We start from the raw sequence: 122,162 nt of genomic DNA, 5'->3' as shown, positions 1-122,162 counted from the left end.
ATAAAACGGTAAATTTGGTATTACTATATACATTTGTCATACCGATTTTCGGGTGTATAGCGAATTTTTTATAATTAGCCTCCCTTAATTAGAATGCTAGTTCCGCCGTTTCAGACATAATATGGTATTATTTCAAACAATACACAATATGCATTAATATAATATAAATAATGCACATGACCTAACAACATATCATATAGTTATTTTTAGCACATGACATACTCTCATGTAGCACACGCTGTAATTATGAGCAAATAACGATATTGTATGTAATAAAGACATATATTATTTTTGTTTTTTACATGTGTTGATTTGAGCACGGTGTTAAATTTGGAAATTTAGCACCGTAACTCACCCCATATACACATGTATTAGCACAATATAATATACTCCCTCTGTCCCATAACAAAATATCAATTTTTTCATTTTAGTCCGTCTCGTAACAAAGTATTCGTTTCTTTTTTTAGTAATTGTACTATCTACTTAACATTACAAATACCTTTACAACTTATAATATATTACAGAAATGTCATTACCTTTATATCACACATACTAATAAGGTTATTTTAGTCATTTCTACTTTATTCATACTATATTCCAATATAATACTAATATTTATAAAATTACGTACAAAAAATAAATAAATACTTATTTATGGGACGGAGGAGAATATATATATATATATTGTATCAATTAATAAAAAGAAAAAAAAAGTCAACTAACTCAATACATAACATTTATGTCAATCTCTCATGTCATGGGATATTTATTCTTTTTTAAAAAATTACATATTTAATTTCATTTTAAATTTAATTTAAATTAATTAATTATTTTAAATTTTAATAAAAGTAATTATTTTTATTAATATATCAATCTCTCGTCTCATAGGATGTTTATTTTTTAAAAAAGAATTACATATTTAATTTCAATTTAAATTTAATTTAAATTAATTAATTATTTTAATTTTTAATAAAAATAATTATTTTTATTAATACATCAATCTCTCATCTCATGGGATGTTTAGTTTTTAAAAAAGAATTACATATTTAATTTCATTTTAAATTTAAATTTGAATTAATTATTTATCTTAATTTTTTAATAAAAATAATTATTTTTATTAATATATTTTTAATTATAATTTTTCTAAATTCTCCTATTTAAATTCTCTCGTTGTCCGGATTGAGGGAGTATTTTTATTATTGATATAATTTTTAATATTGCAACTCACCCACTCCCTGTATTTATTTATTTATTTATTTTTATTATAAAGAGGTGAGATATTGCCGTCATGAAATGCATGCGCATTAGAGAAGTTTAAATCGATCGGCTGTACCTTCTAGAAGCAGCCATGGAAGATGCTTCCACCATTGTTATCTACAGCTCGCCGGAGCATCTCAACACCATGTTCCTTCTCGCCAAGTTCATCACCAAAAACCAGCTTACAGTCAGAGTCACCGTTCTCTGTTCTGCTCCAGCTCCGGCGGAAGTACAGGATTTGGCGTCCGTCACTTACCATCGCATCCCCGAAGCCGTTCCTTCTGTACCGATCGACGATTTGGTCGAACAATTCTTCGAAATTCCTCGCCTCAGCAACGCAGATGTTCGCAATGCTCTCCAGGAAATCTCTCGGAAATTCAAAATCGACGCGCTTGTCATCGATTTCTTCTGCTACTCGGCGTTCGAGGTATCTACGAGCTTGAATATTCCGACGTATTTCTATATTAGCGCCGGCGGATTCGCCGCTTGTTTTCTCTTCTACTTTCTGGTGATAGATGAAAACGTTCATGGAAACATCGCGGATCTGGACGAGTTTCTGGAATGTCCTGGAGGACCGCCGGTTCACACATCGGAATTACCCAAGCTGATTGCCTTCCGTCGGAATAAAACTTACCAACACTTTCTGAGAACCGCCATGGAAGCTAAGAAATCGAAGGGAATCCTCGTGAATTCCTTCGATGCTCTCGAGTTTCGCGCTAAGGAAGCATTATCGAACGGTTTATGCGTTCCGAACGGCGTATCTCCTCCAGTTTACTTCGTCGGACCTCTGATCGGCGAAACCGCCGGCAAAAGTAACGGCGGCGTTCACGAATGCGTGAAATGGCTCGATTCGCAGCCGAATCGAAGCGTTATATTCCTTTGCTTCGGTAGAAGAGGTTTGTTTTCAGCTAAACAGGTGAAGGAGATCGCAGTCGGATTAGAAAACAGCGGTCACCGCTTCCTCTGGTCGGTTCGGCGTCCGCCGGAGATGCAGAGCTCGTCGCCGGCGGGGGAATTTGAGTTAGATGAAATCCTGCCTGACGGTTTTCTAGAAAGGACGAAAAAGCGTGGGTTAGTTATACAATCGTGGGCCCCACAGAAGGAGGTACTGAGTCACAACTCGGTCGGCGCGTTCGTGACTCACTGCGGCCGGAGCTCCATACTTGAGGCGGTGTCGTTTGGGGTTCCGATGATCGGCTGGCCGATATACGCCGAGCAGCATATGAATCGTGTTCTTCTGGTGGAGGAATTCAAGCTGGGGCTGCCGCTGTCGGCGGCGCCGGCGCCGGCGGACGGCTTCGTGACGGCGGAGGTATTGGAGAGTCGAATTCGGGAGATGATGGAGTCGGAGACTGGGAGGGCTATCAGGCACCGTACGTCGGAGATGAAGGTTTCCGCCGCCGCGGCGGTGCGGGGGAACGGAACGTCGGTGGCGGCGCTGGAGCAATTCGTTCGATCACTGCGTGAAGGTTAAAATAAGAGGTTTGTTACTGCGGTAATTATATTTATCAGTTGCTGTCTGCTATCTAAATTTATGTTATTTTTTTTTATCTAAATTTATTTATTTTTATTTTTTATTAAAAAGATATTCTCTTTTTTTTAGTTATATTGTTTGGAATAGAATTTTAGATATTGTATAACTAACAAATAATTAAAAAATATATTAGTAAAAATAATTATAAATTAAAATTAAAATAATTAAATAATTTAATTAAAATAAAATAAATTTAAAATTTAAAATTTTAAAGTACGATTAAAATGTATAATTATATTTTTAAAAAATAAAATAATAAATTATGTAAAACAAACGAAAATAAAAAAATTAGATAAATAAAGTGAAATTAAGAAAGTATCACTTTTTCTATTTTATTTTTCTTTAAAATGAACATATAATTGAACCACGACTGAGAATAATATAGTAATTAGCTGTCGTCATTACAGTGTGTATGTCAGCCTTTTGTTTCTTATTAATTTTTTAATATGCAATAATAGTGGTCTAATTACTACTAATAAAGTAATGTGCGGTCGCTACTCGTCGTTACAGACTTACAGTGCGTTTTGATTATTATTAATATTAATATTTTAATATGCAATAATAGTGGGCTAGTTATTACTTCATGTCGCTAAAAACAAATAAAAATAATGCTATATTAGCAGTCAGTCAACTTGATTTATGTTATATAATAAACAATACCATAAATATATGGTCTCTCGTCATCAATGCTGCATGGGCCGATTTATAACGTATGTATATACGGCGGCCGCCGTGTTGAACAGCACTTAGATAGCTACCAAATAGCACGTGATAATTTTTATAATATAATATAATTTATATTAATATAATATTAATATAAATATAATACATGAAATAAAAGTATATAAATAATTAGCAAATATCACACGGTAATGCTAGTGACGATACATTATTTATATTCATATAATATAAATACAATACATGATATAGTTTCACACATCACATGCAACAGTTTATTTCATCACATAACATACACTTGTATAGTACGCATCTAATTATAAGCAAACATCACATGTCATTAATACAAACAACACATTTATATTATTTTTGTATTTTATCGATGCTGATTTGGAAAATCGGTACGCATATGTATTATTTGAGTGAATTTTGAGTTGAGATTTAAATAGTAAAATTGTTTAATTAAAATAATTGCATGATTGATTTGATATAAATAAGTGTTAATACGATCTTTTGACATGCATAACATCGGCATAGGGTGTATTTGTTTGAGGATTTTGATTTTTTTCTTGAAATTTGAATAATAAAAAATTTAAACTGAAATAGTTTTATAATGTGATATAAATAGATATTAATGTAATTGTTTGAATTTAAATTTGATTTTTAGTACAATATAAAAAAATAAAAATAAATGTTAAATTTGATATATTTTGAAAAAAACTTTTGATAAATAATAAAAATAGACAAAATTTGATAAAAAGACACATAGGTTGTGTTTGGTACAAAGAAATGAGGCAGGAGAAAATGAAAATGGTATTATTTTTCATATTTTTCTCAGTCAGAGAAATAAAACTTAGAAATAAATCATTTTCATTTTTCTGTTTTCATTCCTCTTCCATATGCAAAGAAATAGAGAGAAATGATGTTGCAATATATTTTTTACATTTTTTTTTACTATTTAAGTTTTATAATTTTTTTAAAATTATATTATTTCAATTTTTTAAAAAAATAAATTTAATTTATTGTTAAAATATTTAGTTTTTACGATCTTTTAAGAACTTATACTAAAATATAATCTTAAAAAATATCGTATATAATTTATAATTTTTTAAAAAAAAAGTCACCAAAAATATTTTTCATAAATTCTGATTCATTAAAAATTTTTTTATCCGGTTAATCATTTATTCTTGTTTGATCATTCATATAGTTGCATTTTTTTTAATATATTTCTCAACTGAATTCTCTTTTATAAATTATCATTATGTATCCAACAATTTATTAGTTTATTTGTTTTAAATTGTTTGCCAACAATATATCTATTTTTTTAATAATGTAAAAACTTACCGCTACAACTCGTCGAATGTACTCTTATTTAACTTTAAATCGAATTTAATAGTTTTTAATTAAATCCGACGAGACAAGTCAGATTAGGGACTATGTCTCACAAACAATATATCTATTCTTTTTCTTTTTTTTTTTAGTAGTGTGTTTGTTTAGGGGTTTGGATTTTGAGTTGGGATTTGAATAGTAAAAATTTTGAATTTGAATAGTTGTATGATGTGATATAAACAGGTGTTGATGTGATATTTTGAATGTAAAATCGATTTTTAATATAATATAAAAAATAAAAAATAAGTGTTTGATTTGATATTTTTGGGGGAAAAAAGAAATGAATAGTGAATTTAAAATCCAACCCCCCAAACAAACACACCCTAAAAGTATTTGTTACTTTAATTCTCTGATTTTACCAAACAAGATAATAAATTATCATTATGTGTCCAACAATTTATTAATTTATTTGTTTTAAATTGTTTACGAAGAGTATATCTATTTTTTTAATAATGTAAAAACTTACAGCTACAATTCGTTGAATATACTCTTATTTAACTTTAAATCGAATTTAATAATTTTTAATTAAATTCGACGAGACAAATCAGATTAGAGACTATGTCTGACAAACAACAATATATCTATTCTTTTTCTTTTTTTTTCTAGTAAAAGTATTTGTTGCTTTAATTAAAAAAATAAATAAATAAATAAAACTTTACTTACACAATATTATGAACAACAACAATAAAAAGTAAATGGATCTAAGAGTATAATTACGTTTTTATTGTACTATTACCTGAAATGACAATCTAATTATGAACAAATTCAATGATTTTAGGAATGTACATATATTTGTACGGATGTGTTCTTTTGTGAGTTTTTATATGATTTTCATATATGAATAACTTAATTTTTTTTTTTTAAAAAAAAAATAAATCAAATATATATTATTTATTTATTATATTAAATTAAAATTTAATTTAAAATTTAAAACATCACATCAAATAATTAATTCAATTCAAAATTTTATCATATAAAATTCAAACTCAAAGTCGAAACGACACAAACAAACACAGCCAAAATATGAAATTAGATTTAAAATCTTTTAGTTAGAAGCCCAATAATTTGTGTAAATTTCTAATTCATTTTAACTTAACATTTTTAATAATACGATCACTATGGGTCGGGCCGAATATAAAATCAAATTTGAATGCTAAGTCGGGCCTAATCCAATATAGAATGGATCCGAACTCGATTTTCATTATGGACTTGACCCGACCCTTGTTTGATATGTTAGAAATTTTGGGGGAAAATAATGAGATTGTGTCATTGATCATCAACATAAGGAGCCTGTATATAGGCAATACAAAACAGACTCGATAGAAATCTAAGTAATCTAATCCATGAATAAGATCAAATTTAGATATAAATCTACTAAATCTAAAATTGAATATCTAAAATATCTCAATATAATCGATGTTCCTAAAAACAAAAAAAATAAAGAAAAAATAGTCCCGTAAGAGATAGCCTGGTGGTGTAGGGGTTGAATTTGTGACCGTGAGGTCATGAGTTAAATTAATATAATACATTGTATAATTATGCTTAAAAACTTATAAATTATTAAATTTAAAATATAATTAGAGTTTATAATCATATTCTTTAAAAAGAAATGTATAAATAAGATGAGACAGAAATAAAAATAGTGAATAAATAAGATAAATCGAAAAAAGTAATTGTTTAGGCTTATAGGGGTTGTTTTTTTATGTTTAAATATACTTTGTAATTATTTATGCTACATTTTAATAAAATACTAATATATTTAAGTTCGTGTGTGGCAAAATAAATAAAAAGGGGTAAACTGTTCTTTTAGTCCTGTAACTGGACCCCTTATCATTTTAGTCCCAAATGGAGCCTGTCGCAAACTAGTCCCATAAGTGAAAAATTTTCGCTGTTTTAGTCCTTCGGCGCCGGAAACGCCCGCGTGGCTCGCCGGAGGTAACGTGTCCACCAGGTGTTCCGCCAGATCAGCGACACCTGGCGGACATATGGATTTATTTATTTTTTTTCAATTTTTTTATTTTTTTAAATTAAATCAAATTAAAAAATTAAAAATATATAAATAAAATTTAAAATAAATTAAAAATAAGTTTAAAAATAAATTAAAAAATAAATAAAAAAATCCACGTGTCCTCCAGGTCAGAGTCAGGTGTCGCTGACCTGGCGGACACGTCACCTCCGGCAAGCTACGCGGGCGTCTTCGGCGCCGGAGGACTAAAACATCGAATTTTTTTCACTTATGGGACTAGTTTGCGATAGGCTCCACTTAGGAGACTAAAATGATAAGGGGTCCAGTTACGAGACTAAAAAAACAGATTACTCAATAAAAAATTATTAGTGGACGAATGAAAGTAAAATTTTAATTATACTCTTACAAAACAATTATATAAATAATATTAAAATATTATTTTCGAGGATTATTTTATAGAAGTACTGCGAAAGAATACTCTTTTTGTCGAATATATTTTACGATATTTTTAATTTTGATATATTTTACATATTCTGAAATATTTTTAAAATATAAAATAATTACTATAGTTTATTAAATTATATCACATTATTCAAATAAAATAATAAATATACATTACTTTCTAATTTCTGATTTACTCTATTTAATATTATTCATTTAAACTTTCATATCAAAAATCAAATATTACATTCGTAATTGTTATAGACTGGAATTACTATTGAATAAGAGTTCACGTGAGAAGTGAAATTAATGAAGCAGAGCCCGTGAACCCTAAGCACACACATCTGAAAATATTTGTGTAAGAAGACAAACAAAAAATATTTATTAATATTTATTTTTATAATAATATATTAGTAATTTATATAAAAATTAAAATCTCAACACAAACACATTCTTTATCCATCATTATAAATTTTTAGTTGTTATATTTAATTCTTTTATTTAGGGGTAAATTTTATTTATTGAAGTTTATTTTATATTTCCTCCGTCTCTTTTAAAAGAAGTTTTTTTGAAGTTTTGTAATAAATTAAAAAATAATAATATTTTATTGTTTATTGAAAGTTTATTTGACTTTTTTATAGAATAATTACATTTGTAATGATATATTTATAATTTAGATAAAAATTAAAGAGTATTTTGCTTTTATTGAAAAAATGAATATTTTTTAGTGATTCAGACGAAAATAGTAAAAAAAGTAACTTGAATTAGTACGGAGAGAGTACTACATACTCCATCATTCTCAATGCAATAGTCTTATTTATCATTTTTGTCTGTTCTAAAACAATAATCTTATTTCCATAAATAACTATATCTCTATAAAACTACCCTTACTTTTTCATTATTATTACACAATTGCCACTACTTTTTACAATAATACACTCATAAGGGCAAAAATATCTTTTATCAGTACTTTTTACACACTATTAATATAATATCAATATTTCTTAAATTTTGTGTCAAACACAACCCAAACTATAGTTTTGGGAATGAGGGATTATTTTTTACTCCCTCCGTCCCAGATACTATGTCCATGTTGCTGTTTCTGTCCGTCCCACGTACCATGTCACTCTCCTTTTTTGAAAAATAATTACATACTTTAATCTCATTTTAAATTTTTTAATTTTTTTTTAATTTTAATTAAACTAATTAGTTATCTTAATCTTAATTTATAATTATTTATATTATAAAATAATTATTTTCATTAATATATTTTTAATTATCTACAGTGTAGCAGACACGATGAGGGAGTATTTTTTTTCAAACAACATGGTATCTTATTCTGTACCGACATATTTGATGTACTTAGAATTGTACAAAACATGAGTTATGACACAAAGCGAAAGTACACGACAGGACCCGTGACATGATCAAGCGGGTTGGACTCCGTTTTAACAGAAATTTTTTAAAAAAATAATAAAATTAAAAATTAAATATTTAATATACTCTTTTTACCCATAAATAAAATTTTCTAACTTTTGTATGGAGAAGAAGATAAATTATTATTTTATCAATATATAATGATTAAAGTAATATAATTTATATTTTATTTTTAAAAAATAATGTGAAAAAAATAAAATGTAAAAATGTTTTAGTATTTCATTTAGAGTTATTTTTAAAAAATTAAATAATAAATTTTGATTTAAACAGAATAATAAAATATTTATTTTTGGATAGAGGGAATAATATTTTGATTAAAAACAAAATAGTGTAATATATCCCAATCTAAATGGTTATTTGGAATTATATAATAGATTAAAACAAAAATATAAATATAAATATAATACATTTTGTTTACATAGGATTATAAAGGATTATACAATGTCTAGTTAAGGGTGTGTTTGTTTGGGGTTTGAATAGTAAAAATTTTGAATTTGAATAATTGTATGATGTGATATAAATAAGTGTTGATGTGATGTTTTGAATATAAAATTGATTTTTAGTATAATATAAAAAATGAAAAATAGGTGTTTAATTTGATATTTTTTGGGGAAAAAATTAGATAAATAGTGTAAATCCAATCCAATCCCCCAAACAAACACACCCTAATTAGTAAATGATCCTCAGTTTGGATGTATATTTGTCATCCATACAATATTCGACGTACCATGATGAGTTATATTAGCAACCGGACGCTTGAGAATTATTTTTGTCAATATTTTAAATTGTAAAATTAATTTAATACAACATTTAATTATGGTCCTAAAATGATGATAAGAAATTAAATACTACACTAAAAATATTAATTTTCCCTTTAAATTTATGTAAATTTTGTAATTCTAGAGTTGAATTTTTTATTTTTACTTTAACTATGCAATTATCATTGGTGTTTTTAGTTGGTAATTCCTTTTGATTTTTAGGTGTATTTTGTTGGTGATATTTTTTGAAATTTAATTTGATTTTTTGTTATTTAAATTAGTAGTTTAGATGCAATATTATATATATATATATATATATATTGAATAGAATAGTAAAACTAAATAGTTAAAAGAAATCAAATAAACACACCTTATTCTCTATAATACGCATTATCGAATGTGTTACGGTGCCTGATCGAAAAAATTTGTTTCATATTGATTTTTCCACTAAGTACATCCCAAACCACGTAATCGATACATTTATCTATTTAACATAACACATTCTATGTTAAATAAAATTATTTAATTATAGTGTATAAATGTACTTAATGTGTTGAAATTAATTTTAAATTTGATCAACTTTAATTATAACATACGCTTCATGTCTTATATTTGTATTATGTTGAACACAAAATATACAATACACATTATGATAAAAAGAGTGAAATCTGTAGTTGATAAATTCATTCAACACAGCTACATGCTTTTATTCTAACACTTTATGTGCTATTTTTGTACATATCAGAACATATATTATTCGCTAATTGTTCATATATTATGTATTAATATCACGTATTATTAATTTATGTATTACTCCCTCTGTTCCAAACAAAGTGCAATATTTATTTTTGGCACGAATTTTTAGGTGTATAGTATTAAGTAGGATAATTTGGAAATTAGGTGATGTGATGGAGAGAGAAATATATATTTTATTTTTTTATTTGGATGATGTGAGGGGATAAAGTGTGGAGGTAGATGTTAAATATAATTAATTATTTCCTATTTTAAAAATATTGCAGGGTGTTTGGGACGTACCAAAAAAAAATATTACAGGGTATTTGGGCCGGGGGAGTATTTAGATTATGCTACCTAAAATGGTCGAACATATGTTATCGTCAAATTCAATATAATCGAATTCAGCCTATTATGTATATATATACAATACAATTATACAATTTTATATAATATTTTATGTATTTATATACTATTTTATTTGCCTCTTTAAAATGTGCTAATTTTTTAAAATTTAAATTTGTGCCCACAGTTTATGACCAGGATTTTATCCATTTAAAAAATAAAAAAAAGTGACAGTGCAAGACCACAGTATTGCCCAGTTAAAAAAAATAATAATAATTCTACTTATTTAAGTACACGGTGCTTTCACTTAATACTCTTTCAGTCCACGATTATTACAGACACGAAAATTTTAAAAAAATATAATTACTAAATAATTATAATATAATTTAAAAGTTATAGGTTAAAATTAAAATAACTGATTAGTATAATTAAAATTTTAAAATATAATTAAAATATTTAATACTTTTTCAAAAAAATGAAAGTAAGATAGTGACAAGAAAGAAAATGAAAACTATACCATTATATATAAAATGATAAGAGTATTTTTTTTAATAATACGGTTTTATAAATTACAAAATATATACATATTCATAAAATATTATTTTATTTATTTATAAAATTATTAGTTTAATATAAAATATTAATTTTGATATTGATATAACTCTTAATTTATAATATAAAATATATATATATATATTCAAAAATACAAAATAAACATGCTGTAATATTTTTAACATTCAACATTCAATAGTCTTTGTTTTCCTTTTCAGTCCTTTTTCTTTCAAAAAATAAAATAAAATAATTTAAAAAGAACACACCAATATATTACATTGTAAATATCTAATGTATTATGTTCAATAATTTAACTTATTTATATTATTATCAAGCTAGCTAAAAAATAAAAAATAAAAATAATGCTATGCAACCTTATAATTAAAAGAGAAATTTTTTGTAATATATTTTGTATTTATATATACGATTATTATTTTAATTGATTAATAATTATTTTTTATTAATTCAATTATTAACAATAGATGGGTTAAACTTAAAAGGGCTGAAAAGTAAATAGTAGAATTATGTTGGCAAGCACAGCATAATTGAACATAAAACAGCCACGTTAATTCTTATATGCATTTTTTCAAAAACAAAAAAAGGGAAATACCTTCATTAATGGCGAACGATTTTCTCTCTCAGTTCTTCGATCGAGAAACCCTTCGGATGAGCACGATCCACCACAGAATCCGGTAGAGCACGAAGAATCCGACCAGAATGTAGACGCTGATCCATCTCTGCCTCACATGGAGTCCTCGTTTCTGCAGAACATCGCCGCCGCTCACCATACACGCCGTCCGCTTCTCATCGAGCCAAATCAGGCACGTACGGACGAGGCAGGAGTACTCGTTGATGAGCAATGCGTCCAGCGCGTATTTGTACATGGAGAAGTAGTGCATGAAGAGCCAGAATTTTGGTAGGCTATCGCGCGATATGAAGTAGCCGGAGAAGAGGAAGAATCCGGCGAGGAGGACGGTGACCAGCGAAGTTCCGGCGATGAAGTTCGGCGCTATTGAGCTGAGGAACAGGACGAAGGAGTTCGCTGTTAGGAGGATTATCCAGATTATTAGAACGAAAGCGGCGAATGCCTGCCATGTTCCGCAGAGACCGACGAGGAAGTAGACGGAGACGGAGTAGATTACGGCGATTGCGAGCAGATAGGGAAGGAAAACTAGCGTATTCGCGATTAGGTATGATGATAGCCTGTATACGCCGCTCGATGTTTCTCGAAGCAGAATTGGGCGTTCGTTTAGGAAAATTGGTAGGGTTTCGGTTGTGGAGGAAAGGAGGAAGGTTAGGGTGAATGCAAATAGGCCTAATCTCTTCTCAATGCCTGATTTATCGAGTCCAATGTTGATGTAGATCGTCCCCAAAACCAAACCTACTCCGAGCGCCTGCAAGGTGTTTGTTAAAAGTAACTGCCTCGTTCTGTAAATGATTTTCCAGAATCTGCTGTACAGCGTGATTATTTCGTCGAATCTGGAGCTTCTGTATGGAATCACGTCTTTTAATCTACCGTCGGAACCCGAAACGGCGGGATTCTCCGGCGACGGTTGAGAATTTGTGGATGATGTAATACTCTGGAGCTGATTGAGTATTTCCATGGCGTATTCGAGAGGATTGAGCTGCGGAGGGACTGTGAATCCATTCGAGAGCAAAAATTCCTGCAGAGAAGACAACGTGCCGTGGTGAACGACGCCGCCTTTAGCTAGAAGAAGGATTCGATCTATGGTGGAAAGGATCTTAAAGCTCGGCTGGTGAATCGACAGGATTACAGTTCTGTGTCGTGAATCAGTTATCGATCTTAGCGTCTGCATCACATTCAAAGCGGATCCACTGTCCAGTCCCGACGTCGGTTCGTCGAGGAGGAGCACCGCCGGGTCGTGGAGGAGGCTCAGCCCGATCGAGACACGGCGGCGCTCGCCGCCGGACAGGCCGTGCGCAAGCCTAGTCTCCGCCAAATGCGTCAGCCGAAGCTCATCAAGGAGCGATCCAACAATGGCGGATACATCAGAGGTTTTAGGATTCAGCAATTTTGCGGAGAAGGCGAATGTTTCCGCCACCGTGAGCAGCGGCAGGCATGCATCGTGCTGCGGAACGTACGCTGAAAGCTTCCAGAATACGGACGGATTGAGGCGTTCGGAATTGATGAACAGAGCGCCGCTCGTCGGAGCAGTCCGTGCCGCCAGAATGTCAAGGAGGCTCGACTTTCCGGCGCCGCTGGGGCCGACAACGGCGAGAATTTGAGAAGGATAGGCAGTGAGGGAGATATCTTGTAGAATTTGAATTGGTGGGGATGAATTGCAGGGGTTGAAGATAAATTTGTTTGTGTTTTTTGTGTATGAGATTGATGTGGCTGTCATTTTGTAGGTCTTGTGCGGCTGAGGAGTGGCCGGAAACTGCCGCGGCGGCGGTGGCGGTTGGTCCATTGCGGCGGCGGAGGAGAAGGTCGGAAAAGGATGAAAATGAAGAGCAATAATGACAGGTAATTTGCTGCCTTTTGGTTTTTATATTTCGTTCTTTGACATGATATCCAATTTGGCTAAGCAAAAAGTATCAAGTGGTGGCTTAATTGGCAATAATTTGGACGCATTTTGACATTAGGATTGTTATTGCACTTTTATTTATTTATTTTAAAAACGTGATAATCCGTTCTGCTATTTTTCGGGTGCTTTGAATGGACATCTTTTAGGGGATGTTTGGTACAGAAAATGGAATTGCAGAGAAATGATAGCAGATAATAGAATTGGAGAGAAATGGAATTGAGTAGAAAATGAGAATTAATTCTCTTATTTGATAAAACAGAGAATTGATTTGAGAAATCTAAAAAAAAATGTAGATATATGAATGAGCAAACAAAAATAAATGATTAACTCGATGAAAAGAGAGTTTTAATGAATGAGAATTCATGAAAAATATTTTTGGTAAATTTTTTTTAAAAAAAATTATAAATTATATATGATGTTTTGTAAGATTATATTTCAGTACAATTTCTTAAAATGTCGTAAAAATTAAATACTTTAAAAATAAATTAAGTTTGTTTTTTCTAAAATTAAAATTATATAATTTTTAAAAAATTATAAAAATTAAATAGTACAAAAAATTTTAAAAATTAAAAAATATATATACTGCAACATCATTTCTCTCTATTTCTCTGCATATCGGAGAGAAATGAAAACAGAGAAATGAAAATGATTTATTTCTCAAGTTTCATTTCTCTTGACTCAAACAAACAAATAAATAATACCATTTCTATTTCTCTGGTCTCATTTCTCTGTACCAGACACAGCTTTAGTGTTATAGAAATGCATGTGTATATAGATTAGGGTATTTTGTTTAGTCTTATTTTGGTCTATCATTAAACCCATAGTTTTGAAATTTTGAAAAATAAATAAATTATAAATAGTAAAAAAATTACATATATCATATTTTTATATTTTCTTATTAAAAAATAATATCAATATTTTAAATTTTAAAATGTCTATTTAAATGAAACTTAAATTTGGATATGATCATCGTTCGGTCATGGGGCAAAAGTTAACATGTGAACATTTGGTGGGATTGTGGAACCCCTTGTCATTAAAATAACCTGACAGGCAATTTAATTACCTCATGACACGTGAACGTTAAACACTTTGGCTTTACTCGTCTCATTCACAGCGGTAAATATCAGGTTTACCGTTGATGACTTTTTTTTTTTTTTTTAAGAAATTCACAACCGTTATTTTTAAATAAATTTCTGATTGAATATATTAGCTTAATAGTAAATAATGTGAGACAGATAGAACCCGAAGATATCAGAAGTTTGAACTTTAAGTTAAGATTATGAGTTTACTACCATGTCATCCAGTATTTCTTACATAAATAACTGTTTTTTAAATTTTATAATTAGTATTTTATTTTTATTTCAAAACTAAATAAATAATGTATATATCATATAAAATACTTATGTTTGTGTAACTTTTTATACTATGGTGTTGTGTTTTGGGATTGTTTAAATTTATTTATTTATATACAATTTTTAAATATACGTTTGGTGGTTTTTGTTAGCCCACAATTTCTTCCGCGTCGTTTTCTCCTTTAATTTGTTTATTGAATTTAAATTTTGTCAGATAAAGCTAGTCAAGTAGTGGAGCTATGGTGTGATATGTTATATGTATCAGTAGAAGACTGGGTTTTCATTTTCATTTTAGTTTTAATTCTTTTTTTAATTTTTCTCATTTTAATTTTAATTTATAAGTTTTTAGGAGATATGGCTGTACAGTCACGGGATGCTTCTTGATATAGCTATTGTTTTTTAGCTGCAGTGTACCAACCTCCTCTTAGCCAGAAATTATTATATTTACTGGAGTATATAATCAATCTTAGCTCATGTTTTGAAAGAATTATTGAGTATTAATTAATTATATAACCACCAAGTGTATTTCCGTGGTGTCTACTATTTTCTTTTTTATATGAATCGTTTTAGGTGTCTTTGAATTTCGATTTCATAATGGTATTATATTTAAATTTTATTTTTAAGTTTAGAAGAAATATAAATTGAAGACATTCTAATACTACATAAGCTCAGCTCAATTTGAGAAATGTTTGGGCTGGGCTTTTCTCAATTAGGCCCAATTAGAATTTTCCAAGTGAATCGGGCCGATCTTTTTTCGTTGGTTCGACCCAGTCAAACTCGAGCAGCTGTATTTATAATTTGTCTTGTTGAAAAGTTAGCTTTAAAAGGAAATTAGATTGTGTTTGTTTTGAGTTTGGGATTCTTGTTTGGAATTGAATAGTAAAAATTTTAAATTTGAATAATTGTATAATGTGATATTAATATAATTTTTATAATATAAATTAATTTTTAATATAATACTCCCTCTGTCTCAAAACTATAGTCTTAATTGGGTTGGACACGAGATTTAAAAAATATTGATATTATATTGGTAGTTGGTAAAAAATATAGATAAAATACCTTTTTGCCCTTATGAGTATATTAGTGTAAAAAGTAATGGTAATTGTGTAATAAAAATGAAAAAGTAATGGTAGTTTTAGGGTGATATGGTTATTTATGAAAATAAGATTATTAATTTGGAACAAACAAAAATGGTAAATAAGACTATTATATCGAGACAGTGGGAGTATAAAAAATAAAAAATATATGTGTTTAATTTAATATTTTTAAGAATTTTATTTATTTATTTATGAATAATAGAAAGTGTGATAAAAGAACACACCATTAGGTTTATATATAAATTTGTTTTTTATATTAGGTATGAAAAATCATATCGATAATATGAAAAATATAGTGTCAGAATATAAAATTGAAATTCTCTAATGCAATCATAAGAATACGTACATATTTATAGTAATATATAAATCGTCTAAATAAAATAAGAATCCTACAAATCTCTTAAATAAGATAATTACCATAAATATAATATATTGCTTCTAAATATATTTTAACATATAGTAATAATATATATTAAATTGTTAACTTTTTGTAAGTAAATAAAATATATATTATATTTTTTATAATATTTGTAGGGAATCGAACATTCAAAAATATTGAGTGAACAAACACATTGTGTTTAAATATATTTTAATACTCCGGTGTCATATAAAATTGTTTAAACATTTTTTTTCTAAAAATAAATAACAAATAAGGTAAAACATACAAAAATAGAAATAGTGGACAAATAAAATGAGACGAAAAAAATACTCCCTCCGTCCGCTTTGAAAGTTTACATTTACTTTTGGCGCAGTGTTTAAGAAATAATAATATTTTAATTATAATAAGTAGTTAAAAGTAGTGTAATGACATTTTTGCCCTTACTTTTTTGTGTAAAAGTAATGATGTGATGTGAAGTAAGGGTATTTGTAGAAAAAAGTAGGGTATTTAATGAAATGTTAACTTTGTAATTGGACGTCCCAAAATAAAAATATGTAAACATTGTAAGTGGACGGAGAGAGTATTATATTTATTAAAATTTGTGTAAAGCCTAAACAAATATATATTTAATGGTGAATTAAGTATTTTAACCATCATTCATCGTCCAAATGTGCGCTCAAATATTTAGACACATATTTTAATAAAATTAAGTAATAATTATTACTTTTTGTCAATTATAATTATAGAGTACTATCAAAAATTTTGTTTAAGATCTACAAAGTTATGTCTATTTACATGTTCTCAACTCAATATATTTTGGAATTCTTTATCCCCTATAATCTACATATATAATCATATTAAGAATTACTCTCTCCGTTCCATCTACCATGTTCACATTACCGTTTCTATCCGTCTCGTATCCCATGTCATTTTTCTTTTTTTGAAAATGATTATACACTTTAATATCATTTTAAAATTTCTAATTAATTTTTTTAATTTTAATTAAACTATTTAGTTATTTTAACCTTAATTTATAATTATTTATATTATAAAATAATTATTTTTACTAATACATTCTTAATTATCTACTAATTATATTTATCTCGTCCGTATCTACAGTTACCCAGACATCCAATATGGGACGGAGGGAGTATATCTTAATTTACGACAAGGTAACAAGTTTAAGTATGAAAATAATTCATATGCTAAATCTTATTCATTCAATGTGAATATAGTTTTTTCAAATTTATTTAATTTCACTTGTGAGCTCACCACTCAGCCCGACACCAATCCGAGACTCACAATTTGGTTTGGCAAATTAAATAATGTGATACGAACAACAATATTTTCTCAATTATCTCATTTTTTTTATTCACTTACCCAAATTCAATTTTGATGTAGATTAAAAATATAATCAATATTTGATAATCAGAATTCATTAAAAATTGAGATATTTTATGTGGTATTTTTATTAGATAAAATATATTCGATGTTATATTTTTTCACAAAAAATAAAATTATTGCTTATGAATTGTCACAAAATTTTAAAAATTATCTACTTAAAAAATTTTCAAAAATATTTAATTAAAGTTTTTAGGTGAGACGGTCATTTACGTACATAATCTAACATGATATCGGAGTAATGATGTCCATATTGGGTATTAATCATGTTTGAAAATTTGAGATTATCATCTCGAGAAATGAGTATTAATTAGAATGAATGTTAAGGGCTCTCCTTTATAAGGGTTAATACTGTTCGCTTTTGGTTGGGTTTGCACAGATTTATTTTTTGACTTCTTCTAGAAGACCTCGTACTGACAGAGGTGTCTATACGAATCTGACTCTGACACCATATAAGAATATATAAATGGATGTCTTATTTGAAAGTTTAAATTGTTAGATATACTTATCATTAATTTATTTATTTACAAACGGGAATTAACCAACACGCTCCGTCACGTGCAAGGGAATAAATATCATTAAACGAAACTTGCACAATAAATGAAAGATGGTAAAAGTTGAACGTGAAATCTAAGGCTCTAATACTCCCTCTGTCCCGGTGAAAGAGTGACGTTTGTTTTTTGCACGTAGATTTTTGAATATTAGTATTATATTGTTGTAGTAAAAAAGACAAAAATACCCTATTTGTATAGTGTAATTAATATTGTAAGTTGGAAGGGTATTTATTGTGTTAGATAAGTAGTACAATTACTAAATTAGGAAATGATAAACTTATTTTACGATGAACAAAAATAGAAAATAACAACATTTTAATAGGACAGATAGAATAATATATTAGATGATTTAGACTATCATTTACACAGTAACAGTCTAAATAAACAAGTCATTAGATGTTGAAAGACACAAAAATAAAATATAATAAAATAAACGAGCAAAGACACTCTAATTTATTTACCCGTTGAATTAAGTAAGAGAGAGAGAGAGAGAGAGAGAGAGAGGAATTTATTAACGTATGATCTTGTCGGGAGCAGGCAGCCATTGCCGGATTCAATTTAATTAATAAGTCATTGATTATGAGGAAAGGAAACACAGACAGCAATTAAATAATTAATGTGATTGGGAAATGGGAAATGCTCTACCTTACTCTCCTAATTAAAATTAATACTCCCTCCTTTCAGATACCATGTCTACGTTGCTGTTTCTGTCCGTCTTACATACTATACTATGTCATTTTCCTTTTCTGAAAAATGATTACATACTTTAATCTTATTTCAAATTTTTAATTTTTTTTTTTAATTTTAATTAAATTAATTAGTTATCTTAATCTTAATTTATAATTATTTATATTATAGAATAATTATTTTAACTAATACATTCTTAATTATCTACTAATTATATCTCTCATAAAATATCGTGTCTATAATGTAACAGATACGGTATCTGAAATGGATAGAGTACTGTATAAATAAATAAATAAATAAATAAAGTTTTTTTTTTTATTAACCCACGTACGTATGCACCTACGAATCTAATCATCGTACTAGCATAGCATAGCAGTACTAACTATTAACTATTAATACATTTATCCAACATATATAATACTCCTTCCGTCCCAAATATCGTGTCTGCTATACTATAGACACGGTATTTTAGAAGAAGTATAATTAGTAGACAATTAAGAATGTATTAGTGAAAATAATTATCCTATAATATAAATAATTATAAATTAAGATTAAGATAACTAATTAATTTAAATAAATTAAAAAAATTTAAAATGAAATTAAAGTGTGTAATCATTTTCCAAAAAAGAAAAGTGATATGGTATGTGGGACGGACAGAAACAGCAACATGAACATGATATCTTGGACAGAGGAAGTAATTGATTTTAAATTACACAGTGCATTTATTGCATTTATTTCGTACTCCCTCGTTGCCATAAATATAATCCTACTGAATTGGGCACATAATTTTAAGAATATTGATATTATATTAGTAGTGAGTAAAAAGTATGAATAAAAAATTTATTGTCCTCGTGAGTGTATTAGTATAAAAATTAATTACAATTGTGTAATAAAAAATAAAAAATATGAGTAATTTTATGGTGATATGGTTATTTATGGAAATAAGACTATTGTTTTGAGACGGAAAAAAATGGTAAACAAGACTATTGTATTGGGACGGAGGGAGGATTATTCATTCAAGTCTTATTAAAATTGACCATTTTCTATTTCCGTTCGTTCAAAAACAAGATTATTATTTCCTAATTTAGTAATTGTACTACATACCTAACATAATAAATATCATTTTAACTTACACTATATTACACAAAAGTAAACGGTAATCTTTCCATTTATTTTGAGTTGCTCAATTATAAAGTGATCATTTACCTAATACCCTGCAAACAGGTGACCTGAGACATCGGGGTTTTGAACCTATGACCTCACGATCACAAATTCAACCCCCAAACTACCTTTACGATAGAGCATCTTTTAGTTAGATGGAAAGAATATTATTTCAAAAATAAATATGATATATATACATATTAAAAATAAGAAAAAAATGTTATTTTTTTAATATTTTTACAACTTTATACTCCATCGTACACTTCTAACGTTTACATATTTATATTTATATTTTGGTCGATCTAATTCAAATATTTACATTTTATTTTGTCAGTAGTTGTGGATCATACTACTAATTAGTAATAATTTTTTAAACACATATTTACTAGTTTACTTTTATTTTATCATATATTTATATATAAAAAAGGGTAAAAGAACTTAAGTCTTTATACTACTCTCTCCATCTCATATTTTTATATATACTTACTTTTTTACCGTAATTTTAAAAATATTAATATTATATTAAAATATATTAAAAATAAATATAAAAAGATTAAATTAACTTTATTAGTATTATATAATATAAAGATAATAATATTTGTGTAATATATTGTAAATTAAAAAGGTATTTCTAATGTTAGGTAGACAGTACAATTATTAAAAAAAAAAAAAAAAATAGATACTTTGTTATTGAGACGGACCAAAATAAAAAATAGATATATTGTTCTGGAATGGAGAAAGTATTATTAAAATAAACATCTAAACACTGTACAAATTACTCTCGAAGTAGGGTTTGTTTAGATAGAAATTTTTGGAGATTTTTTGAAATTTAGAAATTTAAAAAAAAATAAGATTAATATTTAATTTAATATTTTGTGAGATAAAAAATATATTTGATGTGATATTTTTTAAAAGTAAATAATAACAAATAAATGAAAGTATATTGTGTAAATTAAACAGTCAGCAACCTAGCAGCGTTGAGTAAGTGAATAATGCATGCATGTATGTGTGTATGATGTCCGGCGTGACGTGTCAAGTATGTCTCCTTAATTCCATGTTTAGCCCTTCCTTAACGGATAAGGAGTCAACTTTTATTTTATTTAATTTAATTAATAAACTAATTAAAGGACACGTACTACAACTACATTAATAGCATTTAGTAATTCCATTCAATTCAATGTATTTCTACTTTTAATGCCTTCTTAAGTCCTTGCTGACGTTTTCCTTCCTTTTTTACCGTACAAATATACACTCTATGTTCATCTCCCGTGTTTATATACCGTAAATATAGAAATTTAAGTATTTACTTTTTCGTAATATAATAATTTATTTATTATTTTTGTCCGTTTTAAAATAATAGTCATATTTTTATAAATAATTATATTATTATAAAATTATTTTTATTATTTTATTATTATTACGCAATTGTCACTACTTTTTACACTAATACACTCACATGAGCAAAAAAATCTTCTATCCGTAATTTCTACCAACTACTAATATAGTATCAATATTTATATATTTTATTTTATATTAAAATATTATTATTTTTTAATATTCTTGTCTTAACATTATAAAATAAATAGCCCGTAGGAACATTAAATAAATTAATAAAAATAATGGAAATATCGACGATGGGAACAGTGAGTATCTGATGTTCGTTGGGAGCCAAAATTATGTCTGTGCACTGAATCAATGCATCACTTTACCTTAATTCTTTTTGTATTTTATTTTATTTTATAAGTAAATAAATACATATAAATTTATTTAACCAAAAATATTCAGAATATTGCTAAATATTTAACCCAGATATGTTAAATTAGAAATTTGCTTTTGAAATTTATTTAAATTCAATGGGAATTGGGTTTTATTTAAATACATATTTATGAAATAAAAATTAATCAATAATAAAATAACTTTTCAAAAAATAAAAACAATGAATATTTACCTTAATTCACATACCATCACATTAAATGCTCAAATTTCTGTATTCATTAATAATTTTTAAATATTATAAAATTCATCGACAATACTTCCTCCGTCCCAACTCAAAGTGAAACTTTAATTATTTGTCAGTCTCACTCTAAAATATCACTTTTCTATTTTTAGTACAAAATACCCTTCACTCTTATATAAATTAGAAACATATAATTATACATGCAATTAATTTTTACATAACAAAAATGTCAAAACTTCTTACACGCTTCCACTGATTAATAAAATACAGTTATTTTTTAATCTACTGCATAATTCTAAATGGCCCATTTGAATAGGAACTGAGGGGGTAAATTTTATTTTTCTTCTCTTACTTATTATAAAACATTATTTCAATTATTGTTTCATTCCAAAGCTTTGTTCTTTTAACAAAAATATTAAACATAATTCTTCAAAAAAAAACTAATACTATACTACACTATATTTTTATTTTTATATTACTTACACAGTTTCTTATACATTACATAAAAAATATCAAAACACAAAACAAATACACGGTTGCTATTTTTTTGATTTATTGTTAATTTGTATATTTTTTTTTCAATTTTTTATAAAAAAATTATTATTCTCTCACATAAAAGATCACATTTAAAAAAAAAATAAAAATTCAAAGTTAAAATACAATAAAACCTAAAAAAATATATATATAAAATATATTTTTTCACCGAGAACAATATGAAATTGCATATTAATAATATTGAAAAACAAAAAAACAAAAACCCTTTGCATGCACATAATCAAAGGAAACAAGCTACAATTCGTCTTTTTTAATAGAATAATTATTGAATATAATACTTAATTTGAATATATATATATTTTTTTAAAAAAATAGGAAATGAATTTATCATTAACAATAAAACAAAGCCTAAGTGTATGAATTTGGTTGTTGCTTTTGAAACATTTAAAAAGCAATGTATGATGATAATTGAAGGACATGTAATAAATAACAATGCTTTTGTCATAAACAAGATTAAAAATTAAATATACATCACTATAATTATTTTTTCATTTTGATTCTTCTACAATTAACAAAATGATTGATTTTTTTTTTTCTATCTTTAATAAATTTATTTATAAACATACTTCACAAATATAAATCAATTTAATTAAATTTTAAACTTCTTACGCATGGGAGTTACTCAAAACTCTTTTATTTTTATATCTCTCGTCAATAAATAATTATTTTTATTTATATTTAAAACTTTTTATTTTTATAAAATTAATTTTAAGTTAATTATAAATAAATAAATAATTTTTTTATTGAAATAAAATATTTAAAATATCGACAGCACTTGCTTATTTAAAATAATAATTTATTAATCTACACTATCTAAAATATGGTGTTTTATCGAATGAATCACTGACCTATGCAGTAATACTCATTGTATTTTTAAAAGGCATTTTAGTTAATATTGAATTATAGAGTAATGTTGTATTAATTGTGCCATCTAAACATAGGGACAAATTGATTACTGCAAAAGGGAAATAGTACTTAGAATTAGTTTCATTTGTAATTATGTTACGACAAATTTATTACATCTAAATCTCTACATATATAGTGTAATACTCTGGCCCTCAAGCTATACAGATCTGTGCGTTGAAATTGTAGATAAGTCTATAAATCAATACATGTTTTTTCTGCGCATTTTTCGGTTTTTAAAAAACGAACATGCACATTATTGATATAAATAATATGATCAATACGTTTAAATTCTTTTCATTTTTATTCAACTTTGAGAGTATCAAATTTAATTTTAAAAATAACAAAACTTTGAATTAAAGAAAAAATATATAGATATGTAATACTATAATATTTTGAATTAAAAATTAGATTTTAATTGCATTTCCCAACACTAATGCTTCTTTCTTTCACATTATAAACAATTAATTACCAATATCTTAGCAAGAATATATATAAAATTATTGGTTTTATTCTCTTCTGTTTTTATTTTTTCAAAATTATTATTATATAAATATATAATTCATTAAAAAAATGAATATTATATTTTTGTAAGGAATAATAATAGTAATAATAATAATAATAAACGTTTTAGAGAATTATGATTGAATGAACAAACTCATTTTGTCTTGTATGTATAGGTCATTAACACATATGGCCATAGCCTATATATAGGTTTGATTTATTACATGAAAATCGAGAGACACCTTGACCGGAGACATGCGATTCATTGTTCTAGTGGTCTGAGTGTCTCTCTCTGTATATACACTAAATACTTTATTCTTTTTTTTCGGATTTGTTTGATTATATTTAAAATTAATTTGAAATGAAGTCTTTTATTTTAATTTTTGTTTAAATAATAATTTAACATTATATTTTTTAGAGATAAAATAATATATTTTTATTAGAAATCGTATATAATGAATAGTGGTGATTTCAAAGTGAAATCACAACCAAACATACCCCATTTGTTTTGAAATATAATCGATGATAATTAGAGCTGGCAAAATAAGTACGATCCGAAAATTTGATTCGAATTCGACTTTAAAAAAAATAAAAAATACTCTCTCTGTCCCACATACCGTGTCTGCTACACTGTAGATACGGTATTTTAGGAGGGGTGTAATTAGTAGATAATTAAAAATGTATCAGTGAAAATAATTATCCTATAATATAAATAATTATAAATTAAGATTAAGATAACTAATTAGTTTAATTAAATTTTTTTTAAAAAAATAAAATTAAAAAGTTTAAAATGAGATTAAAGTGTATAATCATTTTTCATAAAGGAAAGTGACATGGTATGTGGGACGGACATAAACGGCAACGTGGACATGATATGTGGGACGGAGGGAGTAGTATTTTAGCTCAAAAAATAACCTTGAATTTTTTCAAGCCAAGGTTGATCCGGCATGCCCATGAATCAGATCGTGCATGAACCGGCCTGATTTATAAAATCATATTTTAAATTTAATATCTTTATATGTATAACTAATGAAATAATGATAAAATTGAAAATATAACTTGATCGCAAATGTTCATAAATGGGTCGAGCCGACCCAATGCAGAAAAATCGAACCGACCTGAATTACCATCCATGCCGATAATGAATATATTGAAAAATAGGACAACGATATAGCGGTAAGTTTAAGTGAAAAGTAAATACTATATTTATTATTTGTGTGGAATAAAAATTTATTAAATTTAAAAATAAATATATTGATTAAAGTAAAGCAAAATGATAAAATAAATAAATTGTTCATGGACGAAGAGAATATGTGTATATACATATATTTATTTATATTTCAGTTTGGTTACATGTATTATACTGATAATACATCATATTTAAATTGTCTTTAATACAAGGTTATACAAATTTACGAACTTTTTAAAACTCTTATTTAAATATAAGTTGCAACTCTTATGCTAATTCGGCCCGTAAATATGATGTTGATTTGATCCGATAAACATATGTTATACAAATGATCAGAATATATATACACATAATATAATATACGATGCATTTTAAAATAATATATATTCTATTATAATATAATATATATTATATGATAAATATATTAAAATATGTATAAATATAGCATAAATAATAATTAATTAGTAGTAAAAACTATTAATTAATTAAAAGTTGAATTTTTATTTTTATATTTGATTATTTTTACCTCGTCTACAGTCTTTTGACTTTGTTTCTTTATCCCTTTTGTTTCCCACGTTGTTTGCTGCTTTTATTAACTAAAGCCCCTTCTTTATTTCTTTTATTTTTCTTTAAAAAAATCGCTTTTTGGACCATTAAAAGAATCAACAAATCTCAGCCGTCGGATTAATTCATCAAGTCAAAGCTTTAAAATAAACAGTCGGAGCCAGTCACCCTCTGACCATAACAAATTTTTCCAACTCCTGCCTTCCCGACTCCCCCTTCAAATCAACCACAGTCACATCATCAATAAACGGTTCAGATTGAAATGGACCTAAACACCCGGGAGCTCTATATCTTACCCGGCGTGCCCCATCTGCTAAACGCAAGCCCCAATAAATGCATCTGCTGACCCGTCCTTATAAATATATATTTTTCATATAAAACCAAAAAGAAAAAATATTTATATATATTAAATAAAAAGAAAAAAAGAAAACTGAAAGCTCACCTTCACCTTTTGATTTTCTTTATCTTTTAATTTTCTTTTGGGTATTTTTCTCTCTTATAATTTTATTTATTTTTTTAAATATATATAAATTTTAGAAGTTTCTTGTCACTATCTCAATGTGTTCTTTTTCCAGAACTATATTCCTTTTTGGCATTTTCATCTCTTCACTTCTATTGTTCCATCATTTTCTCACTTTCATTATTATTTTTTTTTAATTATTTTTTGGGCTATTTTGATGGTCAATATTTCAGATCTGATGCTTCTGTTTAAAGTGGCTTAATAATAATAATAATAACAATAATAATTATAATATTGTAGAAATGTTCACTGGTTACGAAACTGAGCTGTGGTGCTGCTTGCCTTTGTTCTTTTTTATTTTTTTGGATTTGTTCTAAAAGCGTGTTTGTCTTTGTCAGTTCTGTAAAAAGAAAGCGCGCTCTTGTAAAAGGAAGCCTACGATTATATTTGGATAACGTAAATACCATTAAAAGATATTTTTATAATCGATAGTATATAAAAGGGAAAAAATTATTTTTGATCTCAATATAATCAAAATTCATCAATTTTGTCTCAATATAAAAACTTATCAATTTTGGTCTCAATATAACTAAAATTCATCATTTTTTGTCCAAATATAAATTTTTATCAATTTTAGTCTCAATATAACCAAAACTCATTATTTTTTGTCTCAATATAATCAAACATTATTTTTTTTTGTCATAATATAATCAAAACTTTTTTTTTGTCTCACACCGTCAATAAACCGACAGAAAAAGCTGACAAGAAAAAAAATCAAACTTTATATTTATATTTGAAGAAATTGCACAATCTTGCAGCATTTTCCGTCAGTTTGTTGACGGTTTGACTAAAAAAGACAAGGTTTGATTATATTGAGACAAAAAAATAATTAATTTTGATTATATTTAGACTAAAATTGATAAAAAATTTATATTATGACAAAAAAATGATAAGTTTTGGTTATATTATGATCAAAATTGATAAGATTTTTATATTAAAACCAAAATTAATGAATTTTTGTTATATTTGGACAAAAATAATTTTTCCCTATATAAAAATATAGACTATTAGTACGTGGATTAAATGAATATGACATATTTTGTGTTGATTCTTGCATTGTGGTGTCACATTGTAATTTAAAGATTCATTGGTTTTTTTTGGTATGTGATATATAAACTAATATTATGTAATATTATTCCATATGTCGGATTACATTTTTATTTACATTTTATATAATGTCATATTATAATAGTTTGGGTGCGTTTCTTTGATTCGAGTTTGAAAAAATTTGATTTAAATTTAGTATTAAATAATATTTGATAAAATTTATTGTTAAAAAATATAAAATTTAAATAGGTAAATTTGAAAAATTTTAGATAAAAAAAAAAATACGTCCCCTTATCGGTAAGTACAGATTAATGTCCAATATGTCTTCCTATCTTGTATTTCGAATACAACTTGACACTATAGTGTGTTTACTTGTCAGGTTTTACATTTGATTTTACTATTTTAATTTTTTTTTCTCCAAAAATATCAAATCAAAATTCAATTTTTATTTAGTTTATTAAACTGAAATCTAATTTTACATTCAAAACATCACATCAACACATATTTATATCACAATTTTTATTTTATTTTATTTTTTTATGCCACAAAAAAAAAAAAAAAAATCCAAAATATCTCAACATTCAAATAGCTTATTCTATCTATCATTCAGTTATGTTCATACTTTTCTTTTCAAGTTGTTCTAAAAAACATATTAAGTAATTAAAAAATACACGCTTATATAGTTATATTAAGACTTGGGTCGGAAAATATGAGAATACTTTTTGATACGTGATGAAGTACTCCTTCTTTTTTTTTTTTTTTTTTTTTTTTTTTTTTTACCAAAAGCATCGTAATATTGCATAATAAATAAATTTTAAATTTTCAAACAAAATCATACTTTAAATCATATGAGTTTATTTTACAAAAACAATAACTAAAATACATTTTTCACAACAGTAACAAAAAACAATAATATAAAAATATCACATCAAATATTTTTATTAAAAATAAATATAGTACTCCTATTTTATTTAGTTTATACAATAATTTTGAAGAATATGATATTATTTAATTTTTTTAAAAAACTATCACAAAATATTACATCAATAATTATTATTATTATTATTATTTTTCAAAAATATCCAGAAATGTCTAGTTAAAGGAAGCATCATAATTTATATATATATATTTTTTGTTTATTTTATCTCCTATTATTGATAACATTACACGTAATTTTAGTTTAAATATATTTTTTATTCAACTTGACATAGTACAAAATATTTATTTACTTTGAAAATTAGTTTTTTTATTTTTTTATTTATTTATTTTTTTTATTAGTTTTATAGCACCAAACACTCCCCAACAACGTGTTTAAGCAAATTTAGAAAATTCCTAACATAGGAATTTTTTTGCTCAATGATATAGGCTCTATCTTTGCTATATATTTTAAAATTTTGACACTGAATTTTCAAAGCATTATACATTGAATACATAATTTATAGTATAGAATATATAATTTGACACTAAATCAAATATTTTCTATTTATTTATTTATTTATTTTTATACAAGACAAAATCATAATTATTTTTTAAATACTAATTATTATATTAAAACTTAATGTAAATCAAAAAAAATAAAAATACTAACAGAATATTAGAATATAAACATAATGAAAATTATATAAAAAATTATAAAAATATAACAATATTTTTAAGGGCATGGATCAACTCGCTGATGCGATCAAATCATAATTATTTTTTAAATACTAATTATTATATTAAAACTTAATGTAAATCAAAAAAAATAAAAATACTAACAGAATATTAGAATATAAACATAATGAAAATTATATAAAAAATTATAAAAATATAACAATATTTTTAAGGGCATGGATCAACTTGCTGATGCTATCAAATCAGATCAACATATGTTATACAGACAGTAATAAACATATATTTATACATACTTATAATACAATATGTATTATATTATAAATCAGTTTAACTGTATTATGTATAAATTTAATCAATACATATCCGTTGTCTATTTTTAATATCAAGTACAATGACGCATAAGCAACTATATAATTTTTTACTTAGCCGAACTGAGAGTATTTGATATAATATTTTATATAAAAAAATACACATTTTTAAAAAAATGTAAAATTCAAATAATAAAACCACTGCGAAAATTAAAAGGTAACGAATAATTTTGAATTATTATTAGTTTTTAAGACCAGTAAAAACTAGTGTTTAATATAGCATTTTATGAAAAAAAATAAATTTAGTGTAATATTAAAATAAATTATTTTTTTCGCTTGCTAAATTTATGATCATTTCTTTTGTTCTTTTATAAATTACAAAGAAACAAAATAAAAATTTATGACGAAATTTTTGAAAATATAAAAAAACAAAAAAAATCCAAACTCCTATTTAACACCGTAATATATTTGCAAACAGTCCTTTTCGAGAATATTTTTTGTCGAAAACTTTTTGGTATGGTTTTTTCGTACTAAGCCTATTTGGCGTCACACTTTCAAATGCTCATAATTTCAAAAGGCTGAAGCAGAAATTTCAGTCTGCATATATTCTGCTGCACACATAAATACAAATTTCCCAATTACCCCCTCCTCTGACCCTTAACGCTCTGTTTGCCAGCGTCTTTTTGTTTTTGTTTTTTTCACTTTACTCCTTCCTCACGTTTCTCGCCTTTTTTGCACCAGTCCAAACGCGGCCTTAGCTCCGCCTCTATATTAAACCTCCCAAGCTTCACAGTTCAGTTCTGTGCCTTGACTGAAACTCTCTCTGTGCATTTGTTTTTTCATTTTCGTTTTCTTCTTTGGGCTCTCTGTTTTTGATCTCTAATGGAAGCTCTCAGCATACTGAAGTTCTGGAGAAATGCGGTGGTCGGAGGCTATGCGAGCTCTGAAGTGGACGAAGTGCGGAATGCGGCGTTTGTTACTGACGACGATGAAGAGACCGATGACGAAGAGTCGTTCTTCGATTTGGTTTTCAATTCGCCTGGTCGAGGTGCGGGCAAAGGAGGAGATGAGGTTTTGAAGAAGGATGCTCAGTTTATTGAGTCTCCGAGAGATGTTTTCCTGAGTAAGAATGACGATTCTGCCATTTCTAAGGCTATGTCTCCGGTTGCTATCCTGCGGTCGACTCCGAAGTTGAAGGTGTTCATGTTAGGCTTCAAAAAATCGTCGAAATGCGAGAGAGCTGAGTCGATTTCGGAGGCGAAGGGGAGTCCGTTGAATCAGTTCGCAAAATCATCTAAAATCGATGGAAGCAGCAACCGTTTCGCCGGGAAATGCAGAGTAGCTGAAATGCCCGCCGGTCCATTTCTTGCTAGAGATAATAGCTTGAGAAGCAAAATGCTGAAGGAAAATTTTGATTCCGAGGCTTCTGCTCACGTACTCTCCTCCGAAAAATCGGTTCCGAAGTATCTGAAGCTTATTAAGCCTTTCTACGTTAAGGCGTCGAAAAAGACGAAGCTAGCGGACTCTCCGACGCCGTCCTCTTCACCGATGACGATTCCGGTGAACCTTTCGCCTAAAAAATTCTCCGAGGGGAGTAGAGTGGGGAGCTTTAAGATCGCGACAAGGAACTTAGCTAAAATCCGATCCGCGGCGGTGGATCCGCCGTCTGTCCAACGGAGAGACGATTCCTTGCTCGAACAACACGACGGAATCCAAGGCGCCATTCTTCACTGTAAAAAATCATACAGTTCTTCATCCCAAGGTACACTAACTCATCCTCTCTTAATCAATAACTACAATAAAAATTCCTCTCCCATAATAAAATTCCTTACTAATTACTTTCCTTTTGATAAATCTCATCAGAATTCTCGCACTTATTCCGATCTTCAAGCGATCCTTCGCATCAGAATTCGAGATCCACATTAAGAACCTCGTGTGAGGAGCCAAAACGTTGCAGCATTTGAATAACTGCAGGCAGATAAAACGTGATAGCTTCCTTGAACAGGTAACAGTAAAAAGCCTTAAATGATGATGCTACGCTGACGTCATTTTCCGTGGCTATAATTATGGTAGGGTTGTATTTTTGACGCTTCTACTTTATGTAAAGAATCTGAAAATTTTAACGTGTATGTGCTGTGAGTAGTCTGAATTGTCCAATGAGTAGAATCTAGCTTCTGCTGTAGAAATTAATTTATTAATTAATCAAATCTCCTCTAATCCTTCCAACCTCTGCTCATGAACACAAAAACACACACACACACACATATATATGCATATTGTGAAATCTATAGTATAAATTTATGTGCAGTGATTTATTGAGGTGTTGGAATGATATGATTAAAGTTGTTTCGTGCACCTGAATCCTCATGATTTTAGATTTGTGAAATGAAATGAACATATATTGGATTGGATTGGATTGTTCTGCTTCAAATCAAAGGCATGATCATTTCCATTTATGGATTTCAATGATGCAAAATTCACTAGTTTGGTTATAAAGTGTCCTGTATGAAATCTCCAGTATCTTTTTCCCACTTTTGCCATATTAGCATTTTTATTTTTCACTTCCATTTTGTGAAATTCTTTTTAGCTTTGTACATCAGAAAAGCTAATTTTGAAACCATTTTAAGCTTTAGCAAAATGACATCGCCAAAGATAAAGAAGAAAAAGGAAAGGTATTATTGTGGACACCTCACCTCATACATTGATTCTGCTTTTGTTGCTGCTCATATTTCTTCCTTTTTTTTTTTTAACTGGTCTATATATTTATTATTCTTATACATCTCATTAAAATTAAATGTCCTTTGACTAGTAAAAAGAAAAATAAATCTTATTTTATATTTAGAGTTTGTTTGATTGTTATTATTAAAAATATATATTTACAATTCCATACTAAATATTATTTTTTATATTAGTGATATGGTTTTTAATATTTTCCTATTAAAAAATTAACAATTTAAAACTGAACTTGAAGCAGTCTTATTTTAACATAGTTTGCATATTAAGCAAGAAGTCCTTATCAATGGTGTTCGAGTCCGAGTGGTGTAATAGAATTTACATTGCCCACAACTTACGGCACGTGACGGGTCCGTGTCCAATAATTTAATTTGTGTTCTCGGGTTGGTTGGGAAGGTAATCCAGTAACACTATTATTAAATGGTGTATATACAACTATTTTATTAGATACAGATTTATGGTTTAGATGAATTAGAGATACTTACAAAATTATAAGTATTGCATTCAACACTTGTTTTTCAATATTAAATTTAAAATACTAGCTCAATTTTTTAATAATATTTTTACTAATCTTACAAACAATCCAACACACAAACATATCTAAGCCATATATTTTAACTTTTAATGGTCTGTACTACAAATATATATAGTTCAATAAAATTTATCATTTAACCAAAAATAAAATCAACATATATAAGAGACTATAATGTATTTAAAATTTGATTGTAATATAATTGCAATAATTTTTTATATAATAAATGTCTATTTAATTTATAGACAATTTATTTATAATAAATAGTTCTATTATCCATATTTTAAAAAATAATATTAAATTTGTCATACTTTTTATATTTCTTGCATCATTTTTTAACCAAATTTTTAATAAATTTCTTATAATACATTAACTTTTTTTTTTACCTATCTTATTTTTATATTAAAATATTACTCTATCCGTTCCAAAACAATAGTCTTGTTTACTATTTTTGTCCGTTTCAAAATAATAGTCTCATTTCTATAAATAATTATATCACTGTAAAAAACTACCCTTACTTTTTCATTATCACTACTACACTCACAATGATATAAAAGTCTTTTATCCGTCCTTGTTATCCACTACCAATATAATATCAATATTCCTTAAATGTCGTACCAAACACAACCCGAACTATAGTTTTGGAACGGAGGGAGCATTATTTTTAGTCTCCGTGTCCAAAAAAAATAGTATAATTTTCCCGGGGTAAGGAAAATGATTATTTTAAAAGGTAAAAAAAAGGAAAAACATTACTTTCTGTCATGAAAATATACTCTTTTTTTTGTCTGTTATAAAAAAAATACTTAGTTTTATTTTTCTAGCAAAAATATAATATTAGTTTTTATTATAAAAAAAATTATTATAATACCTACCATAAATAAATATTTTATTTTTCAATAAAAGTGAAAATATGTAATAAAAATAGTTATATGTTATACTTTAGGCCCATTATAAATATATGCCCATTCGAGAGGTAGGCTACATAACCTAATCAATTGGGTCCATTATATTTTATACTTTAGGCCCTTTATACATGGCCCACACAATGCAGCTTTTGAAAATAATTTACCTTTATTTTTTTTCAAAATAATTTTATACATTAATAAAAAGGAGAAAAATAAAATCATCAATAAATAAACGTAATTTAAAAATATTTTTAAAAATTTTTAAAGTTGGATATTTCGGAAAATTTTAAAATAATAAAAGGTTTTATATTTTATTTGATACTATATATATATATTGATGCCATTTTTTTTTAAATTAAAAATAAATTACTTGATTAATAGTATTAAAATTTTTTAAAAGTATTTATGTAAATAAAACCTTATATTGTTATTGATAGTTATATTACTCTCTTTGTCTAGACTCAATATATTCATTTACTCTTTAATAGTAAATTTTCAAAACAATTGTATTATTGTAATAAGAATTAAAATATAAGATCTTATACATGGAAATTATAATTATTACATAATAAAATGAATTAATTTTGTACATGTCAAATGATAAAATAAATTAATTAATCTTGGACGGGAATAATATGATTCTGTTTATTTTAAATCTTTTAAAAAATAATAAATAGTATTTAATGTAATATTTATTTAAAAGAATATATTTAATATTATATTTTAAATAATTTAAATAGCATTACAATAAAATAATGTCTAAACAAACCACAGAAAATTTAAAATAAAAAAAAAAAAGAAAAATATTGTGATTTTATCCTTTCTATTTTTTTTTCTTTCAATGTCTTTTCAAAAATATTTATATACTATACATATTTATTATTTCTAAAAAAAAATATTCCAAATATTTTCGCAAAACAATACTTTTAAAATGGTAAAAGTTCAAAAGAGAGGCATGGTCCACCATTCATCTGCGGCCACGTGGCGACCAAAAAATCAACTCTCATGTAAGCACGTTCTTTTCAACGTCGATGTGACGCCGTCACCTTTATTGTGAAGATTCAGACTTTAGAGTTAGCTAATTGTAATTTTAAAATATTATTCATCCGTCCAGCTATAAAGAATACATATTTTTATTTTGGAACGTTCAATTACAAAGTAATTATTTCATTAAATATCCCATTTTTTCCACAAATATCCTTATTTTACATCACATCATTACTTTTATACCAAAAAACAAAGACAAAAATATCATTACACTGCACTATAATTAAAATACTGTTATTTCTTAAATTCCGTCCCAAAAGTAAATGTATACTTTATCTGTGGACAGAGGGAGTACTTGTTTTAGTTTACATATGAAATTTTAAAAGAATGTAATTAATAAATAATTATAAATATATTATAGTAGTACTCCATTCGTCTTATATAATTTGTCTTTATTTTATATTTTTGTCTATTTTATATAATTTGTTTTTTAATTAATTATATACTTTAATTATATTTTAAATTTTAATTAAATTATTTAGGTATCTTAATATATAATTATTTTTACTAATATATTTTTTAATTACTTACTAATTATATTTTACTTTTAAATTTTTGTATTTACAATATCACATCCATTTTATCTAGGATGAAGAGAGTGCTGTATTTCATAAAAAAAAAAAAAATACTAATTCAGACATTCTTAAAAAAAAACACAAATTTAAATTTATTCAGCAGCTAGATTGCGAAAAAGAATTTATGTGGCGACAACCTAACGAAAATCCTAACGCCGTTAACTGATACTAACATTCGTTAAACCTCGAACGTATAAATGCAGATTTGGTTTTCTGACCTCGATTTCCGTTACAAATAAAAAAATCACACTAGCTACGGATTCTCCCGAACCTGAGCTTCGGGGATTATTCCGAACCTCAATACATTTAAGAGAGGTTCACACCTCCCTCCTGTCTTCCTCTGCATTTTAATTTCGTGCAAACCGGCGACTTAAAATTCTATCGGCGTACGGCGGCGTTTGGAGATCGGAGATTCGAGTAATGGCAGATCATACTGAAGAGCACGAGAAGGAAGAGCCTGTAGCTGAAACTACAGTTGAAAAATCCACCGAGAAATCACCCGGTAGCGATTCGTCGTCGTCGTCGTCGTCTTCCTCCGATTCCGAGGATGAAAAGGACTCCAAATCGGAGTCGTCTGTGGCGAATTCGAAGATCTACCGTCTGTTCGGCCGGGAAAAGTCAGTGCACAAAGTTCTCGGCGGTGGAAAACGTAACTAACCTTTTTCCACCCTTTTAAAACTTTGTTACGTTTGAAGCATGCGTTTATAATGCTGTGTTTGGATTTCATTGTGCTTGGATATCATTATTATGTTCTTATTTTGATTCTTCTATTTAGACTTGCAGGTTGTGAGGTTTTGATCTAAATGTGCACTGACTGTAGATACATATATGTTTGTTTATCAAAGATGTTGTGCCTAATGCTAACCTGGAGTGTAAATGATGGTAAATTTGCTGTGGAGGTGAAGTTTATGCTAGATCTATCTGACCCTGGTTTCCAAGTTAATGGTGTGTTGTTTGTGTTTGCAAAGTTTGCTATTATTAGATGGTGTGTTTGATTGTAATGATAGATTTCTAACCATAAGTTAAGGATCACTTTCACAAAATTAAGTTAAGGATCACTTTCACAAAATGAAACTCGAACCGAACTTCGAACCAAAAGTCTGATTTTAGGTTAACCTAAGAAATCCAATTCAAATACTATTATTATATTTTGATTCAATTTGATTTGATTTTGATTCTTAATGTTTTTGGTTAACTAAATCAAGTTTATTATTATTATATTTTTAAAAAAATTGTTGCTATTATTTATGTTAATATGCTTGCCCAATTAAATACTCCCTACCTCTCGGTTTAGAGGGGGACTTTGTAGTAAATTAAAAAATAATAATATTTTATTAGTCAGTGTAAAAAGTAATGGTAAGTGTAATAGTATGTTTGTAATTTTGGTAAAAATCAAGGGTTATTTGGTATTAGTGTATGCTTATTTTTACAATAAGAAAGAGATATTTTGGAGTGCGGACTAAAAAGGTAAAAAGGGTACTTTGAGTTGGGACCGAGAAATATATATCTACTTTTAGTTCGATTTTATTTTGTTTGAAATATTTGCAAATAATTAATTTGAATTTTGATTATTTATTAGATGTATATTTTTTTTAATTTGGTTTGATTTGAACTATTTAAATGTTTTAGATTAACTTAAAATTTTGGTTCAAATACCTTATTAGGTTTCAAGTATTTGTTTAATTCGATTTGAATACTGAATATTTACAAATAATTGAACTATGCCCACCCCTAAATACACGTGCATACTCTTAGAACTCTTATAAGCAACCAATATACTCATGAAGCAAAGATCATGTATTGATATAAATGTTTACATTTATTATGGATTTTGATTTCCCGGCAGCTGCCGACATTTTCCTGTGGAGGGAGAAGAAGGTTTCCGCAAGCGCTCTTGGTGTCACGACGGCAATTTGGGTGTTATTTGAAGTGCTTGAGTATCACCTGCTTACATTTATTTGCCATATCCTAATTCTTGGTCTAGCAATCCTTTACTTATGGTCGAACACATCCTCCTTTATCAACAAGTATGGTTCTTGATCCAGACCATCGGTGTATTATTTGTACACTTTCCGGATTGTTTTACCACAAAGTTCATTCTTTTGTAGGTCTCCAGTCAATATCCCCAAAGTCGTTATTCCTGAAGATATTGTTGTGCGTGTAGCATCACCGCTTAGGGTTGAATTGAATCGAGCTTTGGCATTCCTCCGAGAGATTGCTTCTGGGCGAGGAGACTTGAAGACATTCCTCTCGGTATGTTGTTTGTTATTCATGCCATAATTTATCTTGTTTCTATTATATACGGCAACTTCTGTTGAAGTTTGCCGTATATTTTCTAAAAAGTTGCAATTACTGTTATTAAAATATGAAATTGAAATTCTCTATTTCAATCGTAAGAATACATACATATTTATAATATATAAATTGTCTAAATAAGACAAGAATCCTATAAATACAGTATATGATTTTGGATTTTTCAGGTGATCGCAGGGCTTTGGGTTATTTCAATCTTGGGATGCTGCGCCAACTTCCTCACCCTATTTTACATATGTAATTTGTGCTTTTCCTTCCCCACAAATGGTTCTTGTGTTGATATTTATTATACTCGATTATAGTTTTTTTTTAAAATGTTTCTCGGCTGGTTATCCATACAGGCTTTGTGATTCTGGTGACGGTGCCCGTACTCTATGAAAAATATGAGATCCAAATTGATGCTCTTGCGGAGAAGGCCGAGGCTGAAGTGAAGAAACAATATGGTGTGCTCAAGGCTAAATATTTGAGCAAAATCCCTACAGGTGCTCTCAAAGGTAAGAAGTTCGCCTAGAACCCATTTTAATGTGTCATGTAATTGATCTTACCTTATGTGGGGGGCAAGTTTTGAATTTGTTTTGTTACCACTAAATGTGATCAAATGCACACACGTGCACGTATCTTTTGATTCTCGATTATTGATTATTGTAATGTTAAAATGAATGATTGTGTGATTATTATTATTAACCATTAAGGGCTTCAAACATCATACAAAGGTTGCTGATGCATATGTTTATACATCTCTCCGTATATATTATATTATGTTACAAGTAAATATGCTGAAATATATATATAAATATATGTTGATCACTCTGATAGAGTATGTTAATTGATCCCATCGGCCGTTGATCTATGCCTTCGGCTCAAACATAAGGCATTTATGATGTTGATTAGGATTAATTAGTACTCCCTCCGTCCCAAAAGTATAGTCGTGTTGTGTTGGGCATTGAATTTAAAAAATATTGATATTATATTGGTAATCGGTAAAAAATAATTTTTTGTCCTTATGAGTATATTAGTGTAAAAAGTAGTGGCAATTGTATAATAATAATAAAATAATAAAGATAGTTTTACGGTGATATGATTATTTATGAAAATGAGATTATTATTTTAGAACGGACAAAAATAGTAAATAAGACTATTGTATTGAGACGGATGGAGTATATAAAAATAATAGTATATCGAATACGTATCCGATGGAGTTAACATATACTAATAAATACAGTACATAGTTGAAGTGATAGTTCATAATCGATTTGGGTATTAAAATTAATAGTACATATTATACATGGTTGTAAATACTACTCGTAATTAAGTAATTCTGGGATAGGCCCACAGCTTGAGGGCAGACATATCAATCTCATCCATGTCTTCTACGTCGCTGTCACTCCCACTTTCAGAATCCCAACATATATCCCCATCCACAATGTACTCAAAAACCTGCCAAAACCCCCAACACACCAACATCAACAGGGATGATGATGATGGTAAATTTTCGACATTAAAAAAAAAAAAAAAAAAAAAAAAAAAAAAAAAAAAAAGAAAAAGAAAAAAACTCTAACCACATGGATGTCATCTTCTAACCCTTTTAATCTACTCCATTGGTCCAGTCCCATACATTGAAAAACTAGAAACTCTCTATTACTTACAACGCTAAAAAAATTACTAAATTACTTGTACCGATTGATTTTAAATTGGAACAAATATGAGAGCCATGAAATCGTTGAATATTGTTCCATATAGGAAAGATGTGAAACTCCTTATTTCTTATAAGGATGAAGAGCTAGTAAACTTTAACTTAAAAATAAAAATAAAAAATCTTACAATTTATACTTCATTCATCCAGGGTGAATGTGGCACTTAAAGTGTGTAAATTTTTTTTTGACGAAAATGATAAAAAAAATACGTTGAGTTGCGATGAGGGAATATATTATTACAAAAATATCATTTTAAAAATAAGAAAAAAATATTTTGAAGTGAAGACGGACAAAAATGGTAAAATAGATACTTTGAGTATGAAGTAGTATTTTTTAATTGAAAACAAGACTGAATAGTAGAGGTGGGCAAAAAAATCGAATCGAACCGAATTTTCGGTTAACCGAGCAAATTCGGTTCGAATACAAATACTGCATATTTGATATTTGTTCGGTTCGGTTCGATTTCGATTTTTAATATTTTTTTCGATTCGGTTTCGGTTTGGATATTTGCAAATATTTTGATTTAATTAGAATTTTAATTATTTTTTAATATATTATTCTTTACTTTCAGTTCGGTTCAAATTATTTGCAAATACCGTAAATATTTTCGATAAACCGAAATTTTCGGTTCGAATACAGTTCGCAGTTTTTGGTATTTGTTCGGTTCGGTTCGATTCGGATATCAAATACTTGCGTATTTGCAAATATCCGAACCGTGCCCACCGTAGGGGTGATTTTGATTTCAAATAGAAACCAAACACACTTCTATCGAGTCAAGTTCATCTACTCGATCAAGGATTTGATCTTGACTCAATTTAACTCGAATCAAGGCTATATCCCCACCCCTACGCCCTCTCTCACACAATGTACACATATACATACACTTTACTGTATATATATATACATATACACACAAGCAGCGGTAGGGGTAAGAAAGGGGAAGAGGATCCCTCCATAGCCAAAATCGCATATCAGTCTACTTAAGAATAAAGAGCACACCTTTTGTGTGGACATCGGCTTGATCCGGCAGCAATGTCTAATCAAACAATCGCTGCTGCTTAGCCATAAAACCGAAAAGCAACTTCTGCAGTACCCTCTATTCGAATTGAATTTTCCGAACGACTCTGCATTATACATCAAAGAATCGGATCACAAACAATGCACCTCAGTTTAGTTTATTTTGATCGATAATACATAGCAGTGATAAGATACCTTTATATGCAGTTTTGTATGCGCGCCTCCACTCATCCCCGACAAAATTTAATCGATTGGTGTGCTTAGCATTGTATGAATTGCGGAAGAAAGAATTATATAACCGTTTCCATAAATGGCTGTCGCAAGCTGCAACATTCCACGACCTGTAGGAAACTGGTTAGATTCTGTTTACATAAACGAATTTAGAATTTTTCGCAATGTTTATCAACAATAATTTGTTTTAGAAAAACATCGATCAAATATATATTTTTCCTCTTCCGAAACATCGCATCAAATATCATCATTTTACTATTTTCAAAATTGTCTAAAACTCTAAAACTTTTATCTAAACTAAGCATTAGGAAATCGATAGAACAATTAATTACCAGCATACTGAAGAAGCAGAGACTAGAGACTGCACATCCAAGAAGCTAAATATATGTACAAGGACATCCTGCGGCAGTGGATCCGATCCTGCCATTGAAGAAATAATAAGACATTGTGAGAAAGTTTTAATGCAATGAACAGAGAAATGGATGATAGTTGCTCTGTGTTGAAATTTTTTTGAATAAAAAAATCCTAAAATGTTTCAAAACCACAGCCAATGTGCGAAGTTGAAGTAGCATCTGTGTAGATTGCTAAGGCAGAATCGATGGCGAACTAAATTGAGGTTTATGTATGGAATCTCTACAATGAAACGAACATGAAAACAGCGTAAATTCCAAAGGAATGCTCCGTGAGAGTTATTTGCAACATCCAAAACCAACAGGATATCAATAATCTACACACGAATCTATGGATTTTAGACTTGGAACTGATTTGAATGGCAGAAGAATGTTCGTTATCGTTTGTAACCGATCAGAATTGGCCTGAAATTTCTTCGATTCGAACTGTTATTTTTGGAATTTTCATTACTCAAACAAACGAATCAAACCTCAAATGTAATTCCACATAAAAGATCAAATAACCTAACCTGGTTCCTCACTGGTTGCCTTCGATTTTCTCTTACTTGCAACAACAGCATTCTTGTGCTCCTTAACCGCCACTGCTCGTTTTTGCTTTGGCAAAGAAGACTCCGCGCTTTGCAAAAGCAAATTAGCTGCTGAAATTGCAGACTGCATCTGCATCCTGAATTTCATAGAAACAGAAACAGAAACCAAAATCAAATCGGTACTGAAATACAATAAAAATCCAGAATCAACTGTAACGCTGCTTGTATTAGAAGCACCGATGAGGATTGGATGTGGCTTACGCTGGGAGAAGGGTGAATGCGAAGATAGCGTCATAAAATACGAGCGACTGAAGATTTTTGGGGAATTTTGAATATCCATTCTTCAAAATAAAGCTCAATTCCCTGCAGGCGGAGACGTATTGAGAGGATTTCGCGAGCGATTCCCTGAGCCTCAATGATTCGTATCGATCGATCAGATTGCCGTCGGCCCTTCGATTCGGCGCCCCCATTGGAAGAACTGAAAATTTCTTTGCAGGAAATCGAGAACACGAATTTCACAGGATTTTCGGAGGAGATGAATTTTTTATTTTATATTATGAAATTTAATTATATACTCCATATATTGATAAAGTTTTTGTACTTTGGTCCCCCGAATTATACGTAATACGAGAAGTGACCCTCTGTTGGTAAGTATATTGGGTCTTATTTCACGTAGGCCCATAAAAATGGGCTTTAGTATATTTGCCCAACAAAGATTGGGCTCACAGTAAGAAGTTGTTTAGTATATTTAAATGTATACTTTAATCCAAGAGAGCATTAAATTAAATTTTTGTAACAATTTATATTATGCTCCCTCGGTCGCATCAAATGCGTTCGTGTTTTGTTCATGTTCATCTCACATCAAACATCGTACATTTTGTTTATTTATTTAAAATATTATACATTTTAAATTTTATTTATAATTATTTGTACTATAATATAAATTTTTTTTAGTAATATATTATTATTTATTAATTATATTCTTTCAAAGTTTTCGTATTTATCGTAACTGTCACATTGTAAGTGGGTCCAAAAAAACAAAGAAAATACCAGTTTAAGAAATAATGTGTTAGATAGTTAATTAGTTTGATTAATTGATATAATAATACGTTATATTAAATATTTTTTATTTAATAAAATATTAAATTAAAAGTTAAAATATTTTTTATTTTCATTTTTAAATATTAAATTTTTAGATGTTATTTAAAAAATAATAATAATAATTGTATTTATTGTAGATCAATACATGCATTTAGATAAAAAAAAAAAATTAATAAATTAAATGTAATTTATATAATAAAAAATGTAATAAAATAAATTATATAAACAATACATAAAATTTTTTGAATTTGGTTATTGTTAGAGATAGTTCGTTATGATATATCAAATTTAATACCACATGGCATACGTACGGTACAAAATTTTTGGTAAGATATTTTACCGTACTGTACAAATATTTTGGTATACCGAATTTGCGAAATAAAAATACTGAATTACGGAAATAACATGCATACTCGTAAAAAAATACAGAAAAATTTTTAAAATTTCGATACAATATGACTTTTTTTGTATGATAACGATATACAATAAGATATTTTCAGTATATATAGGTAATTAAAAAAAATTAGAATTTTTGTATATACTGATTATTTGATACAATATCGATATATTTTTTTAATAAATTAAAAAATTTGGTACGGTATACAATATATTTCGATATTTTCGATATACTATTTCAAACCATCTCTAACTGAATTGTATACACGGTATTAGAATATAATATTTTACGTCAAATACCAAAATTGAAAATAAGTATATAATTTTGCATTATAAATAAGTTCTATTTTTTTATTTTTTTTGAACAAAGAAAAAAAAAATAATATCAAATCTCATTTTTAATTAATTTTTCAACCATAAATTTTCAAATCAAACATCAAATTTTTATTATATATTACATCAAAATTTAATTTTAAAATTAAATGAATATTTATTTATATAATATTAAATATTTATTTTATTTTTATTATTCAAAATTTTAATTCAACTTCTAAATTTACAATTAAAAAATAATAAAATTAAAGATATTAGTAAGTTAATAAAATATAGTTAAGTTTTATGAATAAAAAGTATTAGTTATCAATTATTATTGTAATAGGAAAGTCAGACTAATTTTGTGGTATGGCTAAAATAGAAAAAATGAACTAATTTGGTAGGACGGAAGGAGTAGTAAACAATACTAAATACTAAGGACAAAACACTCTTGTTGTTTATTTAGTATTTTCATCATCAGGGAGATATACGAAATTACGTAGGTAAAGTAAAAATAATATTTTTATTAAATATTAATTTTTTGTGAGATAATAATATATATACTTATCTATTTTTTTTTAGTAAATATACTGTCCACCTAACATTACAAATATTTTTACAACTTACAATATATTATACAAATATCATTATCTTTATATCATATATATTAATAAAGTTATTTTAATTATTTTTATTTTATTTCTAATATAATATTATTATTTTTAAAACTTCGTATAAAAAAAAATAAATATTTAATTATGGGAAAAAAGAAGAATATATATTTAATTATGTCGAAAAAAAAAACAGAAATAAACATTGTTGGTAGGACAAACCTTATAAAGGTCATAGACCATATATAATTTGAAATGTGAAGGTGTTTTGTTGATTGATCTCATCGTTCATAGTCGTACACTCACAATCACCAAGTGTGAAAATTCATTCAGAAAACTCATCCATGGAAGAAAAAACCCTAAATCAGATGACACGTGTCAGCCCCTCAGTCATCGTCTCCAGCCGACCACAGCCATTTCCATCCTTTTTTTTCAAGGTGCAGCTCACCAACCACTGCCCACGTGTCCTCCCCCTTCTCTCTCATAAATAACGCAACTACTCGCAAGCCAACCCTTTGTCCGAATTCCACCACTATTTATTCAATTTTCAATTTTTTTAAAAAAAATTTATTATTATTTCTGCTAATTTCAATTCAATGTTCCGATTATATCCCTTCGCGGTTTTCTTCCTTACGCTATTCGGGTCCATCTCGGCGGGTCGGGTCGACCCCGGCTCGAGATTGATCGCCGGCGAGAACCGAGCTTGGGTTTCCGACAACGGTACGTTCGCATTTGGGTTTTTGCCGGCGGCGAATTCGAACAACGATCGATTTCAGTTAGGGATTTGGTTCGCGAATCTTCCTGGGGATCGAATCCTTGTCTGGTCGGCTAATCTGTAAGTATTTAATTTGGATAAATTTATGGATAATCTTAATTTGGACAAAAAAAAAATCAAAATTTCTGAATAATCGAAATAGAAATTCTCCAGTCACCAAAGGCGCCACGCTGGAATTCACCGGCCGCCTCGAGCTCCGCGACGGCGGCGGCGGCGCCGTCTGGACGTCGAACGCCACCACTCCCCCGGCGGAGGCGGCGGTCATGTCGGAGAACGGCAACCTCATCCTGTACGGACCCGAACAAAGTATTACGTGGCAGAGTTTTTCCCACCCGTCGGACACGCTCCTCCCCGGCCAACCTTTGACGGCGGCGCTACAGCTCCGGTCGGCGAAATCGCCGCCGGAGGAAGGATACTACACGCTGAAAATGCTGCAGCAGCCGACCTCGCTCAGCCTGGCGCTGACCTACAACTTGCCGGAGGTCGCCGGAGCGCCGCCGCCGGAAATCGAGCCGGCGGCAAACCTGTCGTATTGGACGGGACCCGACATATCGAACGTGACTGGAGACGTCGTCGCCGTTCTCGGCGAAGGCGGCAGCTTCGGGATTGTGTATGGCTCTGCCGCCGACGGTGCGGTGTACGTCTACAAGAATGTCGGCGACCGGGGAGGGCTATCGGCGGCCATAAATACGAAAGGCCGTCCTGCCGTTCTCCGGCGACTAATACTCGAAGCTAACGGAAACCTCCGGTTGTACCGGTGGGACAACGACGTCAACGGGTCCCGCCAGTGGGTCGCCGAGTGGGCTGCAGTGTCGAAGCCGTGCGACATCGCTGGAATTTGCGGCAACGGGATATGCAACCTCGACCGGAGCAAGACGAATGCATCTTGCACGTGCCTTCCGGGGACATCGAAACACGGCGATGATGACAGTCATTGCTCGGGGAATTCGACGGTGATCGGAAAATGTGGGCCCCGCCGCGAGAACTTAGCGTCGGATTTAACGATCTCCGCCGTCCAACAAACGAGCTACTATTTCTCCGGCTCCGCCGTCATCGCGAACTATAGCGACATATCGGGAGTGTCGAAATGCGGCGACGCGTGCTTGTCTGATTGCGAATGCGTCGCCTCCGTTTACGGGTTGAGCGAGGAGAAGCCGTATTGTTGGGTTTTGCGGCGACTCGAATTTGGCGGGTACGAGGATACGGGCTCGACTCTATTCATTAAGGTCGAGTCCGACAACGATGGCGACAACGGATTAGACGGTAAAACAGGGAAGGTTTTGGTGCTTCCGATAGTCCTAAGTATGACGGTTTTAATAGCGTTGCTCGTGTGCTTGTTGTATATGAACGTCCATCGTAAACGAGCCTTAAAGAAGGCTCTAGAAACTTCCGGAATCATCTCCGGCGGGCCAATGAAGTTCACCTACCGCGATCTACAAAACCGTACGCGAAACTTCTCCGAGCTACTTGGGATCGGCGGGTTTGGAAGCGTATATAAAGGAAATTCATCCGACGGGTCACTGATCGCTGTGAAAAAGCTCGACCGGGTTTTACCACACGGCGAGAAGGAATTCGTCACCGAAGTGAACACGATTAGCTCGATGCACCACATGAACTTAGTCCGACTATGCGGGTATTGCTCCGAGGGCTCGTCCCGGCTTCTCGTCTACGAGTACATGAAAAACGGGTCGTTAGACAAGTGGATATTCCCGTCGGGCGGTCGAGACGCGCCCGACAGGCTACTCGACTGGCCGACGCGATTCTACATTGCGATCGGCACGGCTCGAGGGATCGCGTATTTCCACGAGCAATGCCGGGACAGGATCATACACTGTGATATCAAGCCGGAAAACATACTGCTCGACGAGAATTTCTGCCCGAAAGTGTCAGACTTTGGGTTAGCGAAGCTGATGGGTCGGGAGGCGTCACGCGTCGTGACAATGGTCCGCGGGACGCGCGGATACCTCGCGCCGGAGTGGGTTAGCAACCGGCCGATCACGGTGAAGGCCGACGTCTATAGCTACGGAATGCTGCTGTTGGAGATCATCGGCGGGCGGAGAAATCTCGACATGTCGTACGACGCCGACGATTTTTTCTACCCGGGTTGGGCGTTTAAGGAATTGAGCGGCAGCGCAGCGGTGAAGGCGGCGGACCGGCGGCTCGAGGGGGCGGTGGTGGTGGAGGAGGTGGAGAGGGCTTTGAAAACGGCGTTTTGGTGTATTCAAGACGAGATTGCGGTGCGGCCGACGATGGGGGAGGTGGTGAAGATGCTGGAGGGGGCGGCGGCGGTGAGAATGCCGCCGATGCCGCAGGCGGTGGTGGAGCTGGTGGAGGAAGGGTTGGATCATGTGTACCGAGCTATGAAGAGGGAGTTGAATCCGTTAAGTTCTTTTACCGTTACGACGCAGCCGTCGTCGAATGCCACGTGTAGCTATTCCACCATGTCACCGAGGTGAGGTGACGTGGATTTTTAATTAATTTTTTTAAATGTGATTTATTGTTTTGTAGTTGGAAAAGGAAATCCACGTGTCACTAAAGCCATTGTATTGTAATGTCCATGTTTTTTAGGACTCGATTTCGTAGTGGTTGAGTGTATATTTTGGGTTGGTTTGAATTAGTTTTGGATTTTTAGTTTTAAATTGATTTGATGACATATTTTTGGAGTGAATACAGTATTTTTACACGAATTTGTATGAGTTGAATAGTGAGGAATTAAAAATAAAACTTCAAGTAAATTTCTTTTGTATCTAAAATGTTTTATATTTATTTTTTAAATACAAAAATAATTGTTGAATATGAGTATTAAAAACATATATATACAAAAATTGGCTAAATTGGATAGATTGTGCAAAAACTCATATAAAATGAGTATTTTCTTTCTGCCCGAATAAAATGAAAAAATAAAATAAAATAAAATTTGATACAATATTTTTATATAATTTTTTTTAAGTATATTATTCATTTCGGTTTAATTCAAATTATTTTTTACTTTTTTTAATTTATTTTTTTAAAATTAATTATATATTAATATCAAAATATTATTTAATTTTTACATAAACTACTTTATATAAAAATCATCTCAACTTCCTGACCAATTACATAATTATTATTATTTATAATTTCCTTACAAAAGTGAACTTTTCAACTTTCACTAACTAATTAAATAATTATTATTATTTTTAATTTATTTACATAACTGAGCTTTTTTAATTAAAATTAAAGAAATACTTCCTCAGCTAGTATACATATTTTTATGTTGGACGTCTAATTACAGAGTAATTATTTTATTAAATGTCCAATTTTTTTCACAAATATCTTTACTTTACATCAGATCGTTACTTTTATACAAGTAAGGACAAAAATATCATTACATTATTTTTACCTAGATACTATAATTAGAATACTATTATTTTTTAAACTCCGCACCAAAATATACTTATTGTGCGGACGGAGGGAGTATAATTTTTAATAAAAAATCTTATTTATCTTAATAAATATTTTTAAATTTTATTTTAAAAAAATAATAAATTCAAACTAATTTTCATCAATTTCTTTCTTTTTGTTTAGAAAAAAAAAAAAGAAGCAACATCAACACAATTATTGCCGATTATTCTTGTAAGCATGTTTTTTATTAGTTGGTAGCATAGGCCATAGCCTATTGTTGTTGCAAAGACGGCAGAAAAGCATTGGTAAATCTGAAGAAGAAAGAATCGTCAGTTGAGTTGAGTTGAGAGTTCAGTTGGGGTTTTGGCGATGGAGCAGATGAAATTCGCGGAGGAGCTCGTCCGAGAGTTCCTCGTCTTCAGAGGATTCACCAATGCTCTACAGGCCTTCGACAACGAGCTTGCAACCGACATCGGCAAGGGATTTCAGGTCGACAAGATATTAGACCTCATTTTCTCCGTTTACATCCCCAAATTCCAGGCCGATAACCTCCTCGATTTGCTCCTTTTTTTTCGAAACTGCTTCACCTACCACGATTCGAGTCTGATTTCCGTGATTTCGAAGCTGGACCAGTCCATTCTGCGTTATTACATCGTCAATGCGCTCAAAAGTGGGAGGAAGGACAAGGTGTTGGAATTTTTTGCGGTTTACGGCAATGATTTGCTGCGTAGAGACGATAGTTGGACCTCCTGGTTTGGTGAGTGTGTAATCAATTATTATTATTGTTTTCTTTTGAAACGGATGCGATCTTTTGGGGATTGGTTTAATGATTTGTGTTCGTTGGTCGCAGCGATTCCGTATTTGCAGAATCCGCATTTGGATCCGCAGTTTCGAGTGTATTTCTCAGACGAGTGGTTTCGTGCTCTACACCTTTCGATTAGGAATTTCTTGAGTGAGATGCTAAATGGTACCCATATCCTTGAGAGAAGATTCATGAATTTATTGCTTGTTAATTGCAGTTCATGATATATACATACAACTTTTTTGTGTTCGAAATGGTTAATACAATTATACAAATGCTGTTTGTTCAATAGAATTGAAATAGAAATGTTATATATTTGCAGCCACAATCAACCACCTGTGATATTGTATCTCTTTGGTCATTGTTCAAGCGCAGGGAATTTTATAGAGTTCTTTCTTTTGTAGTTTTTCTAAATTTTTTTATACGCCATTTATTTGGTTTTGGGAGGGTTAGTTCACTATATCCATTTGGAGCATTTGTGTTGTATTTTATTTATATGAAGGGCTTGAAAAAAGAATTTCTACTTACCTTATTTGATTTGTTATTTGTTGGTAGCCAAGAACCATATCTGTAAATTTATAGAAGTGATCATGGATGTATGGGGTAATTGTTTGTTATTTGATGGTATGAACTGCAGAATTAGCTGGCTTTAATTGATATATTATCTTGAGTGACTCAGTTCAATCAGCTGATATCAGTGAGGTCTAAAATTTTAAGTTACTGAATATTTTGGAATTGAATATACCTAATCGTTTGTATTATGTAAAAAATGATGATTTTGTGCTTTCTGTGTGTTCGGATGGACCATGGCTATAGATTTATAACTTTCCTTAGCTTATCTACGTACCCCTGCCATATTGAAGATCAGTCGTGAAAGGGATACAGTGAACAATCTTAAGAAAGAGATTAAGCAACTTAACCTCAAGCTATCACAACTTCAGGCTTTGTTGGAGGAAAAAGATGCACTGTTGCGGCTGTCAAGGAGGTGATCTTTATTTTTAATCATTCATCAAACTTTTGTTTTTGTATAAATGAAATAAATAAATAAATTGAGTGCTTTCTAGCTACTAATCAATAATTGTAAGTTTTTATTTTAGCGCTGCAGGGGAAGCTATGTTTTCATCTAGATTACCCCACAAAACAGATAGGAACCCCATGCTACAAACGGAAGGAGAGTTTTCTCGTAATCAGGATGGCATTCAAGTGATGGAGTCTCATGTTTCAAGAGCTAAATATAATGATCATTCCGATGAGAGTAGTATTATTAGTGAGACTCGCCAATCTTTAGCAGACAACCCTGTTGTTGGTAAGTTTCAACTAGAGTTTTTGCTGTAGTATGATGTAGGTTAAGATGATATAATCATTATACGAGTTTGTAGGACATTGTGATTTTAAGTCCAAAGATATTTATGGTGAGTGTTGTGATCGGCTAACTTTCATTTTATCTAGTGAATCAGTGTGAAACTGGTATATGGGGTAGTTTATAAATTATAGACAGATAAAGACCTTTCTTGCTTTGAACGTCATACTTATGTATAAAATTTCCATGATAGGTGGTTATGATTTAGAGAATGAAGAAAATTTTCCAGAAGTAAAGGCAGTGTTTCAGGTAAAGTTTTTAAGGATAAATTGCTCTTAAGCTTCCATATGTTTTTCTCCACCACTTTGAATGATGTTGCCTGTCTTAAAATTTTGTGTGTTTTTATGAAATCTTTCTTTTGCAGGATTCATTCTTAGGCCACACAAGCCCAATCAGTCGTAGCCGCTTTTCTGCGTCAGGGGACAATATTGCTAGTGCTTCAGTTGATGGTACCGTTAGGTATTGTATTGAAACTCATACTACACTTTAAGAGACCTCTCATGCATCCACCACATAAATCGTGCAAGCTCAATTAGCATATATCAAGGAATCCAAAATGGTTCTATTTGCACATTGAAGGGTTTATTGTACATTATTACATGATTTCTATGGAGATTTGTTCCCGAAATATGATCTGTTTATTGAAGAAATAATTGGGGCCAGTGGAAGAGGGCTTAGCATACCGCAGAATCATGTATATGTTCAAATTTGTAATCCATAACACTTAACTAAATCAGATATGCATTCCGTAAAACTTTTGGCTATGTGTTGACTACTATTGAATACCTTTTGTGTCTCATTTCCATTACTCACCTATGATTATGCATTTTTCAAGGATATGGACCTATGATTCTTCAGCGCCAACTTCTCGAAATGCAACCATCTATTGTGGAGCTGAGATCATGTCTCTTGAGTGGGACTGCAAATCTGATCGTTTGGTATGTTGCTGAGTCTTATGGCTAACCATGGTGACATTTGGAGTTTATAATTTTCTGTTGCAATGTTATAAAATATATATATCTATTGAAGCGGATTGGCATTTGATGCTTTTCTTGATTTTCGATTTGATTAAGCTGCTGATAGGGACTTCTAATGGAGGTATTAAAGCATGGAATGTAGATGCTAAGCGAGTTGTGTGCGATCTCAACTTAACCGGAGCTCCAAGGTTCGTTTGTCATTCCTTTCATTCGTCTACGCTTTCTCCTCCTGCTGTTGATTGCCTTGCTTATTTCCCATTTACCTTTTAAACTTTTGCTGGATTAATGCGATAAACTTTCTCGCATGATCTCACTCACTGTTCATTTCATGTCTTCCACTGTTTCAGCATTTTGGATTTGAAATGCAGCCCTGTGGAATCTATATTTGTCTCTGCCGCAACATCAAGGAGGTACATTTGTGTTTTATGCAGCACATTGTCGGAGGAACAATAAATTGTTAATTGATAACCTGTTGAAAGTTAAATTGAAGGATAAAATCTCAATTAAGCAGTAACGAAATATAAGTATGACTAAATGCTAGATAATTAATTCAACCTAATAGCCGATATAAAATAACCCTTCAACCCATCATTTAGAGCTCTTCTTTTATCTATAAACCGAAGATGGCCTAATTATATTTTCTTGTGTTTCAGGCAAGGAACCGGTTATTTTGACAACTTGGGGTTTGCTTCATTAACCGTCTGGAACATGAGGACATGGAAAGCTTTGGTACGTAACGGCTGAAAGCATAAATCTTCATCGGAATGTTGTATTCCTTTTCCATTGATCCGTCGCCTCCTTTCAAATAAAATTCAGTGAACGCTCACTTCGTTTCAACTTTTTTGAAGACAGTCCTCCCTCTTGGTGAAGATCCGCCAGCAATAACCTCGTTGAGTTTCAATCACAATGGAAAACTTTTAGCAGCCGCCGCAACTGATGGAATGATTCATATGTTTGGTATCCTTTCTTTCGTCGTTACCTGATTACATCTCTTAATCTCTTATTTCATACCTCAGGATTTATAAGATACACACACACACACATATATATATATATATCAAATACGTACACCTTAACTGAGGAAGACATGTCTGCCGGCCAACAAGTTACTGGATGGCCTGCTCACGAGTCGGCAATCAGCTCAATTCACTTTGGTCCGGACGAGACCAGCATATTTAGCTTGGGAATTGATGGAAATGTAAGTATCTTTAACAACTCCTTTTCTTTGTGATTGTGCATTTGCTTTTATACTTGATATAGTTCGGATTGTTAGATTTTGTTTGTTAGATATATTCTCTTGTATATTTACATATATATATATATACATAATACTTCATTCGTTCCACATAATTTCTGTCTATTTTCTTTTTAAATATTATTATACACTTTAATCATATTTAAATTTTTTATCTTAATATTAGTCCATAATTATTTTTATTATATAATAATTATTTTTACTAATACACCTTTTAATTACTTACTAATTATATTTCATCTAAATTTCCGTATCTACGACAATTGTGGATAATTTAACTGGAACGGAGGGAGTATGTGTATTATTTTTTGGAATGAAAATAGCATACCCTAAATAACATACTTCTAGATTTACAATCATCTAAATTTGTCATAACAAATGCCGCGTGAACTTCTAATGTATTTATCACAAGCTCCCGTCAGTGTTTATTTTCCAATACTCGATTTTGAGATTCTAACGTGGAAGGTATGATCCAACAGATATTTGAATGGAGCTTGCACAATCAAGGCAAGGTTTTATGGTCGAGAAACTGTAGCAGGTATGAACTCAACTAGTTATTGGTAGAGCATATAAGCAACCATGTGAAGAGTCTTTGCAGCAAGGATTTGTTTCTTGATTTTAAAGACCTTTTTTTTTCAAAATAATCTTCCATGTGATAGGTATTGCAAGAAAGAGAATTGGAGTAATTGGAGACCTGAAATGGCATTAGATGCAGATGGGAGAAGACTATTAGTAACATCTTGTTCGGGAAGGGCGCCGATATACCAGGTAGGGGTTGGCATGGCACTTGATATAGATCGATGGTATTGATTAATATGATGTTTTGTTGATATATAAATATGCATACATACAGGTGGGAGGTGAGATGAGGGGAGGGATGAGAACAGTTGGTCACAGTGGATCAATCACGACCGTCGATTGGCATCCGACGTTGCCCATTTTCTTGACAGGCTCTGCCGATCACTCTGTCAGAGTAATCTCTATTTTATGATCATTCATATATCTATCTGCCTGCTTCTATTTCTGCTTCTGCTTTTTTATTAATTTGTTTATTCCTTTCTTTTTTTTTGAAAAAAAAAAAAAAAAAAAAAAACAAGAAGGGAAAAGTGGTCTTAAACAGAGGTTTTGGTTTGATAGTTAGAGAGAGATAGTAGTTTTTCTTTATACAAATCCCAGTCGAAAGAGGCATGGCATGGGAGGTGTTTGGCGAACAAGTAATAGCAGTAGTAGTTTGATTGCACAAAATTGTTTTGATTGACTATTTTTATTTACTAGTTTGGTATTATTAGCTGAGCTGATGTGGACGAAATGTCAAATAAAAGGAGTATTGTCATTGTTGTGTTATTTACACTAGTTCCGTTTAGATTGAGACTTTGGGTTAAGTTTGGTTTACACCGCAGTTTTGAAATTTTTAATGCTATTATACTTTTTTTTTTTGTGACCGGTTTACTTACTGTACCACAGAGTATTAGTAAAAATAATTAATTTAAAAAAAAAGGTACGTGGGACGGAGAGAAACGGCATGGACATAGTATGTGGGACGGATGACGGATTATATAATAAAATTAGAGCTTTGATGTTTTGAAATTTTCAAAATAACAAATATTTAATATTTGATATTCCTTTCTCCTAATTCTACTTTATTTTTACCAATTTTATGTCATATGTATCATTTTTTATTTTTAGTAAAAATAATGTATTAATATCAAAATACTCTTTAATTTTTATTTAAATTACAATAGTATTATTACACATACAATTATTTTAAATACTCTCTTCGTTCAATTTCTATTATTCTAAAGTATATTGTACGGTTTTTTATTGTCTTTTTTGTCATGAATTGACCAATTTGTTTTAAGTGTATGGTATAGATTAAAAATAATAAATGAAAGGTAAAAATGTAAAATTTGTATTTAAAAAAAAAAAATAGGACAATAGTTGTTCACAGTTCAAATAAGAAAGTAGGATATTGTGGACAAAGGAAGTGACATTTTTTATTATTAATCATAAATAAACATTTTTATTTTTATTTATTTATATTATATAATATTTTATTTACATAATTAATATTATATTTTATATTTTATAAAAATATTATCATTAAAGTAATTAAATACATACTTTAATTTTTAAATTTCATTTATAGTACATTATAAATTAAATCAATTAAATAAATTAATTTCACTCAAATTTCCAACTCAATAATCCACAAGGACCACAACCCGTAACCCACAACTATGCACCATTGATTCAGTGTTTATTTATCTATACATGTTTTCTATTTGAAAGTTTTAAATTATTTAGTATAATATTTGAATAAATAATTAAATAATACATTGCAGTAGAATGAAAATAAAAGTGAAAACATATACTATTACATCCTAAAATGTAAATGCATGTTTACACTACTACAATTATATTGACTCTCCTCTATTTCACTTTATATAAATCTGCATGACAAAACTTGCATCATTTCTTACCTTTAAATGAATACTTACCTTGTCATCAATCATCATCGTCGTCATCGTCATCCTCGACCATCCTTAGTCGTCGCCTAGACGAACTCCTTTCCCGGGCAGTAGTAACAGGTTCGATGCTGCCCTCTTCTTCCAAATCATCCATCAACTCATCATCCAAGATTGGATCTTCTGCTGCTTTCTCATTAGATAATTCATTCAAATTGTCCACACCGGTAGTTTCCATGTCTAAAGCACTCTTTGTAGGATCATTAAAATTCGATTTCGCAGATTCATCCCTGGAAATAATTATAAAAAAGGAAAATTACATGTAGATATATATAATGTCTGTATTTGAGAACAATACATTAGATCATTCACATTATGGAAGTAGAGAAGACAGAATAATAAATCAAACTCAATTACTCTCGAGACAAGTCTAGAATCTTGGCATGTTAACGATGTCCTAAGAAAATATAACCCATCTTATGCGTTCATGAAAGTTCTTTTTTATGGAAGTGTCATTTAGTCGATGCTATGCTACTACATATGATGCTAGTCAACAAGATAGATCTCAGCTTCAAGGGAATCTTGCATCTAACTATGTAAAGGTTACCTGCCAGAATATTTTTATTCAGATTTCCGACATTTAGCATATTAACTTATTTTCATTAAATAGAAATTATTTAAGATATATCTTGAAGAATCAATCCCCAAAATTGCAGTAACCATTGTTAAGTTAGAATTTAAGTACCTCTCTGAGACTTGGATGGGATGATCATTTGAGTTGGTTTCATCTGAAGATTTTTTATGAGATGAGTCGTCAATCATCAGATCCTCAACATTACCCTTTGAGTGTATTTTCTTTGTTTTCCTGTGTTGAAGGCCAAAAAAAGGTAAACATTAGATGTAAATGAGATCCAGAAATTGGAAAAATAATATTTTGTCAAGTCTATTCTTGTAAACATACACTAATTTCCATAAATGTAGATATTTGAAAAAACAGTTAAAATGAAGTTTGTAACAGATAAAATACATACACCACCAGAGAACTGAGTAACTCATCGTCGGAGATATCGTCTGGCAACTTTTGTGCAGCCTTGTTATTATGTTCCTTTCCATAATGACTTCGCTTTCGTTTTTGTTTACCCCTAGAATTAGATGGAAGAAGGTCAAATTTCCCGAATAATGCATGTAATTCTAATCAATCATTGATCGAGAAAAAAATTTGGAAAAATAGATGGTCTCATCAAAGAATTGGATAATTGAAAATGCAAGGTATATTGATACTATTCAAGATATGGAAACACTCAACTAAGAGCATGTTTAATTAATCTGAGTATAAAATCCACACAAAAATCAATTAATCAACTATAGTAAATTTCAAGTCATTTAATAAGTTAATATCAAAGAAAGAATTGTGTTTACCTTTCTTCTCTAACTATAGTAAAAAAAAATACTATATGTTCCGCACAAAAAAAATCCTTTTCAACACGAATTCTATACAACCATTATTTTCACTCATATAATTTTAAATCGAAAATAACATATAATATTAAAACACAAGCAAGCAAGCTCAAATAAGGCAGGCAAATGCAAAAACTGGACCCAAATAAAATGAAAAGGAGTTTGGAGGCACCTAATCCAACCACCAACTCGGTAGACATGAAGGAAACTTGCATTTTATATCCAAAAGAATAGAGTAATTCAGCTATACCTGTTTTGCAGGGATAGCAATGTTTCATCATCAGATGCACCTTCACCTTGGAAAGAAATGTCAACCTCGTTCCTCAAGCGCCTGTTACCATGAGAGCTTTTCTTTTTTGGTATGGCGAGGCCAAGTTGTTTAAGTTTGCGAGAAACTAGAGCTGCAGATATTTTCCCGGTGCTATCAAGTGCATTAGCAATCAGGGAGCTGCATTTCTTTTGATCTTTAAACCTTCAAGATATAAGATTTTCTTCAGCTTCCAATTAATTTGAGCATTATTAAAACGAGGCGTACTATTAGATCATAGCTAGGAAGCTCTTACTGCTCAAACAGATCTTTAATCTTCTGCTCTTGGTCTGAACTAAATGCATGTACCCGTTTTCGAGAGTGCCTGCAAAGTAAGGAACAAGTTAGTTAATCTACTTGCCAAGTTTCTAACATTGCTTCGATAATGTAGTGCGATTGGCCTGAAACAGCCCCTATAGCAATGTATTGATGTATAAACATGGCAAAATGCCGATCTTATACTCACGTGGGTTTTCTCATGGATGAACTTTCCTTTCCAAGAGTCAAATTGGCATCAGAGGTACTCCTGGAAAGATCTGTGTTGCAATCCCCAAGTTGATGAGAAGTATTTGATTTTTGCACCTTTGCCTTAGCTGCGACTTTAAACCCAAGCTGTGTAAGTGCTTTGACAACTTCCACTTTCGAAATTTCTTTCTCTGGATCGAGCTCTCCAGCAATAATCTCACAACATTTAGGATCATCCTTATGCCTAGCATAACACAGATATGATCAACCCTTTGGTTTGATATGAAATCATAATCAAGACGAAAACTCTGTGTATGTGGAAGCAAGGCATGCACAGCAATAGCATTCAAGAGAAAAATAAATAAATGCTTCATATTGAGTATTGAAAATAGGTTTCATATAATAGTACTGTAGTATTCTAATTAATATGATACTGAATATCACCCAAATATTATGATATGTTAAGGATGGTTCATCTATTTTTAAAGTACTTACTTCTCATACAGATACTTAAGTTTGTCTTCCATTTCATCACTAAGAACAAGGCCAGTTCCTTTCTCTGGTGATCTGTTCGGTTCTTCTTCAGTGTGCTCATCCCTGAATCCAAGAAACAACATAATAAGGGAAAGGTTAAACTTCACAATAAGCTAACCGTAACTAGCAAACCATCCATATTTTTATCTCATTAAATCATCTTATGGTTAAATAAATAGGATTTTAGAGAGAAATGAAGTAACATTGTTTAATGCCTAATAGTGTCGCCAATGCTAGAAGAATCTGTTAGCTCTCATGCAGATTAAATGCCAACACCAAATATGAAAGACACAGAAACGCAAAATATGAAAGACTGCCGAACTCTATGATATCTTACACTTGGTTGTCTTCATCAGGCATCACAAAATCATCGTCACCCAAAGCATCTGCTAGGCTCCTGCGAACCCACTTTTGTTCGTGTGAGAAACCATTTCCTCCACTTTCACCATGACTTCTTCCTTCTCGAAATTCATTTTTAATATGGTTAAGCTCATTCAGCATAGATCCACAATTTATATGTTGGCATTCTCGTCGTGTCTTTGGAAATAGAACTTCTACAAATAGAAGAGGATAACTCTTCATTTTCCGTAGCATCCTCCGAACTAAAGTTGACAAAAAAGTGACAATATTCTCGTATTCTTTGCATGGTCTTGCTTTCTGCTCCTCCAGGATATCTGAGAATATTGTAAGGTATGACAACTGCAGAGAGAAATTACTTTTTAATGTCTAGTATCATGAATCCAAATTAATGGTGCTAAATGGTAAGGGACTTGCAAGCTAAGTACCTGGTATAGCATGGGTGCTAGCTCCAAATCATCACAAATCCGTCGAAGCATGTTTATTATGTAATGGTTTGTACTTACAGAATTGTTCTTATAGAACTTCAGCAACCAACACAGCTTCTGAACAACATTATTGTTAGCAAGAGCAGACAGTAATGATGATGGCTTAAAATCAACTTCATTTGTCAATACTGGTTGCTCATCTCCTGATGAATTATCAGTTTCAAGATAACAACCATCATTATCACCAATGTTTCTTTCATCCACTTCTAACTCATTGCTTCTTAGATCTGCAGGCTTTGATACAGGATCATCAGTTTGAATGGAATCTCTAACGCTTTCAACCTCCCCAATGTTGCCTACAACAAGTTCTTGATGTGTCGATGTTTCCTTTTCCATTATGTGGTCGGCATTTGGCTCTTTAACAGTGGAGCTGTCAACCTGATTCTCTGGAGCGATATCACCCATACTTGGTTGACTTTCATTTCCATTTGTGGTTGTTGCTTTCTTTGCCCTTTTCTTTCTTGACTTTTTGGAAACCTTTCATTGCAATAAAAGCATTAAAATATGAATGGTTTCTTACTATCATCTATGTTTCTACTGAGATTTACAAATAAACAAGACCAAGGGTATAATAAGCTCACCCAATTTTTGCACGAAGGAAAAAAAGCATGAACTTCATAATATGAACAAATGGAAGTATCACTTCTAGCAAAACTAGCTAGCAAATAAAACCACCAACAGAGTCTTCATGCACATAATGAACTAGGCATTTCCACTCTTTCATTCAGTATAAATATATTTCTTCAAAAATGCACATTGATTTATACAACTGAATACATTCAAAAGGTCCACTCTATTTTCAATCTCTTATATACATGTCTTACACACACATCCAAAGTCAACCAGTAACATTTCATGAATTATCACTGTGTGTACGTCCATTCCATGCACTCACATAAATATTGTTGCCCAATTTTAACCTAAGATTATCTCATTATTAACCCTAGCCATAGGAAATTCTTACATATTGAAAAACAAAAAACAAAAAAAAACAGCACATCTTAATTATAATTTAAGTGTTGAATGTTGATGAATACAGAATTAACTAGTGATGTACTTGTCAAAGCTATTGGAAATCTTAGCATCAACAGAACTGTTTTCGAGTCGAATTTTTTAACAGATAAGTTATTATCATTTGTTATAATATCAATTATGAACACAAAGAGGCATGTTATTACACTTATTGACTGTCACACTGAAAAAACTATAGTATAATTTCTAGCTTAAATATCCAAAGGTAAAATTCTACAAATTTGTCACTACATTTGATGTGTATAGTCCATTACCATCAGAAGGCTTCAATGGTCATATTACCAGGAATATTTGGCTTCACTCATCAGATTAGATTTGAAAATGATTGTCAGAATTTATACCCTTGTGCATCAGGAAAGGAGGTAACTCCTAGGACAAATTCCTTGAATTAAAATTGTCGGAAGCTAATGACCGTCTCACCTAAAAGCTCGAACTTTTTAGGGAAACTAAGCCATTAGTTACATATCCCGCAAACGGGAGTCCTCAACACGCCCCCTCAGGTGCAAGTGGGTCTGCGATACTTGCACATGCATATGCCACAAATGGGGACGGGCGGGACTCGAACTCGAGACCTAACCTAGGCTCTGATACCATGTCGGAAGCTAATGACCGTCTCACCTAAAAGCTCGAACTTTTTAGGAAAACTAAGCCATTAGTTACATATCCCGCAAACGGGAGTCCTCAACAAAAATTAATAAAAAAATCAAACATACCCGTAGATTTCCACGTGTTTGAAGGTTCTCCAGTAGTCGTAGAATCACATGCATGCTTTCCACCAAGTTAGCAAGATCACTAGAAGCATCATAAAATAGAGTTGGAAAAGTGATACAGGATATATATAAAATAAACAAATCAACCAGTGGAAAAAAAACCATGCTATGTTAAAATCAAACACATTAATGATCACAAGAACATTTATGATTTCCGTAGAAATTGATAATGGCAGAAATCAACTATTCCATCACATCATTTTTAAGCATTACATTACATATTCACCCATGCAAGAAATTAATTTAATCACCCATATGGCAGATCCCACTAAACCTAACATGATCAGAAATTAAGGGACGGACAAGACTGACTGAATAATGTTGGGACCAGTGAGATCTTTTAGATGGAAATATCACAATGACGAAAAACTAAGATCCAGGAGATGCTAGCCCTATATGCACAGAAAAGCAGCATTCACAGTGGATTGTAAGCATGTGTTTTTAGACTATAGTAGTTGTGATTAGATAGTTGAGAAATTCAGTGCTCTAATAGATCATATGCATTGAAAAATGCCTAATTTGTGAATCTACAATGATGAGAAAGCAACATTGCTCGGCATCAACAGTCAAGCAAGAATTTTAAAATATTGATGGAAGGTGTATTGAGCTGAAACCTTTTAGACTGCTTATGAGTATCAAATGATTTAATCAGGCTTAGGAGAAACTGAGTCATCCCCTCCTCTGTCTGATCGTAGAACAGCTTATACAGAAGGATGCGTACAGTCTGAGTTTCCTTGGAATCTTCTGGTGATTGCCTCAGCACCAAATCCAGCATGCGTATCTTATTTAAAATTATACACAAAATCACACATTAGAAGGTGCTTAAAAGAAAACACACTGCATTGTTACAGACCAAATAACATATGGTATGAAATTTTGTTGAATGATATCAGTAGGCTGCATACTAAGAAACTGCCTAAGAATATGTGGGGCGACTACTGTTATGAAGAATGATGTTGGTAAATAAGTAAAAGAATATATACCATAATCTTAAGAAGGGATCCAGCTGCTGAAAGAAACTTATAGTCATTGGTTTGTTTTATGCCTTCAAATGCAGATCGCCATTTTGCAATGACCATCTGAAACATAGCCTCGTTCAGAGTTTCGGCTATTGGACCGCACATGCTACCTCTTAAAGTGTTGTCATTGTTAGAGGTTGTCAATTCTTCTTTTTCAACATCAATGTGAGGCTGTCAATAAATCAGGCAGAAAATTAGATCTAATATAGCCAAAATGATGCATGCTTGGGTTTTGAAACAAGAAGTGCACTAATTAAAATTAGTTAAGTAATGTGCCTGTACCACTCCCCTAAGATCCCCTACCAGGCCCATTGAATCCTCAAGAATGAAAATTAGACATGAAATTTATAAAGAGATGATAAGATGGTGAGATTAGCTGCTTCCTCAATGCCTCCACTATAAAGCACAAACAATTGAATGCACTATAAAAGAAGACTAAACATTATGCACAGACCCAATGTTTCTATTCAACAGTTAGATCATACACGCACAACAACAGTATGCTAATCAACTGTTTGGTCTAGAATTAGTATCCACATCGTAAATTCGAAAATACAAATAAGTAAATAATCAAATGGGTCAAGAATGAACCTTGCTAACAGAGTGCTTATAAACTGTACTTACTAAATGCAACTCATGTCACAACTGAATCTTTACACTAATTGTATCTCACCTTTGAGCTTAGGCACTTGTAATACTGAAATGAGGTGACAAATTCTTGGACCTGAAAGAATATGACAATTTCATTGTTTTGAATTTCCAGATGGTCTTTCTCAATGTCCCCACGGACAGACTCCATCAAAACTGATGACCAAAAACAATAGATGAAATTGAGGCCCTATGAAAGTTCTTAAAATAGGTCAATGTTGAATGTTTTCTTGATTTCAAAAATAAATGCATTACCATTGTATCCTCCACGAAGAAACTGGCTTATGAAATCGTCAAGTAACTGCAGGATTTGCGTTGTAGTTGATGGAAGTTTTCCACTGTCCCAAACTTCTCTTTTTGAAGGACCTCGGTAACCTTTCTGAGATTTTAACAAAGCACCACCAGAAGCAGTAGGATTTCCAATGTAAAGAGCTTTAGAGCCATCCTTCCATGAATATAAAAATAATAGTAAGAAGACGAAGAATAAATTGTTTACTACAAAAAATATTACTAGTTCATCACAAATAGCATCAGTAGTTACACAATAATACCATGCCCACACGGGTATATATTCCTCTAAACTGTGAATGGCGAGTGAGACAATGAATTTGGGTATGCTTTCTCTTTTCTTGTTCATTCTTCATAATAGATTGAAGACTGGTGAGTGGATCTTCAGCAACATTTTCTGCCTATAGGAAGAAAAATAAGCAAAATATGACAAACACTTCACAAGTGCCACTCAAATATGTATCTGTGCAAAACCGCTTCTGAAATTGTAGCACCACAAAATATAAACAAGATATAGGCCAATGGATACAAAAAAAGTTTCATATAATTCTGTTTCAAATGATTCATTAGATTTTTCATTTGATTTGAATTCATTACTATCAACAATCAAAAAACCCACAAAAAAAAAAAACAGACCTTTGAGCCCTTTAATGATGCCTTCAAAATCAACTCAGGGTCTTGTCCCTTGAAGATATAATAGAAAATGTCCAAAAAAAGAAAGTTGTCCTGACATAGGTAGCCATGAGAACCACCAGTGTGCTGCGATAATACTAATATCAGGTCCATGACATTCTCCTTGAACAATAGTTCTAAGAACCTGTCTCGAAGGGACAGGAACTGAATAGCTGACCCTCCGGCCTTCTGCTGTACTGATATATCTTGAATAGCTAAAATGTTTCGAAACAATGTAAGCACCAGCTGGACCAATTTCCAGTCTTCTTCTGTGAAAGATTCACTGGTTACCAGCAAATAAAAGAAATCAATAAAATCAGCTATACTCAGAGCAGGCAGTACCAAAGAAATGCAATATACATTATACATTAACACTTGCATAAACATATTAAAATTTGAAACAACGGGTTTCATATTTGAAGCTTGTACCTTTAATCCCCTATCCGGAAATTGTGCATAAAATACTTTTGAGATATATATATATATATATATGAACAACCCAAGTCTATGAGCATCTCTTATAATCATCCAAATGAACACTGCAATCAATTTTTTTTTTTCAAAAGAGATCACTTACTTCTCGAGATTCTCCAGTGGAGTTTCCAAGAGAGATGTAATCACTGGAATAATATCACTAACTGTAATAGCAGATTTCACTCCCCATAGGTACTCTATCTGCTGTGGTATATCGTTGGATGTAGGCTCAACGGGCATAGTAAGGAACACCAACACCTTAACTGCAGAAAACAGCAAATTGAGCCATGAAACATATGATACTGATTGCGCCTAGGGCATTCATCCTCAAGTTCAAATTCAACGTTACCTGAATTCAGCACTAAACTGCGATCTTCTTGACAATACTCGATAAGAGGTATCAAATCTTTCCCCACAATGTTCCACTTACAAACTTGCTTGAACACATCTCGCTTCTCCGGATCATCGCGCCTTAGAAACCTCAATAAGTCCTTCAAGTTATCTACCGAATAAATTTTAAAGCATGCGTTACACACGTCTTAATAGGCAGCAGAAACTTCTTCGGTACCATGGACAACTGAAAAGGTTTACCTGAACAGTACTCTCCCTTGACATAGCCGATTCCGTTCCCATCGTCGTCCTCATCTAGCATTCCAAGCCCTGCACAAATACTAGATAATCCATCCATCTGCTCTCAATCGCTTGCACGCTCGACGATTCGAATGATGAATTTGCTGAAATGGTTGAATTGGCCGAACTGGATCGAAGAAACTGCGAGAGAGTACTTTCTGCAACTAGGGCTTTTCACCGGGTGAGCTTCTGACCAGTTTTCCCGCCCTTTTCATAATCTGGCGGGAGTGTGATTTTTGCAATTTATAAGTATAGGGTTTTTTAGAGAAAAAAATTTAAATTAAATTAAATTAAAATTTTAAAAAATCCCTAAGTCAAAATCAATTTTTTTTTTTCCCATGTGTTATTATATGTGAGATTTTGATTTAGGTTATTATTTATTTTAAAAACCTAAAAATATCAAATTCTCTCCGTGCCATATCTATTTTTTCTTTTATTTTTTTCACAAAGAGTTTTAAAAATATTAGTATTATATTATAATGTATGTATGAATAAAGTATAAATGATTAAAATAATTTTTTTAGTATTGTGTAATATAAAAATAATAACATTTGTAATATATAAAGGTATTTTGTTATAGGACGGATCAAAATAAAAAAAAATAAAAAATTATTTGTTAAGGGACGAAGAGAATAGTATTTTGTGTTATTAGAATTTCACTTTGAATTTATTTTCGTTAATTATGTTGTATTTATTATTCAAAATATTGATCAACTTAGACATATAAATTCACAACAAAAACGATGAAATTATCAACAAAAGCAAAAATGAGAATGGGTCTTAACAAAATTTTAAACGCAATCAGAATCAAAATTATGTGTTAAATCATGACAAACGATCAGAAGTCAAATTCAATCGTGAATTTTATAAAAACAAATTTGATGGACGACCAATAGCAAATGAAGTACAAAAACAAAATACTATTCGTGACACCGTATAATTAGAAATAAAAATTTTAAAATCATAAGACCTAGGAATATTCAAAATTAGATGTACCTATAAAAGTTAGTAGTTTGTTTTACTCTAAAAGAAAAATACCTATAATATTATATTAGACAATGCAAATGATCTTGTCAACGTAAACTAATATAAATACTCAAAATTGATCAATATTTCATGTGAATCAACTAATATAATCCTCACATGCAAAAAAATATTTTCACCATGGGTGTGTTTGTTTTAGGGTTTGGATTTTGAATTGGGATTTGAATAGTAAAAATTTTGAATTTAAATAGTTATATGATGTGATATAAATAGGTGTTGATGTGATATTTTAAATGTAAAATTGATTTTTAAAATAATATAAAAAATAAAAATAGATGTTTGATTTGATATTTTTTTGGGAAAAAAAATGAGATGAATAGTGAAAAGTAAATCCAATGCCCCAACAAACACACCCCATATGAATTTTGCACATAGCGAGATGAATAATGTTTGTAAAATTTTAATATAAAACTCATGGTCGTATTCTTTTGCGAGTTTTTTTTTTAATTTTTAATTATTTAGATTTTTTTGTTTTTTTTTTTAAATATCAAATTAAATAAATTATTTTCATTTTTTTCTATAGGAAAAATTACATGAAACTCATATGCAATTTTTATATGTCAAATTCTCATATTTTCAAAATTATTGTTAGATTCCTTTAGTCATTTTGTAAACTATGTATCTAACTTTCCAACATGTCATTATTTATTATTTAATGGTATTTGATATTTATATATATATATATTTAATTTTAGGAACATTAAAAATGATAAATACACAAATTAAACACTGTTAAATGAGGTCGGTCGAAGAACTAAACACAAAATTTTAAAACAATTATTAATCAAATGCTAATTTTCAGTATTAAAATATTAAATCAAAATAAAAACATTACAACAAAGAGAATAAATAGACAAGAAAATAATAATAGTAATAAAAATAAAGGCACGGAAAGCACGCGGTTCCTGTGGCAGACCATGACCCGACCACACTAACTAAGACGGCGCCGTTTAATGGTAGGAACGGTGAATTCCCTTTTTACCCCTCTCTCGCCCGCTCGAGTTCCGCCGTTAAAAACGAAGCTCACCGAGGTATAAATACAGTTGTGCTACACTTTTGCCCCCGTCATTTTCTTCTCGCTCGATTCCGTCGATACAACCAAGAAGCCTGTGGAGCCTTCACTGCGATTTCTCCAACACTTCTGGCAATTTTCCATCGGCTGTGCTTGTTTGATAATTATTGTAACTGCACCGTTGCAATTCCATATTCGGGGAGGTCATTTTTCGGCAATGGCGCAAGTGGTGGCAACGCGGCTCATTCATGGCGCATTTGCGGCTAATGTTGGCGGTGGATCTATGCAGAGTCGGTACGAGAAGCTGAGGTTTGGGTCTGGCTTCGAGGCGAAGGTTTTGGTGCGAAATGAGAAGAGGAGTGTCGGCGGAGCTGTGAGGTTCAGCACGCAGATCACGGCGAGGAGATCTGCCAGCGTTGAGCCGCAAGTGGTTCCAGTTACTCCGGAGGACACACCTAAGGTTATGGTTTTGGTATTTTGTTTATTGTTTGAGATGTTGGTATGTTCGCGCAGCAAATGTTTTTTTTTTTTAGTTAATTTAATGTTTTATCTGAAGTGGAGTGGAGTTTTGCAAGCTTGAGTTTGATACAGACTGCTGGAGAGAACTCGAATTCTGTGTTGATGATATTTGAGATTTGAGAATTCATTCAAAAAGAAAAAATTATGCTTAATCATTCCTTGGTTTTGATATTTCAATTCTGAAGATCTGAACTGCAGTTAAGGACTACGAAAGTAATCACAATGCTTCTGTGATTAGGACTATGAAAGTAATCATAGTGGAGTATATAGACGGGCAAATTTCATGTTACATTCTAGCAGACGAATCTCGATGTTTGGTCTATCCTTGAGTGCTTGATTTTATCTACTTGGTTTAATTCTAGCACTACATCTTCGAATCTCTAGGATAATTTTTATGCCTCGTCACTAAATAAACAGTTTAGTTTATCTTGGCCAGGTAGAAGAGCAAAATCAATATTTACAGGGTATTCCCGAGCTTGGTGATATGTCAGTGGGAATGTGGTCCAAGCCTGTTGTAAGGCGGAAGACGAAGATTGTTTGTACTATTGGCCCCTCAACTAACACCAGAGAAATGATATGGAAGCTGGCTGAGGCTGGAATGAATGTCGCCCGTCTCAATATGTCACACGGAGACCATGCATCTCACCAGAAAGTCATTGATTTGGTTAAGGAATATAATGCTCAGGCTAAAGACAATGTCATTGCCATAATGCTTGACACCAAGGCAAGTCGTTTCTTACATTTTCCACTATAATAAGGATCTATAGGTATATATGTTTACACACAGTGCTTTTAGTCGAGTTAGGCTTCACTTCTTTTTAATCCCTTTTCCATTCCAATGACAGGGCCCTGAAGTTAGGAGTGGAGATTTACCTCAACCTATAACATTGGAGACTGGTCAGGAATTTACTTTCACAATTCAAAGAGGAGTTAGCACGGTGGACTCTGTCAGTGTCAACTACGATGATTTTGTTAATGACGTAGAAGTTGGCGACATGCTTCTGGTTGATGGTACGACACCTATGGTCTTGATACACCATTGTAGTTGAATATATTGCGACAATTTACTATCTTGGCTGTGCATCTAAAAGTGAACTGATTGAGTGGGCATGTGGTTACTTATTACTAGATTCTGTTTTTATCACTTTTTTGGTAATGATTTAATGCTGGTATTTACTGAAAGTTCTAAGTGGGGAATGAATTTAATGGGAAATAGTGATTCTGCTTTCATTTCTTGCCTGGGTAACGATAATTGTGTGTAATGCAGGTGGTATGATGTCTTTTATGGTAAAATCAAAGACTAAAGATTCAGTTAAATGTGAAGTTGTTGATGGTGGCGAGCTTAAATCCCGACGGCATCTTAACGTTCGAGGAAAAAGTGCAACACTTCCTTCGATCACTGGTAAGACCATTACTGTTAACTTCTTAACATTAGTTATGCTGCTTCTGCTATTGATTTTTGTTCCATGTCCAATGAAATGATTTGATTTTTCTTTATTTATAACAGAAAAGGACTGGGATGATATCAAATTTGGAGTGGACAACAAAGTCGATTTTTACGCTGTTTCCTTTGTCAAGGATGCATCTGTAGTTCATGAACTGAAGAATTATCTCAAAGGTAAATTTTATATAAAGGACATCTGATCACATCCATCGCTTCTTTCAGCTGCAAAAATTAATTGAATGGCTGACATAACCAGTGCTGCTTATATATCATCATAATCTCTTGTTTTTTCTCTTTTTTTTCCTCCCCTGCAGAGGCTGGTGCTGACATACATGTCATTGTAAAGATCGAAAGCGCGGATTCCATACCAAATCTGAATTCAATTATAACTGCATCTGATGGGGTAAGACCATGAGTGTCTTTCTCTTAAATTCAATTATGCCACTTCCTACGACGACATATTGAATGTTATGGAAATTTGTAGTAACTTTTAAGTTGCTGTTAAAGCTCTGAGAGAAGTTACTACAACTTGGGTAGTTGAAATGGACATCATGTCTCTTTCGTTACATTGCCCAATGTATTCTTGCTTTGTTTAATAATTTTAATTTGGCGAATATTGAGCTAACACAAAATGCCAACGTTTAATCATGTTTTCACTCTCAGGCTATGGTTGCCAGAGGAGATCTTGGCGCGGAATTGCCAATCGAAGAGGTTCCCTTATTGCAGGTAAGCTCATGACATGTTTAAGTAAACAGAACTTCCCACAGTAGCTAGATCCAATCTGTTTAGGGTACGTAATTCCTAACTTCTGTCACAAAACCAATATGCAGGAAGAAATCATCAATTTGTGTCGAAGCATGGGAAAGGCAGTCATAGTGGCGACAAATATGCTCGAAAGCATGATTGTACACCCCACCCCTACTCGAGCAGAGGTGTCCGATATTGCTATTGCTGTTCGAGAAGGGGCTGATGCAGTTATGCTTTCCGGAGAAACAGCCCATGGGAGGTGAGCAGCCTTTTTCATTCGGTTTGATAATGAGCTACAATACCCCATACATACATACATATATATATATATATATTTTGTGCATTAAATCAGGATGCTGAATATTGATCTAGTTTCGATTCCTTGTTAGGTTTCCACTGAAAGCAGTTAAGGTGATGCATACCGTCTCTTTGCGGACTGAAGCTACGATACCTGATGCCGAAACTCCTTCAAATCTAGGCCAAGCCTTCAAGGTATTCGACTTTCAGTCCCACATTATATTTAATAGCAAAATTGCTTGTAACCCGCTATAGTTATACAATTATGCAGCATACTCTCTTATGTTTTAAAAAATATTGCATAGAAATTCCTAAAAATTATTTGACACTACACCCAACTCGTATAATTGGGATTGGGTTTAATCATTCGAGTGTCGAGTCATGATTGTGTCTAAAATACCTTTTTCAGGCCAAGTTTGGGTTTTCGGGTAAAAGTTTGGTCCATTGTGATCCCTAGCATTGCTTTCGAAAAATGTCCAGACTTTTTTCTTATCTTTCTTTCTTTCTTTATGCAGAATCATATGAGTGAAATGTTCGCTTTCCACGCGACAATGATCTCCAATACGCTTGGAACTTCGACCGTTGTCTTCACTAGATCTGGCTTCATGGCGATCCTACTGAGCCATTATCGACCATCCGGCACAATATTTGCTTTCACAAATGAGTGAGTAGGCCAATCTGATTGTAATTTCAAAATTTCACTTTTCACTCAACTATCGTTATGAAATTTTGCTAATGTTTACCGCAGCAAGAGAATACAACAAAGATTGGCATTGTACCAAGGGATTCACCCAATATACATGGAGTTCTCGGCTGATGCCGAGGCAACATTTTCCAACTCGTTGGCTTTCTTAAAGGTAAATAGTCCAATCTACATAGCATAAGAAATAATACTATTTACACATCATCAACAATAATTTTTACTATGTATATATTCGGTCACATAAATTTTAGAATATTAATATTTGATATTTATGTAATGCAATAAATAGGTGAATGGACAATTGTACCCTTAAAATTTTAATAAGTTTATTTAGTTATGTATTACTGAAAAAAGAAATCGGATATAGATAAATTGATTATAGACAATATGTTCATCAAATACCTAAGTTTATAGTGTTGTTAAGATAAGTATTTGAAAACTGTGGTTTTGTAGAAGCACGGAATGGTGAAAGAAGGGGAACAGGTTGCTCTGGTTCAAAGCGGGAGACAACCCATTTGGCGGTCCCAATCCACCCACAGTATTCAGGTCAGGGAAGTTTAGTATAGTCTATTACTGTAGACTATAGAGTATATATGGAAGCCTGCCTGCCTTGCCTAGCAAGTAAAGTACACACAACAAATAACCGTCCAGGATGACAGGTGGATCCATTGTTTGTTTCTTTGCTACTTAAGGTGTGGTGGGTGTTTTCCAATTCAGCTCAGCTAATTTAATACAATAAAGGCTACTAGGCCATGTTTGCTGGAGGTTTGTGAGTTGGGTTTTGGATTGCTGGGATTTTAATAGTACTATTTGTTTGAGGCTTTGAATTTGCAATGGTTATGATGAAAATTATTAAAGATGAAATCATTATTTTTTACATCATACTAAAAAAATAATTTTATATTTACAGTATCACATATATTCCAAATTCAGATTTTTATTATTAGAAATATCCCAAATTCAAAAATCAAATCCTCAAACACACCAATAGATTTTTTAGGGTCTTCGTTTGCGAAGTGCAGCTACAAGTGAATAAACAAAGACAGCTCTATTCTTCCTACAAAGTCAGATAAACAAGTGCGTTGATGGAATATTTTGCAAAATCCAAACTAAAATTTGAAAAAATCTCAAAAAAAAAAACACACCCTAAAGAAATCCTTTTAGATCGAGTTTTAATTTGATTTATTATATTCTGATTGATTGAACCAACCAACTAACCAACACAGAAGTGAAAACTAAACAATAGATAACAAAGACGCGATAACATTATAATACCATAGACAGATACTTGTTGTGTATCAGTTCTCGGCCTCAACAAGACCTATATATACATATACACATACACACAACACACCGACTCCCTATCGACATACTTTAGAACTACCTAACTAAGTTCTCGACAAACCCATCCATAGCACACATATATCGCAGACACAAACACTAACGACAAACCGAAACTAAACGGCGAAAAACAAAATACTGCGAAGAACGGCATACCTTATATACACAACACACATTTGTCGAAATCATCTTCCCCTCACACCCATTTGTGCGCCATGTGAATCGATTTGTCCACCTCCAATTGACTCATCCCGTCCTCCTCCATTTCCGCATCGCCTCTAAGTATCGCCATCAGCCGCCCTCCATGCACCCGACCTTCCGGAAGCGCCAAATTCCGACGTTCCTGCTGCTGCAACGCAAAAGAATGCGTCACGTAACTTGTAGAACCAAAAGATGTCGTCGTACCAGTAAATCCCGTCGTCGAGCTCATTTCCTTTTCCTTCTCCATTCCCTGCATTTGCGTCGCGTGCGCCGCGCAGAGCCCCGATTTCCCCCGCGCGAACTTATCACACGCGGCGGGACCCGCCCACGAGCACCGTCTCCCGCCGCCGTGCGCCTTGCAGAAATCGGTGCTCCCTTGCGCGCTCTTGGGACACCCTTCCGACTTGCACCGTTTCCCGCCGCCGTGACGGACGCAGTAATTCGTGCGGCCTCGAGCGCTCTTGGTGCACTCGGGGACAGCGCACCGCTTCCCGCCGCCGTGGCCGACGCAGAATAGCGTTCCGCCGTGCACGCTCTTGGTGCACCCGTTGGCCGTGCACCGTTTCCCGCCACCGTGGCCCTTGCAGAACGGGGTGCTCCCTTCCGCGCCTTTCGTACACCCCAAAAACGTGCACCGTCTCCCGCCACCGTGGGCCTTGCAGAACATCGTGCTGCCTTGCGCGCCTTTACCGCATTCCGGGAATTGGCAGCGGCGGCCGCCTCCGTGGGAGATGCAGAGGCCGGAGACGCCCTCGGCGCTTCTAATGCAGTTTCCGATCTTGCAACGTTTCCCGCCGCCGTGACGAATGCAGAGACCCGACTTGCCTCTCGCCGCTCGAGAGCATCCGTCGTGGGTGCACCTCTTCCCGCCGCCGTGACCTATGCAGTAATCAGTGCGGCCTTCGGCGCTTTTCGTGCAGCCGAGATACTGACAACGACGGCCGCCGCCGTGTGCCTTACAAAAGACTGTTTTGCCCTCGGCTCCCCTCTGACAGCCGGCTTTCTGACACCTCCGACCACCTCCATGTGCTATACAGAGACCCGAAGCACCTCTAGCGCCCCTGGTGCATCCTTCGAACATGCATGGCTTCACGCTGAGTCTCCGTTTCGGTTTCCCGACGACATCAACATCTTGATGTGGAACGGCGGGAATTTCTCGACCCATTAGGGGTGTTATAAGCGGGCCAGCTTTCCACCGTGACGATGTCGACCCTTCATCGACTAGTTGAACGGCGGTAGCAAAAGCCGGTAGCTCGGAGTGATTCTGACTGATTCTGAACTCCTGGGCAGTGAGAGTTGTCGTATCGGATTCCATAGGTCCTGTGGATAGGCTTAATTGAAGGTCGAGACATCCCGAAACATTCTTTGGGGTCGAAAATCGATTGCCGCTCGGATTGAGGTTGATGCTTAGACCAAGATCCAAGGAAGATTCGTCTTCGATTATCGTCTTCAAGCATGTGCTAGTACATGAGCTCGATGAAGGGGCGACGCCAAGAACCATAGAAGACACGTCTTTAAAGCTAATGGGATGGTCTGCAGCACCATGTTTCTTCTTGTTTTGCCCGGAACTGTAAGAGCTCGATACGCCAGGTGAATGAAGATCTAGAGAAGAAAGAGCACCATAATCGAGAGCGTTTCCACGATCTTTCGAGGCATGTACTGAATTAGCTGTATGATCATGGCTCCAATCCATACAATAGAGCGGAAAAGGGAAGTAATTTATGAACAGGTAAAGAATAGAAAGAATCAGATCTTTGAATTCCGGCTTCTAAGATCTGCGCTTCCAAATCTAATAATCGATAGTCAATCCAAAGATTCCTCATATAAAGGAGCCACCGCTCACGAAGCCTGCTGTGTCCTGACGATCCATTATAAGAGATATCGATGTATGTTGAGAAGAACTTCAAGGTTGCGAAAAGTTTTCAATGGAAAACAGAGATCCTGTTGAATTAAAAGATACAGATTATCAGCCGAGAGTTTTGAAACATAAACTTGAAACTATTTTAAGTTAAGCGAAGAACTAAAAAAGAATGAAAATAAATGACATTAGAGATGTTGTCTAATCCGACCACCGCTTCAGGCACTGAATTTCACAAAGGTTCCAACAGTTTGATAATTAATACGGCGCTTTTCGACCACGTGTAGCCACATAACGAAAAGGTGTACGTCGAGCGGTCAGACGCGACGTCAGCCACTCGACCACGGAATTACACATCACAAGTAATGCAGATAAGTCTATGAATAAAACAAAGATCCCAAAAATATACTAGCACTCAATCACAGACAATATCCATCCAAAACTCAATCAGCATCAGAAATGATTTCATCAAATTCCAAACCAACTAAAATAAAAATCAATCTGCACCTTGCAAAATTGAAGTTCATAGGACAACACAGAGAGATTTACACAGCATAATGGACATTATTAAGGCAAAACAACTCAGGAAAACTTTCTTCATCCACAATTAACTGCCTAAGCTTCCCAATCAGATAAAAGCGATCACCCATGGGGATCAACAGGACCAACGACACTCAATGCATCCAAACTACAAGCAAACCATAACTTCCTTCTAGGTCGTATCAAAACTCCATACAAGAAATAAAACTTGATGCACGTAAAATTCCAGATACAAACTCCTTCCTCGCTGCAGGTAGAAGGCGAAACATAAACAGGAATTCAATGCTTTCTCTTACAAACTAAAATCAAAACAATTATGCGTGATGGAAATCTTCAATCAACCCCCAAAAACACTGTCGCATCCCTTCCCGAACACCTCACCCCCAAAAATGTTAAATAATCATCCATTCACGAAGTTTAACCAGCATATAACATAGAAAACACAAACATCAAGTTTCCAGCAACAACATATGATAAACTGCTAAAAAACTCAACTCGAGCACAGAAAACCAAAACCATTTCAACAGGAACTACACTTGCATAGCAGAAACCATTGGATTTTACGGTTTATGAAGAGGCAAATCACCTCAATACAGTGTGGAACGGAGCCTGGGAATATTGAAGGAGTGGCGGCGGTGGAGAGAACGAGGGTTTCTGGAAGCGCCGGCAGAACCGAGAGCGTTTGAGAGAGCGACAAAATAGAAAGAAAAGACTGGCGGAGAAAATGAGAAGCAAAGCAACAGTAAGGATTCATTTTTATAGCGGTGGAGGGGGGCGCACGTTAGGAAAACGGCGTACGTTTTGTGGGCCCACGAATCACCGTTCGTACTGCGCGTGGACTCACGTCTCTCCGACGTCGACGTATTTTTATTTTTATCATTTTTAGGATTGCATGTAACAGAAAGAATATAAATAATACTCGTTATTTCCTCCAAAATGTATTCTTACTTTTCTTTTTAGTTATTTATCAAAATATTAATTTTGATAATATTAACAAATTAGTATTTAATTATTACATTTTATTTAGCACAAAATATCCCTAACTTTATTACATTATATCTTCATTTACTTTAATTTCTAACTAAATTTTCAAAAATATTTTTAAATATCTCACTTTTTTGAGTTGAGTGATAGAGTATTTGTTTATCCAATTTATTTTTTTTTTAATGTAATTTTGGATGAATATTATAAAAATATAGCATAACATCTATACATATATTAACATAATATATATTATATTGATTTATATAAAATTAAAAAATTAAAAAAATAATACTCCCTCTGCATTTTAAAAATGACATTTATCTTTTATATCATTGTACTTAACATAAAATATTTTTATATTTGTATAATTTTTTATACAAATATTCTTATATTATTATTATAAAATACTAGTTGAACTATTTTTGAATTTTTTTGGACTTTTGAAAATTGAATATTATTCATTATCACTTTTTAAAAAATATTTATTCCTTCTGTCCCGCAAAAAGATTATCATTGATTTTTTGAGTATTAATCTTTAAATATTAATTATAATATCAATACGTAGTACAATTTAATAAAAGAAAATAAAAATATATTTATTAATTTTTTATAATATATATAAGAATATTTGTGAAATAAATTATTCAAATATAATAATATTTTTAATATTAAGTACAATAATGTAAAAATCAAATGATAACATTTGGGGACGGAGGAAGTATTATTTCCTTCTAGACAAAATTACATCCAATACTCATCTATTACTACTATTTTTAGAAATTTTAAAACTAAAAAAAAAAAAGAAAGCCTAGAATATCATGATAATATTTTAGTATTATTATACACAATTTATAATATTACAATATTTATTTATACGAGGAAAGTAATAAATTCATAATAAATGTTATATTATGTACTTTCCATTTTACTATTTAAATTTTAATAAAACAAAACAAAACAAAATGTAAAAATAATACTTGGTGTGTTCTAATTTTAATCAAATAATCATACACCAATATCAAAATACTCCTTCCGTCCATTTACAGTGGTTACATTTATATTTGGCGTCGTATTTAAAAAATAATAGTATTTTAATTATAGTAAATAGTTAAAAGTAATGTAATGATATTTTTGCCCTTACTTTTTTTGTGTAAAAGTAATGATGTGATGTAAAGTAAAGATATTTGTGGAAAAAAATAGAGTATTTAATGAAATATAAATTTTGTAATTGGACATCCCTAAATAGAAACATATAAACTTTGTAAGCGGACGAGGGAGTATGATCTTTATTTAAATTATAAATATACTACTATTACACATAAACTTATTTTTACCTAAAGTTAAATGACAATGTTAAAAGCTCTTACATATTTTCACTAACCAATAAAATAATATATTTTTTTAATTTATTACAAAATTCCAAAGTGCCCCTTTAAAAAAGGACGGAGTGAGTAACTATCGCGAAAAATATAATACTCCTATTTTAGTAAAATATATATATGATGCGTTTGGTTATCTTATATATAATATAAAATCAAATATTTTATCATTTCCGCATCAGATGTCCACTTCTGTTAGACACACAGTATTTTAAGTTACGTTAGTAAGTTATTAATATAAGTGATGCTATTATTTATTATTTTTTATATGAGTAATATCATTAGTATTTTAAATATTTTTAATATTATATGTCAATAAAATATATACCATAGGATATTATTTAAATTAGAACTAATTTTATAAAAAAAATTTAAAATTTTAAATATAAATAAAAATATTGTCTATTGAAGATATATATAAATAATTGGGTTTTGAATAGGTCATATTTATAAAATATTAAGAATTCAATTAAATTGATTTGTATTTATTAGAATATATTTAAGATGAGTAAATTTACTAAAAATAGAATTTGATCAATCTCTTATGAGATTCATAAAAAAAAATTGATCACCTGTGACGAGATACATAAAGTATAATTTAAAATAAAATTGTATTCCCTCCGTCCAAAGTATACGTATTTTTATTTTGGGACGTCCAATTAAATTACAAAGTAACTATTTTATTAAATACCCTATTTTTCCCATAAATACCTCTATTTTACATCACATTATTACTTTTATACCAAAAAAATAAGGACAAAAATGTTATTTTACTACTTTTACCTACACACTATAATTAAAATACAATTATTTCTTAATCTCCGCGCCAAAAATAAATATATGCTTTTAGCTTAGACAGAGGGAGTATAATATAATATAATATAATATATTCAAAACACTACTCTTAGCCTTGAGTGGTGTTTTGAATATATTATATTATAAAAATATATTCATATTATACTATTTTTTGTATATGATAATTCCTTTAAGTTTGAGATACAATTATTTATATAATATAGACTAGTAAATTTTCAAAAAAGATAATTAAAAGTATATTTTTTATTGAAAAATAATTAAAGAGTGAATCCAAAACAAACACACCAATATTAATTTTCAATTAGGATTATTAATTAGGGTGCAGGCACAGGGTAAGAAGCACGGGGGTGGTCGCATGTGATTGCAGCTTCACAATATGCTGACGTCGTATATGAAATCATAACTGAGCGGCTCGTCACCGTTGATGGTGCGTCAGTGGGCCCTACCTTTGATTTTATACAGTGCACGTACAGAAAATAAGGCTATAGTTGTATGTGAGAATGTCCCTACACTGTTCATAATTTTTTTTTATTTTACATATACATTTTTTTTTTCAAATTATCATCATTATTATTATTATTTTATTTTAGTTCATTTTATTTAAAATATTATTATTTTTATTATTTTAATTAAAAAGCACGCTATAATTAAAATATTTTTATTTTTTTATTTAAATTACAAATATATTATTATATATGTAAAATAAAAGATTAAAAATATCAAAACGTAATAAAAATAAAATAAAATAAAATAGAATATTTAAATAAAATGACGCAGAAGATAAATATATATCTTGCATACGGATAAAATTAATATATATTTTTTTAAAAAATACCAATATAAATAATATAAAGACTTTTAAACATATATACTCCCTGTCTCATTATATTTGACACTATTTTTTCCTTTATCCAATAATAATTGACTAACTTTATATTTTTTGCGTAAAATTTACTAAATTAAAATATACTTAATAAATATAAATTAATTTAATTTATTACATAACATATAACATTGTATAAGACCCATTTAAAACCTCTTATTTATATATTTCAAAAAAATAAATATTTTTATTTTTATTTAAGATTTCACCCTTTTTTAAATTAATTTATGTCAATTATAAACAAATAAAAATACTATTTACTTATATAATAGAAATTTTAATCTCTGCATAATGAAATATCATAATTCACTATTATTAATTAATTAAATATTATTTTTTAAAAAAAATATTGTATCCCTAATAAAAGTATCAACTATGTTCTAATAAGAAAATAATATTTATTTATTTATTTTCAAATTTTACTATTTAAATTTCACCAAAAAAAATTCCTGTGATTCCGTCCCATTTAATTATTTATATTATATAATAATTATCTGTACTAATATATTTTTTAACTATTTATTAATTACACAATTTTTGTACTTATAGTAAATCAGACAAAAAAATACTAGATAATATTATATTTTTATAATATCAAATCAAATATTTAAAAACCTCTAAAAAAATAAAAATCCACTCATTATTAACATGACGAATAGACAAAGAAGGATACAATAAAAGGGATCACAAATCCAATTCCAATTGTGCACTTTCGGGTAGCTGCTGTAGATTTTTATATCATTAAAAAAAAAAAAAAAAAGAATTTCCACTTTAGTTTCTTTCATGGGTAAATTTGATGGACATGTTCAATCACCTCATGGCATTTGTATTCTCATATTTCAGACAAAAAGACAAAAAAAATTACTACCCAATGCCTTAATAACACATCAAAGGGAATAACAAAATTTTTTTAAAAAAAGAAAAGAATTTAACATTCAAATTTTGGTAGGCCAATATTATACTCTACACATCATCTAAAAACAGGGAGACAAATAAAAGGGGGCAGCTCTCTGCACTGCACTTTATATAACGGATATTACAGGTAATATTCCCCAAAATATTCCACTCTATCTCATGAATTAGGAATTAGGGTTTGTTTGATTTATGTTTCCAACCAATCTTTTTTACTATTAAGATCTGTAACCTAATATTAATAAAATAAAAAATAATTAACAATACTTTATTCCATTACACAAATAAAAAAAATAAATATACTTTTTCATCACATCTCCCAATTTCCTATTTATTCTATTTAATCCTATCCACCTAAATCTCTATGTCGAAAATTACCGTATATAGAATGGATGAAGTATTATTTTTCGAATAAAAACCTAAACTAACACAAACCAAATAAATCCTTAAGGATAAATTACATAATACACATATAAAACCTCTATGTATTAGAATAAACTCTACATAATATACCCTTTTGTCCAAAAATAACAAATATGAATCAAATTATTATCATACAAATGACCCTATAGTGAATAAAAATAAATATTGTGAAATATTTAATATAACCTTTTATTAGTAAAAATATATAAAATAAATATATTGATTGGTTATTTATCTATAAATTATGCAAAATTTGTTTATTTTCAAAAGTCATGGATACAATAAATAAAATACATAGCATTTTTAATAATAATAATAATAATAATAATAATAATAATGAATCCACCGAGTTTCTTTTTCGGCAAATTTTATGTGGCAAAAAACACTTGGCTGATAAGACAATAAAAAGCTACAAAGATTTTGATTCCATCGCGGGGATAATCTAAGAGCCTAAAATCAAAGCAACTCCTAAACAAATGTGATAAATATTGGCAATAAAAACTTCACACTACAAGAAGAGACAAAGTGGGATTTAAAGTTATACAGAAAATGAATCATGTAAGCATTTGTTCATATGATCAGAGTTCAATCTAAAGAATAAAAATGGCAAGAACAATAATATTAATAATAACAATACTAAGATGTGATTCTATTCTATTCTATTCAAGTTATGAATTAAAGCTTTTTAGATTAAGCAAAAGATGGACGTTTTTTAACTATCTTGAAACAGAGCTCTAGAAACAGGAAACGGCGATTTTCCAGAATCATTTTGTGTCTCACCTATTGCCAATCTAGATCGTTTATTTCCCGACATAGGTGTTTCGCATACCACGCTATAACTAGATGTTGGTAGCCTATTCTTATTCCTTTTAGATTTATTAGTAAGAGAGTCGTGCTTACCTTTCGACATTTTTGAATGTTTTGGCGCCCACACTCTTTGAAGATCACGCGCCTTGCTGACAAATCGTGCAGTTCTTCTGGCCCTTTCTCTCCTCTCCCGGGCTTCATTTAGGATCATGGCATGCTCATCTTCTCCGATCCTTTCGGAGTTATTCAAAGGATTGGCGATTGGATGAGAGGAATCGCCTTCGGTTGAGACTGATTGGCTTATGCCGGCATCACGCCTCTCAGTTTTGTCTGGCTTGTCCCTCCACGATTGGTTGCTATCCTCACTGTTGAAGAGGTGGCTTGGAGCTTCGTCCTCATCACCGAATGGCAGCAAATCCATTTTCGCGTAAATCTTTTCCACAATATCTTCAAGCTTGGCTGAATACCTGGATAAATATGGTGTTAGAATTTCCTCTTCCTAAGAGATTATATGACTCTATAGTTTTGAAACTTTTGGCTCTATTCATCTACAATAATTTTTTTAAAGACAAAATTGTCCATAACTTCTTTGTGGTTTTGAAACTCAGCGTAAATTTATCTTTATTTTAAAAATTGCATGACGCCCCTTTATACTTTTAAAAAGGTTACATGAAATCCCTTCTGCGGTTTCGAAACCCAGTGTAAATCTCTATTTTACTTTAAAATTTGCATGGCAACCCCTTATACTTTACAAAATATTGCATGAAACCCCGTCATGCAAAAAAATACATATAGAAAATTATCTTCTCATCACACAAGGGAAGTTTTATGTCAGCAGAGTTTCATGCAACGTTTTTGAAAGTGTATCATGCAATTTTTAGAGTACAAAGAGATTTACACTGAATTTTGAAAACACAGGAATTTTGAAACTACAGGAAGTAATGAGCAATTTTACCTTTTCTTTTAAAAAAAATAATCATATCAAATGTACTTTTTCTTTCACAACAAATCATAACATCATATACTAACTTTTTATTTTCTCAAAATTTTCAAAATTCCATAACTTTTGGTATAAATGGAGCTATGTTTATCTACCAATAGTTAGAAATGTCGGCTGCCATATGAATTTAGAGGACATTGCACCAAGAAAAATATGATCTTTATCTACAAATCATATCAAAGGAGAACATGGATAACATAATTGAGTATAACCTTGCTTTTATAGTTCGTTCGACATAGTCGTATAGGCTGATCGGACCTTGAAATCCTCCAGCAACAAGGTACTGAACGATCTCTAACAGAGCACATATCTGCTTCAGCATCTTCTGTTTTCTAGATTCCGCCGTTACTGCTGAAAGATCCGATTGCATAATCTCCATTCGGAGTAAAATCTGGAACTCATATCTAAATCATGTTAGGGAAATTCTGGAAAGAAAGATATAACATGAACACTGCTATTGTAATGGAAAAGTAAACAGAAGGATACTCTCTAACTATGTTCTCTGACGATGAACAGGGATCGAAATCTTGGTGTATCTTCTTCATTTCCTTAGGTGTCTTCAGCAGAATCTTGGCTAATTTGTCGATTACATATTCAATATCAGAGCCATCGGGATTTTCCTTCAGCTGTTGATCTTCACAATTATTTTGAGTGTTGAACTTATGTTGTAGCCAATGAATTGAAGACTTGACGACCCGCTCTGCCAGATTCTGCAAATCCTTTCCAGAAGTTAAACCCTGTTGGATTCTTTCAGATAGATTGTTGAAAAAGGTCTCGGCTGTCTCTGGTTTTGCAATCGGCATAGCTCCATCTTTCGCCGGAGATGGCTTCCAAGGTGAAGCATTAGAAGAGGATGTTACCTCAAACTTGGTTCCAGGCGACGTTTTCAAGCAATGTGAATTGGCACTACCAATTTGTTTCATCCAGCATTTAAGAAACTTTAGCTTCTTCGATTTTTCATAGTATCGGGCCATATAAAGCTCAAACAAATCAAAATTAGTCCCACCAAAGGCCGCCTTGCAGAAGGAACTCCATGTCATTTCCTGATACAATCGCCTTTGGCTCTTCGTCATTTTTCTATCTCTATGCGGCTCACAATTCCCGGAAGTTGAGGTATCAGTTTGTGAACCAAAACAACTGTTCGAATCAATCATGCCCGCATCACATGTATCACGAATTTTATCATCATCTATCTTGGAGAATTTAGATCCCAATTCATCTCCAATCGAAACACAACCAGCATCAGCATCCAGGATGTCGATGAGGGCAAGATGAGTCGTGAAAGGCTTCAGACAACCTGTGACTGTATCCCCATTCTTACCGGAGAGTGCGACCATTGCCCAATAGCCTTTCACATGAAGAAAGCTCAAAAATATTTGCCATATTGGCAGTTGATCATTAGAGCTCACTCCACCCATTTCTCCCTGCAGAATTTCAAGAACCCTATTGGCCAAAATGTTACCATCACTCTTCTTTGTGTTCTTCCCCGACTCATGAAAGGGTTCGCGCACTAAAACTGTCTCCCTCGAGCCTCCAATCTTTCCACACTGCTCGTATCTATAAATAGATTTAACAAGAAGCTTAGCATTTTCTTTGCCTAAATCAGCCCAAAATGATCGTCCGAAGTATGAACTCTGTGAATCTCCATGCGCCGATGCATTCAAAATGTCATCATTCTTGATACTACTAGACGAACCTGACATGCTCAAGAACTCGAGATCGCAGCACTTGCATTCTAATGGCTTTGAGTTCACATCCAATATCTCAAGGCTCAATTCTCCTCTATGATGAAAATCGCCGAAACTATGAATGTCGAAGGACATCCCAATTTTCGGATAAATTAAACATAAAGGTAATAGTGCTGATCCCAAAACAATCACATCACTAGAACAAAATCCCCAACCGAATTTCCTAAGATCTTCCTTCAAACAGTTTAATTCGATGCCAGAGTTTCTATTCTTCTCATCCATACATTTGATTTTCTGTTCTTCAATCTTGATATCGATAAAACAGAGATGAATATCCCTTGCAACAAATGCATCATTCACACAACTGAACACTTCATCAAACTCTCGAAACTCCAAATAATCAGCCAAAGAATTAACAGATGAACTAATAGGCGAAATCAGAAAGACCAAATTGGATGGTATTTTAAAAAAATCGCCATTCTCCTCACCTGGAAGATTGGAATCCTCTTTGTCCCAAGCGCTGCTGTGTATTAATTGAAGCAACGAGCTCGCCGTGTAAGAAGCACGTGGACAGGATCGCGAATTTGGCCAATCAGCGACGCTGCTAATCGAATTCAAGCTATTGCAGAGGGAATCTAGGGTTTGGGAGGGACGGTTAAATGAAAGGGAAGAGAGGGAAAATTGCGGTGGGAGAACAGCGGCGGAGCGAATAGGAGATAGCGATGAGAAAAATAATTTGTAGGCGGAGAGAGATTCCGATATCGGAGGGAAGCGGAGCAGCCGGGAGGCGACGGCGGTGACAGCCCGGAGGTAGGGTGTAGGGTCTTGGAGAGTGAGGAATGGATACAGATCCACGAGTAGAACTAAGCGTTTGGTTCTGGAGAAGTCCGGCAGCGGTGGACTCACCGGCGGCATTGGAGAAAAGTTCTGTCGATGGCGGCGTTGCGTAACTCCAGAGATTCAAACCCGCCGGAGAGAGGTTAGATTTGAGGAAAAGTGGGTTGCTATTATGCGCCGCGGGGGCTCACGATAAAGTCGTGCGCGGGAAACGGCAAAAAAGAAAATCAGAACAGGCGGGCCAAAATATATTTTTAAATAATCTGAAGAGAAAATAGAAAAAATAAAAATAATTCCAAATCAGGATGATTTCTTCAAAATAGTCTCAGTTATAGACTTGTAGCATATTTTCTTCCTGGTTTCGTTTTAAATTTTTTTTGAACGTATTTTAAAAAAAGTACACACTTGTTACTTTTATATCATTTATATAATCTTTTATATTATAATTTTAAATTTTTTAATTAGATTTAGTATTATAAGTAATATTATAATGAGATACTATTTCCATTCGATTCTAAAGTTACATTTATTTTTACATATTGATTTTTGCATATTAATTACTTCATCAAAGAAGTATACATTTATTTTTGGCGTCAAATTTAAAAAATAATAATATTTTAATTATAATGGAAAGGTAAAAGTAGTGTAACGACATTTTTGCTTTTACTTTTTGATATAAAAGTAAGGATGTGATGTAAAGTAAAGGTATTTGTGAAAAAAAGTTGGGTATTTAATGAAATGATTACTTTATAATTGAACGTCTCAAAATAAAAATATGTATATTTTGTAGCTGGACGAATATTATATTAAAATATAATATTAAAAAAAATTATAAAAAAATCACTCAATTAGTGTCTTATAATATTAATAAAAAAATATTTGTATAAAAAATTATACAAATATAAAAATATTTTTAAAATTAAATATAATGACATAAAAATTAAATATGACCCGAGAGGACAAAGTATTTTATAAAAGAAAAAACAATTTTTTCAAGAAACTATAAAGTCAAAATAATAAAAATCTAAAATTTTGGGCAAGAAACAAACCCTACTAGTTTTATTGGACTGAAAGAATAATATTTTTTCAAAAGAAAACGAAAGAAAGCACGTGTCTGGAAGGATTGTCACGTGCGCAACGGTTATGAGAGTAACCCTCCAAAACGACGACGTACTGAACTCTTATCTTCATCTTCTCCAAATTCCCACTCCGTCCATGGGAAGCTTAGAAAATTTCTAACTGCAGAGAAAAACTTCTAACTGCAGAAAAAAGGTGGAAAGGAAAGATCAAAAGATGCCCGCCATATCCACGGCCTTCAAGTTTTCGATTCTTTCACATCCACGGATATTCATTCCAAAACTATTATCCCCTGGCAACCATTCCGCGTTTAGAAATTCTTCATCCTGGCTCCAATTATACACCTCAATCGCAAATTCTAGAACAACTCTGTTCAGTCTAAATTCTTCCGGGGAAGAATCGGGCGTTTCAGAAGCTGAGGACGAATGGTTGCAGAAATTACCAGACAAAAAGAAGCCGTTGTATTCGCACAGTTTGCCTTGTGTGGAGGCGTGGCTTAGGAATTTAGGGTTTTACCAGAGCAGAGACGATAGGGCTGTTTGGTTCGTCGAGAAGCCTAATTGGCATGCCCAGCTTTCACTTGATGTCACTGATTTATACATCAGGTTTGTTGTGCATTTGGAGATTGGATTTTTGTGGTTTGGATCATTTTTGGTATTTTGTGAATTAGGGTTTCAAATTTGTGGTTTCTGTTACTCGCATTGCTGATTAAGAACAAAGTTGCATAGAGAATTTTCAACAGTATGAGGATATAAATTGGCAGTTTGATGAGTGATGATTGCAGAGGATAAATAATTTTGTCCTGTTAGAATGAAACTGTGTGCTTATAAATTGTGTTGGATTCAATTTTGGTAGACGCCATTGTTGCTGAATCAAGCTTCTAAGATTTGAGCAAACTCTTTATGTTATGGAGTTTGGTTACTTAATTTGGGCTATTCTATGTAGAAGTTTTGAAAGTTTAGGAGATTTGGAAAATTTCGGAATAGTAAATATTAGGATATTTGATGCTGATGCTCTGTGAGAGGTAAAAAAGTAGTATTTGACAATGCTATTCCGTGAAAAATCAATGTCGATAAATGAAGTGTTTAAGTTGGGTTGTTTGGTTTTGATTTGATTTTGTTTTAGATAATATTTTTATATAATATTTTGGAAAAGAAACTAGTGAATTTTTATCAAGAATGGTGTATGCTGAATAGTGATGATTTGGATTTGAAATGCAAACCAAACACACATGGTCTTGATTTTGTATTTTAGTTTTGGGTTGTGGTTTAAATTTTGATGAGATTGTTGTGTGTTAAAGAAAATAAAACTAAACTACGAGCAAAAAGATTAATGGGTTGGCATAAATAGAAAGATACATATATATTACTAGGCTACGTTTAGATATGTTTTGGAAACATTTTAAAATTTTAGGTTGGTTTGAGAAATGTAAAAAGTTAGAATCGAAAATAGTTGTTTAATGCAGGTGTTGTATGTGAAGTTTTGAATAAAAAATAGATTCATTGATGTAATGTTTTAACTAAAAAATATGTATTAGATGTGATATTTTTTTAAATGATACATTTGATGAATAGTGCGTAGACGAGTTTGAAAACATAAGTAAATAGAGTCATTTGCAACTCCATTGAGTTGTTGCTTCGACAAATTAACTTCATTTAGAGTATTCGATCTATTGATGTACTAAATTTAGATTAGCTCAGAATCTGGATTGGATGTAAGTATCGATTTTGAGTTGATTTTTGTGGTAATAACAAATGTAGGTATCTCAAAGTTGGGCCTGGAAATCTTGATAAAGACATTGAAAGAAGGTTTAGCTATGCATTGAGTAGAGAGGATATCGAAAACGCCATTCTTGGAGGGCCCTGAAGGTTAGTTTGGATGTTAACGGATTCCGGCAACCACAGCCCATCTCCGGCGAGCTCCCTTTCATTGATCTCTCATTCTATTATATTCTATTCTATTTTGCCATTGGATTAATCCTTCATTATATAGAGTTAGTTCATGTTTGGCGATGGTGTTAATGGAGATAAGAGAATGTAATTAGAATCCATATGGAATGGAGAGAATAACAACTTTGGCTTTTGATGATGATGACATATTGGCATTTGTTGGATTGAACTTTATATTAGCATTTAAGAAATAATTTTTCTATCTTAATATATAATTATTAATATTATATAATAATTATTTTTAAATTATTTATTAATTATAATCTTCCTAAATTGTCGTATTTACCATGTTTTCTTATTTAATATTTTAATTTGAAATAACTTTTAAAATGAAATATGAATAATTATGTAGATATTATAAAAAAAATAGAATAATATTTTTTTATTAAAGGTTAATCTTTGAGATAATATTATACTTTCTCCCGACGGAGAGAGTATTATTTATATAAAAAGTTTTCCAATTTTTTTCAAATTAAAGATAAATAATTTTATTTTACTATTATACTAAAAATAAATTTTATATTTAATTAAATCCATGTTTATATAATATTAAATAATTATTTTAATTTAAAATTTCAATATTCAAAACTCCAAACACAAGTGCAAAAGAAGCCAACACATATAAATGCATTTCCATACACAATTTTAATTTTTATATATTATTATTAAAATTAATAATATTCAAATATCACAGTATTCAAACACATTAAATAAATATTTTAATTTAAAATTTTACTATATAAAACTTTCAACCCAACTATCAAATTCATAAACAAACAAACACCTGGCCCTCACCCCTATGATAATATATAGTCAACAGCACATTCTATAAGAAAGGACATAATGATATGAAGTGAACTAGGGTTTGTAAGGTTATAAGTTTTAAACATTTGACATATTTAAGTTTTAGTTGCCACAAATGATTAGCTTATCTTGCTAACCTAAATAGATAGAGAGAGAGAGAGAGAGAGAGCTCATTGAACATTAGCCTTCCTTCACACATTTACTTACTACACAAAACAATATTACACTACATGATGATATATTAGATCATTCATTCCTTCATTTTTTGCCAATATCTAAATTAAACCTTAAGGTTACCTTAAGTTAGTTAATATGCAGATTCTTCTGCAGATTGGTAGTGAGACCAATACTCCTTCACTAGTTGCCCGAACAACGACTCATCCCGCTTCATCAGCTTCCCCGGCTCGTCGAATTCCACCACCTTGCCTGATAATCCATCATAGTTAAATTAATAATGTATGTATAGATAAATGATCGATAATTAGGCCTAGCCTAAGCCTACCGTCGCTGATGGCAAGAACCATCGTGGAGTCCATCACCGTCGGTATTCTATGAGCCACAGTGATCACAGTGCATTCCGCAAATTCAGTCCTGATCGTCTTCTGCAGGATCATATCCGTCGCATTGTCTATTGACGCAGTCGCTTCGTCCAGGATTAAAATCTTGCTTCTCCTCAATAATGCGCGCCCTAAACAGAACAACTGCCTTTGCCCCATGCTCCAGTTCGATCCGTCTTCTAAAACTGCAAAATATAAAGTGTATATTATATTTACTTGGTGTTTTATTCCTATACGAATCTCTGTAAATATTTCTAAAAATTACGATAATAAAAGCCAACAACATATATAAGTAAATACTAGACAACACACTCATAACATTCACCCTGATCTATGAATTTAGAGCAGTTATACATACATGCCAAATTATTCGGAAACTCAGACTTGTTAAGGCTCGAGCGAAACAAAAATACTAAAAAATGATCGAATAGATCTGACTCAACAAAGGTCGATCACGAACTACATACATTTAAAAAAAGAGCTAATAGTCATGCAAAGTGACATTCCTTCAAAGATAGGTAAAAAGTAAAATAGAGTATTACATAAATTTATTAAAGAGTTAGTAAAAGAATACAAGGATAAATAAAAATAATAGTAGCAAATTAGTAATTATTTGTAAAAATAGTGGTCTTAAAGCTATGGGTGAATAACTATAATGAATTATGTATAAATTTAGCGGACAACAAAAAAAGTGATATAATTACTCCGGACAGAGAGAGTATTTTGTAGGAACATATATTTCTTTCGTTCCTTAACAAAGTATCTATTTGTTTTTTCGTCATTGCATATGTATTATACAATACTAATAGAAATATCTTTATTTTTTTCTTTTAATTTATACAACGTATGAATATAATATAAATATTCAAAGTTCGAAAAGAAAAAAATAAATGGATACTTAGTTAAAAGATGAAGATAGTATATTCTTAAAAAAATAAATGGATATTTAGTTAGGAAATGCATACAGGAAAAAAAATATATATATATATATATATATCAAATAAACCCAGCCAAATGTATGCCAAATATTAAAGGTGAAAAGTTACCTGGTGAATCTAGTCCCTCTTCTTTCTCTTGCACAGCATCTTTTAGTTGACACTTTCCCAGAACCTGTCGGTATATTTTTCATGGCATCAATCTATGCATAGATAGAATTTACTAAAAGCAGTGAAAGTTTAATTTAATTTAACACCTTTTTACCTCCCATATATCCTCATCACTATGTTGTCCCAATGGATCCAAGTTGTACCTCACAGAGCCGGTGAAAAGAGTCGGGTCTTGAGGAATAATTCCAAAACGTGACCTCAAGTCATGAAGCCCGATTTTTGTGATATCGACACCGTCCACCAGAATCTGCCCTCCGGCCGGCTCGACCAAACGGAACAATACGCCGATAAGTGTAGTCTTCCCACTGCCTGTTCTTCCGACAATGCCAATCTTGTGGCCTCCTTCAAACGTGCAAGTAATGCCGCATAGAACAAGCGGTGCATCGGGTCGATACCTTATCTGTTTCAAGGTTCACAATGTGTTATTAGTTCCAACATATTGTTACAAAAATGACGGCTGTTGTGCTGAATTATTTTATAATTCAGTATACCACTAACAAACAAATAACATACACGACACTACAATTAACAGACCTAACAGCATACACGATATAACTACAAATAAATAACACAATTTATATTAACATGATACAAAATCAAGCATGTAACCTGACACCACATGATATAATCATGTACATCTAATGTTACTATTGATTTCAAGATAAAAAATAAATTCATACGATATAAACTAAAACAACACATGCTTTAATAATATATGTGTTAAATAGAAACATATATTGCCTGTCTATTTTATATCGACTTACTACTGATTGGGGAAAATAAGCACCGTAACCGTCCTGTACAAACATATATGGTGTCGAAAATTGTTCAAGAGACTAGTATCATTTTACCTCCAAGTTTTTTATTTCGACTCTGCCCTCGCTCGGCCAGTTGGCAGGGGGGCGACTCTCCTCGATAACTTCAGGCGCCTCGCTTTCGATGTGCATGTACTGGTCGAGTCTTTCGACTGAAATGATGTAGTTCGCGAGCATGCACTGGTTGTTGATGGAGAAGACAAGGGACATGTTGAGCGAGAGACCGTAGGACAGAGCCATTCCGATAAATCCTGCAACAACATTCAACAATGAGATCAGTTCTTACACGACAGTAAAAAATAGCACACGACAGACCAATCTAGCTGCTCGGCGCATTGATACAAACCAGAGGTGAATGTTCCCGAAGGAAGCAAGACCATGCATAGGCCGGCGAAGGAAAGAACAACAGCACTAAGAGTCTCTAGCCTCTGAATCAGCCACTCATTTGCCGAAAAATAGTGAAAGAACGGGCTGCCATTCGTGTCGACTAGTTCCAGATTCTTGGCGAAGAACCTGTCTTCTTCTTTGAATGCTCTTATAGTAATCACCCCGGCCACAGATTCAGCCAGATGGTTTGCGACGAAAGATTTTGTCGTCCCATTTATCCGCATCAACTCTTTCGCCGAGGCGAAGTAATACTTCTGCAAATGTGCAGCAGATTATGTGTATACAATAATGAAGAATATGCAGTTCAGCTCATAGAACAATCTACATCGAAGAAGGTTACCTGCAGGCGGATAGCAACGTAGATCATTGGTACAGAAACGAATAAAACTTGCCATGTAATGACAGCCAACACTGCGAGATTAGTGTAGCAATTTATAGTCGATCCGGCTGTGAACACGAAGTTGAAGGGGATGTCGAGATCAGTGATGCTCAAATCTGCCGAGACCTGCAGGAATCGCGACGTTAGTTTCGTGCGTGGAGTTGGATTAAAACTGCAATGAGTTCTTACCCTGCTTAGTATTCTCCCGAGAGGCGTTGAGTCGTAAAATGTCATTGGAGCTCGGAATAAAGATATCAGTAGCTGCGAAAACAAGGCTCTCGACGCCTGCATTCCGAGCATGACTGTGGCCACGGTTCTAACAATCAGAAATAGCGTCGACACAACGCCAATCAGCAAGTACACAAGAATCAACCTCAGCGTCTGTACGCGCGGATCGTCGACATTCGCTGCCATCCAAGAATTTTGAATCACCTGACCGATGGCGAATGTTAAGTGACTGAGAACAGCCGCGGAGAAGATAAGAAAGCCTTTGTTCTGCTTTAAGTAGAGAATGTAAGGCTTAAATCCTGTATCCCCAACATCCCTCTCTTCTTTCTTTATCAACTGCTCGCCTCCCGGCGCCGTAGCATTTTCTACGTACGTCTTCCGAATCTCTTTTGGCGAGGCTTTGCCCCTTTGAGAAGCAGCTACTTCTGAAAGCCTTTCAGAACCGGCAGTCTCTTCGTGTGCATGGACAAGATCCCGAAATTCTTGGCAAGATGCAAGCAATTCAGAGTAAGGTGCAGCATGTAAAATCTCGCCATCGGACATCAGCTGTTCGAAATTTCATATTTGTTAGAAGATATATGAACGCGAAAGTAATATTCGAAAATGCGCAAGGAAAACTCACCAAGATGGAATGGAATGCAGGAAGGAAATCGACTTGATGAGTAACGAGTAAGACTGTCTTCTGCGATAAGGCTGCCATAACATATTCCTGTCAAACGCCAATCATAAAATCAATTAGCAACGAGCGAAACTCAAGCATAGAGCCGAGGAAAAATGGAATCATGCTAACGTTGAACAAGCTTGTGGCGGTGTGTGCATCGACAGCGCTAAAAGGATCATCCAAGAGGTATATATCAGCATCTTTATAAAGAGCACGGGCGAGTTGGATTCGTTGTTTTTGTCCGCCACTGAGATTAACTCCTCTTTCACCTATCTCAGTGAGATCACCATACGGCAGAAGCTCGAGATCCTTTACCAGCGAACACCTCTCCAGCGTATCGTGATACCTCTTGCTGTCCAAGGCAGAACCAAACAGAATGTTTTCTCGAATGCTCCCTGTTTGAATCCAAGCAGATTGCGAGACGTAGGCAATGGTCCCGTGTACTTGAACCTACAAAAATAAATCACCTTGAAAATAATCAATATGTAAAACCTGAACATTATTAAAGGTTAAGACCATCTAACTTACAGTTCCTTCGGTTATCGGGACCTCTCCAAGAATTGCCGCGAGGAGGGTGGACTTCCCTGAACCTACTTCGCCACAAATTGCGATCTTTTCACCTTGTTTAACTTCCAAATCAATGTTTCGTAGTGTTGGCTTTGATTGATTCCCGTCCCACGAAAGATTGGCCGACTTGAAACAGACACTGTGATTAGTATCATCTGCGAGTGACTTTCCCCGGACATTTGCAGTTTCCAGCTCGGGCGCCTCGAGAAACTTCACAATCCTAGTAAAAGCGACATTCGCTTGAATGAACACTCCAATGACATCGGGGATAGTTCTAACAGGATCCTGAACCAGGCGCAACGTCGCAACAAATGTAAAGACATTGCTAGAAGTCAATGGAACGCCGAGGAAGTAGCAAGCGCCGAAGGTAGCTGCCGAGACTAACACAGGGGAAGACCAGAAAAGGAAAGAATTGTACGCCCTCCGGATCTGAACAGCCGACAGCCATTTATCTTCAACCTTTCTCAGATTCTCTATAGCGCGCCGGAAGTGAGTCTCCCACGCGTATAACTTCAAAACCTTCATGTTCACAAGAGCCTCGCTCATGGCCTTCAATCTTTCGTCCTGCGCCACCATGAGTTTGCTCTGAAACTTATGCTGTAGCTTCGCCAACGGCATATTGCACAGAACAGTGATGATTATCACAGTCACAGATGCAACCGTAGCAAGTCCAACAGCCTGGAAGAGAATGGCAATTGCAAAACAAAGCTGGATGCTCGTCGTCCATATCTGATGAAACCAGAAAGGGAACTCTCCGATTCTGTAGGCATCCACGGTAACATAGTTCATGATTTCGCCGCTGGAGTGAATCAGCTTAGCGGCATTAGATAATCGCAGCTGTTTTCGGTAGACAGCTGCAGAGAGCAAAGATCTTATCTTAAGACCGAGTAGTCTTGCTCGAAAGTACCACTGTCGTTGAGCTATGGATTCGATCATTTTTGTACAGAAAAGTGTGATAACCAATACATACTTTTCGTATTCGAAATCCTCCTCGCCTTCAGCGACATTGATGAAAGCTTTGAGCAGCAAAGGACCTGCGGAAACAGTGATTACCTTCAATAGTGCGAAGAAACCAGACATGAATATCTCTTTCCAGTGACATAAAAATATCGTCTTCAAGATTGACGGCTGGGATGTTGAACTAGACTCCCTTTGTTCGCTATGTTTCTCCAAAAACTTCACGTAGCATGACTCTGCTCGATCATCCTCCCGCAACTTTGGCATATCTTCATCCTCAAGAGTTTTCTCCTTCCCCAATCTCATCAATGGATTCAGCCACCAAAATGTGTATCTACTGAAGAAACCTGCTCCCGAAAATGGAGTCACAGTAGCAACTTTACACTCTTTGCTTCTGCCATTGCCATTGCCAAGAAGTGGATTGTAAATATCTTCATTTCCTGCATCTCCTCCATATCTCAAACCTTTGTAAGTGCATAGGATCAAGACAGTAGATCCTATGAATGACAGAACATCCGTAACAATCTTAACCGACATCTCCTTCCTAAGAACAGCAGCAATAACCGAGAATCCACACATTATTCCAGCAAACAGGAATGCAAGAATCGACAACAACCTCAATGGAGCTCTCGAATAAAACTGTCCCCTGAGGCTTACAAGCAACCCGACGACTAACCACATTAGTCCATGAAGCACGAATAGGATCCACCAATGCATAGGCAAAACACCCCGCGATTTCCTCAACTTCTCCTCCAAGATCCAGATTCCCATAAATAAATAAACTAATCCAAGAAAGCCATTATACATAGCTGATACAATCTGCAGCCTTGATTTGTTTCTTAGAGACGAAACCGATGATTTGGATGATGCCTTGGATAAAACAGTGAACAAGAGCATGATAAAAAGCACAACATCGAAACTAATTGTCACGACATGATTGGTGCAGGAAGAAGGATGCATCAAGAACATCAGATCAGCACGGCAAGAAGTGCCGTGGACGGTCCAACATCCAGAGTCATCGTCCCCGCAGAACAGAGTCCATATACTCCCCAACACCATCCTCTCTCAATTGCTATATCTGCCCTTCCCAACTCTGGATTTTCGGAAACAGACTATCAAAAATGTTTTCACATGAATAAATTTCTTGCAAGATTAAGAGTGGAGCATATGAAATCTAACAAGAACTCAAGATGGATACAAAGCAATCACAGCCAAAATTGATATGATCCCAAACAATTTTGGGAGAGAACAAAGTCAATTCTTGATAGCTTGACAGAAGGATGCAAATTTTTTGATGACGTAAATGCATCTATATATATATATATATATAATATCAGTCAATTGAGGAGGAATCAATCATAGTATGCTCTTCCACGATCTACCAGGTATCAAATCTCAGTAGTTATAGCCATATCTAATGTCTCATTTCTTACACTAGCAAAAGCAAATATATATAATCAATACAGCATCATGGATAAACAAATCAAGAGAAATACGCCATACACCTTACATACAGTATGTTACGTCTTACAGTGTGTGTATATATATATGATGTATTTCAAACATTTTTTTTTATTTTGGCAATATTTAATTTTGGAAAAGCATCTCTATCAACTATATTTTTTATCTCACGGAACATAACATCAAATTGGCATCAAAAATACTAATAAACTAAATCGGAACCTCAATTTCACTTTTACTGTGTTTTGGAGTGTGACATGAGCAGGACAAGGAAGAAGAATGCAGCCATTGAGTAAAACAAGCGACGACAGACACGAAAGGTCGAAAACAATGATTAAATAACGCCATTAGTGGCTCCATTAAAATAACCCTAAATCAGAGCACATAATCACTAAACAACAAGGCGAACTAATTAAAAATATTCAAGGTCCAGAAATGGGGGTATCGTAGAATCTCCGAAACTTAAGCATCAATACAGCAGAAAACATCAAAATTAAGAATGGGGCAGGTAATACATAATCCAAAACGTTCGGCGTACCGCGTATAGGGTTCGGAGTGGAAACGGCGCGGAAACTTCGAGGATGGACTCAGAATATATAATCGAAAGACGACGACGCACGGAATGACGTCGAATGCGAACACGTCATCATCACTGCTCGTGTGGGGATAGATATATATATATATGTGTATGTATGTATGTATATGCATGTGTGTCGTGTTGGTGGTGTGATGTGCAAATGGCGTCACGGCTCACGTCTCTCCATGGATGGCCGAGCGCCGAACCGCTTTTGAATTTCCACATCAATTTTTGATATATGCCAGCCCCATGGATGTGGGCCTTTGCAGAAACGCCAGGGTTTATCTATCGGGAGTCCATGGACCACGTGTCCCAGTGGATTCCCACTGTTGGTGGATGCAGATCCAACTGTCGATGGCCTGGATTCGTCCCCTATTAGTTAATAGTAATACTGAATTATATACTACCAAATATGGTATTTTAGGAAGGATAAATCAATAATTTATTAATAATAACTCATAATATTTTTTTTTTATTTTTTTATGAGTAACTTTATTGATATTTTAAATATTTTTAGTATTATATTTTAATAAAATATATATAATATAGATATTATTTTGTAAATATTAAAAATTTATATAATACAAATAAATTTAAAAATATAATTATTTATTTATAATAAACTTAAAATTAATTTTATAAAAAAAAAGTTTTAAATATAGATAAGAATACTTATTTATTGAGATGGAATAAAAATATATGAATTTTGAGAGAGTAGAGTTAAAAATTAAATTAAATTAATTTATATTTATTAAGTATGTTTAACATGAATAAATTTACTAAAAATAAAAGGAAAATATTTTTATGAAACGAATAAAAATATGAAAAGAGTTCATATGTTGCGGTACGGAAGAGTATAATTCATAGTTAAATTTAAGACTATTCAAAAATACTTGTATCCGAAATCAAATAGAATACGAAATCATTTTTTCAGAAATTTCGGCTAGTTCGATTATTCGATTTTTATATTAAAAATTAACTATATTATTTTAAAACTTTAAATTTAATTGTAAATTTGGCTTATACAAAAAGATACACAACCATATTTATTTTAACGCGGCCATACTTTTTAAAAGACAAATTTCTTAATGTATTAAAAGAGGTATACGGATCGTGTTATACACAATTATATTTAAACATCATCAAGATACATAGCCTTAAGATAAGACATGATCGTGTACAATTGTATACGGTCGTGTAAAATCATACACAATCGTGTTACTACAATCAACACAAACTCAATCAAAGTACACGATTGTGTATGGTCTTAAGATTATGTCGTGACGGTGTTTAAACAGGCCGTGTTAATATATTCAAAACAAAATATAGTCAAAATTGACTATAAGTCAACACCGTTATGTCCGCGTCACTGATTTTTTCAATATAAAACTGGGGGATGGTTACGGTGCTGATTTGAACAATGCTGAGTTTTTGCATCAACACACGTTAAATATGTAAACAACACACATTAGTATTACACACAACACATGTCATGTATAATAAAGGTATATGTTGTTTTTTAATAATAAGTGTATTGTATACAAATATGTTACGTGTTAAAAGCAACTTATGTGTGTTGTATGAGAGTATATCATGTGTTGTTAGTTCATGTATTGTATTTGTATTATATTAAAATATATAATTTTTTGTTTGTAGTAATACGGTGTGTTGTCTATAGTAATACTGTGTGTTGTTGAGACTATAGCATGCACGTTTTGTTCATATGTTATATTTATATTATATTAACATATATACTATGTTGTTTGTAGCAATATTATATATTGTCCAATAGCACAAGGTGCTGAATTTTAACAACGGCCATAAAACTGAAATTGATTCAAATAGTTTATATTAAAATTAAGCGGTGAATTTTTTATATTAAAATCAAAATTAGTTAATTTTAAATCAATTGATACCAAAATAAAAAATTTTTTCCCCATACTTACATTTATGAAAACCGTACTATTTAAAATAAATTGGGTAAACAAATTGTTGTCGTCCGTCCTCCCATGGCGGTGCTGTTGAACATTTAATTAGTGTCTATCCACTGAACTCTTACCTAAAACATGTGCCCTGACACTTTCCTAATCGGATATTGTAAATATATATTTTTCATTATTTAATTTTTAAGAGAAAAATTACTTAAATCCAATTGTCTGAAAATTGTACGGTTCTATTTATGAATTTTCATTTTATAGTTATCAATTAAAAAATAATAATTAATTAATTACTATTTTTATTTTTTTATTATATTAAAAATTACTCTCTCCGTCCCACATATCATGTCCATGTTGTCATTTCTGTCCGTCCTATATACCATGTCATTTTCCTTTTTTGGAAAATAATTACAAATTTTAATCTCATTTTAAATTTTTTATTTTTTCAATTTTTTTAATTAAACTAATTAATTATCTTAATCTTAATTTATAATTATTTATATTATCGGGTAATTATTTTCACTAATATATTATTAATTATCTACACCCCTCCTAAAATACCGTATCTACAGTGTAACAGACATGGTACGTGGGACGGATGGAGTATATATTTAAAATATCGCTTCAATTATCTCACGAATCTAAGTAAGAATTTAAGAGGCCAACCCCCAAATTTTATTTATATTTATAATATAGATATTATTATTATTATTATTATTATTATTATTATTATTATTATTATTCTACTAATTTACCCCTCTCCCCCTCCAATACTAAAATTATACTTCATTATTCCAATTAAAAATTATTTATTTCGTCCCAAACAAATTGTCTTTTTTTTTTTATTTCTATTTATTTTAAAATACTTGTTCTATTTCTTTTATTTAGCAAATATATTCGTCACTTTATAACAAAAATATTCTTATTTTTTCAAAATTATTCATAATTATTATTTTAACATACTTTTTTTAAAATTATTCAAAAAGTAAGAGTAATTAGTTAGTCTTTTACATTTACTTTATACATATTTTTAATTAAATACTATTATTCTTTAATTCTCAAGTCAACATCCAACAAAACATCTTTTATGAGATGGAAAGAGTAAAAATTATCACTTTATTATACTTTATTTTTTCATTTTCAGTAACAAAAAAAACAAGGCAATGTTAAATCGATAAAAATATTCCAGCTTTCAACCCCTTAAGTTGGGAAACTAATTTCGACATATTTATAAAATACCAAACATTTATTTCAATTTAAATTTTAATACTCTATCCGTCCACGGCCAATTTATATATTTTGTCATTTTAGTCTGTCCATCGCAACATATTTATTTCATTTTTTTTTTAATAAATGTATCTTCCACTAAAATATAAAATTACCATACATTTTATATAATATTACACAAATACCATCAAATAACACCACTTAATACCATAAATATTAAATGGTATAATAGTCTTTATGTATATTAATTGTACCACATATCAATGTAATACTAATATACTAAAATCTACGTACAAAAAATAAACAGATAGATAGAATGTGGACTAAGGGATAATTCAAATTTTCAAATTCTAACTTTAAAACCTGTAACAAACATCCCCCCACAATTCTTATAATTTATAAACTACACAAGGTTTTATTATATCTTAAAAATTATTACTTTATTTGTCCGCCTCTAAGGATTACATTTATATTTTGAATTATTGTATTTAATATTAAAAAGTATCTTTATATTTGTATAATTTTTTGTACAAATATCATTGTATCAGTATTATAAAACACTAATTGAAGTATTTTTTTAATTTTTTCTTAATTTGTACTGCATTTTGATATAATAATTAATATTCAAAAATCAACACGCAAAAAGTAAATGAAACCCGCTAGACGGAGATAGTATAAAAAAACTTTATACTCCTTCCGCCCCTTAACAATCTATCTATTTTTCTATTTTAATCTATCTCATAACAAAATATCTATTTCTTTTTTTTTAGTAACAATATTTTCCACTGACATTAATAATGTCCTTACAACTTATAATATATTACACAAATATCATTACATTTATGTCACACAATACTAACAAGGTTATTTGAGTATTTTCTACTTTATTCATATCATATCATGTGCAAAAAAACAAACGGATACATAGATAAGGGACGTAGCGAATATTTAAAAATTTTATACTACCTCCGTTCCGAAAAAAGAGTAACATTTATTTTTTGCACGTAGATTTTGAATATTAGTATTATATTGATTTATAGTAAAAAAAAAACAAAAATGCCCTAATTAAATTGTGTGATAAAAAATAATGATATTTGTATAATATATTAAAAATTCTAGATGTATTATCTATGTTAGTTACATAATAAATTACTAAATTATAAAATAATATTTGTTTTAAAACAAACAAAAATAAAAAATAATATTGTTGTTAGTACAATATTTTTAAATCCTTATAAGAGCCCCATAACACCTGTCTTTCCACACCCGCCAATTGAATTACGCCATTTAATGCTTCAAAAAGGCCACGTAACACCGGTCTCTTCACTCTCACCAATTGAATTATGTCATTTATTTATTACTCCCTCCGTCCCATGTATTACCGTAGATACATAAATTTAGGTAAAATATAATTAGTAAGTAATTAAAAAATATATTAGTAAAAATAATTATTATTTACTAAAAATAATTATAAATTAAAATTAAAAAAAATTAAATTTTAAATTTTAAAATATGATTAAAGTGTATAATTAATTTTTAAAAAAAGCAAATGATAAATTATGTGGAACGGACGAAAATAGAAAATAGAGACAAATTATGTGGGACGGAGGGAGTATTTTTTTTTTTTTTTGAATTTTATTTTATATATTATTAGAATTTAATTTCTGTTTAATTACGAACTTTCTTTCTCTTGGCAGAACACACAATGGGTCTCATTTTAAGAGATTATGTTATAAAATACATTTGGTACAAACCTTTCAACCCATAAAAATTATAAACAATTTTGTATATATTTTTATATAAAATATTATACTATATTTTTTTTTAAAAAAAAATTATTTTAAAAATATCAAAATATACATAGTTAAATAATTTCAAATGAAAAAATCTTAAAAATGCAAAACTAAAATCCTAGAAATAAATCCATATTGTTGTCTATGATACACACATTTGAAAAAAAATTGTAATGTCTATTAATACTAAATTTTAAATATATTATATCTAATATTTATTTTATTATACAAAACATTACATTCAAATACTAAAATTTTTATTATTTATAAAAAAAATTAAAAATATTTGGTCGTGGTTTATTGATTTGATTTTTTTTTTAATTTAAATAGTATTTTAATATAATATTTTATAAAAAAATATGTATTTTTATTAGAATTCATACAAAATAAATAATAATAATTTCAATTCAAAATCATAAAAAACAAAAATCATAAATAAAATTAATTTAAAATGATTAATTTTAATTTTTATTTAAATAATATTTTTGATATAATGTTTCGTGAGAATTAATAGTAGTATACTTTATTAGAAATGTATAAAATAAATAATTTTAATTTTAGTTTAAAATAATAAAAAAGACAAACCGCATCTTGTCGTGCAAAAATTGAATGTTGCCACAACATATGGAATGCGACCTATTATTCTATATTTAGTTATATATATATATATATATATATGAATATTGGTTGCTACACTCAAACACGGTATGCTCTATATTTATTTTTTTATTAAATGTTCTAAAGTTTTATTACACATTCTTATTGCTTTTAATAATTATTTATATAAAAAGGAACAAAAAATTATGCATTACAAAACAAGAAGATAAAAAAAAACACACTACTCATGTTCATTGTATTTTATTTCTTGTTTTTATCATGAATGACTTTTAATATTTAATTTTTTTAAATAATATATTTTTATAATTTTTTTTGTCTTCAAAACTAATTTCACATTGTTAATATTTTATTTATTTATTTTTTGGGTAAAAATCGTCATATCAAAACTTTTATTTTCATTAACACTATGACATCAAAAAATTTGGGATTCTTTTAATGGTTTTATTTTATATTTTGGTTTGAATGTAATATTTTATGTGAGAGAAACAATCTCGATATGTCTTGTATAATTTCAAATCTAATATTATTTATATTGTACGATTTTTAATAAAAATATATTATTTTTATTCCAAATACTTTTGCAATTTTTTTTTTTTTTTTGATTTGTCTATACTTTTTCTATATTTGTTAAATATGTTTCAATTTAATAATTTTATCAAAAATAAAAATACTTGAAAAAAATATATATATTAAACATATATGGATTTCTTTATTAAACATATATATAATAAAAATACTGTCATGTTTTGTTGCACAAATTTTAAACTGAATACGTATTAATTAATATTTTCTTTTATATTTGATAAATTAAATATATGGATTTCTTTATTAAAGTTAAATTTTTTATTTTTTTATAACAAAACATAATAATAATAATAATAATAATAATAATAATAAAATTTGAAAAGGAGAAGAACCATAAAAATTGATTTGAAATACAAATTAAATATACCCACAAATAATGGTGAATGGATATATATATAGGAAAACGACACGCATTGAGAATAAAAGCTTTTATTATTATTATTATTATTTGAGAATAAAAAGATTGATTATTTGGTAGTGTGTGATGAGAGCGACGGTCACCGGACGGTGACAGCGACAGCTATTGTCCTACCAGGGTGCTTTTATCATTTTTAATACTACTCCGTCCTAAGGTCTTATTTTCATATACTTTTAATTTTTTAATATTATATTTATTCGGCTCTAAGAATTTTATCTACATTATACGTGTTAATTTTTAAATATTAATTATTATATCAAAATATAATATAAATTAAGAAAAAATTATAAAAATATTTACATTAGTGTCTTAATTTATACATTTTTTCCATTTTTATTTGTTTTGTAACAATTGATATTTTTTTATTTTGTGTAAAATTTATTAAATCAAAATATATTTAACAAATATAAATCAAACTTAATTAACTATATAACATATAACATTAATTAATGTAGGATCTATACAAAATTCTTTTAGTTCTATTTCTCTTATAAAAAAAAAAAGAAAAGAAAAGAAAAAAACAATTTTTTTTTCTTTTTATCTAATTGTATAATTTACAATCAATATAATAATATTTTTTTAAAATAAAATAATTTCAATAAATAAAACATTAAATTTAAATTTAAATTTAATTAAAAAATATTTTAACTTTTATTTCAATATTTCGTCACATAAAATAGTTAAAATAATATTTTATTATATATATTATATTAATTAATCACACTAATTAATTATATAAACTATTTTTTTAAAATTCTGCGCTAAAAAAAAACGTGATTAATTTCGCGGGATGGACGGAGGGAGTAATATTCAGGAAAAATAAAAATAAAAATAACAAAAAAGCCAGAAAGCCAATTACTGCTTATTAAATTGAAGACGTTTCGATCGGTCATTTGGGGATGACTTGGAAAAATATTTCGCGTTTGTTCGAGAACTAATTGTACAGGTAATTTGTAGGATAATTTGAATATTGTAGGTTGGTAACCAAACAGATCCTTCGTTATCGCGCCGACGCGTGCAGCAGTAAATTGGCCTAGGGCTAGATAGATAAATAGAAAGATATCCTTTAAACTAACATACCTTTTTATTGCCACTGCGGGTCCCACTTAAATAACATAATAATTACATTGATTAGTTAATGAAATGTAACTAGACAATTAACACATGTATTTTTTTGGGTTAGAGTGATGCTCCACACAATTGAAGATGACTTTTCAAAACTTTGAAAATATTAAATTTAAAAAAAATACTCCTTCCCTCCGTCCCATAAAAAAAAAGAATTTATTTTCATTTTCGTCAATTCCAAAATAAAGATACTAATTTTTAATTTAGTAATTATATTACTTACTTAACATAATAAATATTCTTTCACAAATGTCACAATATTTATATTATACAATACTAATAAGAATATTTTCGTCTTTTTCACTGTAATATAATACTAATATTTAAAAATTTACGTAGAGAAAACAAATGTTACTTTTTATACGAGACGAATGGAGTACTATACTCTATTAGTCTGGAATGATTATATCATATTCTTTTTAAATGTCATTTAAATTTATATATAATTTATTTATAATAAACAAATTTTCTCATTATTTTTTCTACTTACATTGTTACTTTATTATTAATTTTTTTGTAATAATTTTATACTTCATCCGTCTTATTGAAATGTTACCATTTTTTATTTTTGTCTGTCCCAAAACAAAGTTACTATTTTCTAGTTTAGTAATTGTACTACCTACCTAACATAATAAATACCCTTTCAACTTACAATATATTACACAAATGCCATTACTTTTATATTACACCATACTAATAGGTGTATTTTTGTCTTTTTTTTATTACAATCCAATATAATACTAATATTAAAAAATATATATATAAAAAGCAAATCCTTGTTAAACAGATGCAAAATATTTTATTTATTTATTCTACTATATTTAATATTTGGGTCAATGGTAGTTATTTGTTTTATATCCATCAAGATATCATTTGTAGATAAAAGGGAATGGATTGATAAGTAAATAAATAAATGTGGGGATACCAAGAAAAAAGGAAGAACTGCATAATCAGCAAAGCATTATTCGTAATTTCACATTTGCCGGATTCTTTTTATTCTTTATAATCAGCAAAGAACTTTTTTTTTATGGCATTATTTAAAAGTTTAAAATATCTTTGATGTGTTTGATTTTGGATTTTGTAGATTCTGATTTTTGTTATAGTTTAGCTGAAACAGTAATTAGAGGTAATATTTTGTACATAAATTTTGTATGTTTTAATTGAAAACAACAAAATTATAATTGTAGACACTAAAAATATATGTCTAAAATCAATTAAATATCATGTATTTTGGAAGAAAATAAAATTCCAATAAAATAAATATATGGTATTTAATTATGCACATATGTTAATTTTTGTACAATAAATATCAACCATTAATGCAAAATCTGCTTAAAATGGAAGATATCGTACAAATATTACGTGCATAAATAGAGCCATAATAAATTTGGCAGCAAAATAAATTAATCTTGTCAATAAAGGAAGTATATAAATTAATATCTTCCAAACAAGGCAATGATATAAAGATCTTGTCAATAAAGGAAGTATATAAATTAATATCTTCCAAAAAAGGCAATGATATAAAGATTTTGACGAGAAAGGAAGGTGCATAATCAAATCCGTCAAAAATGGAAAACGGCATCCGAGGGAAAAGGAAAGATTATAAAATCTTTCCATCCACGTGGCACCATCCGAAAAGGAAGCCAAGGCCACCCTCCCCTATAAATAGGAGCCTTGGCCAATTCATTTAGACACCGAAGTTCATTTGAAGACTCGCGCAAGGGTAAGTCTCTCTAGACTCTCTGCAATGTTCTTCATTGTTCTTCGTGTCCTTCGAAGCGTTCTTCGTCGAAAAGTCACCGATTTGGACAAATGATCCAATATTGGTTGACGAATCGATGAAGTTAACGTTCTTCGTCGTATGTCCGAGCCGGAGGAAGGATCAAATCTCTCAAAGCTATCGAGGAATCCATCAAAGCCAAGGAAGAGCCTCCAAAGTCGCTCCCAAAGCTTGAAGATGTTCGTCGCGTTCTTCATAAAAGGCGCAAACCAGGCCCTCTTCGATCCAAAAGTCAAAGGGACACGCCGCCAAAAGCGTTATGGAGCACTAAATCTCTCCCTCAAAGATCAAATTCCGTCGGATCATCCAAAGGAGGCATCAATCCGAAGCCGACGATCAAAATCGCCAACATGGATACCAAAGTCCTTCAAAAGCCGGCGAAGTCAAACCGAAGACCAAAATCCCTTCGGATCAAAGAAGCCACCCAAATCCAAATTGGAAAAATGGATCGACCCGGAGAGAGAATCAAAGGATCCGAATAGAGAATAGGACCCGCATTAAATTTAAATACAAATATAATTTGTACAAATTTTGTGTTTATAAAAATATAACACAATTTTTTTGTCTACAGATTTTTGGCACGCCCAGTGGGACATCTCTACCTTTCATCTCTCTTTCCGTCGAATTCTCAAACAATCAATGGCTTCCTACAAAATCAAGACTTCCAATGCTGTGTCGAAAGCTGCTGCTCTAGCCGCCACCGCCAAAGGAGTCGCTGCTACTACATCAAGAACCTCAAGTGCTTCAATGAATGCTGGAGTGATGACACGAAGTATGGCTAAAAGAGTACTGTCATTTTCCGAGGATGCACATCCGAAAATCACAGAGCAAAACTCACTCTATGAGGAGGACGAAAGCTTCAAGAGTACCTCCGCACCGGGCACCCCTCAAGAAGTTGCAACTCGTTCGACCGCATCGAGTTATGCCCCGGTGATGACCACGAACGCTTCAAACATAGAAGACCAACTTGTTGCACTGGCCAAAGTTGTTGAAGGGATGTCTCAACACATGCAGCAACAAGACAATGTCATCGCAAAACTGCTTGCAAAATTGGACAAGCCGGAACCAACCAACCAGAATGCTTCGGAGGCCCAAAATGAAGCAGAAACATCCATGGATCAACGCCACGGTAAAGAAAAAATGGCGGGACCAATGCCGTTTCAAACATCATCTGACTCTTTCATCCATCTATCCCAACTTGACGAGTATATCAAAGGAGCTCTCAAAAGGGAGTTTGAAGGAAGTTCAAGGCCAACAAATATGTATGCCAAGCCTTACACTTCAAGGATCGACGCCCTCAAGATGCCGTTGGGATATCAACCACCAAAGTTCCAACAATTTGATGGCAAAGGCAACCCAAAGCAGCATGTGGCACACTTCATGGAAACATGCAACAACGCTGGGACATACGGCGATCTCTTGGTAAAGCAGTTCGTACGGTCATTAAAAGGCAACGCCTTCGACTGGTATATCGACCTGGAGGCTGGTTCCATCGACAGTTGGGAGCAGTTGGAGTACGAGTTCTTGAACCGGTTCTACAGCACAAAAAGGACCGTCAGTATGACAGAACTCACCAATACTCGTCAATGGAAAGATGAACCAGCAATCGACTACATCAACCGCTGGAGGAGTTTGAGCTTGAACTGCAAAGACCGGTTGTCTGAGGCCTCCGGTATAGAGATGTGCGTCCAAGGAATGCACTGGGGGTTGAAATACATCCTGCAAGGGATCCGACCCCACACTTTCGAAGAACTTGCTACCCGCGCTCATGACATGGAGTTAAGTATGGCTTCAAGCGGGATGCACGGACCACCAGTTCAAGAATCTTCAAAAGCAAAAAGATACGAAAGATATGATGCCGCAAAGAAGGGGAACAACGCCCCTATCAAATCTTTTGGAAAAGAAGCCTTGGCCATAAAAGCGACGACCAAAGCACCTATGAAGATCCAAAGTAAAGAAAAGGAAGTTGCAAGGAAAAGACAATCAACTCAGACAGAAAGACCGCCAAGGCCAACCCTTAAAGAGTTGCAATCCAAAACTTATCCTTTCCTGGATTCTGACGTCTCGGGAATCTTTGACGATCTACTCAGAGAAAACCTCATTGAACTTCCGAATTCAAAAAGACCGGAGGAAGCTGGAAAGGTTGATGACCCAAGATATTGCAAATACCATCGTGTCGTAGGACATCCCATCCATAACTGTTTCATCTTTAAAGACAAAGTCATGGAGTTGGCTCATGAAGGAAAGATCACCCTTGAAGACGATTCTGCTTCTGTTAATGTCACTTCAATCATGTTCGGGTCTCTCGAAGTTGACATAAAAGACAAAGAATCATATTGTCTCACTACCGAGAAAGGTGGCAAGGCGATCAGAGACAAATCGAGTGAAGAATGTGCCACGATAACTTTCACTGATGAAGATTTGGTGTTAGGATCCAAACCCCATAATCGTCCATTACTGGTCATGGGTTATATCCATGAACAAAGGATTAACCGGATATTCTTAGACGGAGGAGCTGCAGTCAATGTCCTTCCTCTATACACATTGCAAAAATTGGGAATACCAGTAGATCAGTTATTCGAGAGTCGTATGACAATACATGGATACAATCAAGAGGGGCAAAGAGCACTTGGCACCATAAGATTGAGACTCTTAATCGATGAAATGGAAACTAACCCTTTGTTCTACGTGATAGACGCAAAGACATCTTTCAACGTTCTTTTGGGAAGACCATGGATACATGAGAATGGTGTAGTTCCATCAACGTGGCACCAATGCTTCAAATACGCTCAAAATGGAGTGACAAAGAAAGTTCTTGGAGACACAAAGCCATATGCAGAAGCCGAGTCACACTTTGCGGACGCCAAATATTTCTCTACAGAAGCAAAAAAATCCAAGGTACATGAAGATGTCAAAGCACCACAACCAAACTTGGGGGCAAAGTTAAGAGATAAAGAAAAAACACCTGCCTCAGGTTCTGCAGACTCATTAATTGAGCCTCTAAAAGATTTGACTCTTCCGAAGACCTCACTCAACCCAATCCCCCCATCGCAGACAAGGAATGGAAAAGAGGAAAAAATAGAGGCTATGCGATTGCAAAAGGACAAAAGCTTTGGCCCAAAAGCCTACAAACTTCTCACAAAAGCTGGATATAATCCAAATGAGGAATCACTGCTGGGAAAGTTACCACCACAGACAACCCAAGGTTCGAGGGCTGGTCTTGGGTACATGCCACAAGCTCCCGTACGCATCGCTATCAAAAGGGCTGCAAATCATCATATCACCGAAAGCGAGACTTTGTCTTCCAATTCACCTCAAAAGGGGAAGAATGCAAGAGTATCGGTTTTCGAGAGGCTAAAACCTTCTGTCTTCACAAGGTTAGGACCAAAGATCAATAAAAGAAAAACAAGACGAATTCCACATCAACAAAATATGTGGAGATGGATGAAGAAATCAAGAGCCGCTTTCCATCCCGCATGACGCGTCAAACAAAAATGACGATACATTGCGGTAAAGTTTTAAAGGCTAAATGGCAAACCGTTGTCTTCACCAAACCCAAAGAAGATAATGAAGAAAGTGTTGCATCATCCTGCTACATCACTGAAGGGGGAGAAGAAACAATGATTGAAGAAGATGCAGGAAATGCACCCGCCGCGCTCGAAGAAGGTATCAAAGCTGCAGTGGACGAGTTAGAAGAAGTCAACTTGGGAAATGAAGATCACCCAAGACCTGTCTATGTCAACAAAGAGCTGGGTGAGGATGATATGAATGCCTACATCCGACTTCTCAACGAATTCCAAGATGTCTTCGCTTGGTCATATAAAGAAATGCCCGGCTTAGACCCGAAAGTTGCGGTCCACCATCTAGGTGTGAAGAAAGGAGCTCGCTCTGTGAAGCAAGCACAACGAAGATTCCGTCCTGAACTCATCCCTCAAATAGAAAATGAAGTCAACAAACTCATTGAAGTGGGGTTCATCCGGGAAGTCAAATACCCCCAATGGATTTCCAATATCGTGCCTGTAAAGAAAAAGAATGGACAAATCCGAGTTTGTGTGGATTTCCGAGATTTAAACGAAGCATGCCCAAAAGATGATTTTCCTTTACCCATAACTGAATTGATGATTGATGCAACGACAGGACATGAAGCGCTTTCTTTTATGGATGGATCATCTGGATATAACCAAATTCGTATGGCACCTGAAGACGAAGAGTTAACCGCCTTTCGTACACCGAAAGGTATCTACTGTTACAAAGTTATGCCTTTCGGATTGAAAAATGCTGGGGCAACCTACCAAAGAGCAATGCAAAAGATCTTTGATGACATGCTACACAAAAATGTAGAGTGCTATGTTGACGACTTGGTTGTCAAATCCAAGAGAAAAGAAGATCACCTGCAAGACTTAAGAAAGGTTTTTGAAAGGTTGAGGCGCTACCAATTAAAAATGAATCCTCTCAAATGCGCTTTTGGAGTCACCTCCGGAAAATTCCTCGGATTCATTGTCCATAGTCGTGGAATTGAGATTGAACAGGCAAAGATAGATGCCATCACAAAAATGCCTGAGCCTCGTAACATCCACGAGCTAAAAAGCTTACAAGGAAAATTAGCATATATAAGAAGATTTATCTCTAACCTCGCTGGACGATGTCAACCTTTCAGCCGAATCATGAAGAAGGGAGTGCCTTTCCATTGGGATGAAGCATGCAAGAAGGCATTCCAAAGTATCAAAGACTACTTGACAAAACCACCAGTGCTGACAGCCCCAATTCCTGGACATCCGTTGACGCTTTACATCGCTGCACAAGAGCGTTCAGTTGGAGCTTTGTTAGCACAGGAAGCCAATAAAGGGAAAGAAAATGCCCTTTACTACCTCAGCAGAATGATGACACCAAATGAACTAAACTATTCACCGGTGGAAAAGACATGCTTGGCGCTCATCTTCGCCATAAAAAAGTTGAAGCATTACTTCCAAGCGCACACTATCCGGTTGGTGTCCAAAGCAAATCCCTTGAAATATGTCATGTCAAAGCCTGTCCTTTCTGATCGACTCGCGAGGTGGTACCTGCAGCTGCAACAATTCGAAATCATATATGTACCACAGAAAGCTGTAAAAGGACAAATATTGGCTGACTTCCTTGCTGATCATCCCATCCCTGCTGAGTGGGAGTTGTCTGACGACTTCCCTGATGAAGACGCGCTTTTTCTCGAAATCACCCCACCATGGAAAATGTATTTTGACGGCTCATCACACAAAAATGGAGCTGGAGCCGGAGTAATATTTGTCACATCACAAGGAGAAGTCCTTCCATACTCTTTTGCCTTAAAAGAAAAGTGTTCAAATAATGTGGCTGAGTATCAAGCACTCATCCTCGGCCTAAAAATGGCGGTAGATATCAAGCAACGCCAACTTCAAGTATACGGGGATTCCAAGCTGGTTGTAAATCAAATCACTGGAGAGTTTGAAGTGAAGAAACCAGAACTAATGCCTTACTTAAAGTATGCTAAGGCACTCATTGAGTTACTCGGGGATGTCTCTATTGAATATGTCCCAAGGAAAGAGAATGGGCAAGCCGACGCCCTGGCTAAATTGGCATCGACTCTATCCATCCCGGATCAACAGGTGTATATTTCGATACGCAAAGTTTGGGTGGATTCCTGCAAGTATGAAGAAGAAGAATGTGTTGATAAAGAAGTAAATCACCTCATCGAGGTGTTTGAAATTGAAGAAGAAGAAGAAGATTGGCGGCAACCAATATTAGATTTCTTAAAATATGACAAGCTCCCGAGTGACCCGCGCAGACGAGCAGATATCCGAAGAAGAGCTGCACGCTACGCCTACTTCAACGGCATACTCTATCGTCGGTCGTTCGAGAACATGTTCCTTCGATGCCTCGGCAATCATCAAGCCAAACAAGCTATGGAGGAAACTCATGCCGGAATCTGTGGAGCTCATCAAGCTGGCCCAAAGTTACACTTCCGAATAAAGAGGATGGGGTATTATTGGCCAACCATGGTTAAAGACTGTATAGAATTCGCACGGAGCTGCCAACCGTGTCAATTCCATGCTAACTTTATCAATCAACCACCGGAACCATTGCACCCAACTATTGCTTCGTGGCCATTCGATACCTGGGGCATGGACGTTGTAGGACCACTCACAAAGTCGTCCGCTGGACATCTCTATATCTTGGCCGCAACAGACTACTTCTCCAAATGGGCAGAAGCAGTTCCTTTGAAAGAAGTCAAAAAGGAGACGGTAGCTGACTTCATACGAGTCAACATCATTTACCGTTATGGAGTTCCTCGGTGTATCATCACTGATAATGGAAGATCTTTTGCCAATACTCACATCGACAAGCTTTGTGAAAAGTTTGGCTTTCAACAAAAGAAGTCCTCAATGTATTATGCACCGGCAAATGGACTCGCAGAGGCATTCAATAAAACACTTTGTAACTTGCTGAAAAAGGTTGTCTCCAAATCAAAAAGAGATTGGCATGACCGCATCGGTGAAGCTTTGTGGGCCTATCGTACTACATTCCGCACTCCAACACAAGCGACACCATACTCACTTGTATATGGGGTCGAAGCTGTCCTCCCATTGGAAAGACAAATTCCTTCACTAAGGATTGCTCTCCAGGAAGAATTGACGACTGAAGAAAATGTCAGATTAAGACTCGAAGAGCTAGAGGCTCTCGACGAGAAAAGACTACAAGCTCAACAAAGACTGGAGTGTTATCAAGCACGATTGTCTCGAGCTTACAATAAAAAAGTCAAATCACGATCCTTTCAAATTGGGGACTTGGTTCTTGCTGTGAGAAGGCCCATTGTGATCAACTTTCGTTCGGGAAATAAATTTTTATCCAAGTGGGATGGACCCTACGTTGTCACTCAGGTTTACACGAATGGTGCATACAAGTTGACATCTCAAGACGGACTCCGGATAGGGCCAATCAACGGGAGGTTCCTCAAAAGATATTATGCGTGAGACCTTCAAATCAAATCAAGACTCCTTAGCATGAGGATAAACTGCAAAATAACAATAAAAGCAAATTCAAGTTGCTTTGAACTACGTTATGACTTGATCCCTTTACCGGGTACGTAGGCAGCTTGAGATATACCTTCAAGTTCAGTCAAATAAATAAAGAAATAAATAAATAAGTGATAAAGGATTTGGGTGAAAAAAAAAAAAATGCTCAAAAAAAAAAAATATATATATATATAAAAAAAAAAAGAAGAGAGAATTTAAATTTATTGATTGGCAATCAAAATGAAGAGTACAAATTGATCTTAAACATTAAGATTATACAACTCTTCTTTGCTAATATCCAACAACTCTTCTAAGCTTTTTAAGTATTCTTCGTCTTGCGCGGGGACATTCTCTACAGCGGCGAGTTCATCCTTGACTTCAACAATTTGAATGGTGATATTCTCATTAACTCCTTGACGTCGCTTAATAAGGGAAATATTCTCTCTTTTTTGCTCTTGTAAAGAGCGAAGCTTCACGTCAATATTCTCCACACACCCCTCTAACTCCTTAATAGCTTCGCACTCCTCAACATGCCTCGTCTCAAGGTGCGACAGTCGATCTTTGATCTCGGAAATCTGTTGGTTACGAGCCGCTAAGGATACGGCGTCGATCGAGTCAGAACATGCCTCATCAAAAGATGCAGCGTCATCAAAAAGGGCCTTGACTCGGTCCTCAATATGAGAAATGTCAGAATACTGAAAGCTTTTCATTGATTGGAGCACTACATCAACCTCGTCCTTAATCGAGGAAAGCAAACGAGCTGGTGTCCTCAAAAGCTTACCCCGAAGATCCGACCATACTTTTCCTATATATTCGCGTTGGATCTCTTTCACAAAATTCGCGCCACAGAATTCTGAAACCGCGGGCACAACGGAATGAACAACTATTGGCTTGGTTGGAGCATCCTTTACTTGCTTATTGCAAACACCTCTGCTTTCTCCAATCACCTCAACAATAGAATCTCGGCTCGCCATCTTTTCATCCATACTCGGGATTCTTTGCTCCAACTGAAAAAGGGGATAAAAAAAAACGGATCATGTCAAAAAAAAAAAAAAAAAAAAAAAAAAAAGAGAGATAGAAGTTACCTCTCTCGCGAAATTGCTCGAAGAATGGTGTCGGCTCGAACGAGGACTTGACGGGTTGATGATATGAGGATCTCGACGAGCTCGCTTCCAATGAACATCATGCTCACTACTACTTCGTTCAGAGACAGAGGGTACCGCCCGCTTTGAAGAACCGACATTGTGAGTACTTGAATTTCCATTGTTCCTCTCAGGAACACCCGAGATAAGTAGCGGCATTTTTCGAGCTTTATCCGATGGCTTGGTCTGATCGGTGGTCTTTTGTACCGGCGGGATATACTTATCCAAGAAAGACCCGCAAACTTGAGTCCACCACTTCTTGTATACGTCGGAAGAAAATCCCCTCGGAATCGCAGGAATGCGTGGAAGAATAACTTCGGCTGAAGATTTCAAGTAAGTACTTTGGTGCCAATGTTGATAGCCTTCCTCAAAAGCGCAGCAACGGACGTCTTTCAAAAGAACTCCGGGAATCTCTTGGAAAAAACCAAATTGACGGCAAAAACGGTGGGGACTATACGGCTCCACGAAGCATCGAAATCCATCCCGCAAAGTCAGAAAACAAGAGCGAATGGAGATGAAGTATTCTTGCTCGTAGTCTTCGCGCTTCCCGTCATCAACAAACCGTACGTCGAAATCTTTCGTGATCATGGTGCAAGCCCAACGAAAGTAGTCACCACGTAAAATCTTCCGGCATGCAACATCTGCTCTATACGCACGAGCACTAACAGCCCCGGAGTGCTTCACCATCCCCGGACCACGGATTCCCTTCCATACGCCGTAGTGGGTCTGAAAATACTCAGCGATCCATCCGGTCAAAAAGTGGAGAGGAATTGTCGACCGAACTTTCCCAGGACATGATGAATCTGCGATCTGGTTTAGCCCCTTATAAATACTGGTTAAGACTGGAATGGCCAAGCTTACTGGAAATCCCGACGCTAGGACACTTGCCATCTTGAAAGTCGAAGGACGTATCAAACCAACATCGTCGAGCGGAAGCACAAAGATGCAAAGCCAACAAGAAAGGAACGCTGCGAGGAAAGTCTCCTCAAGGTGCTCCCGTCCAACTTTGAGTTTGGCAAAAGATGACTCCTGCGCCTTCGACCATGGCTCGTGGGCACCAATCTCTCCGGTAGGATTGTAAGTCGCATCAGGCCGAGAAGAACGAGTAGACTCCTTGCCACGACGAATTTGAGGACGCTCGTATTTGACGGTCTTTTCGCACCAAAAAGAAATCCAGTCGGTTGTGCGGACGCCTCGTCGACCTTTGTCACGACTCCGAAGAAGGTGATAGGCATGCAACAGGTATCGGCACGAACGGGGAACCAGCTTCCTATCCTCTTTACTGCCATATAGCTCCTTTGCGCTTGGTACCACCTCTTCGTAAAATGAGCCGAGTATGGGGAGGCCCGCCAAGGACGCCAAGTCACGGAGAGAGATCGACACTTCACCGGCGGCAGTCAAAAGGGTGTTGGTTTTGGGACACCACGCCTCGCAAACGGCCTTGACGATCTCCGGAGAATAGTCGTAGGAGAACAAGGAAGCATAGACCGCATCGTAAATGCATCCTCTCTTTAGTGGAATCTCGCATCGATCCAGCACATCCTCCGCCCATTCCCAATAGCCGGCCACGTACGAAAAGTTGCCATCAAAAGAAGGAAGACCATTCCAAACGCACGCCCCATCCATGATCCGCCGCCCCAAGGTTGGAAGTGGAAGAACATCGTTTGACACGTGTTGATGAAGTGAGGATTGCAAGGTATGCTTTCCGCCAGCGACATTCCGAGACCACGTCTTTGGGAAATTTGGGACCTCCAAGCGAGGGCGAGCAGCTCCGCGTCCTATGAGTGGTGGATGCACCAATAGACGAGTCGCCTTGTCCAGCGGTTGACCTTCAAACTCGCAAATCACCAACTCGGCGTTTCCAGAGGGGGAGGAGACATCCTTGAAGTAAGCCATCTCGTCTACAAAAAAATATATATAAGCAAAGATCAAAAAAAAAAAAAAAAAAAAAAAAAAACAACACAAGAGAAATAAGCCTACCCTAGAATGAGAGAAATCAAAATGTGAGAAGTTGAGAATGATAAAGTTCTCTCATGGTGAGGGGTTTATATAGTGTCTAAAAAAAAATTGAGATATGGAAAGACATGTATAAGGGGAGGAAGAAGATAAGGAAATAAAAAAAAAGGAAGGAAGATAAAAATAAAAACAAAGAATAAAGGAAAGAATATATATATATATATATGATGTGTATATATATATATAATTTTTTGGCAAAAACACCATCCAAAAAAAAAAAAAAAAAAAAAAAATTTGCATAAAAAAAATGGCAAAAACGCCATTTACAAAAAAAAAATCCAAAAAAAAAAAAAAAAAAAAAAAAAATTGCATAAAAAAAATGGCAAAAACGCCATTTACAAAAAAAATGCAAAAAAAAAAAAAAAAAAAAAAATGGCAAAAGAAAAAAAAACGCCATTAAAAAAAAAAAAAAAATTCTTTTTCTATGTTTCGAGACTCGTTCACGCCTTAAACATTTTGCGTCGGCTTAAACAAGTCTCGATGGGGCATTTTGTAGACACTAAAAATATATGTCTAAAATCAATTAAATATCATGTATTTTGGAAGAAAATAAAATTCCAATAAAATAAATATATGGTATTTAATTATGCACATATGTTAATTTTTGTACAATAAATATCAACCATTAATGCAAAATCTGCTTAAAATGGAAGATATCGTACAAATATTACGTGCATAAATAGAGCCATAATAAATTTGGCAGCAAAATAAATTAATCTTGTCAATAAAGGAAGTATATAAATTAATATCTTCCAAACAAGGCAATGATATAAAGATCTTGTCAATAAAGGAAGTATATAAATTAATATCTTCCAAAAAAGGCAATGATATAAAGATTTTGACGAGAAAGGAAGGTGCATAATCAAATCCGTCAAAAATGGAAAACGGCATCCGAGGGAAAAGGAAAGATTATAAAATCTTTCCATCCACGTGGCACCATCCGAAAAGGAAGCCAAGGCCACCCTCCCCTATAAATAGGAGCCTTGGCCAATTCATTTAGACACCGAAGTTCATTTGAAGACTCGCGCAAGGGTAAGTCTCTCTAGACTCTCTGCAATGTTCTTCATTGTTCTTCGTGTCCTTCGAAGCGTTCTTCGTCGAAAAGTCACCGATTTGGACAAATGATCCAATATTGGTTGACGAATCGATGAAGTTAACGTTCTTCGTCGTATGTCCGAGCCGGAGGAAGGATCAAATCTCTCAAAGCTATCGAGGAATCCATCAAAGCCAAGGAAGAGCCTCCAAAGTCGCTCCCAAAGCTTGAAGATGTTCGTCGCGTTCTTCATAAAAGGCGCAAACCAGGCCCTCTTCGATCCAAAAGTCAAAGGGACACGCCGCCAAAAGCGTTATGGAGCACTAAATCTCTCCCTCAAAGATCAAATTCCGTCGGATCATCCAAAGGAGGCATCAATCCGAAGCCGACGATCAAAATCGCCAACATGGATACCAAAGTCCTTCAAAAGCCGGCGAAGTCAAACCGAAGACCAAAATCCCTTCGGATCAAAGAAGCCACCCAAATCCAAATTGGAAAAATGGATCGACCCGGAGAGAGAATCAAAGGATCCGAATAGAGAATAGGACCCGCATTAAATTTAAATACAAATATAATTTGTACAAATTTTGTGTTTATAAAAATATAACACAATTTTTTTGTCTACAATAATATTGAAATTGACATAAATAAAAAGAACAAAACTTATTTATGGGCATAATGATTATATTGGACTACTTGGGTCCAATTTCTTGTCAAAACTTTTTATAAAAGGAACCCATGCATGCAGAAATAAAATTACACACACATATTGAAATCTTCCTCAATTTTAGGTGAAAATAATTTTAACACACAGGAATTAAAAAAATAAAAAATAAATAAAATATATATATGTTTTTTTTTTTTTTTTTCCCAATAATTGGATTTGAATGTTTGAGTTTTTATTAAAAAATATTTTAACACAGAAATTCCAGTGTTCAATTGTTCTACTCTAAGGGCTGTTTGATTCATGGGATTGAGATTTTACGGTAGGATTTATATGTGATGGGATTTATTATATTTAGGATTTGGAATCCCTTTGGTTGGTAAAATGTGGGTGGGATTTATATTTCGTGGATTTGGATTTTTTATATTCTAAATGACATAATTGTCCACTTATGAATTTTATTTATTTTGACAAATTAAACATCTAATTCATTATTAATATAATTTGAAAAAATATCAATAATTTTATAGGATGGCAATAGATTCGCGTAAACTCGAGACCCGACCTATTTATTTAAAGTTGAGTCCAATTATTTAAGTATTAAGTCTGGATCCGGATCATGATCAAAGTAATATAATAATAATATATCAACCATACATATCAAAAAAATAATTTCGAATAATATCATTATATTAAAAATATTTTTTTAGTTTAACTTATTCATTATTTTATTATAATATTTTTATAATAAAACACATAAATTTTAATATACATTGGATCCGGTACATGTGTAATTTTAAATTAAAATTTTAGAATTGTAAAAAAAATAGATTTTTCGGATCCATCAAGTCTTACCGGGTATAGTCTCGGTCAGATAGTATAATCGGATCAAATTTGAATCTCAGATTTAACAATATATATTTGGGATGAATATCAGTTCCGACTGAACCCGATTTATGATCGTCCCTATAATTTTATAATTCAAATAAAATTTATAATAAATAATAATTTAAAAATAAATTTATTAATTTATTTAAAAAATATTGTACAATAAAAAATAATATAAATTTAATTAAGTATATAATTCAAATAATAATTAATGTTAAAATTATTTAATTTTTTATATAAATATAATACTATTAGTTTTTTTTTTTATAAGAGGATATAAATGTAAAAATTAAAATTTCAAGAATAAGATTTAAAAATAATAGGGATATTCCGTTACAAAAAAAAATCCCTTATTTATAGGATTTTAGACCATTTTTCCAAATCCTATTATTTTAAATTTCACATTCTTTTTCTTAACCAGACATGAATTTCATAGGATTTTAAATCCAAATCCCATGTAATCCCTCCAGTCAAATCCTTGAACCAAACAACTCCTAAGATATTTCTACAGATTTCCATAAAAAAATCGAAACTAAACTGCAACAAAAACCCTAAACCAAACAAACGCGCGCGCACAAAATGGAAACATATGTTGAAAACACATATCACCAGATTGCAAAACTATTCCTGTTTCCAATTCTTCTGCCAGGAAACAGACGTTGAAAATATATATTACCACTGGTTGCTGATTGTGCCTGCTCTTGCCTCGCCCCTTCATCCTTGAAATCGACTTCCGATGCAGAAATGCTTCACAGAATTTCAGAGGAAAACTGATTGAAATTTTGTATCGAGAGAAAATCTCTCAAACTTTCAGAAGCTGTAAACATACTTGCCCATTCGGTTTCGAACCGTCGGTTCGAACCCCCGGTTCGACGGTTTATGAACCGGCGGTTACGGTTCGAACCGAAACCGAAACCGTCTTTATATTCTCAAACCACAAACCGGCGGTTTAGCTTTTTTTTTTTTTTTTTTTTTTTATCTCACCATGGCAAGGGCAGGCATTCGCACAGAAAAAGAAGAAGAAGAGGAAAGGAGGAGAGGACCGAGGTTGGAAGAAAAAAGGAAAGAAATGAGAGGAACTGAGGAATAACTGAAGAAGGAAGGAAGAGGGAGAACCTGTTTGTGGAGGCTCAGGCGCGGCTGCGGCTGGAGTGTGGATGTGATGCTGATTAACCATCAGGTTTAAATTGTACGTATTTTATAATAATATCATTATATTTATAATTAAAATTTAAAATATAATAATAATAATAATACTAATAAATATAAATAATTATTAATAATATTAAAAATAATAATACTATTAATATTTTTTTATTTATATTTTATATTTTATAATTTTTTATTATATAATTATATATACTTTAAATTATTTTATTATCTATTACAATATTTTTATAATTTAATTATTTGCTATATTTATTATTTTAATTATTTTTATATTTTTAAAATTTTAATTAATTATTTATATATATATATGATTTTTATATAATAAATAAATAATAAATATATTTAAATAAAATTAAAATGAGACTTAATATTTTTTTAAAATAAAATTCAAATTTTTAGAAAAATAGAAAATAAAAAAGAAAAATATTAAAAATGAGTATATATAAACCGACTGTTTAAACTGTAATTGAAACCGTCAATCAATAACCGAAATCGTCATTTGGAATGTTCGATTTTGATTTGATATTTTGACAAATCGTAACCGGCGGTTTGAACCGTTTGGGCAAGTGTAGTTGCAAGGGTATTTGCAATGTTATGTAGATAATACAGTTACTAAAAAAAAGATACTTTGTTATGAGACGGACTAAAATAAAAAAATAGATACTTTGTTATGGGACGGAGGAAATATATTAAATTTATTTTAAATTACCAATATTATTCATTATAAATATAAAAAAAATTATTATTATAAATTCTTATTATTAACTAATTAAATATTATTATTTTAAATATTGTATTACTAGTGAATTGAGTCAATTGTTGTGGGTCGGAAGGAGACTACAATAGCTTTGTTCAGAGCAATGCAATTCCCAAAAAACCAATAATAAATAATACTTCTTCGGTCACAAAGTTCAATATTTGTTTTTTCACGAATTTTTAGGTAGGTAGAATATTAAATAGGATAATTTAGAAATGAAGTAATATAATGAAGAGAAAAATATATATTTTATTTTTTTTTATTTGGATGGTGTGAGAGAATAAAGTGTGGGATAGAGATAAAATGTTTGGGACATACTAAAAATGAAATATTGCAGGGTGTGGAGGAAGTACAAAATATAATATATTTTATAAAAGTCAAAGTAAAAAAAAAATAAAAATCAAATACTCATTACAAAAGTCAAAATATTCAACTTAAAACAATACTATATTTTATCTTTTTTCTATACAATTTCCAGTATCTCATATAAAAAATCAATTTATCTGAAAACGTTGGGTGAACGGAGCCAATATTAACATCACATAATATAAAAATAAATAAAAAATATGCAGTAAAAAAGATAAATAATACTCCCCTCGTTCCAACTTAAGTATTATTTTTATTATTTTTGTTTATTCCACTCAAAAACATTCATTTTCTATTTTAATAAAGTAAGCATACACTAATATCAAAATACCTTTAACTTTTATCTAAAATAGACACATACAATTAATTTATACATAAAGTCAAATGACAAAAATATTAAAATCTTACGCACTTACATTAACTATAAAATATAGTACTATTATATATTAATTTGTTACAAACTCAGCCCTTTGACATAGGATGAAAGGAGTATATAAATTATGTTAACATAACATAAATATAATAAATATATGAAAAAAGGAGGATATAAATTATATTAACATAACATAAATATAATAACTAGCAATGTTAGCATAATATAAAATATAATATACATACACATAACAATAAAAATTAATAAAAATACACGAGATATTATTTTTATACTAATTTTTTACAATTTCTCATATCTTATAGCAGTTAAAATAATTATATTAAATACCAAAATATCCAAAAAATTCACAAAAATATTCATTTTATTTTTACTCTAAAAAAAATATTAAATTATCTTACTTATTTGGGTTGAACATGTACGGATTTACTTTTGAACTTCCTAAAAAATATCTAATACTAGGGGAATTTATGTGAAACTTGTAAAATATAGATTTTTAAAAAAACATTCAACGTGAAATTTGAGTTTGCATCACAACAATTACATTAAATTTGAGCGAAAAAATATTATAATATTATTTTTTTTAATATATGTATCAAACCAAATAACATGTGTGTTTCTTTATCTCACGTGTCAAATTTTTACTATTTGAATTTTGTATTTATCGAAAAAAATATAAGTATATATTGTAGTGTTTTTTTTATAAAATATTTTATTATGTATTGTTTTAATACAAACTCAAAATAAAATTTTACAAAACTTCATAGAAAAAAGACACCTATTTATATTTTGAATTTGTGTCAGTAGTTGGACACAAAATTTAATTTTTTATAAAATACTTTCTCCGTCTCATTTTAATGGGGTTGTTTGAAATTTTATAGTAAATTAAAAAATAATATTAATATTTTATTGGTTAGTGAAAATGCTTATGAATTTTTTATATTTTAATTTTATATATAAAGTAATCGTGTGTAATGGTATATTTATAATTTAAATAAAATTTTAAAATATGTTTTAATATTAGTATATGATAATTTATTCTAAAATATAAAAGAGATCATTTCAAATATGACAAAAATAATAAAAATAGTATTTTGAATTGAGATGAAAGAGTAATAAAATATATCAAATTTTATGTCGATTTTGAGTGCACAAAGCGACATAGATTTATTTGATTTTTCTCCGCCACATTGCTTGCTTTATTCTGATTTTTGCTTCGATCCTTTCAGTTGTCGGTTTCTCCTTTATAGAGTGAGGGGTACTATAGTAATTTTCACATGCACTCGCTTTGTAGTGGTTGCCATGGACCGCAAAAAGTTTACTATTGGCTTGAAATGATCATCAGCACATTGAATTTCATGATGTTTTTTCTTTTTATATACTTTATCGTGTTATTATTATTATTATTTAATATTTAAACATAAATACATAAACCAACCCCCCAAAAAAGCAAATAAATATACACTGTAATCGGTTTACCCAGTGAGCACTTTCGAGTAGCAGCGGATTTCTACGTCATAAAAAAATAAAAAAAATACACATTGTAATCAATTATAATTTAAAATATAATTGAATTTCAAAGTAGATCAACAATCAAATACAACTAAATTGAATATCAAAAGTATGTTTGATTTGAGTTGTAAATCCAAAATTATTCTATTTTCGTCTCAAATATGATACAATATTTAATTTTGACGAAAAAAAATAAATAAATTAAGTAGCATTCAATACCATAATTTAGGAATGATGTGATTTGATGGAAGTGATATGTGTATATTTATTTATTTTTATTTGGATGATGTGACAAGATAAAATTTAGTGTAGTAGTTAAGTATAATTAATTATTTTTTATTTAGAAATATTACATAGTATTTAAAATAGAAAAAAAATTAAAAAATTACAAAGAGTATTTGAGACGGAGTAAGTACTATTTAATATATTTGTTTTTCAACAAAAATATATTATTTTAGTTTATAAAATATTATACTTTTTCCGTTCCAAAACTAGAGTCTTAATTGGGTTGGAAACGAGATTCAAGGAATATTAATATTATATTGGTAATTGGTAAAAAGTATAAGTAAAAACTTTTTTTCCCTTGTGAGTGTATTAGTGTAAAAAGTAGTGGCAATTATATACTCCCTCCGTCCCAATATAATAGTCTTGTTTACCATTTTTGTAGGTCCCAAAACAATAGTCTCATTTCCATAAATAACTATATCACTATAAAACTACAATTACTTTTTCATTATTGTTACACAATTGTCACTACTTTTTAC

At 32.0% G+C, this 122,162-nt stretch overlaps 15 protein-coding genes across 20 annotated transcripts; 8 read left to right on the top strand and 7 right to left on the bottom strand.

Annotated features, from left to right (window-relative positions):
• Positions 1–1,272: 1,272 nt before the first annotated feature.
• LOC127256140 (baicalein 7-O-glucuronosyltransferase-like) lies at positions 1,273–2,807 on the top strand. Its single transcript, XM_051281986.1, has one exon. The coding sequence runs from the start codon at positions 1,349–1,351 to the stop codon at positions 2,729–2,731; it is 1,383 nt and encodes a 460-aa protein (XP_051137943.1). The 5' UTR covers positions 1,273–1,348; the 3' UTR covers positions 2,732–2,807.
• Positions 2,808–11,576: 8,769 nt separating this feature from the next.
• Positions 11,577–13,927, bottom strand: LOC127256124 (ABC transporter G family member 4). Its single transcript, XM_051281964.1, has one exon. The coding sequence runs from the start codon at positions 13,516–13,518 to the stop codon at positions 11,728–11,730; it is 1,791 nt and encodes a 596-aa protein (XP_051137921.1). The 5' UTR covers positions 13,519–13,927; the 3' UTR covers positions 11,577–11,727.
• A 16,308-nt stretch (positions 13,928–30,235) lies between these two features.
• Positions 30,236–31,654, top strand: LOC127256367 (probable membrane-associated kinase regulator 2). The gene is made up of 2 exons (XM_051282345.1): positions 30,236–31,189; positions 31,291–31,654. The coding sequence occupies exons 1-2, from the start codon at positions 30,310–30,312 to the stop codon at positions 31,389–31,391; spliced, it is 981 nt and encodes a 326-aa protein (XP_051138302.1). The 5' UTR covers positions 30,236–30,309; the 3' UTR covers positions 31,392–31,654.
• Positions 31,655–35,548: 3,894 nt separating this feature from the next.
• Positions 35,549–38,244, top strand: LOC127256338 (reticulon-like protein B1). Its single transcript, XM_051282309.1, has 5 exons — positions 35,549–35,868; positions 37,066–37,246; positions 37,328–37,472; positions 37,700–37,769; positions 37,874–38,244. Exons 1-5 carry the CDS (start codon positions 35,640–35,642, stop codon positions 38,041–38,043), a joined length of 795 nt encoding a protein of 264 aa, XP_051138266.1. The 5' UTR covers positions 35,549–35,639; the 3' UTR covers positions 38,044–38,244.
• Positions 38,245–38,767: 523 nt separating this feature from the next.
• Positions 38,768–41,943, bottom strand: LOC127256337 (F-box protein At5g52880). The gene is made up of 6 exons (XM_051282308.1): positions 41,673–41,943; positions 41,394–41,548; positions 40,807–40,894; positions 40,439–40,584; positions 40,226–40,350; positions 38,768–38,969 (listed from the first exon to the last, which is right to left on the bottom strand). Exons 1-6 carry the CDS (start codon positions 41,879–41,881, stop codon positions 38,841–38,843), a joined length of 852 nt encoding a protein of 283 aa, XP_051138265.1. The 5' UTR covers positions 41,882–41,943; the 3' UTR covers positions 38,768–38,840.
• A 2,187-nt stretch (positions 41,944–44,130) lies between these two features.
• LOC127256152 (G-type lectin S-receptor-like serine/threonine-protein kinase At5g24080) lies at positions 44,131–47,214 on the top strand. 2 transcript variants are annotated; one of them, XM_051282000.1, is made up of 2 exons: positions 44,131–44,666; positions 44,749–47,214. In XM_051282000.1, exons 1-2 carry the CDS (start codon positions 44,428–44,430, stop codon positions 47,060–47,062), a joined length of 2,553 nt encoding a protein of 850 aa, XP_051137957.1. In that variant the 5' UTR covers positions 44,131–44,427; the 3' UTR covers positions 47,063–47,214. The 2 variants fall into 2 exon arrangements, with proteins under 2 accessions (XP_051137957.1, XP_051137958.1); XM_051282001.1 differs by having other exon boundaries at positions 44,529–44,666; positions 44,760–47,214.
• Positions 47,215–48,256: 1,042 nt separating this feature from the next.
• LOC127256293 (uncharacterized) lies at positions 48,257–58,831 on the top strand. Of its 3 annotated transcripts, none has more exons than XM_051282212.1 (16): positions 48,257–48,747; positions 48,841–48,963; positions 49,636–49,777; positions 49,890–50,098; positions 50,346–50,401; positions 50,517–50,611; positions 50,988–51,090; positions 51,226–51,317; positions 51,477–51,539; positions 51,783–51,858; positions 51,978–52,086; positions 52,215–52,327; positions 52,864–52,922; positions 53,044–53,152; positions 53,238–53,357; positions 58,692–58,831. In XM_051282212.1, exons 1-16 carry the CDS (start codon positions 48,360–48,362, stop codon positions 58,728–58,730), a joined length of 1,896 nt encoding a protein of 631 aa, XP_051138169.1. In that variant the 5' UTR covers positions 48,257–48,359; the 3' UTR covers positions 58,731–58,831. The 3 variants fall into 3 exon arrangements, with proteins under 3 accessions (XP_051138169.1, XP_051138171.1, XP_051138172.1); XM_051282214.1 differs by having other exon boundaries at positions 58,684–58,822; XM_051282215.1 differs by lacking the exon at positions 58,692–58,831 and adding an exon at positions 56,569–56,714.
• On the bottom strand, positions 54,575–64,192 carry LOC127256292 (uncharacterized). Its single transcript, XM_051282211.1, has 19 exons — positions 63,953–64,192; positions 63,711–63,863; positions 63,465–63,624; positions 62,852–63,170; positions 62,479–62,616; positions 62,183–62,372; positions 61,953–62,083; positions 61,244–61,450; positions 60,875–61,041; positions 60,204–60,282; positions 58,399–58,935; positions 57,951–58,312; positions 57,575–57,676; positions 57,081–57,323; positions 56,871–56,939; positions 56,558–56,779; positions 55,881–55,991; positions 55,595–55,714; positions 54,575–55,139 (listed from the first exon to the last, which is right to left on the bottom strand). The coding sequence occupies exons 1-19, from the start codon at positions 64,047–64,049 to the stop codon at positions 54,890–54,892; spliced, it is 3,657 nt and encodes a 1,218-aa protein (XP_051138168.1). The 5' UTR covers positions 64,050–64,192; the 3' UTR covers positions 54,575–54,889.
• Positions 64,193–66,095: 1,903 nt separating this feature from the next.
• LOC127256227 (plastidial pyruvate kinase 2) lies at positions 66,096–70,584 on the top strand. The gene is made up of 12 exons (XM_051282117.1): positions 66,096–66,507; positions 67,003–67,290; positions 67,412–67,577; positions 67,834–67,968; positions 68,074–68,184; positions 68,325–68,413; positions 68,674–68,736; positions 68,841–69,016; positions 69,147–69,249; positions 69,570–69,718; positions 69,803–69,911; positions 70,211–70,584. Exons 1-12 carry the CDS (start codon positions 66,265–66,267, stop codon positions 70,316–70,318), a joined length of 1,740 nt encoding a protein of 579 aa, XP_051138074.1. The 5' UTR covers positions 66,096–66,264; the 3' UTR covers positions 70,319–70,584.
• On the bottom strand, positions 69,608–74,432 carry LOC127256228 (uncharacterized). Of its 3 annotated transcripts, none has more exons than XM_051282119.1 (3): positions 74,284–74,432; positions 71,255–73,240; positions 69,608–69,732 (listed from the first exon to the last, which is right to left on the bottom strand). In XM_051282119.1, exon 2 carries the CDS (start codon positions 72,990–72,992, stop codon positions 71,295–71,297), a length of 1,698 nt encoding a protein of 565 aa, XP_051138076.1. In that variant the 5' UTR covers positions 72,993–73,240; positions 74,284–74,432; the 3' UTR covers positions 69,608–69,732; positions 71,255–71,294. The 3 variants fall into 3 exon arrangements, with proteins under 3 accessions (XP_051138076.1, XP_051138077.1, XP_051138075.1); XM_051282120.1 differs by lacking the exon at positions 69,608–69,732 and adding an exon at positions 70,724–70,814; XM_051282118.1 differs by lacking the exon at positions 69,608–69,732 and having other exon boundaries at positions 71,003–73,240.
• Positions 74,433–79,573: 5,141 nt separating this feature from the next.
• Positions 79,574–83,797, bottom strand: LOC127256109 (uncharacterized). The gene is made up of 3 exons (XM_051281944.1): positions 81,388–83,797; positions 81,114–81,305; positions 79,574–80,368 (listed from the first exon to the last, which is right to left on the bottom strand). The coding sequence occupies exons 1-3, from the start codon at positions 83,502–83,504 to the stop codon at positions 79,807–79,809; spliced, it is 2,871 nt and encodes a 956-aa protein (XP_051137901.1). The 5' UTR covers positions 83,505–83,797; the 3' UTR covers positions 79,574–79,806.
• An 809-nt stretch (positions 83,798–84,606) lies between these two features.
• On the top strand, positions 84,607–86,640 carry LOC127256139 (uncharacterized). The gene is made up of 2 exons (XM_051281985.1): positions 84,607–85,108; positions 86,264–86,640. Exons 1-2 carry the CDS (start codon positions 84,720–84,722, stop codon positions 86,367–86,369), a joined length of 495 nt encoding a protein of 164 aa, XP_051137942.1. The 5' UTR covers positions 84,607–84,719; the 3' UTR covers positions 86,370–86,640.
• Positions 86,641–87,426: 786 nt separating this feature from the next.
• Positions 87,427–95,117, bottom strand: LOC127256263 (ABC transporter C family member 10). Its single transcript, XM_051282167.1, has 12 exons — positions 94,913–95,117; positions 91,918–94,006; positions 91,519–91,839; positions 91,351–91,437; positions 90,690–91,274; positions 90,462–90,626; positions 90,081–90,375; positions 89,771–89,985; positions 89,014–89,319; positions 88,860–88,923; positions 87,759–87,998; positions 87,427–87,682 (listed from the first exon to the last, which is right to left on the bottom strand). The coding sequence occupies exons 2-12, from the start codon at positions 93,970–93,972 to the stop codon at positions 87,564–87,566; spliced, it is 4,452 nt and encodes a 1,483-aa protein (XP_051138124.1). The 5' UTR covers positions 93,973–94,006; positions 94,913–95,117; the 3' UTR covers positions 87,427–87,563.
• Positions 95,118–107,928: 12,811 nt separating this feature from the next.
• On the top strand, positions 107,929–111,417 carry LOC127256048 (uncharacterized). The gene is made up of 2 exons (XM_051281879.1): positions 107,929–110,144; positions 110,232–111,417. Exons 1-2 carry the CDS (start codon positions 107,929–107,931, stop codon positions 111,415–111,417), a joined length of 3,402 nt encoding a protein of 1,133 aa, XP_051137836.1.
• A 257-nt stretch (positions 111,418–111,674) lies between these two features.
• LOC127256409 (uncharacterized) lies at positions 111,675–114,497 on the bottom strand. Its single transcript, XM_051282414.1, has 2 exons — positions 112,545–114,497; positions 111,675–112,466 (listed from the first exon to the last, which is right to left on the bottom strand). The coding sequence occupies exons 1-2, from the start codon at positions 114,495–114,497 to the stop codon at positions 111,720–111,722; spliced, it is 2,700 nt and encodes an 899-aa protein (XP_051138371.1). The 3' UTR covers positions 111,675–111,719.
• Between the last annotated feature and the right edge of the window lie 7,665 nt (positions 114,498–122,162).

Source organism: Andrographis paniculata, unplaced genomic scaffold (genome assembly GCF_009805555.1).
Source record: "Andrographis paniculata isolate CXL003 unplaced genomic scaffold, ASM980555v1 Contig55END, whole genome shotgun sequence".
Taxonomy (NCBI): domain Eukaryota; kingdom Viridiplantae; phylum Streptophyta; class Magnoliopsida; order Lamiales; family Acanthaceae; genus Andrographis; species Andrographis paniculata.
Note: the sequence above shows the minus strand (reverse complement) of the source record. Positions and strands in the feature narration are given on the sequence as shown.

Coding starts and splice junctions, on each gene's coding strand:
- LOC127256048 (XM_051281879.1), top strand. CDS start 107,929: ATGACGATACATTGCGGTAAAGTTTTAAAGGCTAAATGGCAAACCGTT. Junction 110,145..110,231: donor GTAAATCACCTCATCGAGGT/GTTTGAAATTGA, acceptor TGACCCGCGCAG/ACGAGCAGATATCCGAAGAA.
- LOC127256124 (XM_051281964.1), bottom strand. CDS start 13,518: ATGGACCAACCGCCACCGCCGCCGCGGCAGTTTCCGGCCACTCCTCAG.
- LOC127256338 (XM_051282309.1), top strand. CDS start 35,640: ATGGCAGATCATACTGAAGAGCACGAGAAGGAAGAGCCTGTAGCTGAA. Junction 37,247..37,327: donor ACATCCTCCTTTATCAACAA/GTATGGTTCTTG, acceptor ATTCTTTTGTAG/GTCTCCAGTCAATATCCCCA. Junction 37,473..37,699: donor ACTTGAAGACATTCCTCTCG/GTATGTTGTTTG, acceptor TGGATTTTTCAG/GTGATCGCAGGGCTTTGGGT.
- LOC127256409 (XM_051282414.1), bottom strand. CDS start 114,497: ATGGCTTACTTCAAGGATGTCTCCTCCCCCTCTGGAAACGCCGAGTTG. Junction 112,467..112,544: donor CGAGCAATTTCGCGAGAGAG/GTAACTTCTATC, acceptor CCCCTTTTTCAG/TTGGAGCAAAGAATCCCGAG.
- LOC127256152 (XM_051282000.1), top strand. CDS start 44,428: ATGTTCCGATTATATCCCTTCGCGGTTTTCTTCCTTACGCTATTCGGG. Junction 44,667..44,748: donor CTTGTCTGGTCGGCTAATCT/GTAAGTATTTAA, acceptor TAATCGAAATAG/AAATTCTCCAGTCACCAAAG.
- LOC127256263 (XM_051282167.1), bottom strand. CDS start 93,972: ATGGTGTTGGGGAGTATATGGACTCTGTTCTGCGGGGACGATGACTCT. Junction 91,275..91,350: donor CTGCATTCCATTCCATCTTG/GTGAGTTTTCCT, acceptor AATTTCGAACAG/CTGATGTCCGATGGCGAGAT. Junction 87,683..87,758: donor GGTTCTTGCCATCAGCGACG/GTAGGCTTAGGC, acceptor ATGGATTATCAG/GCAAGGTGGTGGAATTCGAC.
- LOC127256228 (XM_051282119.1), bottom strand. CDS start 72,992: ATGGATTGGAGCCATGATCATACAGCTAATTCAGTACATGCCTCGAAA.
- LOC127256367 (XM_051282345.1), top strand. CDS start 30,310: ATGGAAGCTCTCAGCATACTGAAGTTCTGGAGAAATGCGGTGGTCGGA. Junction 31,190..31,290: donor ATACAGTTCTTCATCCCAAG/GTACACTAACTC, acceptor AAATCTCATCAG/AATTCTCGCACTTATTCCGA.
- LOC127256337 (XM_051282308.1), bottom strand. CDS start 41,881: ATGGGGGCGCCGAATCGAAGGGCCGACGGCAATCTGATCGATCGATAC. Junction 41,549..41,672: donor GCATTCACCCTTCTCCCAGC/GTAAGCCACATC, acceptor TATGAAATTCAG/GATGCAGATGCAGTCTGCAA. Junction 40,351..40,438: donor ATACAAAACTGCATATAAAG/GTATCTTATCAC, acceptor TGTATAATGCAG/AGTCGTTCGGAAAATTCAAT.
- LOC127256227 (XM_051282117.1), top strand. CDS start 66,265: ATGGCGCAAGTGGTGGCAACGCGGCTCATTCATGGCGCATTTGCGGCT. Junction 69,017..69,146: donor GGAGAAACAGCCCATGGGAG/GTGAGCAGCCTT, acceptor ATTCCTTGTTAG/GTTTCCACTGAAAGCAGTTA. Junction 69,912..70,210: donor ACTCGTTGGCTTTCTTAAAG/GTAAATAGTCCA, acceptor GTGGTTTTGTAG/AAGCACGGAATGGTGAAAGA.
- LOC127256139 (XM_051281985.1), top strand. CDS start 84,720: ATGCCCGCCATATCCACGGCCTTCAAGTTTTCGATTCTTTCACATCCA. Junction 85,109..86,263: donor GTCACTGATTTATACATCAG/GTTTGTTGTGCA, acceptor TAACAAATGTAG/GTATCTCAAAGTTGGGCCTG.
- LOC127256292 (XM_051282211.1), bottom strand. CDS start 64,049: ATGGATGGATTATCTAGTATTTGTGCAGGGCTTGGAATGCTAGATGAG. Junction 62,373..62,478: donor TATATACCCGTGTGGGCATG/GTATTATTGTGT, acceptor TATTCATGGAAG/GATGGCTCTAAAGCTCTTTA. Junction 57,324..57,574: donor CTTAAGTATCTGTATGAGAA/GTAAGTACTTTA, acceptor GTGTTATGCTAG/GCATAAGGATGATCCTAAAT.
- LOC127256293 (XM_051282212.1), top strand. CDS start 48,360: ATGGAGCAGATGAAATTCGCGGAGGAGCTCGTCCGAGAGTTCCTCGTC. Junction 51,318..51,476: donor AACTTAACCGGAGCTCCAAG/GTTCGTTTGTCA, acceptor CCACTGTTTCAG/CATTTTGGATTTGAAATGCA. Junction 51,540..51,782: donor TCTGCCGCAACATCAAGGAG/GTACATTTGTGT, acceptor CTTGTGTTTCAG/GCAAGGAACCGGTTATTTTG.
- LOC127256109 (XM_051281944.1), bottom strand. CDS start 83,504: ATGCCGCCGGTGAGTCCACCGCTGCCGGACTTCTCCAGAACCAAACGC. Junction 81,306..81,387: donor TCAGAGAACATAGTTAGAGA/GTATCCTTCTGT, acceptor AACATGATTTAG/ATATGAGTTCCAGATTTTAC. Junction 80,369..81,113: donor GAACGAACTATAAAAGCAAG/GTTATACTCAAT, acceptor ATATTTATCCAG/GTATTCAGCCAAGCTTGAAG.
- LOC127256140 (XM_051281986.1), top strand. CDS start 1,349: ATGGAAGATGCTTCCACCATTGTTATCTACAGCTCGCCGGAGCATCTC.